General features: G+C 43.8%; 1 protein-coding gene and 1 long non-coding RNA gene across 4 annotated transcripts; both read right to left on the bottom strand.

The window, feature by feature from the left end:
* Window positions 1–37,907: 37,907 nt before the first annotated feature.
* Window positions 37,908–45,952, bottom strand: LOC109248846 (uncharacterized). The gene is made up of 2 exons (XR_002072282.2): window positions 45,891–45,952; window positions 37,908–38,190 (listed from the first exon to the last, which is right to left on the bottom strand). It is a non-coding gene; the product is annotated as an uncharacterized LOC109248846 (long non-coding RNA).
* An 11,943-nt stretch (window positions 45,953–57,895) lies between these two features.
* LYZL4 (lysozyme like 4) lies at window positions 57,896–116,791 on the bottom strand. 3 transcript variants are annotated; one of them, XM_053903929.1, is made up of 5 exons: window positions 116,038–116,791; window positions 68,999–69,190; window positions 68,737–68,886; window positions 65,115–65,193; window positions 57,896–58,148 (listed from the first exon to the last, which is right to left on the bottom strand). In XM_053903929.1, exons 2-5 carry the CDS (start codon window positions 69,135–69,137, stop codon window positions 58,079–58,081), a joined length of 438 nt encoding a protein of 145 aa, XP_053759904.1. In that variant the 5' UTR covers window positions 69,138–69,190; window positions 116,038–116,791; the 3' UTR covers window positions 57,896–58,078. The 3 variants fall into 3 exon arrangements, with proteins under 3 accessions (XP_053759904.1, XP_019274370.1, XP_019274371.1); XM_019418825.2 differs by lacking the exon at window positions 116,038–116,791 and adding an exon at window positions 73,518–73,594; XM_019418826.2 differs by lacking the exon at window positions 116,038–116,791 and adding an exon at window positions 73,364–73,511.
* Window positions 116,792–144,179: the final 27,388 nt, after the last annotated feature.

Genomic DNA, 144,179 nt, shown 5'->3' with positions numbered 1-144,179 from the left:
AAGACACAAAAAAATGGAAAAAAGATTCCATGCTCCTGGATAGGAAGAACAAATATTGTTAAAATGTCGATACTACCCAAAGTGATCTACATATTCAATGCAATCCCTAACAAGATAACACCAGCATTCTTCACAGAGCTAGAACAAAGAATCCTACAATTTGTATGGAACCAGAAAAGACCCCAAGTAGCCAAAGCGATCTTGAAAAAGAAAACCAAAGCAAGAGGCATCACAATCCTGGACTTCAAGCTATACTGCAAAGCTGTAACCATCAAGACAGTATGGTACTGGCACAAGAACAGACACTCAGATCAATGGAACAGAATAGAGAACCTGGAAATGGACCCACAAACGTGTGGCCAATTAATTTTTGACAAAGCAGGAAAGAATATCCAATGAAATAAAGACAGTCTCTCCGGCAAGTGGTGCTGGGAAAACTGGACAGCGACATGCAGAAGAATGAACCTGGACCACTTTCTTATACCATACACAAAAATAAACTCAGAATGGATGAAAGACTTCAATGTAAGACAGGAATCCATCAAAATCCTTGAGGAGAAAGCAGGCAAAAACCTCTTTGATCTTGGCTGTGGCATCTCTGGAGGCAAGGGAAGCAAAAGCAAAAATGAACTACTGGGACCTCATCAAAATAAAAAGCTTCTGCACAGCTAAGGAAACAATCAGCAAAACTAAAAGACAACTGACAGAATGGGAGAAGATATTTGTAAATGACATATCAGATAAAGGGTTAGTATCCAAAATCTATAAAGAACTTATCAAACTCAACACCCAAAAACCAAATAATCCAGTGAAGAAATGGGAAAAAGACATGAAAAGGCACTTCTCCAAAGAAGACATCCAGATGGCCAACCGACACATGAAAAAATGTTCAACGTTGCTCATCCTCAGGGACATACAAATCAAAACCACCATGAGATACCACCTCACACCTGTCAGAATGGCTAACATCAACAACTCAGGCAACAACAGATGTTGGCGAGAAAGAGAAAGAGGATCTCTTTTGCATTGTTGATGGGAATGCAAGCTGGTGCAGCCACTCTGGAAAACAGTATGGAGTTTCCTCAAAAAACTAAAAATAGAACTACCCTATGACCCAGCAATTGCACTACTGGGTATTTATCCACAGGATACAGGTGTGCTGTTTCGAAGGGACACATGCACCCTCGTGTTTATAGCAGCACTATCAGCAATAACCAAAGTATGGAAAGAGCTCAAATGTCCATCGATGGATGAATGGATAAAGAAGATGTGAGATATATATATATATATATATACACACACACACACACACACACACACACACACTATACACACACACACACACACGTGCGCGCACAATGGAGTATTACTCAGCAATCAAAAACAATGAAATCTTGCCATTTGCAACTACGTGGATGAAACTGTAGGGTATTATGCTAAGTGAAATTAGTCAGAGAAAGACAAAAATCATATGACTTCACTCATATGAGGACTTTAAGAGATAAAACAGATGAACATAAGGGAAGGGAAACAAAAATAATATAAAAACAGGGAGGGGGACAAAACAGAAGAGACTCACAAATATGGAGAACAAACTGAAGGTTACAGGAGGGGTTGTGGGAGGGGGGATGGGCTAAATGGGTAAGGGGCACTAAGGAATCTACTCCTGAAATCATTGTTGCACTATATGCAAACTAATTTGGATGTAAATTAAAAAAAATTAAAAATAAAATTAAAAAAAGCATCTGACTTTGGCTCAGGTCATGATCTCATGATTTGTGGGCTTGAGCCCAGTGTCAGGTGAACTTGAGCCCCACTTCGGGTGATCCCCTATAATCTCTCGGCCTCTTGCTCACTTGCCCCCTCCACTCTCTCGCTCAAAAATGAAAAAAAAATTAAACATAATCATTTAATATCACAGCTGGCTGAGGTGGTAGGTAACAGTGGGACCAAAAAAAAAAAAAAAAAGCTAATCATAAAACTTAATGGGAAAGAACTGGAGAATGAGGTGTCCATATAGGTATTTGAAAACCTCTAAAATATTCCTTGACTTGTACTAAATTAAACCACTATCTTTCTTGGTTCTCCCACTTGTAGATGGCAGATCAAGGGACTTCTCACACTCCATAATCTTGTGGGCCAATTTCTATAATAAGTCTCTCTCTATATATATAGAGGTAGATATAGATACAGATATAGATATAATGTATCTTATTGATTCTGTTTCTTGGAAAACCCTAATACAGACACCATCAAGCATAACAACAGAAAAAATATTTGAAGAAATAATAGCCCAAAACTTCCCAAACGTGGTTAGAAATACTAATCCATACATCTAAGAAGCTTATTGAATTCTAAGTCAGATACACTCAAAGAGACCCACACCTAAACACATCATAATCAAACTGTTGCAAGACAAAAGGTAAGGAGAGACTCTTAAAGTCAGCAAGAGAGAAGTGACTCATTACATATAGGGGATTTTCAATAAGATTAAGAGCTGATTTCTCATCAGAAACCACAGAGACCAGAAGGCAGTGGGATGGTGTATTTAAAGTGTGGAAAGAAAAATACTGTCAACTAAGAATTCTATACCCAGTAAAACTATATGTGAAAAAAATGAAGGAGAAATTAAGATATTCCTAAGTAAACAAAATCTGAGAGAATTTGTTGCTAGTAGACTTTCCCTGCAAGAAATATTAAAGGGAGTCCTTTAGGCTGAAATGAACAGAGACTATACAGTTAATTGAGTAAATAAAGAGCACTCATAAAGGGAACTATATAGGTGAATATAAAAGACAGTATAAACTTTTTTGCTTTTTTTCTATAAGATTTAAAAGACAAAAAAAGAGACAACTGCCAAAAGCAATAATAAATCTGTGTTAATGGGCATACAATGTATAAAGATTTTTTTAATGTTTATTTTTGAGAGAACAAGAGCAGGGGATGAGCAGAGAGAGAGGGGAACAGAGGATCTGAAATGGGCTCTGCACTGAAAGCAGCAAGCCAAATGCGGGACTCTAACTCATGAACGCTCAGATCATGACATGAGCCAAAGTTAGACAGTCAACTGACTGAGCCACCCAGAAGGGAGATTTTCTGGGCATTTTTTCACATTGTCTTGAATTTTGAACGATGTAAATGTTTAACATATTTTAAAAATTAAATGAGAAAGAAAAGCAAACCCTAAAGTAGAAACAGCATGGGTCATAGAAGAAGACAGAACAATCAAGTGACTTTTGAACACAGTGCGCTGGCTGCATATCTTAGTGCATATATTATAATCACAAAAGGACAAAGGACAAAACATTTCAGTGTTAAGCCTGCAGTTAGCTTTACTATTTTGGAGCTTTTTGTGTGTGTGGTAAGGCCCAGAGGCCATGAAGTAGTTCTGTTGCTGGCGTTCAGGTCTGGATTTCTAAGGATCACTTCCAGTTACAAGATGGAAAAGGGGCTGCCCCTCCCTACCCTTCATTTTCTATATCATCACTTACTGGCACTCACATTACATGATGTCGACATGTCTACATCACCCTCCATCTCTTGATTATTCTCTCATAGTTCATCTTTTGGTCCTTGTATCCTCAATTATGACAGAATCCCTCTGTTTCATCACCTATGCCATTTTTTTTCCACTATGCCATTTTTAAAGCCATGTTTCTATTCTATTCAGTGCTTGTATGTGTTTCATTTCTTTGTTAATATTTTTCTAACTGGGCCTTTTTCTTTTTTTTTAATGTTTATTTTTGAGAGAGACAGAGTGTGAGTGGGGGAGGGGCAGAGAGGAAGAGGGGGACACAGAATCTGAAGCAGGCTCCAGGTTCTGAGCTGTTATCACAGATCCTGACATGGGGCTTGAACTCATGAGCTGTGAGGTCATGACCTGAGCCAAAGTTGGACGCTTAACCTACTGAGCCACCCAGGCGCCCCTGGGCCTTTTTCTTAACAACTTGTTCTTACTTGATATGAAATTCTCTCTCATCCAGCTGAAGTGTTGTGTGCGTCATTAACTGTACTTCCTCTGGTGTCCATTCCTCTGTCTGTTTCATTAGGGCATCTCTTGGGTGTGCTCGATTTTCTTCAGGTGTTTGTTAAATTTTGATTGTGTTCATTTTTGCACTTGAGCTGTCCTCAAAGGTGTGTGTGGCATTATTTATCTCAGTCCATCATCATGGACACAGGCCAGGGTGACATGCAGCTGTTGGGGAAGGTCCAGGTTTCTGGATGTGGTAGCTGTTGGCTTCCTGAGTCATCAACTATGAAGGGCACCACTTGCCTCTTGACCTAAGCATCTACAGTCGCTGCTCCCACCTGATCAGTGACAGCCCTGTCACCTACTGCTGGCACAAGGTAGAAAGTGGAAGAGGGTCTGAACCACCTGTCTGCCTCTCTTGCCAGATCCCATCTAGAACGCTTCAGATCTCTGTAACTGCCTCTCTCCAGCTTGGCACAACCCTCTAGGACACCTCCCTCCTTTTGAAGAATCCTCTCCTTTGCATGTTTTGGAATTTGGTTTCCTTCCTCTGTCTGATCCCATCTGCCTTCCGACTTTCAGGCATCCCTCACAACGTCCACTAATAGCACCCTCTCTTGCTTTCCAAAGTAGTTATGAATTTTTTAAAGATACATTTTCTTAAATTTCTACAGATTTGTATGGGGAAACTGTAGTGGATAATCTGAGGGATGTGCTTTTAAAAAAGTATAACCAGACAATTAGGCAGCATTGATAAGGATGTCCTTGGGCTTCCAGAGCAGAGATGTAGAAACTGCAAAATTGGGATCTGGACTATTTCCCACAAATGATTCTGAGACTGAAAGGAAGGACTCTAGGGAGCCATTGTGCTCTCAAATCCCATTCCTGTCACAGGCTCATCTATTAACCACTGAAATAACAATGACTTCGCCACCGATTGCTGATGCTATATTGGCTGGAAAACATCCAGATGCACAGCGCTCAGACGCTAAATCAATCCCATTGATTGTACGATGATAAATGATCCTGAGGCACAATCCGTCTACCTGATAATTGCCACTTTATCAAAGGAAGACATCTTTAAACGAGCGCTAAGGAGAATGTTAAGTGTTTTGCAGGTAAGGCCTTGAGAATTCTAAAAAGAAATAGTCACCATTATGGAAAAAGGTAGAATTTATTTGCAAGCAGATAGGGAGCTGTGTGAAACAGCTGTGTGATTTTCAAATTGCATGTGAAAAAAAGGAGAGATGACAAGAGAATCCATAGCTTCTTCCTTCCCCAGCTCCTCTGAGAAGGAGCCACAGACAGCATCCCACCACCCATGGGCTCCTCCTGCCTAGAGCCAGACCCTACAGAAGTTAAGAGTGGAAACCTAGCACTAAGGAACTCTTGGCTTCATTTGCTGGTGGTGTTGGGCTTGGGTGAGCCCCAGGGGCCTGCCTGTGTCTAACACTTGCCTCATTGGCTTCGTCCCAAGTTCCTTATCTGGGGCAGGTGGACCCACCCCTGGTGGACTGCCATAGTGTCCCAGGAGTAGGGGCAGTTGTCACATAAAGGCTGCTTTTATTTGGAGCATCAATTTTGCCAAAAACTTCAAGGGAAAAAAACCCTACAATTTTATGTAAACAAACAAGCATAGACATTATTATGCAGTAGTAGGCAATCTCAACGTTCATTTTTAAGACAAAACATGAGATGTCAAAGAAATGTTAGAGTAGTGGAGAATGACTTTAGGCTTTGTCTTCACACCTGTCATAGTATTTATTTCTCTTTTCTGCTTTCCTCAAAGTTTCCCTGGAAGAGCGTGGGAAGCCATTCTTACAGGGGCAAATACTATAGACAGACTCACTCAGTACCCACACACCTCCCTCTTCAGCTGGCCTTCCTGTCCTGCAGCCTCTATAAAAACTAAACACCATGTCTCCCAGACTTCTTTGTAGCAAAGCTTCCCGAGTTTTGTGGAGCTAATATACCCATTTGGACTATCTGAAATCAAGGACCAAGACCATCTACTTGAGTCTCCTGTGATCTGTGAAGTCTAGGAGGGCACCATGCACCCTTCTGCTTGACTAAGGACCTCACACCCACCTTGGAAAGACAGTGGCAAGAACATGGATAGAGAGATCCAGCCCCACCATGGCACCAAACGCTCTTCGTGGCCTGGCCTCTGCCTATACTCCTGAGATCATCTATCTTCTCGTCATTCAAGGAAATACCCTGAATCCATTTGCTTGAAGTGTCCAGGCTATGAGTCAGTTGTCAGGATTCAGAAGAGGAATGATGAGGGTTTTAACCATCAGTGATCATCAGATCGAAGATAGTGAATGGCTAGATCCCAGGGGTGTCCAGGAGACAGAATCAATGAAGCAGGGGTACAAAGAAGTGAGGGCCACAGTGGTGACGGCAGCATTTCTGACCTGGCCAATTCCCAAGTCAGGTAACGTAGGAACAAATTTGGAGGAAAATTATAATTGAACACTGGAAATGCTAACTTGAATTTTGTGGAGAAAATCCCAGAGTGGAGATGCCTAATGGACCAATGAAGTATAGACCTAGAACTTGGGAAAGGTATCTGGTCTTGGGAAATAGAGAATCATGAGCACAGGCAAGTTCACATTAGAGGTCTCCTCATAGGTAAGTAAACGACCCGGTGGACCCCTTGATGTGTATTTCCTGGATTCGTTATGAGTGAATAGTGCTCACTCTGCATCTTCAGGACTCTGAGCTCAGCGAACTGCTCAACTCTGTGTGTGTGTGTGTGTGTGTGTGTGTGTGTGTGTGTGTGTATTTTTCCATATATATATATATATATATATATATATATATATATATATATATTAGGAATACCTGGTTAGAGTTTAGGTAGCATCTAAGTAGGTTTTCTCCAAAAATACTCTTAAAATTTAAGATGCAAAGAAGTACTAAGTCTGGGCCCAAAAAGAACAAAGAAAGGAAATGAAAATGAGAAATATTCCCTCTCCAGGCATTGCTCTACTCAGTTTTGGTATACACATGGGATCCATAACATGCAAGGTCAGAGACAGGGGATGACCATGTATCCAGTGTGCCTAGACTTAGGATAGGTGTGTGCTCTCATGGCTCTACAGCAACCACCCATTGATCAGTCTATCAGTCGATTTATCAGTTGACAAATACTGTGAACTCTGAGTCCTGTGCTTGGCCCTATGGAGCAGAGCAGCCCAGGCCACGGCTATAGACCAAGTCCCACCAGAACTAAAAGCAGCAGCTGTGTGATCTGGCTGCTTCTCTTCTTCCTCCAAGCCCTCAAATATGCAGGCACAATTCAAATGCTCCCGAAGGTTTTTGGACCCTAAGAAAAAACTTGCTTGGGCATAGCCAGGATTAGACTGTCTTTGGGGGACTTTACCATCACCTCTCACATAACAGCCCGAGCCTGTCCCCAGGCCATTCCAAATTAACCATCTAAGTAAAGAGTGTCCTTCTTTTTTAAAAAAATTAATGTTTACTCATTTTGAGTGAGAGAGAGACAGACTGTGAGCAGGGGAGGGGCAGAGAGAGGGAGACACAGAATCTGAAGCAGTCTCCAAGCTGTGAGCTGTCAGCACAGAGCCCAATGCAGGGCTCGAACTCATGAACTGTGAGATCAAGACCTGAGCTGAAGTCGAATGTTTAACTGACTAGCCACCCAGGAACCCCAAAGAGTGCCATTCTTATGCAAACACATACCACACAAGTTTCTCACCTGGTCCTCACTCCATGCCAACCAAAATGCTGCCCTCTCCCTGCTGTCCCACTGCCCCCTGTCAGTTCCTGGAGAAATTCTGAATTCACAACACTGAACAATAGGAGGCAGCAAGTTGGGATCGTTTATGATTATTTTACTATTCATTTTCACTTTTTATTATGGAAATTTTTGAACACGTACAGAAGTAGAGAAAATAGCATAATAGATTCTCATTTACCCCTTATCTGCATCCATCCATTGTTGTTGTTGTTTTTAAGTTTATTTATTTATTTTGAGAGAGAGAGCATGAGCAGGGGAAGGGCAGCGGAAGGGAGAGAGAGGATCCCAAGCAGGCTCTGCGCGGTCAGCACAGAGCCTGAAAACGTGGGGCTCGAACTCACGAACTGTGAGGTTATGACCTGAGCCAAAACCAAGAGTCAGACACTTAACCAACTGAGACTCCATGCTTTGTTTTTAACCAAATTCTAGAACGACTATCACTTCATGGTAAATGATTCAGTGTATGTTTCTAAAATATAAGGATTCTTTTATCCGAAGCATAACCACAACACTATTATCTCACCTAAAAATGCTCAATAACGATCTAATATCATCAAACAAATCAAACAAATATGTTTAATTTACTAATTGGCACTTTTCTGCATTTCCGTCTCCTTTCTCTTCCCTCTCCCAGCCCAGAAGCAGCCTGTAGTTGCCAAGGTAAACCCTCTCCATCTTGGCTAGGGATGGTGTCCTCAGTTATATCCTTCCCCGTGTGACTCTGGTCCAGGGACAGTCCTTTATTCCCTTAGTCGAGGTTGTTTATTACATTTAAGGGACATTCTGAGTTGCTTTCGCAGGTTTCAAGCTGGACGAAGGATAATCCTAACAAATTTGAAATCCCAGCTCTGACTGCAAGATCCCTCCAGGGTATTCATTATTTTATTTTCGCTGTAGGCTTTAAACATTGGGTCCTTTCCTTAAAAGGCACCCTTGGGTTTTGTTTTTACCAAGAGCCCAGTAGGCAAGTCCCAGTACTGAAATAAAAAATGAACATTATTGAGAACAGCTTGTTAGCAAAAGCCTCCTGCAATCAGGCTGGGAAGCCAGTTGAAAAGAAAACTTTACCCAGTGGCCTCATTCACTCAATTGAAACATTCATGGGGCATCAAGGACATGAACATCTGGCATTGCATAAGGGCTGTGAAAAATGTGCCTTCAGGGGCTTTCTACTCTAGTAAAAAGGTAAGACATTTGCACAAATCAGATGACCTATACTTGCAGGCAGTCTGGGGACTAACAGAGCAGGTCATGGACTGAGTGTGTCCCCTCGAGCCACAGTGGGCTGGGTGGGCTCCTGGTTAGAACTCAGGGTTTGAGCTCCGCTGTGGGGCAAGTTACAGTGGTGGGCAGAGCTCTGTCAGGCAAGGCGGCTGTTCTGGAGGTCGGATGCCCACTTCTGACTGAGGGGGCCAAAGCCACAGCATGAATTGGGGAGCATGGGGCCAGGTGAAGGTGGGGTGAGACCACCCAGGAGAGCTAGATTGGGGTGCAGGCTGAACTGGCCCCTCACCCCCCACCCAGCCTGGACCCCCTGCCTGTGCCACATGACTCTCAGCCCAGAGTCCTTCCTTCTGTCCTTGAGCCCCACCTAGTTCCAAGGCCTTCTGTCCCCTTCCTGGCTTCTGCTGACCCAGACTTTTGTCCAGATCCCTAGCTTTTTGTTTCCTACATTCCTATCCATCCTTTGTTCCTGCTTTAACTGGAGCCCTGAATGCAAGACCTGAGTGATTTTGTTCCTCCCTCCTTCTCCTGCCTTTGACTGACCTTGGACTCCTCTTCTTGCCTCCTGAACTTCAGACATCTTTCCTTTTTCTGTTTCTGCCCTCCTCTTGAGCCTGACCACTGCCTGCCTGTCTGCAGCCCACCACCTATCTCAGATCCTCGCTTCTTAACAACTTAACAAACTGTGTAATTAAATTTTAAAATGAGGCTTAGGGGCACCTGGGTGGCTCAGTTGGTTAAGCGTCCGACTATTGATTTCAGCTCAGGTCATGATCTCACGGTTTTTGGGATTGAGCCCCACATTGGACTCCGTGCTGAACACGGAGCCTACTGGGGATTCTCTCTCTCTCTCCCTCCCTCTCTCTCTCTCTCTCCCCCCCCCTTCCCTCTCTCTCTGCCCTTCCCTCACACATGCACACACATGCTTTCCCTCTCTCTCTCAAAATAAATAAATAAACGTTAAAAATAAATTAGATAAAAAGAGCCTTTAAATCTGCTCTAAAGTGAATTTTAACAAGATGATGGTGTTTGGCTTGCAGAAGAAATGAGATTGTTGAGCCATCTTCGCACAGCCAATCCATGGCGTCTCTGACAGCCAAGTGTGTGGGTCTGGCTTTTTGTGCCACCTTAAGCTTATTTAGGGTGAAATAAGAACTTTATACCATTAGTTCAAATGAACAGGAAGGAAAGTATTTTTCATTTCCTTTTTTCATTAACTCAGGTTGTAAAATCAGAACCCCTGAGCCAAACAATGTCTTAGATCTCTTCCAGCTTAAACATTTATATGTATTGTCTTGTTTTTAGTAAATTGGATAGTCTAAAGAAATTTCCCATAGGTTTTTCAGAAACAAACTGGGTTTTGTGTAAATTTTTATTCCCAGATCAAATGTTTGGTAACTTTAATGAGGTCACTTATTCCACATGTTGTGTCTCAGTGCCCGATATATTTTCAAAAAAGAGGTGCTGGTAATTGGAATAACTGTTCCTGCTGCAAAGCCAATGGCATGTTACAGAGTGACCTGTGACTCCAAGTCCCTGAGATGAGACACTAAGCTCCCCGCCCTGCTCAGCTCTGGGTGATGAGGGGGCTCTGTAGAGACTTTCTCAGGACACAGCACATCTGTGCACAGAGTTGGAAATGTCTTCCCCACACTGGGGTTTATGTAGCTGAGAAAGTGCTGGAAGTCATGTTCCAAAGTAGAATTGGATCCAAAATCAAGACAAACCCTGTGAAACCAGGTTGCCCATCTTACCATACAAGTCAGATATTTTCATTTCTAAGTGGGAGAAAGTAAAAATTTTTTAATTCTTTTCTAGTGTTTATTGAGAGAGAGAGAGAGAGAGGGGGGGGGAGAGGGGCAGAGAGAGAGAGGAAGAATCCCAAGCAGGCTGTGAGCCATCAGCAGAGCCTGACATGAGGCTTTATTCCATGAAGTATAAGATTATGACCCGAGCCGAAATCAAGAGTCAGATGTTTAACAGACTGAGCCACCCAGGCACCCTGAGACTTCAATTTTATTACGCAAAACAAAGGAATTAAGTGGCTCACATAACCAAAAAGTCCAGGGAGTATATGGCTTCAGGCATGGCTGAATCAGGGGCTCAAATAATGTCCACAGGAATCTTTCTCTTTCTTGTTTCTGCTTTCTTTTATGTTGGCTTCATTCAGAGATGGGCACCTATGGCCACCAGCAGTTTCAAGTTTTTATTCCACCAGCTTAACATCAGAGAAAAGAGAGCAACTCCTTGGTGGGGTGGTGAGGGGTGGTAAGAGCTTTCTTGATATATAATTCACATATTAAAGTTTCCCCACTTAAAGTTCACCATTTATATAAGCCCAAGGTTTTTAGTATATTATTCACAGAGTTATACAACCATCATCACAATCAACTGGGGATATTTTCATCATCCCAAAACAAAACCCTATATCCCTTAGCATCCACTCCCCATTTGCCGCCAACTCCCATCCCAGCCCTAGACAACCACCACTCTTCTTTCTGTTTCTACTAATTTGCCTGTTCTAGACATTTCATAGAGATGAGCTCATACAATATGTGGTCCCTCAACCATCTTTGACTTAGTGTAAGGCTTTAAGGTTTGTCCACATTGTAGCAGGTATCAGTATTTTATCTTTTTTTCTTTTTTAAATTTTATTTTAGAGAGAGAGCATGCACGAGCAGGGAGAGGGTCATAGGGAAAGGGAGAGAGAGAGAGAGAGAGAGAGAGAATCTTTTTTTTTTTTAATTTTTTTAATGTTTATTTATTTTTGAGACAGAGAGAGACAGAGCATGAACGGGGGAGGGTCAGGGAGAGGGAGACACAGAATCGGAAACAGGCTCCAGGCTCCGAGCTGTCAGCACAGAGCCCGACGCGGGGCTCGAACTCACGGACCGCAAGATCATGACCTGAGCCGAAGTCGGCCGCCCAACCGACTAAGCCACCCAGGCGCCCCAGAGAGAGAGAATCTTAAGCAGGCTCCATACTCAGCGAAGAGTTGGGCATGGGGCTCAGTCCCACGACCTTGGATCATGACCTGAGCCCACATCAAGAGTCCGATGCTCAACCAACTGGGCCACCTGGCCCCACCCCTTATCTTTTGTTCTTGACTAATAATATTTCATTGTGAGGACAGACATATTATTTATCCATTCATTAGTTGATAAGCATTTGAACTGTTTCTACTTTTTGGCTATTCATGAATAATACTGCTGTAAACATTTGCATTCAAGTTTTGGTGTAGACATATGTTTTCATTTCTCTTGGGTGTATGCCTAGGAGTGGAATTTCTGGGTCATATGATAATTCTATGTTTAACCTTCTGAGGACCTGCTAAGACTGTTTTCCAAAGTGGCTGCACTGTTTTACGTTCATGTCAGCATTGTGTGAGGGTTTCAATTTTTCCACATCCTCACCAACATGTGTTATTATCTGTGATTTTGATTACAGCCACCTTACTGAGTATTAAGTGGCATCTCACTATAGTTTTGATTTGTATTTCCTTTGGAAAGGAAAAGGGGTAAGGAGACTCCTTGAGGGGTGAGCATCATAATTCTAGACTGGAAGCCTGAATTTAGAATTAACAGAATATTTACACAAAAGAGACATTCAAATTAGAAGAGGTAGAATTACCTTTAATTGGGAAATGTAAATGTTTTCTGCTCTGAGAGAGAAATGCCTCTAAAGCAAGTTGCAAGTTGTAGTTTCATACACACACACACACACACACACACACACACAAAACACATCACACACACATGCGTATACACATACAAAGAAAATTACATTTTATGCTTATCTGAATTGAGTTTCATTATTACACTTCATTATTATATCATTTATACACCTTATTTTGTAGATAAAAAACAAAACAAAACAAAACAAAACAAGCTGAGACCCAAAGATTTTTAGGGACAGAAAATTGGAGACAGGCCTAGATCTTCCAAATTCCTGACCAGTGCTCTCCCCAGCAAACCACATGCCCTTCTTCTGAATCTCTGCATGTGTACTGTTCCTGGATGATAGGAGTTGAGTTTGATTAATTCCTAAGGTACCAAAGTACAAGAAATAAAAGCCTAGGATGATGGCAGAAACAGAGTAATGATAAACGCTGATTCGTGCAGGAGAGAACGTTCCTCGTTTTTCCTGCATGGGTCATCAGCTCACGCAGGCCAGCACATGAATGTGCTCGGGTTTGGGTCTCCAGGCTCATGTCTGAATGACGGATGAAGGCTGTCGATATGTAGGCTGCAGGGACTCTGGCTCCTCCAAAGCAAAATCAATGCTCAGCTCAAGCATTACCTACAAGCAGCTGTTGTCTGGGGCTTGAAAGGCCAAAATGAACTTGTGACTAGAAGTAGGCTTATCTTCAGGACTTCAGGTCCAGGGGTGGGACTGGAGGTAGGAAGGCCACCCTGGATTATCACCTCATGTTCTGCAGTTCCCTGGGTCTCTTAGCAAAAGACAAAAGCAACTTCTAAAGCAGCCACCACCCAGGAGGGGAGGACACGTGCCCCAACTCTGGGTGGAGTTTACCTGGTACAAGTCTGCACTCAGTGCCTGAGAACTGCCCCTCCCCTTCCCTACACACCTTCCCACACATCTGGAGAAGGATGGTTTGCAGGGTCCCAAGGACTCTTTAGGGATAGGCCACCGATCTCTGGGGCCTTCCCAAGTGAAGGGAAACTGGGATTTCCCGAATCAGAGAATCTGAGCCACTCTGCTACTTCAGATCTGCCTCTGACTATCCCTCAAGGTGCCATATGGGATTTCTGGAAGGTAGCCATGCTATTGTGAGGGAAACATGGCACACTGTATTTTCTTCTTGGAGCTGCATGACCCACACTGGAGGATTAAGGGTTCCGAGAAGTCCTGACTTAAAGACCAAAACTTTCTCGTTTTTATGTAAGCCAGGTTTTCCGGCCTTATCTGAGCACAAAGCACATTTTCCCCTAGAACAATCCTTCACTGAGGATCGTTAGTGTTGTTGGTGTCTGGCTGGCTGTCTCCTGTGTCTGAGTGAGGTTAGCTTTGTTTCCTCTGTCAGCTCCGGTATGTGGGCAGAAAGATAGGAGATTCACAGCCCTGAATCTCCCAACTGGGTCCTCCAGGAAGAGTCGGACCATTCATTGCCAGGGTGGCCAAATGGCCTGGTTTGCCCACAACAGCTGACTTTACCCCATTTTTTCCAAGCACAAATATTAACAACTCCTTTCACTACCCAAAGTGTCCCAGTTTGGATAATAAGTTATACAGTACCCACTGCCATTGTGGACATCAGCTTTTCCTAAGGCTGCCACCTGGTCGAGCCCCTCAGACTGAAAGTGAGTGAGCTAATGGGGTCCTGAAGGTGTGAGCCCAGAAATGGGGAGGAAGTTTCAGAGGGCTTCGGGTAGCTCCAAGAAGGGTGAGGTAGCATCTGGAAGCCATGGACAGATCTACGCAGGGAGGAGCAGGGCAGGAAGTCAGGATAGTGCATTAGGCTTGCTCCAAGCAGAAACCTCAGGATCCTAATGCAGTTTTTTGCTACTTCTATTGTATTTTTTTAAGGGGGGGGGGGGTTAGTTATAGGGAGAGGGAGAGAGAATCCAAGGCAGAACCCATACTCAGCGTGAAGCCCAACTCTGGGCTCAATCCCACAATCCTGGGATCATAAGCCAAAATCAAGAGTCAAATGTTCAACCAACTGAGCCACCCAGGTGCCCCTGTTTCTACTGAATTTTTAGACTAAAAGCCTATACTTGAGTATGTCACCAATCTTTCTCATGCTTGTGTTTTGAGAGTTCATCCCCTCCTTTTCTTCTTTCATAAAATTCTTCAAAATGTCAGTCTGCATCAGTTGTGCAAAATGGAAAAATTGTTTCTATTGGCTGCAATGTTTGAAAGCCAGAAGAGCAACCCTGGGGCTTGGAGCTATGGAAGTTGGGGATTGTGTTGAGAGATGCCTAATGGGTGGATGACCCTGGAGATAGAGGCAGGAACAAGTGAAGTTTCATGGCACCCAGAAAGTAGGGAACTTGGTGGGAATGGGGTGGGGTGGAAGACGGGAGGGTATTGGGGCCAGAGGGAATAGCATACAGCACAGATATCATGTATTAGTCTCTTATTACTGCTATAACAAGTTACCATAAACTCAGTGGTTTAAAACAACACAAACTTACTATCTCATAGTTCTGGAGGTCAGAGGTCTGAAAGAGATCTCATTGGGCTCAAATCCAGGTGTCAGAAGGGCCACTTTCCTTTATGGAATCTCTAGAATCCACCTTCTTGCCTTCTCTAGCTTCTAGAAACTACATGCATTCCTTGGCTCATGGCCCTTCCACCTCAACTGAGCTCTGCTTCTGCTAGCACATCTCTGACTCTGCTCCCTTCTCTTCCTTCTCTATTCTTGCATTTGGAAGGACTCTTGTGATGACAGGGACCTACCTGGATAATCCAGGATAATCTCCCCAGTTTAAGATCCTTAATTTAATCACAAATTCTGCAAAATCTCTTTGGCCATATGAGGTAAAAGAGTCACAGGTTCCCAGAACTAAAGAGTAGCCACCTTTGGGGGCCATGATTTTGCCTAACACAGGTGCCAATAAGGAAAGTGTCCCTGAAAATCAGAGTGAATGGTCCATTTAACTGGATTGGAAGGAGTTTGTATGAGGGAAGACATGGACGTGTGGGCTAGAGATACAGGAAGAGAGACAGATGTTTTCTGGATCCTCTTCAGAAGGCATAAATGACAATGGACTATATTCTTCACTCAGGCAACAGGAAGTGAGGATAGCTATGCTGTGCCAAGGTGGTGGCCATGGGGCAAGGGCAGCAGACCTCTCCCATGGTGACACCCCACACTCTGATGGGCTGGCAAAGGTGGAGGCTTGTAAACTTGAAATCCTTAGCTCATTAAGAATCAACAGATTCTCATGCTGGGGTGAGCACTGGGCTTGCTCAGTGATTGCAGTCTTTATTTCTCCAGCGGCAATGGCAGAAGCCTTTTTGCAGATTAAATCCATATGTATAACAGATTAAAGCAGAACTATTCAGGTTGGCTCAGGGTGAGGGGTCCCCAGAACTACCTGCTTCCCTTGCCCATTGAGGTTCCTGGGGCACCTCCAAGGATGCAGAACACAGTGGAAAACCCACAGCCAAGTTCAGAAGGCTGAGACTTCAGCAAGGACTGAGGAGCTGAGCCGAATCTAATGATCAAATGTGGTGGTTTATGGATGGAGCTGCCCACAGCAAGGTTTGCGCAGGGGGTCTTGGTTTGAGCTCCTGCAGAAGCAGATCTTGAGTTAAGGATTTGAGAGCGAGTAGTTTACATGGAAGGTGGAGGGAGCATGGGAAGGTGAGGGAGAAAGGAATTTGGGCAGAGGAGGTAGCCAGTAAGGGTGTGCTATTCAGCCAGCTACTGCAGTGGGTAACTGGAGCCAATCCTAAGAAGGAACTCTGGGATATGGAGGTCCAAGGGGGATGGAGCTAAGGTATTCACATCTGTCAGTCACTGCCCATAAGGGCTGGTTCAGAGAGATGTTAATTCCCTGTTTCTTCCTACTCCCTCCCTGATGCAGGCCAAATGGGCTCTGGATGGGCAGCCTTTCAACAAAGATGGCTGATAAAGTCAAGCTTACATTGTGCCTAGAAGTGGCAAGCGTTTCCAAGGGTGAACGCTGACAACACTGCCTAGAGATGATCTTCTCAGTGGGTGTGGGCACAGAATTGTCCATTCTACCTATTCTTCCATCACCACCCACAAGTGGACCTCTTACCAAGGGTTCCAGAACATTCTGGGGTCATGGTGACGGCATCCTGCATTCTGCTCTACAGTCCTCGGAAGAACACTATCCGCCTAGCACCCATGGTGTCCACTACAGCACCATGTTTTTCTATCACAATATGACTTCTCCATTGCGTAGGGAGAGGAATCTCTGTCTCTGTCTCTTGGCATTCTGAAATATCTGTCTCTGTGTGATCAAAAGGCATCCAAGGAACTCTGCGCGCAGAGAGAAGCATTCCTAATTTCAGAAGCTTCTATAGGACAGGGCCAGCTTTCTGGCAGAACAGGGATGTGAACTCAACATCCTCTGGAAACCAGCTTCACTTTTGTACCGAGAGCCTATAATTATAGCAACCAGGCAGGGAGGGATATTTGAAGTGATGATTAAGACATAGAAAAGAAAAAAAAGAAAGACCCTTTGTTTTTATGCTCATTATGCCTCTTTATGATGACTATACAAAAAAAGTGCTGTTCAGACAATTAGCTTAATTAGCAGATTATATAAATTAATGGTTTCCTAGTTTCATTCCAGGCCCCAGGCCATGTGCCCAGCAGTTGATCATAGCTCAGTAAGAATGCACTTGTCCGCCTGCCCTCCCTCTCCCACCCACCTCCTTTTCCGGGAACGTGGCACCCAGGGCTGCTCATGGGAGACCGAGAATGACAGAGAAGCCTCTGCCTTGGCCCATCTCCCAGCGACCTCTGGGCAGATCTCACCTTAGGTCTGTGGGGCCCAGTCACACTTGGGCAACCATAGCCCCCCTGGGCAGTAGTCTGATTCTTCCAGGGAGGGGAAGCAGCAGAGAAGTGGAAGCCAGACTGCCCAGCCTGAAAATCCAAAGTCCAGCCTAATCTGGCCCCGGTGTATTTACCAGGTCCTTCCCAGGAGAGCTCCATACTCCCTTCCTGAAGCCACCACTGCTTCTTACCTCGATGCCTCTGCCCTGCTGTCTTTCGCCTCCCCTGCTTCTGTATTCCAGGTCCTACCTATTCCTCAGGGCCCCCGCATCTCCTCCATGGGGCCTTTCTTGTTTCCTTTAAGGCTCTTTGCCTGTACCTCTCCTGTGACCCTCACCACTTTAGATTATTTTAATTTTAAAAGCAATGCATTCATTCATTCTTACTATGAAACATCAAACACAACTAAGCACAATTCTAAAGAATAAGATGTGAAAGTCCTCCACCGCTCCCTCTGTCCCTCCCAACCCCCTCCCAGAGGTAATCAGTCACCGCAGCTGACAACTGCCGGTGTCGCCCAGTGATGGCTTCTCTCATCTTGGGGACTTTCCATGTCAGAGCTTACAGGTAGACTTCAGGCTTCTCAGTGGTCAGTGAGCACCTGATGTGTTACCAACCTCCTGGCCGACTGTTGGGATTGCAGGGAATTTGTGACTAACAGAGTTAAAAGGCAGGTATTTGTGGATGAATAGACTCCGTATCCCTCCTCCTCCCTCTCCTGTAGACAAATTAGAGAGGTTTTAAGTCTATTCCCATAACCCATTCTCACTGTTTTGCATTCAGGCTTTCTCTCCACTCTCTAAAATATATATGTACACAAATAATTCAATATTTAGAGTATATGAAAAAATATAGAGAGAGTAATAGAACAAGCAGCCAGATACACACTTAACGAATGCTAATGTCTGCACATATTTTTTTCATATCCTTAACAACAGAAAAGAGAAAGAACAAAGTGAGCTATAGGCAAAGTCAAATCCTCTAACCTGCGAACCATTTCCCTCCATTCTGCCGTGTGTTAAGTACCCACCACCCTAACGTTGTGTACTTCTCTGTGCTTGTTTTCACGCTGTGCCACTGTTGGAGGGGGACACAATATCAAGATATTTAACAACCTGCATGGGGCCTGGCACCCATCACAGCAGTAAGCAGCCAGAAACCAACCGGCTCTCCCAGCAGTGGCCCCTGTATACCGGTCCTGTGCAGATGTCTCCATGAATGATGTAGTGCTTTGTGGGCCTTCAATAGATACTCTATTTGCTTTTGCAACTTGTTCTTTCACTCAACTTCATGCTTTAAGGTTGATTTCTGTAACCCCTTATACATCTAGCTCATTCACATTAACACCATGCTTTCTTAGGGGAGAGGGAGAGCGGTGCCACATCCAGAGCCCCTGGGGTCATGCAGACACAGCCTGTCCTAGGGCCGTAGCCAGGCCTGGAACCTCACGTAACTGAATGAGAGGTTTCCATGAGGACTGGGACAAAATAGCTGTAATGTCAATTGCTTTATTTCCTTGCAGAATTTGTTTGAGGTTTCATAAAATCTAGGTATGCTTATGAAAATGTAAATGCTCTATTTGCTGGGAGGAAGCAAAAAAAAAAAAAAAAAAAGAAAAGAAAAGAAAACAGCTGCACTGGGGAGGCTTCTGTTGCTTTGTACATGGACAAAAAGCTCCTGTCCTAGGTATTGGCAGTGCTAAAGGGAGAAGCATGTGCCCTGATTAGCAACAAGAGGGCTAGGACAGAGAAGGGAGGCCCTTGTATGTGGTCCCAGTATCAATTCAACAGCCCAAATAAGCTGAGGGCCCAAAAAGGCAGACCTGGGTGAGAATGCCCTGTGTTAACTAGTGACAAGGGTCTGGGTATTGAAAGAGAATGGGCTTGGAATTGTAGGCTTGGAGTCTGTTATCTTGCCTGAGTAGCGTGTCAGAGTTCCAGAAACCCAGGCAGAACGGGGATGCAGGGAAAATCCGGACTTAGAGCCTCCCCCAAAGATGTCAAAGCATCTTTTCCTCCTCGCTCCTTCTCCTGCTATCAAGATAATTATCTAGGAAAGAAGCTGATGACCGTCATTTATACTCCCTGGAAATAAATGGCAGTCACTTATCTTCCTAACTACGGCATAAGATGTTCCGTCCCTGGTGGGTCAGATCCAACTACCAGGACAAAGAATTGGAGGCCAAACAGCATAACCACCTCCGTGGAGGAGAATTTGTCAACATCTAACAAAAGGACAGGTGTATTTACCCTCTAGCCCAGGAATTCCACTGCTGGGAATCTACCTTGAATATGCACATCCACAAATACAAAACAAACAAGAGGTTTGTCATTGTGACATTATTTACATTAGCAAAAAAAAAAAAAAAAAAAACAAAAACCTGGAAATAATCCAAATGCCTGTCTGGAGAAGACTTGACCGAGTGACCAACTTGTCCCAGGTTTCAAGCTGAATAGCCCCATGTCCTGGGAGCTCCCTCCATCCCAGCAAACATCGTACCCTGCAGTCTTTAAGCATTTGCTTATTTTCTGGACCAACAAGATGTTTCAGACTCTGCTCATAGTTCCCTGCCCCAGTCCTGACCCTGAGGAGCCCTGGTTCTTTTGAGTGGGAATTTTGTTTAGAATTAAAGATCTAGGTGCTTGGGGTACTCACTGCTTCTAGGCCCTTTCAGTGCACAGAACTATCATATATAAATAGATATATATTTTTATATAACTGAGGGAGTTCCCAGCACACAAGTGTTTTAAAACTGAGACAGGTCATTCTGTCAGGTCCTTTATGGATTTTATACATATTTATATACACACATACAAATCATGGGTTCATATTTACTCCAATTCAAATTTAACAATGAAGAGCTTCTATTAAATCTATTCTATTTTGTATTTGGACCTCTTTTCTTTTACCCTGAAAACGTTTGGCCCCTAATAATATTAGAATATGTTTAATTAATTGCTTTATTCTATAATATACAGAAAACAGTTTCAGGTATTTACCTTTTTGCTTTATCTTACAACATACCTAAAACTGTCCACAAATTAAAACAGAATGTTCCTAATAAAACTACCAAGTGAAGTTGAGTATTTTCTTGCAGTTCTTTCTGGTCTTGGAATACATCTCACAAAGAACAGACTGTCAGAAAACCATGTCAAAGATGTCTGAAAACCCTTTTTCTTGGCATAGCTCTTACTAATTTATTATGCAGTTGGGTTCCTCGAGCCTAATTTGTTTTCAGTTTCAAAGTTTGCTTTTTTCTTCTCTAACTTTATTTTGTGAATATGTAAAATTTTTGTGCAGTTAAATCCAAATGATATAAAAAGCTATTTTCAGAGAAGCCTCATTTCTATTCCCATCCCCTCCATTATTTTCCCCATCCTACCTCTAACGGGCAACCATTTTGATTATCTTTCCAGTGTTTCTTTTTGTAAAACTAAGCAAATGGATATAGGTATGTAAGTAATGCGCATTCTGTTTTCTCCTCTCTTTTACAGAAACCAACATCTTATATATATTGTTCTGTGCCTTCCCCCACCCCGCCCCACGCTAACAATACATTCTGCAATCACTCCATTTTAGCGCATGGAGGGCTTTTTCATTCTTTTTTATACTCACATAGTACATCTTGGGTGCATGTACCACAGAGTCCTGTGCTCCCGGTGATAACCTCCAGGAAGGGGCTGGGAGAGAGAGAGTGAGAGAGAGAGAGAGAGAGAGAGAGACAGGGAGGAAGGAGAGAAGGACAGAAGAATGGGTGAAATATTTCTATATTATATTCTTTTATTCTCTATAATTATTAATTGCTCAATGTTTCATAATTTAAAACTAATGTATTTCTTTTTTAAAAAATACTTTAGAGACGTTTTAGGCCCATAGCAAAATTGAGCAGAAGGTACCAAGTTCTCCTGTATCCCCTGCCCCTCACTCATGCACAGCCTCCCCTACTATCAACATCCCACACCAGAGTGGCACATTGTCACAATGGATGAACCTATACTGATGTGTCATTATCACCCAAGGTCCATAGTTTACATTGTGATTCACTTGTGGTGCACTGCTCTATTAATTAAAAGTGAAGTTGATGAGGGTCATGACGAGGTACACATCAAGACAGGTCATGGGAGTCAAGTTTGAAGGGCTTGCCACTGGTCAGACTTGAGATCATTGGAGCACGAAAAAAAAAAAAAGAATAATGACTGTAATTTATTATAAAACTTTGAATACACGAAGACACATGGGTGTATAGTAATCATTTTTAAAAGATAAAAGAAAAAATTCAATTGTCATTACTGGAGATAACTAATATATCAAGTCCTTATTCTGAAAATTGATAATCAAAGGACAAAAAAGATATGTAGCTTCATTTTCTTGTGTGTGTAGGAGCTTTAGTTCATCCCTAGCTGGTGAGAGAAAGCTCTTCCTTACAGAAAAAAAAAGTCAGCTAATAAACAGAGAAGAAAAGCAAAGCATCATTTTGCAACACCCCATATAATTCTCGATTCATTTTAAGCCTGTATTTGTTTACGTAGTCCCTATGCAAACAATGTCTCCTTTGACACACAGAGGTAGTTATCCTTACAACCCCAACCCTGAAGTAAGTGTGACAAATGTAGAGTCCCTTTCATAGACGAGGAGACAGAGACTCAGAAGTCAATGGGCTGTTAGTAAGAAGGCTAGAATCTGGATCAACTCCCAGTACAGCATTCTTTCTTCTAGATGACACTAATTTCCCGAGCTCTGGAGGCCAGAAGTCTGAAATGAAGGTGTCGGCAGGGCCATGGTCCCTCTGAAACCTGTAGGGAGGATCCTTCCATGCTTCTTCCAGCTACCTGTGGGGGCTGGCAGTCCTCAATGTTCCTTGACTTGTAGATACTTCACTGCAGTGCCCACCTCCCTTGTCGTACGGACAGACCACTATTTTTACATGCTCAACCCGAACGGTGAAAGGCAGTTGGAGAACACATATTCACACTGTGCCAAGGTATCACCCCATAGATTACTCACTAATCACAAAGGGGAAATGTGCTTTTTACAAGGAAGAACTGTGGTCATTGCTAACCTAAATAGCCACTTAAACGCAGCACCCCTTATAGAACGACAACCTGAGGTTACGTGTCTCCTGAGAAGACGCAGTATGAAGGATGCAACATTACCTGTGGGTGCCAGAAATATTTAAGTTGGACCTCATCAAGCATTTGGACATAATTTGAATCTGAAAAAAAATCTATGGAAATAGCAGTCAAGTGACCCATGAAGAAGCCAGTTAGATTAATACAGAATTTGAGACATTTTACAAGACAACTGGCCTAGACCCTTAAAAGAAACAATCGATGCCAGTAGCGCCTGGGTGGCTCAGTTGGTTAAGTGTCTGATTCTTGATTTCAGCCTAGGTCACGATCTCACAGTTCATGAGTTCGAGCTCCACGTCAGGGGTTCTGTGCCTGACAGAGCAGAGCCTGCTTGGGATTCTCTCTCTCTCTCTCTCTCTCTCTCTCTCTCTTTGCCCCTCCCAGCTCTTTCTCTCTCTCAAAATAAAATAAACTTTAAAATCAAAGCCACTGGGGGAAGAGGATTGTCTAGATTAAAATAAACTAAACAAAGTCAATGTAATGCATGAAATTTGATTGGACTCTGGTTTTATTTTGTTTAAAAAAAACACATAAAAGACATTTGGAGAACAATTGGGGAAACTTAAATTTGAGTCTAATGTTGAGCTATATATATTTATATGATGAATATAATATTAGAGATTAATATTAATTATCTGGGGAGTTATAAGGGCACTGTGTTTATGTAGCAAAATATCCTTGTTCTGAGGAAATGCTTGCTGAGGTAATAAGGGGTAATGATGTCTGCAATTTACTTTCAGGAAAAATAAAATATACACTCACAGAGATAAAGCAAATACAGTCAGTGTTGACAATTTTTCAATCTGAGTCATGGGTAGAAGAGTGTTTGCAGTACCATTCCTTCCTTTTTTTATATCTTTGAATTTTTTTAATAATAAAAATCGGAATATGCAGTTGTAGAAATCAAGCATTAATCCCACATTCTCAGTAGGAACTTAATTTCAGAGGCTCCGGAGAACCTCAGAGGCTGAGGGAAAGCTTACTTCCCAGAATGCCAGGTAGCAGACACAGGAGGAAGAGCAGACCACTGTCTCACTGACACTATTGAAATGGTGATTCAGGCAAGCTTTATGCGTCGCCGCTACCATCCTCCACATACGGTGGACAGGGAACTGAACATTCATGGAGTGACATAGGAGCATCCCACAGATCACTTCAGTGGGAGATTCAGGTCTTCGTCACCACCTTCACTCAACAGGCAACCTTAGGATCGCTTGGGAAGACGTAGGAAGATGGCGCCACCAAGGGTCTTGGTGACCTTGAATGTATCCACACAGGCAAAGTCTTGAGTGGCAGCTAATCTGGTCTTGGCAGAATGTCTTGCGATTTCAGAACACGGATGAAAGGCTTGTAAGGAGCTGCCATGAGGCCATCTCCCACTGGCCTCCCTCTCTCCCCTGGGAGGCTGCCATGAAAGAGCTTCTCATCGCCACCCAGGTTCTGATAAGGAATGTGGCCTTCTGTTTCATCCCTGCCTCTCCCTGCCTTTGAATCCTGCATGCATCCCTGCTTGGCTGTGGTCTGCCCTTGGCTAGTCCACCAACAGGGTCCCATGATTCACCCGCAGTCACCTGCCTGTGTAGTTTCAATGTGGTTCCTCTTGGGGACCATGGCATGCTGGCACGTTCAGCATACTTCTTTCACTGCCTGTGTAAGTAATTCTGTCTAAATCTAAACTGGCTTGTACGTTTACTGGTTGACTCAGGCCTTAGCCTCAGCCCTGCCGTATCTTGTATGTGAGATCTTCACAAAAGGGTGGTCCAGATATTAAGGTATCCCAAAGTGGTGTGCTCTAAAGCACACAGCATCACTGATGTTGTACTCGGCCAAAATGTTGATCTGCAACATGCCAGTGTCATCCCAAAGGGGACTGTGCTAGGTTAAAAGGGATTTAAGGACATAACCACATGCAAGGTCAGAGCCTTGATTTGAAACTGGTTCGGATAAGCCAGCTGTAAAAGATATTTTCTTTGTCAACTGGAGAAATTTGAATATGGTTTCAACATTAGCTAACATAAAAATTAAGCTAAGTACAAGAATCGAAACAAGTGGCCTACAAAACTAGAGTATAATCTCAGTTCGGTTAAAAATTGTGCAGAGGAAAAGATCTCGAAGAGCGTATGGGTCACTAGTTGCCACATATGATGCACAAAATAACCCCAAAATGTCAGTGGTGTGCCATAATAAGCATTTATTCCATATTCTCTCATCTGCTGGTCATCTGGACTTACCTAGGGTGGCCATGGTGGGACTTCAGGCTGAGACCAGGTCTATACCTTAGACCAACACCTGCCTGAGGCATGTCCTACTCTTGGTGAAAGGCACGAGTGAGAATTGGAAAACCCAGCCACACGAGCACACTTCAAGCGTCTAAGTTCATTATGTCTACTCACACCCCCTTGGCCAAAGCAAGTCACGAAACCAGGTCTGAAATCAAGGGGCAGGGAAGTTTAGTCCACCTGCTATGAAGCCATGACAAGGTGTGGATATTTAATACAACTACAGGGGAGTGGAGAATCGGGACCAATAGTTTCATCCACCACAAAAGGTATGCTCTAGACCAAAGTTACAAAAGTAATCCTTAAGTGGTAGAAATGCAATGTTTTAATTTTTGTAGTTTATTTACTTTTGAGAGAGAGACAACAAGTGAGACAGAGACAGAGAGAGACAGAGAGAGAGAGAGAGAGAGCGCACGCGCGCATGCATGAGTGGGGGAGGGGCAAAAAGAGAGGGAGACACAGAATCTGAAGCAGGCTCCAGGCTCTGAGCTGTCAGCACAGATTCCGACGTGGGGCTTGAACCCACAAACAAGATCATGACCTGAGCTGAACTCAGACATTTAACCAACTGAGCCACCCAGGTGCCCCAATTTTTTTATGCTTACTTGTTGCATTTTCTAATTTTCTATAATAAATGTGTATTAGATATTGAAATAAAGAAAAAGTTAATAAGTACACAAACAGCTACTCAGATTCCTTATCCTTCGAATCCCTATCCCATATAAACTGGGAAGATTTCATTCTGTTTAATTGAACAGACCCATTTGTTTGGAGGCTGCTCTGCAGGAGGGGTACTGTGGGAGGTAGAATAAAGAAGCAGCAGGGGGGACATTTTTCTGTCCCTGAGACACCTAATGAGAGGCCCTGGCTGTCCACACTGGGAGTGGTGGTAGGAAGTAGAGACGCCATGTCCCTGGGATCCCATCCTGGGGGCTTGTCTCAGGACCTCCAGGAAGTGCTTCTGGATTGGGGAGCTTCATGTGTGTCTCCCATACGTCGGCACTTGGACCTGACCCTTTTGGGATCTGCCTCACTGGGTGCTGGCCCTGGAAGCCACCGCCCACTGCCCAGGACTCGGAGAGCAAAGCCGTGAGCGCTGAGTTGGCCTGAGGCCATCTTTTTCATCTTTTTCACTGGACACATCCCCTGAGAAGCGGGTGATGGGGAGGACCCCAGGCAGAAACTGGGCAGTTGCTGCACTGGGCCCCTCCCTCCTCAACATGCCTCACACTCATGACTTTGTCCCTGCCGTTCCCCTGCCCGTGACCCTTCTCCTCCTTCTTCCCCCTCTTCTCTCCCTCTCCAGGTGGAAGAGTCTCAGCTACCCATCATGCCAAACGAGTCCCCTCCTTCCTCTAGACTCTCCCTGTCTCCTGCCTTGGTCCCCAAAGGGCTTTGTTCATGCCTCTGTCCCAGCAACCATGGCCTGACATCTTAGAGTTACCGGTGTGTGTGTCTCCCCTTCAAGATTCAAACCCTACCTGCTAATCTTCTCGATCTTGGTGTAGGGCTGTGTCTACAGCAGGTGCTTAATCATCATTTGCTGAGTGAGCAGACAGCAACGTTTTCTGCATGGCCTGCGAGTAGACATGATGCCTCGCATCCCAGCGATCAGCCCCTTCTAGCTAGCTAGTCACTCTTAGAAATGGTCAGTGCTTCTCCAGGCCCAGGCCAAAGGCTTGGTTTCCCCAGTGATCCTATAAAGTGCCCCCACCGACATACCCCGAGGGGACAGTCCGCTCCATACCCAACCCTCAAGCAGGACCCGTAAGCTTCTGGTCAAAGTTGGTTATGCCAAGAGTAACCTTGTTCCCAAGGAATGTGAATTTACAAATGTAAATCCCCATGTGACACAGCCTCCCGCCTTCCATGAAGGGGATGAGCAGATCAACAAGCATTTGTGAAGCACCCACTGAATGCCAGGCAGATGAGACGCATGCAGCTTTTGCCCCAAGGAAGCATGAAGTGCCGGGGGGAGGGAGAGATGAAAAGACAGCAATAGACACAGACAAGGAATATTTCAATAAAGTAGAGGTTGTCAGAGGACATCCTCCGAGCTCATCCAAGACTGAGCAGGAGGAGCGAGTACGGATCAGTGTGGGAAGTGGCCAGGCAAAGGAGGGGCGAGGGTGCTCCCAGCACAGGGCACAGCTTGAGCAGAGGCAAATGCCGAACTACCTGAGGTTGGGGAGGGAGTTATGCCCTCTACCATTTGTAATTAATAAGATGCCCATGAGAAGTCCTTCTGTCCCAAGGTAGCACAGAGGGACATTCTTCATGCATAATTACCAAGGCACTACTGTCTGCAGAAGGAGAATGCCCTCAACGCCTTCCAGGTGTGTTACCTGTTCCACTCTCTGTCCTGCCTGTGCACAGCACTCAGGACAGGGGGAGCTGACGACGCTACTTTCTCTGATTTAAAAATAAAGAAAGAAAAGAAGAAAAGAAAGAAAGAAAGAAAGAAAGAAAGAAAGAAAGAAAGAAAGAAAGAAAGAAAGAAAGAAAGAGTAAAGCAATACATGTTTACTGTGTGACATTTTGAAAATGCAAAAAAAAAAAAGTATAAAGAAAAAATTCAAAGTCACCTGCACTCCACTTGATAGAGGAGAAAACTGAGGCACCGGGAAGATAGTCTGCACAGGGTCACTCATTAGCAAGCGAGAGAGCCAATGTGGAAACACACGCAGCTTGGGATCCAGAACTGAACCACAGGTAACCTTTAGCTTTATAGCTGCTCCGTTTCCAAAGTATGTGCCAGGGCTCTGCAATAAACTCACAGGGGTGCCACAGGGTGTTTTAAGTACCTGACGGAAACATAGCAACATCTGCCCAACACCATAAAAACTACTACTGTTAAATTGTTTGGAGCTAACTACTTAATAAACTCAATTGTCGGGTTTTTATTCAGGGCAGGGAGCAGTGTCCAGGGGCTCCATGAGAGAACTTCGGAGGCACTAAAGTTTCCATGAATCAAGAACGTTTGTCAACCCGAGCTAACAGTATTCTATATGAACATAAATAGTTTTCTTTTTCATCTTACAGAAATGGATTCATAAAGTGCATGCGACTTTATAACCTTCTTTTTCCCTTTCCCAATCTTGAGAATATGTTTGCATGTAATTAAATGATTTCTTTTTGCTTAACTAATATCCACTGTTAGATACATATTTTTTCAAATTTCTCCCTTTTTATAAATAATGCTATGTGAACATTTTGTAAATGAGGACACCACATTGCTTGGCCAAAAGTTGTGTATATGTTTAAGACTTTCAATATGTGGCCACATTGCTTTCCAGAAAGGTCTCCTTTGACTGCCTTTGAACCAACAGTGCATCAAAATAGCACATTTACTGTATATTATCCTGTATATTATCATTTAAAGAATACTTGCTTAATAGATGAAAATGCTTTCTCATTATTATTTTAATGTATTTTCACAGTTGCTAATGAGTTGGGAAATTTTTTCATTTGTTTATTGTCCATTCATGGTTCTTTTGTAAGTTGTCTATTCACATTCTTTGCTCGTTTTTCACTTGGAATGCTCATCTACTCCTTATTGATTTGCAAGAGGCTCCATCCAATTTTAATGAAAAGTTTAAATCCCCGATGCAGCTGTCAGAGATGCTGATGGTTGCAGTTCTGTGCAGTTCTAATTGTTTCAATAAGTTCCACTAATGACTCAGAGGCTAATGAAGGTGTAGATCTGATTGATGGAGCTTAGAAAAGCGATGTAATTAGAAGTTTCCTCTCCCAATCAAAAGAGCCAACTATATTTATCAGTTCAACTTGCTACTATTTTTTTTCCTATTTTGAAAAATACACTTAAATATATCCCACTGGTCTTGGCAGGGTAGCGGGGAGGACATGAGAGCCATGTCTGGTTGTTATGTAACCCTCCAATTAAGTTAGGGTCTTATTTCCTCTTTCAGGTTTCATATTCTGTCTTCAAAGTGGAAGCTTCAAATCTCTTCAGTTCATTTCTGCCTCGGTTGCCTCCGGAACGAGGAGCCAGGATGTCACCTAGCAACCAGGGCTCTGCTTATAGAAACATGAGCCTCAGCCTGGCTAAGGGAGGAAAATCACCAGTTGGAATGAGAACTTTTAGCTTTGAACTAGAGACCAGCCAGAGGCATAGCACCCAGTGAGATGCCATAGCCAGAAGCCCTCCCAGGGGAACCACAGGTTTGCAGAGCCCTGATGCAGAGGTGGGGTGAGGGATGGTTTCAGGTGCAACCAGGAGCTTTGCTCCCCATCCTGGGAGTGACAAGAAGCTGAGTGCTTTCTACTTGAGCCCAGAAAGGAGGCTCTAACTCCCCTATTTCTTATCCCCTGAGGGATCTGAGATAGGTAGCTTTGTCTTTTGGGATCCCTGGTGCTCCCAGTGGTCAATATTGCCCCAGGGTTCAATTCTTCACTCAAGAATTTGGGCATTGGGGTGCTTGGGTGGCTCAGTCAGTTAAGCACCTGAGTCTTGACTTTGGCTCAGGTCACGATCTCCCATTCGTGAGATCGAGCCCCGTGTCTGGCTTTGAACTGGGCATAGAGCCTGCTTGGGATTCTCTCTCTCCCTCTCCCTCTGCCCCTCCACTGCTTGCTCTCACTCTCTCCCTCTGTCTCATTCTCTCTCTCTCTCAAAAAAAAAAAAAAAGAATTTGGGCATGAAGGCTGCTCCCTGGGTGGGGGTTTGGGGGGTGGTCAGCTTTATCACTTGGGTCTGAGTAAGAATGTATAAAAATCCTCAAGGGGCCTCCCATGCTGTGAGGTTAAGGGTTATATTAATACCTCCAGGGTGTTCTACTTCGGTCCTCAGAAGGAGAGGTGTGGCCAGAAGTAGGGAAAAGTGGACTCACTCAGTTTCTGAGGGAAGCAGAAACTTCTGGCCTCCAGTGTTGTAATCCTACTGGCAAACTGCCCCTATTTACTAGTATCTTGAAACAATCCATTCCCAAACACACACACACACACACACACACTCACTCACTTACACACCCATCGCAGATTCCCAAGATTCCCATTCCTTCTTATTTTCCCTTCTCTTTCCCCACAGGACTTGCTCTGGCCAAGGGAATATCATTCAGCATTACTGAAAAGGAGAAGAGACCTTGAATGTTCTTCTGTGGTTTGGCTTGCTCTTCCACCCTCTGCTGCAGAAGGACAAGCCTCAGGTAGCCACTGGCCCAAGGAGAATGAGGAGACATGTGTTGCACACCCGAATTTACCTATAGCCTGAAAGGGAGCCAACCCAGCCGATCCTCAGACCCATGAACAAGAAAAATAAAAGGTTTGTGGTTGTCAGTCACTGAGCTTTGAGGACTATTTGTTAAGCAGCTTTACTGCAGCAAAACCTGACTATTATGCTGTTTATTATTCCCTATCACTATTTCCTTCTAGATTTCCTGGTTCCTGTATTTTCTGAGGTCTGGTTGGTCAGCTTTCCCTTCAATTCTATGAGCTTTAGCGTATCCTTCTAATAAAGTCTTCTCTTTGCTAACGTTAGTTGGAATTGATTTCTGTGGCTTGGAATTCAGAACCCTGACTGCTAGGGCTCATCTACCGATTCCCTGCTGAATTGCATGCTCCTTGGTCTGAATTCAGAAGCTTTCTCATATGATCTGAACAGTCTATTCCAGTCTTTCTTCCTATATCCTTTTCTTTTCAGATAACCTCTGCTGCATCCAACTGAAACAACTTGTGCCCTGGGCAATGTCTGGGGGACTTTGCATACATTTGCCTTGCCTAGAATATTCTCTTCCCATCTCCAGCTGCTGAAGTCCTGTGCTCCTTTCAAGGCTCCACTCAAATATCATCTCCTCTATGAAGCTTTCCCTGCTTCTCCTGGGAGAGCCTCTCCCCTCTGCAATACTGCAAGCAATGACCTCTCCTCGGATGGAGCTTACCTTCTTTGACAGAGCTGCTATGCTTTATTCCTCACCAGAGGGGGACTCACGGAGGCCATCTCTCAGGATAAGCAGAGAGAGTCCAGGTTCTTTTCCTTCACACTCATTCCTGCTAGTCGCTTTCCATGGTGTTTCCTGCCACTTGGGGTTATGGCCTTGTATTATCTATTTTTGTACCCATGACGCCAAGCTCAGGGCCTAGGACAAAGGTATGCTTGAAAGTACTGTTGATTGTTTGAATGCAGATATGAACCAATGCTCATCTTTTCTAGAATCTCACACCAGAGTAAGCACAAAATACAAATATATTTTTGGCCAATGATGTGTTTCCTTTGATCCCACGATGGGACCTGACTATCATCTTATTTACCTTATCTGAAGATGAAGTTGTATCTGGAGTGAGCCACAGGCCAAACATTATGGGAAAACGTCCAAATGGAGCACCCAACACTTAAAATTCACTCAGCCTGCTACAGTTGGTGGGACCATCATAGATTTAGTACATGTAACCCATGAAACTGAGGTCCAGTGCAAGGAAGTAAAAAACCAAACTTTACACAGACTATAAAGGGAAGCTTGAGAATTGGAAGCCAGATCCCCAGGTTGTTAGTCCTCTACTTTGTACTAGGAGTAGTAGACCAGAGAGGGTCCAAGCTGGGTTTTTCCATTTTTCATAGGTCTTCCTACACAGTCTATTGATGGGGAGGGCATCACCATCACTGTACCAACCTCCACAGACACAAAGGCTGCTCTTCTGTGCCCGGAAGGATTCTTAAAATAATAGTGCTGCCTGCCTCTGTGGGCTGAAGCCAGCTGTCTTGGTACACTCAGTTCCTGAATTACAATTTCCTGTTCTTTACATGTGGCGATAATTGGTGTCACAGTAAGTGGTCAGCCATTCCTCCTTCTGTCTTTGTGGCCAAGGCTTGATTGCAGGAAAGAGATCCAGGATGGAAGGAGCCAGGTGAGTGTCATATGATAGGGCAGGCAGAACTTTTGGAGCCAGAAAGATCTGAGTTCAAATCCTGGCTCTGCCACTGGCTGGCTCTGTGGCCTCCATTTTCTCATTTGTAAAGTGGGGGTTAAAACAGCACCCATCTCAGGGATCTAATGTGAAATAAATATTGTGTCTGACATAATAATGTGGTTAGTGAGTAGTATTTTACTCTATAGGATAAGAAAGAAGGCTGTCTTAGGCTAGACTGCCCCAAAGCAGATCCTGAGTCAAGTTTATTTGGGAGGTTATCCTGGAAAACGTCAGTATGAGAGCAGGAATGTGTCAGAAAAGGGATGGTAGTGACAGTGGGTGCTTTGATGGGTCAGTGACCCCTGTGAGCAATTGGAGTTCAGCCCCACCAGGGACCTCTGGGACATGGGGTGGAACACGCTTCAGAGTTGTCTCTCCTTCAGAGAATGAGGAAGTTGGAGTTTTATTCACCCCAATTCCCATCCATCATTAGTGGAGGGCTGCTGGAGGGTGAGGCTTAACCCCCTGGCATAGCTTGCTCCGGGAACCAGCTCAGTGGGCTTAAGTAGCTAGAGAAAGCCTTCTTCAGGCAGCAAGTTGCAGCTACGGGAAACTGGACATCATGGGGTCCACGAGCAAGGGAATGGTCAAGGTGAGGCCTCCACAGCATCTGCGACAAGGGCCCAAAGCTCATCAGGAGAAGCCACATCTGTCACATCAGGTCTGAGCTTGGGCTAGAACGAGGGTGGCAAACCTAAAGTCAGGAGCTGGTGCAGGTAGCCCTGGGGGGTGGGGAGTGAATCAGAAATGACGTTAGGAGTTCTAGACTTTTGCCATCAACTGTTCTGGAGGCCCAAACCCTGCATTCCTGGGTGCTGGTTACACTGTGAGACTGTGAGGCAAGTCAGGTTTCTCTCTGTTAGCATGGGCAACTAGGGACTACATTGAGAGACTTTCTCACTCTTTTCAAAACATAAGGGCCCCTGTTTCCCACATTTACCCTCCTCCACTCCCACAGTAGGACTGAAGCTTAAGACTTCGTACTGAGTGCTGGATAAGAGTGTGTGTGTGCGTGCGCGTGAGTGCAAGTCCTGAAAGGGCTATCTAGAAGATGGCCACTTGGCTCATCAAATGCAGTGGTTTCAACCTGGGCTGAGCTGAATAGCACAATAAGAGACAGGCAGCATGGAAGGGGTGGAAAACAGAATGAAGGAGCCCTGTGCATGAGAAACGAGCTGAATTCTGTGTGAATCCTCCCAAGGCACAGCCTGCTTTAAAAGCCACTGGATAGAAGTATCTGGAGATGCCTTATGCTGTTAGTCAAGTGCCAGAAATTCCCACCAGGTTTGGGTTTGAATGGATTATTTGAGTTCCCTGAATGCTTTTCTGATAGAATTACAAAAAGGCACTAGGGTTTGTGATTTCCAGTGTAACTATGTTGAAATGAGAAGGAAGCATCAAAGCGCCTTACCAACGTTGTGGAAAAATCGCCCATGAACAAAACTTTCAGCAGCCAATTTCCATTGTAGCTTTCTCTGGAGTTTATAAATGTATGTACCGATAACAATTGTCATGATTATCGATGGTATTGATCACCACTGCTGTTTTAGTGAGAGCCTTCTATCTGCCATCTATCTAGATTTTCATATCTTATTGCATTGAACCTCATAAGAATTCAGATAGAAGGAAATAGAAGCACCAAAAGGTTGATGGATCTGCTCAAGGTTGCACAGCAGGTAAGTGGTAGGGCTGGGATTCAGCACCAGATTTCTCCGGTTTCAAAGCCTCCTCTTTCAAGTCTTCACTCCATGTATGAGGTGAGGTATTTGGAAACTGATTTCCTTCTGGTGATAAAATGTTATTCTTGTGTAAGCACTGAGATCATTTCTTGACGTCTTCATCTATTCTTCGTCATAATCTGAATTTGCAGACCTCCCCACAGCCGCATGGCCTCCATGGTTTTGACTCAGCTTCCAGGTTTGGTGATGTCTCCATGCCAGCTGTCAAGGCTGCAAATTTACAGACCAGATCCAGCATCCAGATTTGTTTAGACTGGCCTACACGGTGTTGCAAAGGAATCTGAAGTTACGCTTACAACTTGGGAGATTTGATATCAAAATCAGGACTTCCAGCTCTTTTGGGAAAATCAAAATATCTATAAGAGTGATGGCAGCTCCCTCTTCAGTTCACTACCATCCCCATCTGTCCCTACTGCCTCCCTGTCACGGGTGTCAAGTGATAGGGCCACACTGCACCACACTTAGCACTGTTTTGTGGGCTTATTTAGAGAAAATTAGATTTTTCTAATTCCTTTACCCTGCCGATTGTTTTCTCACTTTCCTGGACTCTAAAGGCATTTGCATTTTTGACACTTGAAAATCAACTTCCCCGAATACAGTTCTTTGGAGACCCTGGGAAATCCATCCTGGGTTTTATCCCGTCTTCTCTTCTGTGCTCCTATCCAGCTGAATGGCACAAAGACACCAACTCACCTTCAAACAAGCCTTTTCAAATTATGGCTCTAACATTTGGTATTGCTTCTCCAGCCTCCACTTCCTTGTCTGGAAAATGACTCCAGGTCACTTCATCTGGATAGTCAACCAAAAGCCAAGCCAAATGGCTAGTCCACCCAAAACCCTGGGAGCCAGCCCACCAAATGAGTAATTCACTACATCATTTGATCCTTTGTAGTCTGTTTTCATTGGCCAGTTCATCTTGTCTCCATAACAGGATTTTATGGAATATTTAAATATTGTCTCCCCCAGCTCTCTGCTGCTGCAGCTGGAGACTGAGGTGCCAAGATGGAGTAGGGAGGGGGAGGTTGACAGGGAGAGAGGCCACAAAAGAAAGTCAGGCTGGAGGAGGTGGGGGCATAAGGAGAATACATTCATGAGACTGTGTTCTTTACTATAAAGACTCATAAATACATTCTCTTTATGAATAAGAAAACATAAATGAAGAATATGCTCATAAAAATTCTCCTTATTAAAGAATATATTACACTTTCCTCTCCCTCCACTTCCCCTCTCTCCACCCTTAAGCTCCAGCAGCAGCAGAGGAAATGGAAGCAAGGACACATTGAATGTTCTATGTAAATGCTGTTACAAGGACAAAATGAAAACTGGTCAATTAAAACTAAATAATTCAACAAAAACAAGTAAATCTATCAAAGCTGCCATTCAGCCAATTGGGAAATAGACTAGTACTTTTCTTGTAGGTACTTGGGAAGATTAAATGAGCTAATGATGCTGTTGCCTGTAGCACAGCACCCAACAAACAGCAGCTATCATCATGCTGATCCAGATGGTTGCCACCACTCAGCCTGTCACCCAGATGTACCACCTGAGTCAACTTTAACTTCCCCTCCTGCCCACCTTCAAATCCAGTCAAAACCCAGATTCCATCTTGCATGGTGACTAACCGAGCCCCGGGTGTGGAAGGGAAGGAATTAAGGATGTCTTGAGAGTTAAACCAGGAACTGGTTCGTGATGGAGTGAACAGGAGTGTAGAGGCCCGAGAACAAGCTCCAGGCCCAAAAAGGGATCAACCCCTTGAGGGAGAAAGGGTCCCTCGATGAAGGTTGATGAACCAGGGAAGCCCGAACAAGGAGGCGTAGAGGTTGTATACTGGCAGGGCCTGCCCATCCTCTGCCCAGGAAAGGCTGAAGCCAGTAGGTCGTCACGTTCTGGAGGGGCGCGTGGGTGGCTCAGTCGGTGAAGCATCCGACTCTTGGTTTCGGCTCAGGTCATGATCTTACAGTTTGTGGGTTCAAGCCCCACGTTGGGCTCCACACTGACAGTGCCGGGCCTGCTTGGGATTCTCTCTCTCTCTCTCTCTCTCTCTCCCTCCCTCTGTTTCTCTCTCTCTCTGCTCCCCCTGTGTGCTCTTGCTCTCTCTCTCTCAAAAATAAATGAATAAACTTAAAAAAAAGGTCACATTCTGGTTTCCTGTTTACCCAGCCACCATCAGGTAACTTGGCTTCCTGAGGAGCGACGCCCCTAGGGACAGAATGTGCTCGTCCTGCTGGTGCGAACCTTCAGTCTGCTTGAAAGTAGCAAATTCTCTTTCTGGTTTGTTCTCATCTCTCGTTCCTCGTTGGCAATGTTTATTCAGGCGTCTAATAACTTCTGGACTTCAAAGATTGAATTTCTGAGCTTATACGACTGAGGCAGTGATTCATTCTCCAAGATCAATGTCCCCTGGTGGGGGGCCTTTCTGCGAGGCCAGTGCCCAGACCCCACGGTAGCTGGGGGCTCTTCTCACGGGCAGCCTCAACCACCTCACCAAGACAGCAGCCTGGAGCAGAAGGGAAGATGTGGCCTGCTGCGGAAGAGAGTCAGGTTTGAGTATCCTCATGAGGCGGCAGCAAATTTTGTTCTTGAGCAGGACTTATGGCCTTTCCTAATATTGCTGGAGAGGAAGGGGGAAAGTTCCTCCCCACATTAGCCTGAAAATCTAATTGAGGAGAATTCCGTTGCCTAGACAATGGCATATTAAATTGTTCAGCAAAAGCAAGAATTTATAAAAAATTGTCCCTGATCTATAGAACTAGGGAACATAATAAATCTCCCAGGAATTTTAGCCACGCTTAGGATAGATCATCCTCGGAAATTGCATTAGCATGCAGATGAGATGGGCAGAGGGCTGCAGGCTCCTGAAGCAAGAGAACAGTACTCCAGAGCAGGCTGGCCTTTTGTGGTAATGAGCGTGTGTCCAAAGTACATTCAAGAGAAGGAAACAGGTGAAGGGAGAGGGTACTGATGACCTACTTTGTGCAGGCACAGGGCTGGTAACCTTCACTATGTATCATCTGTTTGAACCATCGCCGCGTGCCCACAGAGCAGAGCATTTGCTGTTTTTCTGTTTTTTAAATCTCCATTCTGATGAGTGTCTTAGGGTGGCAAACGAGAGAGAAGCTTAATTAAAAAGCAGTCGCTACTAGGTAAATACTGCCGGATCCCACAGAACAAAAAAAAAAAAAAAAAAGGAAAAGCTAACCCAAGGCTGGAGGAAAGGCAGAAGCCAACAGCAGGTCTGTGGACTCAGCAGCAGGTTTGCTGACCGTCCCTCTGCATTACCATGACTCAGCAACCTAAGGTCTAGGCCCTTCAGTTCAAGGACAGAGAATGTGCTGGATGGAGCAAGATTGGGTTCTCCTCTGGACCTGTCAGAGCTAGCCAAGCGGTCAGGGACACGCAGTATAGACAAAACCAATGAGGACTCATCCATGTTCCTAGAGGTGCAGTGTTGGCAAAATGCCCAATGTCCCAGCAGAAGGTGCTAGGGTATGTGCAAAATCAGCATCCCTGCCTTCCTAGGCTTCTCCCAGGCATCTCTCATCCAGGAGCCTGCATATTCATCAGGGCACTCATTTGGGGGCAGCAGAGAACTTAGCCTCTGAGATGTAGAAGGGCATGACTATTTGATCCCCAGTGGCCTCAGGGCGTCAGCAACAAGTGTCTCTGTTCTGTTGTCACTCTGCTTTCAGGTGGTCAGTCCGGCTTGTCTGGAGCTTATCTCTTCCTGGAGTCATTTACTAAAGTCTGTAGAGGATCTCCAACTTCTGAAATACTCTGATATTTTGCTGGTCTGCCCCTAAGTGCTTCGTCACCGGCCACATGATCCGGCCCCAAGTCGACAGGGAGAGGTATTTTAATGGACTATATTTGCCCCTCAGTGTAAAAGCCCTGCCAGTATCCCCTGCTGGGATCAGGGGGTCCTCGCTTCTTCCCACGCCACCTCAATTCAGCTGCTTCCACATGGGAAGCTCTGGTATGTTGCAGCCCATTCCCAAACCCCACTTCTGTATGAATCAGAATGAGAGAAGCCAGATTCAGAAATACACTAAATACTTTGGATACGTAATCTCACTTAATTCTCAGAACAACCTGGTGAGAGGGGACTATTTTCTATTCCTCTCCTCATTTGACAAGTGAGAAAATTTAAGTGCAGAGAGATGTCACAACCAGCCCAAAAGTCACACCTAGCAAATGGCAAAGGCAGGACTTGGATCCAGACAACTGGAGTCCAGATCTAAGTGCTTCATCTCTGTGCTCCTGCTTCTGGTTGTAAGGAACAGAAAAGAAAGTAGGAAAAAAAAAAAAAAAGTAGAACTGTAGCTGGTTATTCCATTCATCTATTGCTGCTTCGGTAGCCATTCCAAACGGAATGGCTTACACTAATGGCAGTCATTTATTTTTCTCACAAATCTGCAATTCGGGTTCAGCAGGGATGGCTTGTCTCTGCTGCTCATGGAATCAACTGGGACAGCTGGGCTGAGGCAGGAAGCTCTACTTCCCATGTGGTTCAGTCATATTGCAAGTAGGATGGCTCTCGTTGGTGGTTTCTCTCCACATGGGCCTTTCTATGGGCAGCTTGGGCTTCCCCTCAACATGGGGGCTTGGTTACAAAAGCAAGCACCTCTTGAGAAAGAGTGTAAGCTGCCAGTTTCTTAAGGTCTGAGGATGGAAAATGGCATAATGTAACTTCCACTTATGTTAATAGTCATGCGATAACTAATTAACAGACACCCCCTCCCCACCTCTTAAAAAGAAGGTCAAAGAATTTGGGGGCCATATTTTAAATCTACCGTATTTGCTTAAGCAGAGGGTGAAGTGTATTGGAAGTAGTCATGGTATCTCACGGATTCCAGAAGAAGGGCAGGAACCAACAAAAAACCCAGATGCGTCAGCACTAAGAGCAATTTCCATAGATGTTTCCAGAACTGTGCCATCAAAGTGACTCAGTCTACCTGTCCTCTAGCTTCTGTGCTTCTCACTGCAAAATCCCAAACTCTTCAAAAAGTAATCAGAGTATCACACTGGGGTCAGGTGCCGACCCTGGATTCATCACTTGTGGCCAAAGGCCTAAGCCTGCACTTCAGACATACTTTTCCAAAGGAGGGAAATGTTTAATGCCCTGTTTTACAGGTGGGTAAACTGGAGTTCAATGAGTGTAAGTCATTTACCTGTGAGTTGTAGTGAAGTCCCACTGAGCCCTGCTAAGCTTAAATTGGGTGGGCCCTATGACTTGCAGACATAAGAGAGAAAAATAAATACCTACTGTTAGAGTCCACTGACATCTGGATAGTTTGTTATATGGCATTATGGTGGCAAGAGATTACGACCAATGTTGGATCTTTCCAGCTCTTTAAACTATCCCTTGACCATCTTTATAAATGCCTACTTCAAGACCTAGACAAAATCTTGAGTTTGTCTTTCTCAGATTTCAGTACTTCAATCCACATGAACTCATTTAAAGAAAGTTTTTTTTAATGAGTTAACTAAACCAAGAGATTATTTAAGAATTTCATAATAATGAGAAAGGGATGAGGTGGGCCATTTTCTTTGCTGGCGGTATAGAACAATCAAAGCCAACTGGCTTAAAATTGGCGTATGATTCTGAACTTTAAAAGAAGCTGGAAAAAATGAAAGCCAACATTGAAGAAAGAATGCATCTGGAAGAAGCCAGAATTTATTGCTGGGGTAATAAATTAGAAATTTCTGGAAGGAAAATCTATCTGAAATGACAAAAAGTGACCCCAAATCACAAGTATTTTAAATTCCAGAGCTCACAGGAAAGCTTCAGCGATTTACTGACTTTTTTGCCAGTTCCCATTTCATTGGGCAGAGATCACTGTAGTAGATAAAATTCTACAGAAATAAACCTGCCTTTGCCAAAAGAAATAGTTATATGAACTGTTATTTACATTTGCCCTTCAAAATACCTCCTGAAGGCTGAGTTCTGGTCACAGGCTTTCATTAGAATCCAAATGGATTACACTCAGATTTGTGCTTCTTATTCTAAGGCACATAAAGCTAACATTTGGGGCTTTCTTCCAGGGAAAAGAAACATCCGACCAGATCACAGTGTATTCTAACAAGCACTTTAAAAGTTTTAAAAATGTCAATTGTTGCAAACAGGGCTAGCCAATTACATTCCGACAAGCAGAAGGAATAGGAAAACAGATCAAACTCAGAGAATACATCTCGGTCACCTACTCTGTGCCAGGAATGGTGCTCAATGTTGCACTTACAAGGCCTTTTACTAATAGCAATAACCAATACTTTTTGACTGTGCAACATCCCAATGGCTGATCCATGTTCTTATTTCCTTGCTCAACAAGTTTTAGAAAGGTATTCCTTCATCACTGAATGTACTAAATTTGCCCACAGCAGACAGCATACAAATTGTGTGTGTGTGCGTGTGTGTGTGTGTGTGTGTGTGTAATCTTTGTAGACAGTTTTAGTGCCAGGGAAGAGATAGCCTTGGACAAATCATCATTTACCAGGCTTTTACTCTACTCACAATTATATGTCATGCAGATATTTCATTATCAAGAAAATTATTATTGCTATAATTGAGATAATACTAGCTAGAACTTCTTGACTGTCTAATGTGTACTGTGTCCTGTGTACATCTCATATAATCCTCATATAACCCCAATTATTACATTAGTTTTCCAATTTCCCTAAAATTGTTCCAGTATTTTTTTTAGATCGGGAAACTGAGCCTCAGAAAAGTGACCACCTTTCAGGAGTTTCCATGACTAGTAAGTCGTGGGGCTGGAACTAGAGCCCAAATCTACTGAACCCAAGGTCCCTGCTCTAAACCACCTCCCTAAACTGCCCCAATTTTAGCTTAAAGGAATTTTTTAAATATACAAACTTTCCAAGCAGAAGAGATAACTTGACAGCATGTTAAAAGTGAGACAGCAGATAGGTCTATGGCAACTGACTGAGAGTGCTCCCAGAAAGCGAAACTTCCACCAGCAGCAGAGCAAATGCAGCCTGGCTTGCCCCTCAGAGGGAGGCCAAGAATGACCGCCACTGGTTACTCTGGGGGTCTGGGGAAAGAGAGGGTTACATGGCCCACAGGCTGCTTAAGAATCAGTTAAAGTCCACCTCTCCTTTCCCACTCCATGCAGCCGGTGCTTGCCCCTCCCACCTCCCAGAAAACTGTCATTCTGTTATCTGGGGAGGGCAAGGCAGGGTTTTTGGAATGAGGACATCAGACACAGTTCAGAGTGGGAGTACCCTACCACAAACAGGGCGTTTCAATAAACAATTATATACTGGACAACTGAACCCCAGCCCAGTCCTCAACTTTCCTCCCAAACTAGCTCTAACAATGGGCAGCCAGGCCCATCCACTCTAGGTAGGAGGCTCCACAGCCTTCTCTGGGGATGACGACCAGCCTAAGGCAGATTTGAAGACCTGACTTCAGTGATGCCCGCAAGGAAACAGCCCAGGCAGACCACCCTGTGGTGAAGCCCATCGTCTCCAAGAACAGTCCACCCATGGCCTTCAAGCTTCCAATCAGCTCCTTGCTGTCCCACTCTTAACAGGAACCAGTGAGCAGGGATCAATAGACATTTGAGAAAAGACTTTAAATGAAATAAGTAAGTAAATAAATAAATAAATAAATAAATAAATAAATAAATTTTTATGGAGGAGATACTCTACTACCAAAGAAACTAACAACAAAATCCACCATAGAAAAATACATAATGCATATTCAAAACAAGAACAGGGTATTAGAAGAAAAGGAAGGAAGGAAGGAAGGAAGGAAGGAAGGAAGGAAGGAAGGAAAGAAAGAAAGAAAGAAAAAGTGAAAGGAAAGGAGGAAAAGAGAGGGAGAGCGGAAGGAAGGAAGAGAGAGAGAGAAAAGGAACATTTAGAGAACAAATAAAGTCCTTGAAAGTTAAAAAGCATGACAATATAAATGAAAAAATCAACAGAAGTTCTGGAAGAAAGAAGGTGAGAAATATTCTAGAAAGTAGAGGAAAAAATGAAAGAGAAAAAAATGGGAAAAAATATTAAATGAATGAATGACAAATACAAGATGCACAGCATCCATATAACAGGAAGGCCAGGAAGAGAAAGCAAGGAAATCAGAAAACAAGAGATGCTCTACAAAATAATCTAAGACAATTGCCCAGAACCAAAGAACATAGATTTCCAGATTGAAAGGTTCTGTTATATTGGATCTTTAGGTACTTGAGGCATGTCATCATGAAACTTCAGAATACTGAGACTATCCTACAACCTTCCAGAAAGAAAATACAGGTCACATACAAAGAACCAGAATCAGAAGGGCTTCAGAGTAACCAAAAGCAATGTAATCAATATTATAAAAGAAAATTGTTTTTGATCTAGAACTCTACACCCAACCATAATATCAACCAGTGTCAGGGTGGAACAAAAACATTTTCAGACACACAAAGTCTCAAAAAATTTCAAAAAAAGTCCCATGCACTCTTTCTAAGAAAGCTTATGGAGGATGTGCTCCAATAAAACAAGCGAATAAACCAAGAAAGAGGAAGGCATGGGCTTTAGGAAACAAAGGATCTAACCCGGGAGCGAGGCAAAAGTGATGGTGGTAAAGGGAAATTTCAGAACAGTAAGTGTGCAGGAGACAAAATACCGTATTGACTAGAGCAGTCAGAAGGCACCAGGGGAGAGATTTCCTTAAGAGAAACGGAAAGAAAATCTAGTGGATCTGCCCATTCTGAGAGGAGAACTGGACAACTGGGGGAATGATAGGGGCTGAACGAGTGAAGTACACAGGAAACTAAGCAAACAAAGAAGCAAACACAGACAACAGTTCACTAAAGAGGAGAGCACTTTGTTCAGGAAAGAGAAGTAATCATAGTATATTCCATGGCTCAGCTATGAAAAGCATTTTCATAGCCATGATGGAGACCAAATGTTGAAAGAACCCAAATTATAATTGGATCATATTGGTAGGATGGGGGTCATGGGGACTCTGTGTGTGTGGTGGGGATAAAGGAGCAAAAGAGAATCAAACCTCAATCTCCCTAGTGCCAGGAAACCCCCAATTTCACACAAACCAAGAAGCAAGATAATAGCATCTTCTTCAGAGAATGGGCCATAGATACAAAACCATCAGCTGAAAGAATTAAACCTGTTGCTGTTGTTGTTTTTCCTGAGGAAGGTGAGAAACACGAGGGCTGATCTTCACAGCCAGACCTATTTTGCTCTTTAAATCAGGAACTTATATAACACGATGTAAAAATGAATAATTAAAAAAAACAATTAAACTTCATTCACTTAAATGTTTTTCACTGCAACGAGTACTTAACAAATTAGCCTAATTAAGTCAGATCTCTCAGGATCTGTACAGCCCTTTTCGTCTCTCTCCAAGTAAATGAATGTCTCACGCAAGAAGAGATAGTTTAACAAGCAGTACACCCACTTCTGCGTTCTCCCCTGGGTTGCAGGAGCGAGGGGGCTGAGAGGTGGGATGCAGGTGCAACGTGGGCTTCGCCACTCAGCTACATTCACAGAGATTTCAAAGGCAGAAAGGAGGTAACAGACTCTCCTTCATCTGGAATGGTGCATGTGGGGACTCATCAGGCCAGAGTTGCTGCCACAGCCTACATCGTCCCCTTCCGGTAGCCTCACTCAAGGCTGCATTGCTACTGGGAAGTTGGCTGCAAGTTGCAGACGTGTTAGTGGAAGGCAGCAGATTTCTGCCTCCTGGAACCCCAACTGCAGTGGCGGACCAGGAGGTGGCTGACTTGGGTCCATTAGCTCTTCCAGCAACTAATTCCATGAAACCTCGGGAGAGCCTTGAGAGAGTCACAGCTTAGTGCCCTAGGGCTTCGAAGCAAAGCTGTGCTCTATTCCAGAAGTAACGGCTTTCCTTTTGAGAAGCAGCTTGTCCATTGCTACCAGGGCTGACTATAAGAGACCAAGTGACCATGTAATCTGAACTGCTCATTGTGAACCAGATGCTGTCTGACTGTCCAAGCCGCAAAGGTGGCTTTGTGCGTGCAGCAGCGTATCGTCACCGAGTAAAAGCGACAGACCTGATATTGGGCTCGCTCAGGTCCTGAAAGCATAAGAAAGCTGCTTCAGCAGGTGCTCAGTCTCAGATTCCTCTGGTCCCTCCACTCCCTCCAGCCTCACCTATGGCTTTGTGGGGAGTCCTTGATGACCAGGTGATTGAGGAAGAAAAACCTGGGAGCTAGACTGGGAGTTATGGATGGGTCTACACAGGGTGCTGCACCTACTAGATGTAGACTACTATAGCATCGTACAGAGGGAAATCTCCCTGAGGGCAGAATTTTAAGCAATACGGTGAGTTGGTCCCTGGAAAGAAAGATGGATGGTCAGAGGTAGAACTCTATGGTGATTCAGGAAGTACTAAGGGTTTGGCTGGATGATCAGAGATTCAGGAGAACAAAAATGGAAGACTGGTAACAAAGAGACCCAAGAAAGAGATGTGCAGACAGACCTCTTGGAATGGGTACAGAGTGCAAGGATATCTCTGTTCTGGGTGAATGCTCATCACAGAGCACCCGCGGGAGAGGAGACTTTCAATAATCTGGTTAACGAAAAGAGATGCGGATGTCAGCAGCCTCTTTACCAGCCACACCTGATGGGCAAGCACAGTGGCTATGGTATCAGGGATGGGGTTCATGCAGGTCCTCAACAACATGGGTTTGTTTCTCTTTCCCAAAATTGACCTTCACAACCTACCAATAGCAGAGACCACTACTGATGCCCCTGATATAACACCATTGCCCAGAAGAACCAGCTGGGCCATTGGGGGAAGGTGGATTACCCTGGCATGGGTAATCCATGCCAGCATGGCAGGAGCAGCTGGAATATTTTCCTGTCCTACCTGCAATGTTTCTGTCAGCTCCACCATCCGTAGGCTTAAAAAAGCCTTATTCATTGTCATGGTATTTGCATACACAGGTTAATACTAAATGATCTAGATCGCATGCCTATCTCCAGACAAATGACCCTTGCCCAGTGGTATAGAATGTACTAACTGAAGACAAGTGATTCACTTTGGAACAGGATGAATCAACCTGTCAGCATTAGTTAGTAAAATAATTAGATTGGTGGTTTGTACCTACTTCTGATAGCAGGGCAGGTTTGATCACATAGCTAAAGCCTGCTTATATGACCAGCTTACTAGAAGATACCCTACCAGAAGCAGGCTTCCTGGTATTTGAGGTGCTTCATACTCCTGGAGACTTGTGCATCCTATGCGGCCCAGAAATTTGAGGACAAAAAAGTCTGTGCCTGAGACCTCTGGGTTCCTTTGTATTCATATTTATTTTATACTGCTGCTGTGATGTATGTACAGATGTCTATTATATAGTCAAATGGAGATGTAGAATAGGGAATTTGAAGTCTCGAGGTGAAATATTGGGAAGGAATATGCATATTTGGAAGCCATAAGCATACTGATGAATATTGATGTTATTTAACATGGGAGTAGATAAAAACAGAGAAGAGGCCTGAAGATTGAGCCTGGGTCCCACCAACACTGACCAGAGGAGAGATACCAATAAAGGAGGAGAAGAAGGAGTCACCTATGAGATGGGAGAAGCACCAACAATTTATGGTGGCCCAATGACAGTGAATTTAGTGTTTTAAGAAGGAAAGAGTGATCAACAGTGTCACACACTGCTGACAGCAAGATGTGGTTTGAGAATCGATCATAGGATCTGGCAATATGGAGATCCTCTATAACCACAACAGATGTGTTTCCAAGGAGTTGGATTAAGGAAAGAATAGACATTAAGGCAGAGAAGATAGGAAACTTACACAATTCTTTTGAGGACCGTTTGAAGAAATGGCAGGAAATGAGAGGTCACAAGAGGGATCTTTTTTTAATGGGAGAGATTACAATATGTTTTTATGGGGATGAAAGCAATCAAGTAGGGAAGACAAAATGTGATAGCACAGTATTACTTGTCTCTTGTACAGTCTGAGAGTAAGTGAGAGGGGGTGGTATCCAGGACCCAAATGGAGAGGTTGGCCTTAGCGGGGAGCATCAGCAGTTCATCCATGAGCACAGAAGGGAGGGAGGAGCGTGTGGGGGCAGGTGTGATGGGAGCCTGCAGATGGTCTTATCTGAAGGCTTCTATTTCCTCCGTGAAATAGGAAGCAACATCATCCGTTAAGAGGGTGGATTAGGGAGGAGATGTTGGAGGTTTAACGAGAGAGGAGAAAGTGTGAAATAGATTGGAAATGCAAAGGCCCACTTGATAACGGTTGGCAAGAGTTTAAAATGACACCAGTCAACATGGTGTTGTGGGGGTTTTTACCCCTCTTCCCTAAATATGTAGAACTACTTGGGCACAAATATAGAGCAGGTGAAGACTCTAATTTACCTGAGGTTGAGTAGCCAGGTGAGTATATCAGGGAGAGGAAAGATGAGCAAGGGAGATGAGGATTCATGCTGACATCACAATGGCGGCCCTGGAATCTAAGCAAGAGCAAGAGACAAGTGAGGACATGGGAAGGTGAGGGGCAGAGCAAGGCTGAGAGGGTCAATCCTTCAATATCCCAGTAGAGTCAAAAAATTGTCAGAGTTAGAGACCTGTTGGAGGGAACGCCATGGAAAGATATGAGGTAGTGTTCCACGAGTATGGTGTTAAGATGAAGGCTCTGAAGATGGCAAAACTACTAGTCATTACAAGGCCGAGGCATGGCCACGGGGGTCATGAAGTGAGGTCAAGAACAAGATCTTTGCAAGCAATGCCCTTGAGGAGCTGACATGTTGGGGTGCTGGGGGCTTATCTACAAAAACACTAAGGCCACTGGGAATGACGATCTTAGCTGTGGTGGGAAACAGTGAGGCAGGAGCCAAAACCTTCAGTGAATGACGGGCAGGGACAAGAAAATGGAGCAGCAGACTTGCTTCAAAAGAGCTAAAGAAGTCTTCCTCCCTAGGAAGGAGGAAGCAGCAATGAGGAACAGGGGCTGCCTGGCTCACTGCTAACCCCAGACGTAGGTAGGCTTCAGATTCAAAAAGAAAACCAACCACCACTTAAGGGGAATTCTGGAAAGCAGTGTCCTGAGGGTGAGCAAGATACAATCTTCTCAACTCCAGTAACTGACGTGGCCAAGCTATGCTGCGGGACAAATATGGCACCAGACAATGAGGGGACACACACACATACATACACACACATACACACACACCATCCCAGACCCTCCTGATGGCAGATCTTCAGCAGCATCATTGCTCCTTAATATTAAGGAGCCTACATCCCAACATGGCACTGGGAAGTGGGAAAAGGGCCCAGGAATCAGAAGACCCATCACTTCACAGCTGTCCCTCAACGTCACCACTGTGGGGCTAGCCCAGCCGTGTTCACTCACTTCAGTCTACAGGTTGGAAAAATGAGGCTCAGAGAGTGAAGTGACTCAAAAGTCAGGGCAGAGCCAGGAATGACCCTATATCTTCTGAATCTTCCCAACCCCTGCTCTTGCCACTAACCAGTCTCTCCCATTTCCCAAAGATCAGATATACCTAGAGACTTAAAAAAAAAATACACATTCATGGGCCCCATACCTGGAGATAGGGCTCAGTGGATATGGGGCTTGGACCAGGAATGAGCATTTTAACAGCCACCCTAGGTCATTTTTATCATGACAGAAGTTTGGAAACACAGCAGGCCCCCACACTGCCTTCCCTATTGATTTATCTTGTGTAGCTGAGACTGTTACTTCATTTCTCAGGACTTCAATTGCCCAGGCTTTGAACTGTGCACCACAACATGATTCACTGTTCTGTGCTAGTTGCCTGAAACCTCTTCAGTACAAAGTCTTAATTGGAAAGCTGGAGACTGGGGCTTGGTCAGTTAAGCGCCCAACTCTTGGTTTCATCTCAAGTCTGGATCCCATGGTTAGTGAGTTCCAGCCCCACACTGGGCTTGCTGCTGTCAGTGCAGAGCTCACTTTGGATCCTCTGTCCACTCCTCTCTTCCCATCCCCTGCTCACGCTCTCTCTCAAAAATAAATAAACATTTAAAAAAAAAAAAAAGAAAGAAAGAAGATGGCGGAACAGCATGGAAGCTTTTTGGTGTCTTTCATCCCCGAAATACAGCCAGATCAATACTAAACCACCCTGCACACCTAGAAAATTGATTTGGGGATTAACACAACAATCTGCACAACCTGAACCACAGAACCCAGCAGGTGTGTGGCGTGGAGAAGTGAACTGGGGGAGAAAGAAGCCACGGAGGGCAGGGAGCTGTTTTTGCTTATGCAGAGAGGACCGAGACAGGGGCAGGGGGTACGGGAAAACCACCCTGCCAAAAGCAGTTGCAGAGAAAGTGGAAAAGTGGAAACAGCCGTAGGGACAGAACTAAAAAGGGAGAAAGGAGAGGGTTTAAATTCCACTAAGACTCTATAAACAGGGGGAGCGCAGATGAAACTCCACAGCTTGATACCTGGCGGTGTGCTCTGGTGGGAAGGGCGAATCCCCAGGAACAGAGTCGAGTCCAGGGGTCTTCGGGCCACATGGGGAGCGGCGGTTCCCTTGCTGGCAGAATTCCCCACAGGCAAAGGCCACAGTGGACCCAAGAGAACAACCACATTCACTGGTGCTGGAACAAGATCGTTGGGGGTGAAGCCTGGTGCCAAATGTGTGCCGTCATTTTCCATAATCCCCGAAACGGTGCTGCTGCACCACCGCGTGAACTTTTTCTGGAGCAGGCTGGCACCCAGCCGCAGTCTCTGGACATCGGCAGCAGCAAGGTCCGTGAACGTTCCTGGGTGTCACCGGCACCCGGCCATTGCTCGGTGAGAGCCCCCTGCAGAGGGCAGAATGGGTCAAAGCCGCGGTCCCTCAGAAGTAAGGGGTTGGGAAAAACAGCCGCATCTGAGATAAAATTCAGGAGGGAGGTGCTGCCTGGGGCTTGGTCACGGACAGTGTAAAAGAGGGGAGTGGAGGAAAGCTGGACAGAGGACGGGCGCGCGGTTGCTGATCCGGGAGAACAGAATAGCTGGCTGGGTGGCGCCATTTTAACCGCGCCTGCGCATGTGCATAGGCACCTAAGAGCGCTGCAACACTCCGCCCCGGTAGGCTAGCAGCGCCATCTAGTGGAGAGCGGAGCCGTTACACTAAGCCCCGCCCAACTGGGTCAACCTTGTTCTTCAAGAACACAAGTCTCACCGCCTGCTTAGTTTATGGACTATAAAGTGCTTCATAGTTTGACCTCTAGGGCAAAACAAAGTAATTGCAATCATATTTCAGTCTGTTCACTGGTCCATCTATTCAATTTTTTTTCATTTCTTTTCTTGAATACAGAAAGAAAAGTTTTTTTTATTTTCAATTGTTCTTTAAGAACAATATTTTAAGAAAATATTTTTTTAATTTTTTTCTACCATACTTTTGTGTAAATTTTTTCACATTCTATTTTACTTCAATCATTTCATTTTATTCTATTTCAATGTATTCATTTCTTCAAATTTTCAAATAATTTCCTTTTTTTTTCCTTTTTTTTCTTTCCCCTTTTTTCTCTAATCTATCAAGCCCCTTTCAAAACCCAGACCAAAACACACCTAGGTCCTAGCATCATTTATTTGATTTGCGTGTGTGTGTGGGTGTGTGGGTGTTGTTTTTAATTTGTTAATTTTAATTTTTTTTAATTTTAATTTTTTTAATTTTAATTTTTTTCCTCATGCTTCGTTTTCTCCCTTCAAAATGATGAAGCGAAAGAATTCACCCCAAAAGAAGGAGCAGGAAGAAATGACAGCCACAGACTTAACCAACACAGATACAAGGAAGATGTCTGAACCAGAATTTGGAATCATGATAATAAGAATACTAGCTGGAGCCAAAAATAGATTAGAATCCCTTTCTGCGGAGATTTTCTTTCTTTTTTTTTTAACATTTTTTTTAATGTTTATTTATTTTTGAGACAGACAGAGCATGAATGGGGGAGGGTCAGAGAGAGGGAGACACAGAATCTGAAGCAGGCTCCAGGCTCTGAGCTGTCAGCACAGAGCCCGACGCGGGGCTCGAACTCACGGACCGTGAGATCATGACCTGAGCCGAAGTCAGACACTTGACCGACTGAGCCACCCAGGCGCCCCTCTGCGGAGATTTTCAAAAGAAGTAAAAGCTAGTCAGAATGAAATTTTTAAAAAATGCTATAACTGGGTTGCAATTTCTATTGGATGCCATGGCGGCAAGGATGTATGAGGCAGAGCAGAGAATCAGTGATATAGAGGACAAACTTATGGAGATTAATGAAGCAGAAAAAAAAGAGGGAGACTGAGGCAAAAGAGCATGATTTAAGAACTAGAGAAATCAGTGACTCATTAAAAAAAGAACATCAGAATCATAGGGGTCCCAGGAGATAAAGAGAGAGAAAAAGGGGTAGAAAGGTTATGTGAGCAAATCATAGCAGGAAACTTTCTTAACCTGGGAAGAGACACAGACATCAAAATCCAGGAAGCACAGACGACTCCATTAGATTCAACAAAAACTGATCATCAACAAGGCATATCATAGTCAAATTCACAAAATACTCAGGCAACAAAAGAATCAAGAAACAGCAAGGGGAAAAAAGTCCTTAACCTACAAGGGAAGACAGATTAGGTTTGCAGGAGATCTATCCACAGGCCAGAAAGGCCTGGATATATTCAGGATATATCAATGGCAGGATATATTCAATGTGCTGAATCAGAAAAATATGCAGCCAAGAATTCTTGATCCAGCAAGGCTGTCATTCAAAATAGGAGAGATTAAGTTTCCCAGACAAACAAAAAATAAAGGAGTTCATGACCACTAAAGCAGCCCTGCAAGTCATTTTAAGGGGGACTCTCTGAGGGGAGAAAAGATGAAAAAAAATAAACAAATAAATAAAGACCAAAAACAACGAAGACTAGAAAGGACCAGACAACACCACCAAAAACTCCAACTCTACAAGCAACATAATGGCAATATCTATCTTTCAGTTACTCACTCTAAACATCAGTGGACTAAATGCTCCAATCAAAAGACATGGGGTAACAGAATGGATAAGAAAACAAGACCCATCTATATGCTGTTTACAAGAGACCTACTTTAGATCTAAAGACACCTTCAAATTGAAAGTAAGGGGATGGAAATCCATCTGTCATGCTAATGGTCGACAAAAGAAAGCTGGAGTAGCCATACTTTTATCAGGCAATCTAGACTTTAAAATAAAGACTGTAACAAGAGATGAAGAAGGGCATTATATCATAATTAAGGGGTCTATCCACCAAGAAGACCTAACAATTGTAAACATTTACACTCCAAATGTGAAAGCACCCAAATATATAAATCAATTAATCACAAACATAAAGAATTGGTAATAGTTGGTAATAATACCATAATAGTAGGGGGCTTCAACACCCCACTTACAACAATGGAGAGATCATCTAAACAGAAAATCAATAAGGAAACATTGGCTTTGAATGACACACTGGATCAGATGGACTTAACAGATATATTCAGAATATTTCATCCTAAAGCAGTGGAATACACATTCTTCTCCAGTGCACATGGACATTCTCCAGAATAGACCACATACTGGGACATACATCAGCCCTAAGTACAAAAAGATCGAGATCATACCGTGCATATTTTCAGACCACAACGCTATGAAACTCGAAATCAACCACAAGAAAAAATTTGGAAAGGTAACAAATACTTGGAGACTAAAGAACATCCTACTAAAGAATGAATGGGCTAACCAAGAAGTTAAAGAGGAAATTAAAAAGTATATGGAAGCCAATGAAAATGATACCACCACAGCCCAAACCTCTGGGATGCAGCAAAGGCGGTCATAAGAGGGAAGTATATAGCAATCCAGGCCTTCCCAAAGAAGGAAGAAAGGTCTCAGATACACAACCTAACCTTACATCTTGAAGAACTGGAAAAAGAACAGCAAATAAAACCCAAAACCAGCAGAAGACAAGAAATAATAAAGATTAGAGCAGATATTAATGCTATCAAGACCAAAAAACAGAACAATGAAACCAGAAGCTGGTTCTTTGAAAGAATTAACAAAATTGATAAACCCCTAGACAGTTTGATCAAAAAGAAAAAGGAAAGGACCCAAATAAACAAAATCAAGAATGAAAGAGGAGAGATCACAACCAACACAACAGAAATAAAAACAATAATAAGACAATATTATGAGCAATTATACACCAATAAAATGGGCAATCTGAAAGAAATGGACAAATTCCTAGAAACATATACACTACCAAAATTGAAACAGGAAGAAATAGAAAATTTGAACAGATCCATAACCATAAGGAAATCTAATTAGTAATAAAAAATCTGCCAAAAAACAAGAGTCCAGGGCCAGATGGCTTTCCTGGGGAATTCTACCAAACATTTAAGGAAGCATTGACACCTATTCTCTTGAAACTGTTCCAAAAAATAGAAATGGAGGGAAAACTTCCAAACTCTTTCTATGAAGCCAACACTACCTTGATTCCAAAACCAGACAGAGACCCCACTAAAAAGGAGAACTATAGACCAATTCCCTGATGAACATGGACGCAAAAATCCTCAACAAGATATTAGCCAACCAGACCCAACAATACATTAAAAAATTATTCACCACGACTAAGTGGGATTTATACCTGGGATGCAGGGCTGGTTCAATATCTGAAAACAATTAATGTGATTCATCACATCAATAAAAGAAAGGACAAGAACCACATGATCTTCTCAATAGATGCAGAGAAAGCATTTGACAAAATACAGCGATTAAAAACCCTCAAGAAATTAGGGATAGAAGGATCATACCTCGAGATCATGAAAGCCATATATGAACGACCCAATGCTAATATCATCCTCAATGGAGAAAAACTGATAGCCTTCCCCCTAAGATCAGGAACAAGACAGGGATGTCCACTCTCGCCACTGTTATTCAACATAGTATTGGAAGTCTTAGCCTCAGCAATCAGCACAAAGAAATAAAAGGCATCCAAATCGGCCAGAAGGAGGTCAAACTTTCACTCTTCGCAGATGACATGATACTCTATATGGAAAACCCGAAGATTCCACGAAAAAAACTGCTAAAACTGTTTCATGAATTCAGCAAAGTCGCAGGATATAAAATCAATGCACAGAAATCAGTTGCATTCCTATACACCATGAAGCAATAGAAAGAGAAGTCAAGGAATCAATCCCATTTACAATTGCACCAAAACCTATAAAATACCTAGAAATAAATCTAACCAAAGAGGTGAAAAATCTATACACTGACAACTATAGAAAGTTTACAAAAGAAATTGAAAAGGACACCAAAAAATGGAAAAAGATTCCATGCTCCTGGATAGGAAGAACAAATATTGTTAAAATGTCAATACTACCCAAAACAACCTACATATTCAATGCAATCCCTATCAAAATAACACCAGCATTGTTTACAGAGCTAGAACAAACAATCCTAAAATTTGTATAGAACCAGAAACGACCCCGAATAGCCAAAGCAATCTTGGAAATGAAAACCAAAGTTGGAGGCATCACAATCTCGAACTCCAAGCTGTATTACAAAGCTGCAATCATCAAGGCAGTATGGTACTGGCACAAAAACAGACACTCAGATCAATGGAACAGAATAGAGAACCCAGAAATGGACCCACAAATGTATGGCCAACTAATCTTTGACAAAGCAGGAAAGAATACCCAGTGGAATAAAGACAGTCTCTTCAGCAAGTGGTGCTGGGAAAACTGGACAGCGACATGCAGAAGAATGAACCTGGACCACTTTCTTACACCATACACAAAAATAAATTAAAAATGGATGAAAGACCTGAATGTAAGACAGGAAGCCAACAAAATCGTCGAGGAGAAAGCCGGCAAAAACCTCTTTGATCTTGGCCGCAGCAAATTCCTACTCAAACATGTCTCCGGAGGCAAGGGAAACAAAAGCAAAAATGAACTACTGGGACCTCATCAAAATAAAAAGCTTCTGCAAATTGAAGGAAACAATCAGCAAAACTAAACGGCAACCGACAAAATGGGAGAAGATATTTGCAAAATATCAGATAAAGGGTTAGTATCCAAAATTTATAAAGAACTTATCAGACTCAACACCCAAAAAAACAAATAATCCAGTGAAGAAATGGGCAAAAGACATGAATAGACACTTCTTCAAAGAAGACATCCAGATGGCCAACAGACACATGAAAAAATGCTCAACATTGCTCATTCTCAGGGAACTACAAATCAAAACCACAATGAGATACCACCTCACACCTGTCAGAATGGCTAACATTAACAACTCAGGCAACAACAGATGTTGGCGAGGATGCGGAGAAAGAGGATCTCTTTTGAACTGCTGGTGGGAATGCAAACTGGTGCAGCCACTCTGGAAAACGTATGGAAGTTCCTCAAAAAATTAAAAATATAACTACCCTATGAACGAGCAATTGCACTACTAGGTATTTATCCAAGGAATACAGGTATGTTGTTTTGAAATGGCGCATGTGGCCCAATGTTTATAGCAGCACTATCAACAGTGGCCAAGGTATGGAAAGAGCCCAAATGTCCATCGATGGATGAATGGGTAAAGATGATGTGGTACACACACACACACACACACACACACACACACACACACACAATGGAGTATTACTCGGCAATCAAAAAGAATGAAATCTTGCCATTTGCAACTACACGGATGGAACTAGATGGAATTATGCTAAGCAAAATTTGTCAATCATAGAAAGACAAATATCATATGAATTCATTCATATGAGGACTTTAAGACACAGAACAGATGAACACAAGGGAAGGGAAGCAAAAATAATATAAGAACAGGGAGGGGGACAAAACAGAAGAGACTGTTAAATATAAAGAACAGACAGTGTTGCTGGAGGGGTTGTGGGGGGGGATGGGCTAAATGGGTAAGGAACTTAAGGAATCTACTCCTGAAATCATTGTTGCACCATGTGCTAACTAACTTGGACGTAAATTATAAAAAAATAAAAATAAATTTTTTAAAAGCCACTATTATCATAAAAAAAAAAATCTGGAGACCAATTTTCTAGCTAATGGATGGAGAGAAAAACTAACACCAATACAGAACTAGGGTGTGGAGTGGGCTGTGTGGGGGAGCTATGGCTTTTGGGGAGATACTCATTTCATCTCCATCACTTACAAGGCTGGAGTAAAGTCATTTAGCCCCTTCAAGCCTCAGTTTTTCCCCCGGGACAAGATTATAATTCATCCCTACTTTGTAAGGTTTTTCAAGTTTTGGAAAATCGTATGTAAATGCCTACGTATAATATTTGTAAAGTTGGGTCCATATGGTAGCTGCTGGTGCTAGAGGTGATAGTAATGGGGGTCGTCATTGAGATTTTTATTTTATTTTTTTTTAATTTTTTAACGTTTGTTTTATTTATTTTTTTAATATATGAAATTTATTGTCAAATTGGTTTCCATACAACACCCAGTGCTCATCCCAAAAGATGCCCTCTTCAATACCCGTGTCATTGAGATTTTTAAATGAAGCTTTCATCATTCCCTAAACCAGACAAGGGAGATCTGGCCCCAGAACAAGTGCTCTTTGTAATGCCCACTCTCAGTGGCTTTGAGAGCGCCAAGCCAGGAGCTGACTTTGGGAAACCCCAGAGAGACTGTTCCAATCGATACAGTAACATTTGCTTTGTCCTCAAGTCTCACGCCCATGTTGACACAGTGTCCATTAGAGGCCCATGATGAGCCGTGGCAGGGTAATGGGCTGGAAGGAGGCGGCAGCACGCTGGATTTGGCACTTGAGGAGATAGTGTTTTAATCAATTGCAGGTTGTCGTGAATGTCTGGGTGAAGGCTGGGTTGAGGTCAGATGCATTATCATGCTTGCGCCCCCCCTCACAAACAGCATGGGCCTCCCAGCTCAATAAGGAAGCGGCTCTCAGGGTCTCATTAGCTTCTCGGTGCCTCAACCCCAAGTGTGGCCACCAGCAGGAATTTTACTCTGTGGTTGGGAACTATGGAATATCCTTCTCTCTAGACCGGGATAAACCACGCAAAGCCAACCGATCAAGCTGTTCAATCATTACTGAACTTGAGTCAAAGTTCTGCCCCTGGAATTCAAACTTACAGGTATTTCTCCTTCCCCTCGGAAAGCAAACAAGATGCAAACAAAAAAGAAGGGTTGATTTGCTTTCAGTCCTGCCTGCCTCATGGTGACCTTGATTCCCTTAGGTCATTTACTTTGTGTCTGGATGGAACACAGTAACAATAGAAGGTTATGTATGTTACAGTCTGTCCACATACCGGAATGCTGTGAGATTGTTAAAAACAGTGCTAGGCTTCCTATCGTAAACCTGGAAATCTCAGGCCACAAAATATTACAAACTGTATAGACAGTGGTAGCCCATGTTTGTAAGGAAACAAATATGTGCACGTGCTCACACTGAAATAGTGAAGGGTGCACACACACAAAAAAAAGACTGATACCATCCCTATGTTGGGACTCTCAATTGTGACTGTGTAGCAATGAGGCAAATTTCTGTTTCCAGTGGGGAATGATGGGTATTTTTTTTAATTTTTTTTTTAACATTTATTTATTTTTGAGACAGAGAGAGACAGAGCATGAACAGGGGAGGATCAGAGAGAAAGGGAGACACAGAATCTGAAACAGGCTCCGGGCTCTGAGCTGTCAGCACAGAGCCCGACGCGGGGCTTGAACTCACGGACCGTGAGATCATGACCTGAGCCGAAGTCGGACGCTTAACCGACCAAGCCACCCAGGCGCCCCAATGATAGGTATTTTGAATGTCCTTCGTTATGACTATCTGTCCTCTCCACACGGTCTTCATTAAGTACATGTGGCTTGCGTAATTTTTAAAAAGGGTAAGTAATGAAGAGAGGGGCAACCACAAACAGGCACTACAGAATTCTTTGTAATGGTTAAAAAAATGACGAGATCTAAAAATCTAACAGCTGGGGGAAAGTTAGATCAAATACGGTGCATTCATACAGTGGAATATTAACCAGCACTAAGATTTCATTTTGGAGAATCTCTGACACGCGTGGGGAAGCTGGTGATGCCAGTGGCCTCCCCTGATGTCACTCTAGTCTTTTCCCTCCTATGTGAGGGCTGCAAGTTTAGGGACCATGCTCTCCAAGTCTGGGCTCCAGCAAGTGACCTGGCTTCCGATGAACACATACTTCTGCTCGCATGGCTGGGGCAGGGGCAGCCGGGAAGCCCCAGCAGTCACCTGCTGATCCATCCTGGGCAAGGATTCTGTAAAGCTTGAAGTTTCAGAAATAAATCCCTTTCTGTTTAAAATTGCAATGCACATAGGGAGAAAGGTTTACTGCCATGTTCTTTCTTTCTAAAACATGAGGTACAAAACTCTACAACATTATTTTTTTTTTTTAAACCAAAAGCATTGGTTTTTTTTTTTAAGTTTTTATTGATTTATTTTGGGAGAGAAAGCAAACAAGGCAGAGAGAGAGAGAGAGAGAGAGAGAGAGAGAGAGAGAGAGAGAGAGAGAATCCCAAGCAGATTCTCTAGGGACATGGGGCTAAATCCCACAAATCGTGAATTCACGACCTGAGCGGAAATCAAGAGTTGGACAATTAAGTGACTGAACCGTCCAGGTGCCCCACAGCATTGTTGATAAAGAAGAAAAATCCCTAAACGGAAAAAAAAAAAAAAAGTTGCAACCAAAGCATGACAGCAATTGCCTTTGGGAGCTAAGATCACAGGAGAACATACATATATATGTATGTATATATATATATTTTTTTTTTTCTGTATTTTTTTCCAGTTTCTCTAATGAGAGTATGAGTTCTGATAATTTTTTCTAAAACTTAACTTTTTAGGGGCGCCTGGGTGGCCCATTGGTTAAGCGTCCGACTTCAGCTCAGGTCATGATCTCAGAGTTTGTGGGTTCCAGCCCTGCGTCAGGCTCTGTGGTGACAGCCTGGAGCCTGCTTCTGATTCTGTGTCTCCCTCTCTCTGCCCCTCCCCCACTCACCCTCTGTCTCTCTCTGTCTCAAAAATAAATAAGCATTAAAAAAATTAAAATTTAAAAAAACACTTGAACTTTTTATAAGAAAGAACACCTGTCACGTGATTCTCTCCATAGAAGTTCAAGGAGGATTTTGTAGTGTCACTTCCACCTGGGGTCCCAATGTGGACACGGGTTGGGATTGGTGGCCCTGCTCGCCCTTGACCCCTCTTTTCTTCTCCTGTATCTTTTCTTCCCTTCCCTATTTAATATTGACATTCATGGACACACCTTGTTTTCCAGATAGTTTCCTTCCTCTAAGTCCTCCATCTAAGATTAAATAATAACAAATCATGATGACGGTAAATAATGGTTATCTGAGTAGCAATCACAGGATAATAACACAAGTGGAGACCTTTGGTCCAGGTTGAGTAAGCAGCTGGTTTATTCTACATCCCGCATCCCTGGAGGAAGCAAACTTTCGTCCTTTTCCATCTGATGGAGCTGTCAAGCTGAGAGATAATCAACAGGATTGCGTGAAGGCAGCAAACAGAAAAGCGTCTTCATTTGGGAGGTACCACAGAGAATGGCGTCAGGGCCGCCCCTGCGGCTACAGCCTGCATCCATCCAACCACCGTTCCAGAGTGTCTGAGTACTGGCAGTTCAGGGACCAGGAGGGCCTGCAGAAAGGAAAGCGTGGAGTGTACAGGCGGGGGCTCCCCAGTGTCCCAGCTCAGGATCTGCAGGTCCAACAACCCCCTGCTGGCCCACTTACAGCCCAGCCTGGCCTCTGCAGGCACATTTCCTAGGCCGTTGTGCCTCTCGAGTATGACCCTCTTGCTAACCCCAGTGCATCCTGGCACAAATGCTCGTGCCGCCTGCGCCCGCAGCATACTCACGCTGCCCTCCACTTCTTTCCGTAAGTCCCACACCATGAACGGGAAGCCCCTCCCCTAGCCTACAAGAGAAGTATCCTTGACTTCTCTGAAGTGAGCATCAGAGGAGTTCTGTGACTTGCCCAGGGTCAGAGGGCGAGTCCTTGATCTGAAATGGGAACCCTTGACCTTGAGCCAGGGCCTCTTTCACCTTTCCGTGCACGTGTTTCCCCCCTCACCTTTCAAACTCCCTTTCAGCTCCTCAACCCTCAACCCAGCTCCTCAAACTCCCTTCTAGCTGGTCCTAGGCCAGCTAGACTGAGTTTTTCAAAACTTTTCTCCTGAAAAGTGATCCCTCTATTCCCAGCCCCCATGCCAGTACCCAGACCCCAGGTCCTCTGCTCCCAACCTGGAAGCTGTGGGGATCTCCAGACCAGATGCAGACCATTAGAAACCCTGTTTTGTTAGGCCATCCCTCAGCCAGGCAAGCCCCCATGAATTTTCCAGGGTAGGGGTTCCACAGTTAAAGAAAGGGCTGTGAGCCCCTGCCCCCCACAACTATAAAGCCTCGGGGGGAACACACACATACGTATTTTCAGAAATTGCAAGGCTCTACATAGCCCAGGGCAGGCACTGCAGAAGGGAATCCCATGGGCATGCAGGCCCTCGGTCTTCTCCCTTCCTGTCTGCCTCAACCCTGCAAAGCTGCTTGATCTGAGCTTTGAAAAGACATGGCTGCTTATTACTTTAATAAGAGCTCACTTTGCTGGAGTCCTGAGCAAGTGGGAAGGCCTTACTCAGCCTGGCCCAGCATATCTCTACTAAGTGCTATACAATAATGATGACTTTAGCTCATTAGTGCTTGCCCTAGAGGGCCAGCCATGCTTCTAATTAACTGGGAGAATAAAGACGGTATGAAAGATGCTTTAAACACTTGGAAGACACATTAAGGGGACTCCCACTTGAAAATACAGTCTATTAAATTAGTGAGGAAAAGGGATTAATGAATAAGTAGTATTGAGAACACTGACTAACCATTTGAAAAATATAAAGCTGGATCCCTACCTCACTAAAATAAATTCCAAGAAGACCAAAAATTAAGTATAAAAACATAAAACCATGAAAATTTTATTTTCTAATATTAATAAAAACTTGGGGCGCCTGGGTGGCTCAGTCGGTTGGGCGGCCGACTTCGGCTCAGGTCATGATCTCACGGTCCGTGAGTTCGAGCCCCGCATCGGGCTCTGTGCTGACAGCTCAGAGCCTGGAGCCTGTTTCGGATTCTGTGTCTCCCTCTCTCTGACCCTCCCCCATTCATGCTCTGTCTCTCTCTATCTCAAAAATAAATAAACGTTAAAAAAAAAATTAAAAAAAAAAAACAAACCTTAATATAGGGCTTATTTTGCACAAGGCACTGTTCTATATATCATTTTATTTTTAACTTTTTTTTTTAAATTATTTATTTTTGAGAGAGAGGGAAAGTGGGGGAGAGGCAGAGAGAGTCAGGGACAGAGATATGAAGCAGGCTCCAGGCTCTGTGTTGAAAACAGAGAGCCCAATGCGGGGCTCAAACCAACGAACCATGAGATCATGACCTGAGCCGAAGTCAGACGCTTAACTGACTGAGCCACCCAGGCGCCCAGCACTGTTCTAATATAGAAGAAAACATGGCTTGATTTCTTTACAAACCTGGAGTACAGTTTCGTATAAATTCAGGAGCCACAAAACAAAATATTGAGGGATTTGGTTCTGTGAAAATGTAAAACTCCTATATGATGAATACACCATAAATGAAGTCAAAATACAAATCGCAAACCTGAAACAAATAGTTCACATAGATATCATGAACGAAGTTCTAATAACCCTAATTTATAAAAGACACGTATAAAATCAATAAAAATGAAAGAAAACATTATCATCTCAAAAGAAAAACAGGCTAAGAATATGAGTAATCAGTTCAGAGAAAAATGGCCAACAAATACATGAAAAGATATTCAGCTTCTTTGTTTAAAAATGCCAGGCAAAATAGAATGGCATCATTTTATAAGTGTCAATTTCCAAAAACTACACAAATTTTATTGCTCTAGGTCAATGAGCTGAGGGAACAGGCCTTCTCACGCAGCGTATCTGGGGGTGCTCCCTCTCTGAATGCCAATTTAGCAATCTCTCTACCAACGTTTATTTATTTTGAGAGAGAGAGACAGAAAGAGATAGAGAGAGAGAGCTGAAGGGGCAAAGAGAGAAGGAGAGGGAGAGAATCCCATGCAGGCTCCATGCACTGTCAGCACAGAGCCCAATGTGGGGCTCAAACTCATGAACCACAAGATCATGACCCTCTGAGCCAAAATGAAAAGTCAGACGCTTAACTGACTGAGCCACCCAGGCTCCCCTCTCTACCAACATTTAAATGCACTTAGTGGTCCTAGCAAATGGAAACAATCTACCTGTTCATCAGTAAGGGACTGGCAGATAATTACCTGCAGCATCCAGAGGGCAGATACCTCTAGGTATCACTATGCCAAGATTTGCAAGCTCTTTAATAAGTGAAAAAAAAGTTAGGTGCAGGTCAGTGTGCATGTTGGGATTTCATGTGTGTTTTAAGATATTTTTCTTATTCTCAATATTTACACATTTTTCTCTGATTTACAAGACATATTAACAGCGGTGACCCTCAGGAGGCTGCTGATAAGAGCAAGATGTTTATTTTTTGATTTTCATTTTTAAACACATATGTCTTATTTTTATTTTGAGAAATGATAAATAATAAATTTCTAAAAATTTTAATGGCTTCTAGGTAACAGCCCAAATGTGGACTTGATCTTCCAACAAACATTTAGGGAAGACTTATAATATGCCAGGCACAGAGCCAGATGCTGGAGGCAAGTAAAACAGACAAAAATCTCTGACTGAAGTTAGCACCAAAAGGCACAGAAAATGACAAAAAAGCAACAATGAAAAGCTGACCTCTGAGACTGACACACGTTCTGTTGCCAGATTCTGAACAAGGTCTCACTGCCTATAGGGCCCTGAGGTCACTATAAGAAACACTACTCAAGACTTCCGCTGGTAAGATGGGTCCGCCTGCAGTTCTGCCCCTCCTCACTCACTGACTGTTCAAAACCCTGTCCCCACAGAAGAACCGTGCAGAGAGAGTCCTTTGATTGCCCTCCACATGACCAGAGCACAGATTTCCTGGGCCAACCATCTACTCTTTGAGCAGACTGGTAAAAGCTGAGGCTTGGAATTGCACAGATCTAGAATTAGTTCCACCACTGTGGCCATGGGTAACTTGTACCTCTCGGTGCCCCCGTTTCCTCATTTCACAAGGAATAAGAATACTCACTGCACAAGGATGGTGATGTTCATATAGACATGCAAAGCCTACATACCGGCAAAGGAAAGAAATTGTAGCTATCATTAAAGGATTTCCTCTATTGTAAAATATGTTAATGATTTATTAACAACTTTTGTTAAAATTTGGGAGGACACATCAATTACAAGATAAACCCTAATAGCAAAAAATATTAAGATGCACAATCTGACACTGAAAAAATATTTACATTGTTTCTAGATCTAATGGGTGACTAAAATGCCCCAAATCAATCAGGACATCAATTATGAAATACGGGACAGAGAGAAGGTGGAAACGGCAAAAGAAGGTGGAAATCGGTGGTGAGACAGTGTCTAGTGGATAGCATAGGCCCTCCATGATAAATGGTATCGGTGGAGGTGGTGGAGGTGCATGCTGGGAATGGAGGGTTTTTACGTACTCCACTGACTCAGACTAGGAGAGAGAATTAGACACACATATCAGGAAAATCTCCAGGTTGGAAATTGGGCCAGGAGACTTACACACTGTTCTATAACCATTAGCCAAGTAACAGTGAGCAGAAACAAGAAAAAGTCACATGACCTGTCTATGTGGCAAATACTGAATAAGAGGGAAAATCTGTCCTTATTCAAAGAAAAAAAAAAGAAACTAACATGGTACTTATGGGAAAATAGTAGTAGAAGAAAAGGGAGCTCATCATGAAATTCAGAGGAACATTCCTCTGAGAATAATATACTACAGAATCCAGAAGTAAATTTTATATAACTGATGTCTTCAATAAGATGTCACCAGGCACAAGCTCTGGAGAAAGCCATGGAAGAGAAAGAAAAGAGATTAAAAAGGCAAGAGCTTAAAAAAAAAAAAAAAAAGATGGATAGGCTAACACAGAACTTCAAAGATACTAGAAGTGTAATAAACAAAATTCAACACCCATTCATGATTTTAAAAACCTTTAACAAACTAGAAATGGAAAAGATGGAAAAGAACACTCAATCTGATTAAGATTATCTCAGAAATTTTAAAGAAAATAAAACAGTTAATGATAAAATATCCAATGTCTTACCTGTGAGATTGGGAATGAGACAAGGATGTCACTATCATTACTTCTACTCAACATTTACTGGAGTTTCTAGCCAATGCAATAAAGCAAGAAAAAGAAAGCAAAATGTATTGAGAGTCAAATGTGAGAGATTAAATAAAGTTTTTTAGAAAAAAAATTAAGAAGACTATCCTCATGACCTAGGAATAGGCAAATATTCCTCTAAAAAAACACAAAAATAACCATAAAAGAAAATTAATAATAAATTTTTTTAACGTTTTATTTATTTTTGAGACAGAGAGAGACAGAGCATGAACAGGGGAGGGTCAGCGAGAGGGAGACACAGAATCTGAACAGGCTCCAGGCTCCGAGCCATCAGCACAGAGCCTGATGCGGGGCTCGAACTCACGGACCGCGAGATCATGACCTGAGCCGAAGTCGGCCACTCAACCGACTGAGCCACCCAGGCGCCCCAAGAAAATTAATAATAAATCAGGCTGCATTAAGACTAAGAATTTCATTTTATCAAGACTTTTTTAAGAAAGTGAAAAGGTAACCGACAAAATGAAAGATGTTTGCAATACTTGTATCCAACAGAAAATTTTACCCAGGGCATACAAATAATTCCCAATGAATTAATAAGAAAAAAGACAAATGTAATAGGAAAACTGACAAAACTATTGAACAGGCACTTCACATAAAAGGATATCTAGGGGCGCCTGGGTGGCGCAGTCGGTTAAGCGTCCGACCTCAGCCAGGTCACGATCTCGCGGTCCGTGAGTTCGAGCCCCGCGTCAGGCTCTGGGCTGATGGCTCGGAGCCTGGAGCCTGTTTCCGATTCTGTGTCTCCCTCTCTCTCTGCCCCTCCCCCGTTCATGCTCTGTCTCTCTCTGTCCCAAAAATAAATAAAAAACGTTGAAAAAAAAATTAAAAAAAAAAAAAAAAAAAAAAAAAAAAAAAAAGGATATCTAAATGGCCAATAAAATTTGAAAAAGTGCTCAATCTCATTAGTTGACAAGGAAACACAAGGTAAAACCCAATGCAATACTACTACACAGCCACAAGAAAAACCTAAAAAATATCAAGCACTGATAATAACTTGGAGCCACCAAAACCTACAACAGCTGGTGACAGCGTAAATTGAATCCCTCTAGAAAACTGTTTGGCAGAATATACCAAATCTGAAAATATGCATATCTATGACTAACAATTTTATTCCTTGGTGTAATCAATGGAAATCCATTTATACATTCACCAAAAGAAAAGTATAGACTGTTCATGGCAGCACTAAAAAAATGAAAACTATTCAAATGCCCACAAATGGAATAATGGATATATAAACTGATACATCCATCCATATAATGGAATACTATATAGCAACGAAAACAAACAAATTAGAACTATACACAACAATATGAACAAATATTGAGTGAAAGAAGTCAAATACAGGCCCAACCACTTGTAAATTTTGGAAGTCTTTACTAAGCAAATACATGGTTATAGAAGAAATCAGAGTTGCAGTGATTTTTGGTAACAAATATATAACTATCCGTTAATACATCTAATACAACACCTAATATATAAAGAGTTATTTCAAACAAATATGATCTGAATTTTAAAAATAAGCAAAGGAGAGGGGCAGAGGAAAAATCACAAAAGAATATAAATATGTAACAAACATAATGGGAAAACACCCCTAATGGGATATCATAAAATGCAAAAGAAGATAAAATTATTATATACCTTTCAAATGGCAAAGATTTTATACTTGATCAGAGTTCACTAAATAGGCATCTTACTAAGCTCTTAATACTGATATTGGTACAAACTTGCTGGAGAGTCATTTTACAACATTAAGAACCTTACAAGAATTTAGATGAAAGAAATAATCAGAGATATAAACAGAGATTTATTTCAAGGATGCTCACCCTAGCCTCCTGTATAACTCTAAACAAGATTTGAGAAAGAAAAAATACATTCAACTTAAGGCAATTTGTCTGATAATTATGTCCTTCCTCCTGAGAGCTCGGGGTTGCAGAACTCAGTGGTGTTCTACCGCTTATCTTGGGGAGTAGGATCCCACTAGTTTGAGACTACAGATATGCAGAGACCAAGATTAGGCCAAGATTAGGATTAAATATAATTGGTGGGGGCGCCTGGGTGGCTCAGTGGCTTGAGCATCCAACTCTTGGTTTCAACTTAGGTCATGGTCTCATGGTTTCATGGATTCAAGCCTCGCGTTGGGCTCCATGCTGTCAGCATGGAGCCTGCTTGGGATTCTCTGCCTCTTCTCTCTCTCTGCTCCTCTCCAATAAATAAATAAACTTAACAAAAATTTTTTAATAAAAAATATAATGGGTGATGGTCATTAATACAGACTATTAGAAAATGTACCACTTACCATGCTCCCAACCCTTCCTTATCTTTTACGATTTTCTTAACACATTCAATTGTCTTCTTCAAATCTGGATTCAGTAAAGCTGTGGAAAAAACACAGTGGAAAAATACGACTCCACAACTTGGCAGCTAAGTCAGAGTGATGTCAGGGAAGCTACAGGGTACTCATGTTTAGAGAGGCTTCCATATGATTCCAAGGATAAATCTATCCCTAGATTTTTCTCAAGACAACCCTAGGAGGTAGTAGCATGTGGTCCTCTTTTACTAAATCTATTGATTTTTTTCTTGTAATTCTTATCATAATATTTTCATTAAAAATATTTATGTATAGTGAATATACTGTGCTAAGCAATCTAAGAAGCAGTGGACACAAAATGGCGAACACAATAAATCTGTCCCTGTCCTCCTAGAGCCTGCAGTCTGATAGAGAGAGATAAAGATCAGAGATAAGTACAATACCAAAGATACCTGGCATGATGGGGGAATGCAGCTTGACATGGGAGCTGATGAGTGGGGGCACCCCATTCAGACTTTCAGGGTCAGGGAGGGGTTATTGGGCCACGTGACATCTAAAAGAGTAGGTAAGGAAAAGGGGTGGAAGGATCACAGAAGGAAAACTGGTCCAGGCAGAAGAAACAGCATGTGAGATGGCCTAGAGGTGCCTCTGGGGAACCAACATGACTAGGCATTCATCACCCCATTCTCTCCTTTGAATGTGGAAGCCAAGACCTCCCACCTGGGTTACTGCAATACCTTCCTTCTTGACTACACTTTGCCTCCTCCTTTCCCTAATCCAGTCTGATGGCTTGTCCTTAAAACAGTACTTCGGTGCCCCCTGGTTGCCTGTAAAACAAAACTCCACGTCCTTGGCAGAGTCCAACTTTGCCCCAACGTACATTTCCACCTCCACCACCTTACCCTTCCATTGCCTTCCTCCGTGGCCCCACCATTAGAGACCTACCAAGGGGCAGGAGACAAAGCTAGTGCCCACCCTGAAAGTGGGTGCTCTACCCCTGATACCCACAGCTAGGTAATCATACACAGTTTCTCTTCCTGGACTTTATTCATGCTCATCTCCCAATCTGGATCAGCTCAACTAAACAGGACAGTCCTTAAAAGTCTGCCACTGACCACCAACCAAGCTCACTGCGCCCTCTTCCCTCTTCTGAATAAAATGCCACTTTGATGCAGCACTTACCTGTTAAATCCATACATGTGTGTATACATACCTACGTGCAATCATAGGTACACATGTGCATGCATGCTTACACACACACGTGTGTGTGCGTGCGTGCGTCCTAAACCCCAGCTGCTTTGTAAATTCTTTGAATTAAGTTGTATTCGTCACACACACCAGGCGGTATACCAGACGCCGTGCTTAGCTCTTAATGTACACCATAGCACATTAAAAACTCAACAAAAGCCCTGGGAGGTAGGTCCTCTTATTACCACTTTACAGATAAGATAACTAAGGCTCAGCTCACATAAGTAGTAAGAGGTGGAGCCAAGATTATCTCTGCTCCTCACCCTGCTAGACAAGGACAGGATACAATTCCCTGAACTGCTCCCAGGACTTAGCACAGGGCCTAGTAGCTCTTGATGGTGCCTGTCTTCCTTGTGGCTCAAGGAAGACCTGCTGGCTTGTGGTTACAAATTCCCAAGGAGACTGTTTCCCCCTCTTTTTAGAATGTCGTTGCTTTCAGGATATTCTAGCTCATCTCTTCCAGCTGACAGTGCTGTTCTCAATGTGTCTCCAACGTACCTCCTTGCTTTGCTCAGGCCCCATCTACACGATGACCTCAAACCTTTGCCTTAGGCCACAGGGAATCAGCTGATGCCCCCTGGGTCACCATCAGCTTCAATCTTCATTTATCTGTCTGGATTCTTGCTCCTCATTTTAGCCTTTAGGGATTTTCCTTTCTCGCCAGGCCAGCCAGGTACTATAGAAGATATTTCTTTTTTAAGTAGGTTCCATGCCCAATAAGGAGCTTGAACTCACGACCCTGAGATCAAGAGTCACATGCTCTATCAACTGAGTCAGCCAGGCATTCCAGATTTAATTTTTTACATTTTATCTAGTGGGAGGGTTTTTCAAAGATATCGACTCCACCATATTTCCATCACAGCACTCAGTACCACGTCTATTATAGATAATTAGTTGTTTCTCTGGTCAGATTCTGGCAACCAATCAGTCAATCTTCTTATGAGATATAAATCATGGGCCTATTGGGTTTCTCTTCTTGTCTTGGCTACCAGGAAGCTTAGGATGACACTGAATGACCTATCACAGTAATTATGTTCTTAATGTGTAGATTTCCCCTAGACTTTGATCACTGTGATTTTGGGCCCTGCACAGTGTTTTCCATACATTATCCCACTGAATGTTCACAGCAACCTTAAGAAGTAGTTAATGTTATCCCCACTTCACAGATAAGGAAGCTCTAGGAAGTGAATTGCACAAACTCATGTAAGTCACTTTGTAATGGGAGTGGCTGGGAATCCCACTGGGTTCCTGTGTGTTTCCTGCACCTTTCCCTCCTACTTTGCAATTCTGTGTCGTCTTGAATCTGGGAACTGTCTTACTTCTCTTTGGAGTCCCAAGGCCAAGCATGGGGCCCAACTCCAAGCAGGTTTCTCCTGGCCCATATAAGAAGCTTTACCATGACCTCCCCACTCTGTCTCCTAAAGACCCAGCTCAGCAGCTATAGGTTCTAGAACGTTTCTCATTCATCATGGGGGAAGGAGGTTTGCTCATTAGGGAGACCCTAAGAATGCTGGGCTCTTAGACCCTCCTAAGGCAGAATAACAGCCTCAAGTTTCAGAGAGAGCTCTGGCCTGGTGCTGCACCCTATTGGTTTAGTCCTGACTCAGGAGTCACACTGCTTGGGTTTGCCTCTCAACGATACCACCTACCAGCTGTGTGGCTTTGGGCCACTAACCCTCTCTGGACCTCAGTTTCCCCATTTATAGAATGGGGATAATAATGATGCCCATGTCATGGGTGCCTTTGAGAATATTAGACGAATTCATATCCATGAAGAGCTTACTGGAGTACCTGGCGGTTTGCCAGCATTAGAATGGCAACTCCAGGAGACCTGGCACTTAGTGGGTCCTCAGTAAGTGCTAGGATGATGGAACCCTGGGCAAGTGCAACCTCTTGAGTACAGGTACTTGGAACCCCTGAGAGCGGCAGCAAAGCTCCCTTTGTAAGAGCCTACTCCTGTATCCTCCCAGCGACCACTTCTGCCTGTCCAAGCGGCAGCAACCATTCCCCTTGAAGTAGAGTGTTGTGCCCAGGTGTGGGCAAAATGAAGCCCCCACAGAGCCCTCTGCTCCAACCCTTCAGGCCCAGAGGCTCTGATGCTCGCAGCCTCTCCCCCGCCTCCTCTCAACATTCTGACACCTTCTCTGCCTATCCGGATGGGCATCTGCATTCCTCTTTGGACAGCCCAGCCTCCCCTCTCCGCAGCCCTTTCACCGCACTCAGCCTCCCAGGCCCCGCCCCTACCAGCCCCGCCTCCTCCCTGCTCCAAGCCTGCAAACTCTGGCCACCCTGAAGGCAGGCCTCGGGAGCTCTGTGCTGCAGCCCCCGGTGCCCCGGTGTGGAATGGAGGGAGGTGACCTACCAGAGCAGGACATGTGACAGCGGTTCTTGCCCGTGTCGCACCAGTCACGGTTGGGGATCTGAAAGAGGCCGTAGCCAGTGTAGTCACGTTGGAGGTTCTCGTAGACCGCCGTGGGGTTGAACTTGCTCTCAAAATAAGCCAGGCACACCCCTAAGATGGAACAGGAGGTGGGTGGCTAGGGGGAAGGTGAATTGCGGAAGCCTGGGCAGAGGCCAGAGGAAAAGGAGGTGAGGAGAGAAGGGGCTTAGAGGGACCTACTCACAGTTTGCAAGGCTGTAGCCCTCGAAATGATCCAGGCCTCCATCTTTGAGCTTCTTAGCCACCACGCAGCGCCCCATGATAGCAGCGCCACTTGGAACCACTAGGTAGCCAAGGAGGGAAAGAACCAAGGATGCCTTCATTTCTCAGGTTCCTGGCAGTTCAGGGCAATAGTGGCCAGGTGAGCCTGGTTTCTCTAAAGGAAAAGAAGGGTGGGGGTCTGCGATTCAGTGTGTTCAGATAAAGGGGAGTCTCCCCTGGCTTAACCATGATACTTCTTCCCACCCTAATCCTCTGCTTTGTGTCACTGCAAATCCGGGACGCCCGAAACCCTGCCTCTCCTCCTCTGCTTGACGCCCTATTTCCTAAGGAAATTGGTCTTGTGAAGGTCACACCCTCACATTCTTTCCCTCCAGCAAAACCCAAAGACATCAAATCCTCTCTTCCCCTTTATTATGCAGGTAGAACTTGTTCATTAGGTACAAGTTGGAAAACAGGAAGAGAAGGAAAAACTTCAATGTGGTCCCACTACTCAAGCATTATTATTACGTTGAATTATTTCCACCACTGCATTTTATCCTAGAATATATTCAGAGTTCTGGTCTCACCCTTTCCACAGTTTGTCCCCAGACTGTCTACAAATCAAACTCTGCTGAGCTTTCCTCCAGCTGTCCACACAAGGAGACAAACCCCAGTCCAGCCGAGACCTGCCACATAGCAGGGGTGTCATCACTGACAAAAGCAGGCAAGTCCCTGAGCCTCACAATGCCTGTGCTTTCTCATCTGTGAGAATGGGGGTCATGCGTGGGGTGCTGAGAGAATTGACTCCTGAGTTTCTCCTTCTCCATTTCTGTTGTCACCACCTAAACCCCCTCATCACCATCCCCTCAACCACCCTCATCACCGAACCTTAACCACCACCCCCCCAACCGATCACCATTCCCTGAACCTCCTTCTGTACCTTCACCTAAACCCCCCTCATCACTGCAAGCTGAATGGTAACCCAGCCTCTTGGTCTCCACTCCTCCCAACTCTTCTAGATGGTGTTCTTTCCCTAAATTTATTTATTTATTTTGAGAGAGAGAGAGAAAAGCAGAGAGATTAAATCTCAAGCAGGCTCTGCATTGTCATCAGGAAGCCCAACCAGGGGCTCGAACCCACAAACTGAGAGATCGTGATCTGAGCCAAACTCAAGAGTCGGAGGCCGCTCAGCTGGCAGTCACCCAAGCACCCCAAGGTGGTGGTTTCTAACATGAGTGACGAATGTCCCCAAAGCATATACAAAATGTTACTCTTGGAATGCTTCTAGTTCCCTAGTCCTTATCAGAGTAAACCCACCCTTGGCTTTCTAAGTCCTCCATAATCTGGCCTTACCCTGCCCTGCCTCCATCAGGAGGAATCCTCAGTCAACTCTGAATTCCCATGTTGCTCCTTCTCTGTTCTCTGCACCTCCCTACCCCACTCCCCACTGCCCATGCCCCTTTCCTTAGCGTCTCCATGCATGGCTCTTCCCAATCCACAGGGCCCTACCATGCCCTTCCCCACCCAAACATTTCTCCATCTTCAGGTGTCCACTACAGGCGCCACCTCCTTAAGCCTGATGCAATCCTGCAAAAACGTTCCCCCTCTAAGCCCCTACTGCCTTCAGAATCACCTCCAGAACCTAGCAGGTGATTGTCCTGTTCTGTGCTATGTCCTATCCCTCAGACTAGAATGTGCAATTGGAAATTACAACATAACTTCTACCTGGCATGCCCTACAGCCCCAACACTGTGTAAATATATGTTAATTAGGCAACTAATTGCATCCACCTGTCTGTTATCATTCACAGGTGTGTGCCTGTTCAGCAGCCTACATTTACTTGCATAAGGGGTTCTTGACCTTGGCACTTGGGCTGGAAAATCCTTTTTCCTGGGGGCTGGTCTATGCATTGGAGTTTATTTGGGAGCACACCTGTCTCCAGGTGCCAGAAGCTCCTCCCCTTCGGTTGTGACAAATAAAAAAATGTCTGCACACACTGCCAAACGTCTCCTGGTGGACAAAACTGTCCTCTGTCGAGAACTAATGATGCAAATGTCTAACTTGGGAAAAAGTTAGAAATAAACGAGTATAGTCCTGAATTAGAAGAATTTCACTTTTAAACATTTGTTTAAACTCTCAACTCATATGATTAGTTACAGACATCACTATTATACGGCATACCCTATTGAGGAGGGCCTGGCATTTAAAGTGCTCAGACTTGGGAATCAGATTGCCTGGGTTCATATTCTGACTTTACCCTGTAATAGCTGGGATTTTAGGAATCCCAGGAATAATGGAAGACAGTTACTCAGCCTCTCTGTACCTCATCTAAATAATGATAAAAAAATAATGCTTACCTAATTGTGTTGATTTAAAAGGTGAAAGAGTTAAATATGCAAAGTATTCAATCCGCAGAAGACACCTGTCTTTCTGAACTGTGGTCATACTCCTTGCCCTTAGCTTAATAACCAAATTCCAATGCATATTGGAAGAGAAGTCCATGTTTACATTTTCCAGCAGAGCAAAGGATATTTTCAGCAAAGGATATCCGTCTCCCAGACAGACATAAAAGGCATACTTAGTCCTCCCTCCTTCCTTCTTCCCTTGCAGTGAATTCACTGGGAGTCCCATCTCCTGTTCTACCAAAGCCTATCCACCTCTCGCCATCTCCTCTGCCTCATGGCAGTTCAGAAATCTCCATCAACTCTGACTTCTGTAGAGGTTCCTAGGTATACTCTGAAACCCTACAATCTTCTCCTGTTCCCCTATCCCTATTATCCACACAACAGCTAGAAAGTCCTCTTTAAAAACATATATCCAGGGGCACCTGGGTGGCTCAGTTGGTTAAGGGTCTGGCTTCAGCTCAGGTTATGATCTCACGGTTCATGAGTTCAAGCCCCACGTCGGGCTCTGTGCTGACAGCCCAGAGCCTGAATTCTGCAACGAATTCTGTGTCTCCCTCTCCTCTGCCCTTCCCCCATTCATACTCTCTCTCTCAAAACTGAATAAACATTAAAAAAATTTTTTTTAAACATATATCCAGTCACATCACTCACCTCCTGTGGGTTCCCCTGGCACTTTAAATGAAATCCCAACTCCTCAACCCAGCCAACAAGACCCTTCCTGCTCTAGCCCCTGAGTACCTCTCTAGTCTGATTTCACACCTCTCTCCCCACCACACTCACCTTGCATATCTCTTTTCCTTAAACATGCCAATCTTATTCCCACCACGGGTTCTTTGCATCTGCTGTTTTTTTTTTTTTTTTAAGTTTATTTATTTTAAGAGAGCAGGAGAAGGGCAGAGAGAGAGAGAGGGAGAGAGAGAGAGAATTCCAAGCAGACAAGCACAGAGCCCACTGCAGGTCCCAATCCCACAAACCACGAGATCATGGCCGGAGCCAAAATCAAGAGTCAGACGCTTAACCAACTGAGCCACCCAGTCACCCCTTCGTCTGCTGTTTCTTCTGTCTGGAACAGGACTCCCCCAACCACCACAGAGCCTGCTCTTTGTGGTCATGGTCTCAGCTCAAAAATGATCTCAATATCTCCTCTGATCACTGCTCCATCACAGAAAATCATTTCTATTTTCTTCATAATATAAGTCAATTTCAGAAATTACCTTGTTCATTTATTTGTTCCTCTATCTCTCACACCAGAGAGTAAGCACCAAGAATGCAGAAACCTGGTCTGTTTTGTTCTCTGCTTTAACCCCAGAGGGGCGGGGGGTGGGGGTGGGGGGAACTTAGAGAGGGAGGGAAGCAAACCATAAGAGACTCTTAAAAACTGAGAGTAGGGGCGCCTGGCTGGCTCAGTTGGTTGAGCGTCCGACTTCGGCTCAGGTCATGATCTCACGGTCCGTGAGTTCGAGCCCCATGTCGGGCTCTGTGCTGACAGCTTAGAGCCTGGAGCCTGCTTCGAGTCTGTGTCTCCCTCTCTCTGACCCTCCCCCATTCATGCACTGTCTCTCTCTGTCTCAAAAATAAATAAAAACATTAAAAAATTAAAAAAAAAAAACACAAAAACTGAGAGTAAACTGACAGTTGATGGGGGGTGGGAGGGAGGGGAAAGTAGGTGATGGGCATTGAGGAGGGCACCTGTTGGGATGAGCACTAGGTGTTGTATGGAAACCAATTTGACAATAAATTTCACATATTAAAAAAAAGAACTTAGAACAGAGCCTAGTATATAGTAGGTGCTCTGAATCTCTGTTGAATGAATGAATGAATGAATGCCAACCCTTCCCAACAGAATTGTCGTCATATAAGCAATAAGTGGATTTTCTGAGTGTCTCTTGCACCTGGGTATCATCATAACTGTCCTGGTTCCTGCCCATCCTATACCAGCTTACCAGTTCACCAGTCCTTCTGCAGGCCTTGGTGCCTCCTCACGGGAGGGGAGAAGCAGCCACTGTGGCAGCTTTGACCTTTATTGCAGAAAAGTTGCTCTACCTGCACTCGGTTCCCTGGGCTTTTCAGATTCCACTTCCTTGATAACCCGATTACCTCCACCCAAGAGCTTCTAAACCCAAGTGCTTCTCCATAGTGTGCTCTTCTAGAATCTTTTCTATGACATCAGTAGCTATGCGCCAGAATATTCTGAAGCAGGGAGGGGTCTGTCACCAACACGGTGTATTAGTTTTCTATTGTTGCTGTACCAAGCTACGTCAAACTTAGCAGCTTAAGCTATACAAATTTATTATCTTAAAGTTCTATAGAGGAGAACCCATTCCATTGCTCATTCAGGTTGTCGGCAGAATAAAGATCCTTGTAGCTGTAGGACCAAGACCCCGTTTCCTTGCTGGCTGTCAGCTGAGGGCCATTCCCAGCTTCTAGGGGCCATCTGCATGCCTTGACTTTACCTCCCTTCCCCTATCTTCAAAACCAGCAATGATGGGTCAAAACCCTCTCATGCTTTGACTCCTTCCTTCCTCTTCTTATGTTGTTGTATCTCTGACTCACATTTCTTTTAATTTTTTTTAATGTTTATTTATTTTTGAGAGAGAGAGAGAACAAGAGGGCAAGCAGGGAAGGGGCGGGGCAGGGACAGAGAATCTGAAGCAGGTTCCAGGCTCTGAGCTGTCAGTAGAGCCCGATGCAGGGCTCAAACCCGTGAACCACAAGATCATGACCTGAGCCAAAGTCTGATGCTTAACCAACTGAACCACCCAGCTGTCCCTCTGACTCACCTTTCTGCCTCTTCTCTTACTTATAAAGACTCATGTGATTAGACTGGCTCACCCAGACATCCAAGATAACCTACACATCTCAGGGTTCTTTACCTTAATCACATCTGTAAAGTCCTTGCCATGTAATTAACATGTTCAGAGGTTTCAGGTGTAAGGGAGTGGATATCTTTGGAGGACCATTATTCTGCCTATCATAGCATTCTTCCAGGCCTCCACAAAACTGCCTTCTAGTAGGGATCAGTGGGAGAAGCCATTATTTTGCTCATCAACTCACTATGGGGTCATGGTCAAGGACATCCTCTCTGGAAGCTGGGCAACCTCATTTGTGAGATAAGGGCACCAGATTGGGTTATCTTAAAAATCCCTTCTAGCTCCAAAGAGTCAAAACATGCTGAAATGATTGAGGATAATGCTAGCCTTTTGAAAACACTGAAGTTCTTATGGCTGACTCAGTTATGACTGGTAATTAGTTGATTAATTAAAAGTGATAAAATAGAGAATCGTAAAAGAAACAGGCCATAAACACCAAGACCTAAACTCATAAATCCACACTGGCTCAATAATCTTTAGTGATGGCCATTTCTTAGATATGAGTTATGGACTGGAGCACTGCTTAAGATTTTTGTGTAAATCATACTGTACCATATTCCATTTCTAACTTCTATAACTTTAAGTAAATCAAAAGCTTGAAAACATAAAAGCAAAGAAAGAATTTAAAGACATAAAGCAAAGCAATGTCACCTGGATTTCCCTTCTAGATTTTCAAGATTTTTCCTAAACTTTCTTAGTTATATTACCCAAAATTATCCTTTTAGTAGAATGATTTGCCTTTCTCAAGTCTTTCAAAGCACTCATCTTGAAGTTTAGATAATTAACTTAAGCTGGAATGACCAATTTGTCCTGGATTGGTTGGACACAGCCTTATACTCACATAATTGACAGATCAGTACTAATGGCATATCTCTATTTCCTTTTAACTCTTCAACTTAATTTGCCAAAGCCACCACTACTACTCATCAGTAGAGTATTTTGCAACTTTATGTACTTTTCAGCAGTTTTTCAAACGTAATCTTGAATTCTTATGCTTTCCAGAAAACCTGTAGTCAAGAGAGATTATGTCTCTTCTCCCAGAGTTGGGAGAGGGGAGCAGAGGTCTTTTAGAGCGAGACTAGTAATAGCCCTCCTCTCCCTCCTCCACGCTTTCACTGCTGTTTGACCAGAGCTCCATTCCTGTGCAAGACTTTAGTGCATTTACTAGAGTGCCTTGTAAGACATAAAGCATCTTCCATTATTATTATTGGGGTTAGTGCAAAGATTTCTTGGAACAGTTTAGGGCAGGGCCTGGCAAACTACAACTCACAGACCAAACCTGGCCAGCAGACTATTCTCATAAATAGTTTTGTTGGAAAACAGCCACCCCCAATCATTCATGTATTTGGTTAAAATGAGGAACTATTGGAAACAACTTATATTTTCATCAATAGAGGTGGATTACACAAGTTACGAAGTGATTTCATTCAGTGGAATTCTTTGCAGCCTTGGAATCAAGCAGGCAACTCTCCACATACTAATATGGGAAGATACTTATGAAATAATGTTAAATGAGAAGGAGTCTCAAATCAGTATCTCAGAGTGCAAAACGAAGTAATATTAATGTATATTTGCTTGTCCTATATATGGAAAGATATGCAAGAAATTTATTACATTTGACCACTATTTCTTTTAAATTTTTTTTAATGTTTATTTATTTTTGAGACAGAGAGAGACAGAGCATGAATGGGGGAGGGTCAGAGAGAGAGGGAGACACAGAATCTGAAGCAGGCTCCAGGCTCTGAGCTGTCAGCACAGAGCCCGACGCGGGGCTCGAACTGACCTGAGCCGAAGTCGGACGCTTAACCGACTGAGCCATCCAGGTTGCCCTATTTGACCACTATTTCCAAACAAGTCAATAAATTACCTATTAAAAATAAACAAAATATTTAAAAGGTTTTAAAGGCAGAGAAGAAAGTAGACTGAATAATTGCTCTCATGCAGGGAGCTTCACACACTCATACACACACACAAACATGCCCTACCAAACATGTTTTGAGCAACTTGGTCACATGAATGGAATTAGAACTTTCTAGAACTGATTTGTTTTAAAAATGAGGAAAAAGGGCTTACACCTGTGCAACTAACAAATTGACCTGCCAAGTTAGACAACGACTATAGCCAGACACTGTTCCCCTACCCTATCAGACCAAAGCATCCTACTCCCCAGTCTTTCCTTACTCATTCAATCGTTAGAAGAGCAGTTATTAAGCACAGACTATGTACTGGGTCTAGGGTGGGCTCAGTGAGGAACCAGACACATTCTCTGCTCTTAAACTTGAAGGAACTGCCAGGATAGTGGGAGGACATACATGAAAATTAAAATGTAGTGAGCTGAGAAGTGAGAGCTTAGTGCACACAGAAGATGGACTGAACCAGCTTCAAGGCAGCCCAAACTGTAATATTAAGGGATGAGATTCTGCCACTTGTTTTGAGATAAACTTACATCTCTTGGCGACAAGTCTGCCTCTGCCATTCCCAAGAGTGCTCCCAACCTCTGTAAGGTGGATTCATACTTTGCCTCCAAAGTGTGAACACACTCAATTTTCTACCTGGACACACCCATCCCTCACTCACCCATCATCTGCAGATGGCTGCATCCATGGCTCCAGAGTGGAGCACATGACCAGGCCTAAGCCATTCAGCATATCACATTCTTTTGGGCATAGCGATAGGTTCAGGAATGATTAAGTGACCTAAGCTGCACCAATCATAGAGAAGATTAAGATTTTGATTTAAAACCTCTAGAAAAGAGGTGTACCCCAGTGTCTGTGAATCTTCCAGGGGAAGAGGGGAACTTCTGAAATGATTGCATCACCATAAGGGTTGATCTGGCCACCATAAGGAGCCAGAGAATGAAGCCAACTCCACAGCCAGCAGAGCCAAGAGACAAAGATAAACTAAGTCCTGGTGACGTTGTTTGAATTCTGGATCAGGCTGTACCTGAAGCCAGTCCACCTCAGGACTTTTCCATTCCTCTTGGTTTCATCCAATATGAGTTGTGTGTTGAGTAGCCCTGACCCACTCATTCTTTGAGAAAAGCTCAGGGCTCTCCAGCTTGGCAGGTTGCAGAGCCCATCAGAACTATCCCTTCCTTCCTGAATTCTCTCATGAGAGACAAGGACTTTCTCTGTGTTTATCTTTATGTAAAAATTCATTGTTCTGTGTGTCAGTAATTGGATTTCATTCCTCTTTCAGCTGACATTTAGGGAATTCACAATACCCTTGGTTGCCTTTTTAAAAAACAACTTTAGGGGCGCCTGGGTGGCTCAGTTGGTTGACCGTCCGACTTTGGCTCAGGTCATGATCTCACGGTTTGTGGGTTTGAGCCCCACATCGGGCTCTGTGCTGACAGCTCAGGGCCTGGAGCCTGCTTCAGATTCTGTGTTTCTCTCTCTCTCTGCTCCTCCCCTGCTCACACTCTGTCTCTCTCTCAAAAATAAAGATTTAAAAAAAAAAAACATCTTTATTGGGGCACCTGGATGGTGTAATCACTTGTGCCTCCCACCCTTGGTCTCGGCTCAGGTCATGATCTCCCAGTTGGTGAGTTTTAGCCCCACAGGGGGCTCTGTGCCGATGGTGCAAAGCCTGCTTGGGATTCTGCCTTTCTTTCTCTCTGCCCCTCCCCAACTTGTGTGCATGCTCTCTCTCTCTCTCTCAAAATAAATAAACTTAAAAAAATAAAATAAAAAATAACTTTACTGAAATATAATTTAATCCATACAACTAACCTATTCAGAATATATATTTGGATGGTTTAAGAATATTATGCTATTTTTTTAAGTTGTGGTAAAATACATGCAACATAAATTTTGTTATATTAACCATTTACTAGTGTAAATTCAGTAGCATTAATTACACGCACAATGTTATGCAACCATCACTGCCATTTCCAAAAATTCTTCATCACCCAATCAGAAACTCTGCACCCATTAAGCAATAACTCTCCATTGCTGCCTCCCTCCTGCCCCTTTCATCTCTCTGTCTCTGTGAATTTGCTTACTGTAGGTATTTCATATAAGTGGAAGCATACAATATTTACCCTTTGTTTTTGGCCTTTTTCACCTTGTTTGGCTTCTTACCTTATTCTAAAAATAGAAAGTAATTGGATCACTATTGATTTACCTGATGCTCCTCACACGCAGAATTCATCTCAAGGCCCGACTGACATTTACGTCCTTCGGAATTATCCAAACAAGCCTCTGTCAGTGCACCAGTTCATTTTTATTATGGAACACCCACATTCCTGGTGTTCTCTGGTTTTCCAGGGGAGTGGCCTTGGTACGTTCCTGTGATCCCCAGAAGCTCTGATGTCATCTGCCCTCTCCCAGGAATGGGAGGCATGCATTCCTCAATGGCCATGATGTAACCCGAATTTGCATGAGGAGAGAAAGTTGTGGCCTTGGGAATAGACATTATATGGTTCTGGGATCAGAAGGGAATGTGCTTCTACTAGGAATCTATCCAAAGGATACAGGAGTGCTGATTCATAGGGGCACATGTACCCCCAATGTTTATAGCAGTGCTATCAACAATACCCAAATTATGGAAAGAGCCTAAATGTCCATCCACTGATGAATGGATAAAGAAGATGTGGTTTATATACACAATGGAATACTACTTGGCAATGAGAAAGAATGAAATTCTGCTATTTGCAGCAACATGGATGGAACTGGGTATAATGGGTAAGTGAGGGTATTATGCTAAGTGAAATAAGTCAGAGAAAGACCAATATCAAATGTTTTCTCTCATGTGTGGAACTCGGGAAACTTAGTTTCCCGAGGGGGAAGGGAAGGGGTAAAAATAGTTACAAACAGAGACGGAGGGAGGCAAACCATAAGAGACTCTTAAATACAGAGAATAAACTAAGGGTTGATGGAGAGGGGCGGGAGAGAGGGGAAAATGGGTGATGAGAGGGAGAGAGAGGGGAAAAGTGCACCTGTTGGGATGAGCACTGGGTGTTGTATGTAAGTGATGAATCATGGGAACCTACCCCAAAAGCCAAGAGAACACTGTATACACTGTATGTTTGCCAACTTGACAATAAATTATATTTAAAAAAGAAGAAGGGAATGTGCTTGTTCTGAAGAATGTGCACTGCCGAGAGATATTCTCTCCTGCAGTCCTAGAATCATGTCCCGTTTTTAGGCTCTCCAGCCTGCCAGGCTCCTCTCCCTTAAGCTGGTCCTTGAGAGAGAGCACTAAACACCACTTTTTGTCTTTTCAGCTTTCTGGGCAGCCAGAAAAGGTGCTACTGTGGCTCCAGCCTGCCTCTTGCACCTATGCAGCCATCAGTCAATAGCTGACGTGATGAGGGGCATCTCCTTGGCTTATTGTGAAAGAGTCCTTTCCTTTCCTTTTTCAGGAGTCTGTGAGAGCCTGGGCTGGGGCTCATTTCTGACAAGATCCAGCACCTTTTGCCTTGGAGACCTTTCAGAGAACTCAGATATAGGTGAAATACAAGATGAGGGGCCACTCAAAGATTGCTCCAGGGCCTGGAGACTGGTTGACCAAGGACCAAAATGCGTTTCACAAATATAGGTTAATCAATAAATATCCCATCTGCAAAAACAACTACCTCTGAAAATGCATATTATCAGAAAAGAAACGTCCCCCTCATCCACTGTAGTAGAACGTTTGCCAAAAGAGAAAGGCCACAATTCCACTCTTCTCTGTATCCATGCCTCTTTGTTATGTCAGTTGGCCTGTGTCTTGCTTTGACCAACAGAATGCAGTGGACGTGATGCCGTGCCAGCATTGATCCCAGGCCTGAAGAAGCTTTGCAGCTTCTGCTCACTCTGAATCCTACCACCACCATGTAAACAAGCCTGGCCTCATCTTTTGAGAGATGAATGGCACCCGTCACCCCTGTTGTCCCAGTAGACAGCCAATTAGTTAGCTAAGAATGTGAATAAGATCACCTAGACTAGCCAGCCTCTAGCAGCCCAAAGATGCTTGGACGATGATGGCCCAAACCAACCAAGTCCTGTCAAGATAGGCAGAACTGTCCTGTTGACCCATAGATGAATGACTCTAGTTCTAAGCCACTAAGTTTGTGTTTGGGGAGGGGAGAGGTTGTTACACAGCAGTAGAGAACTGACACATCCCAACTCTGTGCTCTTGCCCTGGCTCAAGGCTCTAGGCAACCATCTATCTGGCCCTTTAACATATTGGCCACCTGCTCTGGCTCCCTATTAACAAGTCACCCTACTGATTGTACAGGATCAGTGGGTCAGGCTGATACTGCAATCACACAACCTCCAACAGAGGCATAATTTCCACAGGGAAGAGGATTTCCTTTTCTTCTTTATCTGACCACGTTTACCCTTGCCAGAAAAATTGACCAAGAACCTGCCCTGACAAAAGGCTACTTCTGGCACAGACACCAGGGTTTGCTGCCCCACCATTTGCCCTTCGTGAATCATGAGTGCAACTGGATGAAATGGGTTTTGTGTTGCCAATGGGATTTAATACACTGGGTAAACTGGGGCGGGGTGGGGGGATCTTCTCTTTCTTAGACCAACAGCTTATGGCTCTGAGCAATGTTTATTCACCTAAAATATTTATGAGATCCCAATATGTGATAGAAACTGTGCCAAGTGCTGCAGATGCCAAGAAGAGCTCACAGCATGGTGGGGTACCTTAAGCAGGTTAAAAAAAATTATAGCAGCATTTTAATAAATGCCATAATAGAAGTCCATTCACGCTTCTGTGTGAGAGCCCTGACCTGCCTGGGGTAGGGTACGATGGGGACAAGGAAGGCTGCACTGAGGAAGAGATGTGGAAACTGAGTCTCAGACGATGTGCCAGAAGGTCACCAGCAAGATGAAAGTGGAGTGTGCTTGAGCTATGCTTCTGATCCTCTTTCATTGTCTCCAACCCCTACCCACCGGCACCATCTTGCTCAAGTGCCTTCGGAAAGATAGAAACCACCCCCCTCCTCGAAAAGAGCAGCTGGCCTTTCTTGAGTCCTGCTCATATGTTAGGCACTTGGCTGAGGATAATATTAATTAGAGCATTTAGATCATTTAATCATTGCAACCTTCCCAACAGTTAATATTATTGTGGTTATTATGCCCATTTTATGAGGAAAAAGCCGCTGCTTGGGGATGACCTGTCCAAGGCCACCAGCAGGTAAGTGGGTGGGTAAGGGCTCCATTCCAGAGCCATGCCCTCAGCACGCTGCTGTCCTGCCACCCAGGGAAGTACTCTGCACATTCTGCTTCTCTCTCTCTGTCTTTTGGGTTCACTCCATTGTGTCCAAATGTAGATTTATTCTAATTTGTTTATCCCACTTAAAATCTGTTGAGCCCCCTGAACCTGTTGATAATGAATAAATTTCATTATTCCCAAAAAGTTTTCAGGCATTATCACTTGGTCCCACCTTTAATGTTTCTTCATCTCTCCTTCTTCCATGTCTGTACCTCTGGGGCTGCATTTTGGGTAACTTCTTCAGGTCTATTTTCTAGCTCACTAAATCTCCCTTCAGGTATGTTGAATATGCTGTTAAATCCAAGAATTGAGTTTTTCATTTCACTAATTCAACATTCCATGTGTAGAAATTCTATTTGATTTTGTTTTCAAATCTGTGTGTTTTTTTTCTTTAGTCATGTTTTTAACCTCACCTTTGTTTTCTTGAAACCATATTAAGCACACTTATTTTACATCCTGTAAAACCCTGGGACTTATTATTCCAAAGAGATCTGGGAAGGTATGATCCTATTATCTTTACTTTCCAGCTGACTAGTGGTAAAGATTTCTCAGAGAAAGTAGAAGCTCTTTCTACCCACTTCACTCCATGCCCAGCTTTAAGACAAGCAATTTTCCTTGCAGTCTCCAGGTCAGAATGACTAGTTCACTGCATTGGGTGTGGAGCTCTTTGGAGCCCCAGCCTTATAGGGGCTCTTCTCTGAGACCCCACCTCTCCTCCCCACCAAAGCCCCCCAAGGCTGTGCCCTCAAGGCAAAAGCTGGCTACAGTATTCCACTTACCTATCTGGATCTCACCCCCACTGAATTTTAAACAGGAGTATTTTTGTGTGTATGCTGTTTTGGTTTGGCTTCTCATGGATGTATTTAATTAATTTTTTATTCAGTATTTTTAGTTTTGTTTAGCAGAAGTTTCAATCTGCTTACCCAGCTCACCATACTCCCCAAGAGGTAGCATCTTACTATCCTGTACAAAATAAACAGCAGACAAAAAATGATAACCAGCATCTATTGAACACTTACTGTATGGTAGACTTTAGGATGAGCCTTTTATATACTTTATCTTATTTAATATTCACAGCAACCTTCTCAGGAGAGAGCTGAGACTCACAGGTTATTAGGTGCCCAGTCTTCAGGTAAGGAAACTGGGACCCAGGGAGATGCCATGGCTTGCCTGAGGTCACAGAGCTCCAAGAAACCAGAGGTTGTATATCCAACCACTCTGCTGCCTTGCTTGATTAATGCTTTGCATATAATGCTTTGCAGAAAAGTTGTCTCTCTTAGACCATTGGAAATATTTGAAATAATTGGAGTGAGAGAGTTCTGGGAACACACTGATGACAAGATTGTGCCCTGGATGTCAGTATGGAATGAGTGTCTCACGGGCCTGAAACACCTTTACATTTTTTATGTTTACAGAGTGTCCATGATATCTTTGGGTGCTTACAACAGAGGACCTGAATAAAAGCACAACACATGCCTCTTCTCCTTTTATAGATGAGGAAACATGGCACATACAGAGGCCACAGGGCCATGTACCTGGAGAGTCAGGCCTAGAACCTCCCAGCCCCAACCCTGCCTTCCGCAGTTATGGGGTCCATCTCCTCTGTCATGGAGCCCACCACCTTTGCACTCCCCTTGCTTCCACCTCACACACATACACCCCACCGGGCCTGGTGCCCTAAGCTCCAGGTCAGCAGGTGTCTGTGCCAGCACTGCTCATGGCAAGGATGTCTCAGGGGCAGGGGTCTCCCTGGGGCTCTTCATGTCAAGAAGTCAAGCCACATAGGCAACTGTCTTTATTGATACTCCTACCTTCTCTAAGATGAGGCACAAAGAAGACAGAAAAATGGGCTACCGATGCTAACTCTGGATCCAAGGGTGGGAGGTGATGCAGGCCTAGCCAATCAATGACTGAAGTGGGAGAAGGCTCCAGCCAAGCCAGTGAGGCTCAGCTCAGGGCCTCTGGCTGGAACCATTTGTGAAGGGGGATCTCTCTCCCTGGCATGGCTAACTACAAAGGTTTGTGAGCCTGCAGCTGCAACCACTTTTGCCATCCTGGGAAAAGCCAAACAAGGAAAACAGAGCAAGAGATGGAAGAAGGAGACTGACCACTGATGACATGACCCCAGCAAACCTGAAGCAAGAAAACTCTGGACTTACTACTCATTGGAGACAATAAACTCCTGTGACACGTTTAAGCCAATGTGAACTGCTTTTCTGTCACTTACAACCAAAAACTCCAGACTGACATTTTCCTTCCCTCCCTGGCCTTCGTTAGCTACAGAGGAGGAAATGTGCTTAATGGAGAGAAATCTGGAGGACACCATTCTAACCAAAGTGTCAGGCTTGGTGCTGACAGTAGTGGGATGGCCTGACATTATGTGCTCCTGTTGTCACGCAAGGGAAGCCACACAAGATTACCTTGGGGGCGGGGGGGGGGGGGGGGCAGGTCTTACCAGAAACAATTTGACATAAAAGATGATGAAGAAACAGACAAATCCCTGAACATGGATGTTCTGAAGACTAATGAAGGAATCAGGCTATTGCACTTCACTGGGGGAGACTAAAGTTTCATTATCACTGAAGGCAGGCTATAAACCTTGACTGCATTCTGGATTGAGGGGGAAAAAATAGGTATAGAGGTCATCTGTGGGACCTCGGAGGCCATTCAAGCATGGAGTCAGCACTGGATGGTGTCATCGAAATAAGGTTGATTTCCTTAGAGGTGGTAATGCTTTTTGAGGGCAGGAAGCACCTGCCCTCATTCTTGGGAGACTCAAGCTGAAATACTTAGGGGGTAAAATGCCATTATGTCTGCAGTCAACTTCCAGATGCTTTGGCACACACACACACACACACACACACACACACAAAAGAGTGTGTATAGTCTGAGAGACACGTGACTAGGAGTGGCAGGATGTTCATAGCCAGAAAGCCCGGCAAGGGGCATACTGGTGCTCATCATACTTATAAATAGAAAAATAAGGCTAGTTTATTAAGAGGCTAAAAAAAAAAAAAAAAGAACTGGGATTCTAAAGTCAGATAGTCCTGGCCCTGCCACCTCCTACCTTTGTGACCTTGAACATGTAATTTATTTTCTTTTGCTTCAGTTCTTTGCCTGTAAAACAAAGGTAATATAAAATCCAGCTCATAGCCTTGTTGGGGGATTAATGAAATAAATATATGTAAAATGCTTAACACAGTACCTGGCACATAGTAGTGACCAACAAGTAGTCTCTTTAACATTAACATGAGAAGAAGCAGGAGAAGGGGAAGAGTAGAGGAGGAAGAAAACAAAGAGAAAGAGGAGGAGGAGGAAGGACAGGAGGAAATGAAGGGAGGGAAGGAGAAGGAGGAAAAGGGGAAGGGAACAGATTGCTTTCCTTGTCCTTCACCGATCATTGGTGTTCCAACACAGCAAATCCATGGGACATAATTTGACCAGGAAGGAACAAAAGGAGAGGAGCATGCTCACCACCCAGAGAGGGGGGCAGAGTTTCCCCTAGGCAGGACAATCTAGATTTGGGGAAAGGTTTTGCCTACGGCTCTCAGAATAAGTTGACTGATATCCTATGTTATAAACAAAGTCATAAATAATGAATGCCGCTTAATTACCACCACAATGACTGCCCAACTCCAAGCTTTTCTTTAAAAATATCAGAGAGAGGGGCGCCTGGGTGGCTCAGTTGGTTGGGCGTCCAACTTCAGCTCAGGTCATGATCTCGTGGTCCGTGAGTTCGAGCCCCGCATTGGGCTCTGTGCTGACAGCTGGGAGCCTGGAACCTGCTTCGGATTCTGTGTCTCCCTCTCTCTCTACCCCTCCCCCACTCATGCTCTGTCTCTCTCCATCTCTCAAAAATGAATAAACGTTAAAAAAAATTTTTTTTAAATATCAGAGACAGACTAGTGTCAGCTGTAGAGCCACTGGCTACTCATCTTCCATCCCCCAGGCCTGGTGCCCCAGGGAAAGACACCAGTCATTAACCTCCTTGGTCTCAAGTCTTCCAGCAAAGCTGCTGGGATCTCGCCTTCCACAAGTGGAGAACACCTGAACATACATGCACCCTGCCTTTAGCTCCAAAATGCAGAGACGTGTGAGCATCAGGGGGACCCTGCCAGGTGTTCTGCTATGGCTTTGGTTTTTCAAAGGATGGTTTGTCAACTATAATCCAATAATGAGATCAATTTGTCTGCTTCAAGCCCCACATCCCTTATAGGGAGCCCTGAATTGGGGACTGGCTCAGCCACTTCTCACTCAGAGATGGGGGGCCAGCCCCGGATCCCTGAGTCTCGCTTACTCTCTTGGGGCTGAGGCCCCTCCATTTGCCCTGGCTGGACTTCAGAGCCTTCCCCAACAGATGGGTCTCCATCTGCTCTGCAGACACCAGCAGATAACACAATCTATAATTATATTTGTATCTGTCAATATCTGCATCTATATCTGTAGCGTCCACAAAAAAAAAAAAAAATGCCTGTAGACAAGATGCTGGCCAGCCAGTCCTGCAGACACTCAGAAACATCGAGGAAGAAGTTCCTTTTGAAATGATCTAGTTTATCTGTTTTCAAGATTGTTTCTTGCCATGGAGCCACCGGTAAAGTCTTAGCTTGCCTTCCCTGCCTTCTTTGCAAGCGGCACATAGGGGCTCTATCAGGGCTTGAGGAAGGTGCATCCGGTTCACCATATTATTCACATCCAAGCAAGATGGAAACAGAATGGTGGCCAGAGCCCAGGGCTTCAGAGGCCCAAGAGAGAAGGCCGAGGATACATTTTTGGTCATCTAGCCAAAGCCACCCATCCCTAAAAGAACCCCAATAGTGTTTCATGCATTGGGCAGAGCCCCCTGAACCGCAAAGAAGATGGAACCTGCTCCTGGCCAATGGGTGGATGTATGACCCAGGCTGGCCAGTAGGATGTGAGGGGAAGTGTGTCAGGGAGAGGGGGCCTGGGGAGAGGAGCTTCTGGGAATTACTTCCCCCAAGGAGAGAGAGGCAGGAAAGGAGAGAGTCCCTGTTCGTGGCCACCCTACTTCCTCTTTTTCTTAATTTAATTTTTTGAGAGAGAGACAGAGAGCATGTCTGCACATGCATCCGTGCGAGCGGTGGAGGGGCCGAGGGAGAGGGAGAGACGGAAACCCAGCAGGCTCCACAGCCAGCTCGGAGCCTGATGCAGGGCTCAGTCTCACGACGGTGAGATCGTGACCTGAGCTGAAATCAAGCTGAGGCTTAACCGACTGAGCCACCCAGATGCCTCCACTCCACTTCCTCTTTGAGCTCAGCTGCCACGGCACGATGTTTGGAGTTGCTGCTGCCACTTTTTGACATGAGGGGACCAAGACAATGGCATTGGTACCAAATCGGAACCTGACATCACTGATCCCTAAATCAATATCAGCAACTGCCCACCTCCAGACTTCTTCTCACACGGGAAAATCAAGCTCTGCTGCGTGAGCCCCCTTTAATCACGTAGTGGACTTGCTGCTGAAACCCTCTCGGATTCAAGGGATTGGTGTAAATCTGCCACACGTTTATTTTCAAATCCAAGCATTTTTAGCCGTGGTGTTGCTGGCTTTAGTTTAAAAATATTCAGCTTCATCTGAAATGGCATTAGAAAGAAAACAGCCCCAATTTCGTGTACTCATTGAGCTCTTGCCTGAGCAAAGAGTGCTCACAGCCCTGAGAAAGGAGGGAGGTGGAGGTTTTTGCTTTTATAAACACTCCGCTCGTGACCGTGTCAAGACAAAGACTCCCTGGCTACCCACAATGCCCTGAAATGGAAGGAGAAAGACGCCAGGCTGTGCAGGGAGAAATGCTAAGCAGGGAGCAGGCAGGGAACCTATCACGACCACAAGTCCAGGCATGTTGGGAGTCAGCAACACTGGTCCAGACTCCAGGGCTTGTGGGCCCACATCACAAAAGGGATTAGAGAAGCCAGCAGGAAGCACCTCACACCAAAGAGCCCTCTCTGAAGAAAAGGCTGAAGGGCACGCGCTGTCAGGTGTGGGAAAGGCAAGGACATGGCCCCAGACCCGTATGGTTGTGGTGGGGTGAACTGTCATCCCCGTTTGCCCAGGGCTGAAGGGTTTCCAGGAAAGTGGGACTTTCAGTGTTAAAACTGGGAAAGTCCTGGGGCACTTGGGTGGCTCAGCTGGTTAAGCTTTCGACTCTCGGTTTCAGCTCAGGTCATGATCTCTTGGTTTGTGAGTTTGAGTCCCGCCTCTGGCTCTGCGCTGACAGCAGAGGGATTCTGTCTCTCCTTCTCTCTGCCTCTCTCTCTCTCTCTCTCTCTCTCAAAATAAATATAAATAAACTTAAAAAAAAAAAAACTCCTTGGTATGGAGCCTGTTAAAAACAGTTTCTTGAATGCAGGACATACACATGAGATTGAGCCCCCACCTCCTCGACCACCCCTCCTGCACCACGGGGGACAAAGCAGCAGAGCCAGCCCGGTTTGGGTGATTCAGGATGAGATGTGTTCAGTCACTCCATAGGGTCTGAGTGAACAGAAGGCAATGAATGAATGGCTGGCTGGCTGAATGAATGAATGAATGAATGACCCCATCACGGTATGCTTATTTATACTTATCTGACAGTTTCTGTTTCAATATGATTATCTTCCGTTAACCAACATATAAATTCCACCAAGTGACAAACACTGGTAAATCTGTCGCCTCCCACCATTAGGCCCCATGGGGCAAAGGACACCCATTTGAGGTCATGAATCAAAAAGACCACATTCACACATTTGACGCTTGTACTTTTTCTGTCTCGAAGGAACTTACTTTCTATTCGAAGAGTCGGTGTGAGAACAGAAGAGTTATAGTCCAGGAGCCTGTGCCCAGTGCCAAAGAAGAGGGGCTCACAGCAAGTGCTGTGGAGATGGCATGTGGCATTTCCTGTGGCCCAGGCTTTAGGGGCATAACTTATAAGAGACACCTCCAAGGCACCTGGGTGGCTCAGTCTGTTAAGCATCCGATTCTCGGTTTTGGCTCAAATCTCACGATCTCATGGTTTTGTGAGTTCAAGCCCTGCATCGGGCTCTGCATTGACAGTGCAGAGCCTGCTTGGGATTCTCTCTTTCCTCCTCTCTCTGTCCCTCCCTCCCTCAAAATAAATAAAGTTAAAAAAAAAAAAAAGAGTCATCTCCATTTCTGTTGCTCACAGTCCTGAGAAGTGGGTGTTCTTATCACCCCCATTTCGGAGTGGGGACCTGCCACTGGCAGGATGTAGGCAACCTGCCTAAGGTCACACTGATATTAAGTGGTGGGCCCTATGTCTTTCTGGCTCCAGAGACCATCCCCCGAACCCACACTCTGCTACTTTTGTGCCCCAGAGACAGAAGACCTGAGTGGGTCCTGCCACTGCTGAATTGCTGTGTCACCTGGGACAAGACACCTCACTCTCCACACCTCAGTTTCTCTGCCTGCAAAATGGGGATAGAAGCGGTGTTGACCTCATCAGGTTGTGTGGAAAGTTCTAGTCCACCATAAGCTTTTTGGGAATGCCAAGGACAAGGGAGGGAAGTGCCCAGGAGCACAGTGAGAGGTGGTGTGAGAGGCCAGACTGGTGGTGAGGAGGAGCTAACAGACAGAGGCTGAAGGCTGGGGGCTCAGCCAGCGGTGGTCAACCAACCCTGGCTGCACATCGGAATCACCTGGAGAGCCGCACGCAAGCCAGGTAAATCCGAACATCTGAGAGGAGGACCAGGCATGAGAATTTCAACAGCTGCCCCGGTGACCCCAATGTGCGGTCAGGGTTGAAAGCCATTGGCCTAGCCCTTTGCTCTTAGATGTGTGGACCTTGAAGGGGCATGGGCATCACTGGACGCCTGTTAGGAATGCAGACTCTCAGGCCCCCACCCCAGATCTGCTAATGGGACTCTGCCTTTGAACAAGATCCCTGGTGATTCGTGTGCACATTAAAGTCTAAGCATCCCGGGACTAGCCTGGAAGTCGTACGGATGAGGAAAATAAGCCAAGTGCAAGGCAGGTTTTTGAATCTGATTAAAATCCAAAGTGCAAGTTGGAGGGGGAAATGAGGGGTGGCTATTTACAACAATCACCCACGGATAACCTCATCTCCTGGCAAACGCAAAGGGCAAGGGTGATAGGTCTCTGTGTGTTTAAACGTCAATGAATTCGCGATTGTGGACGCTCAGGAAGTCGGGGATTCTGCCAGCCGCCCGATGTTTGCTCATCCGCCTCTGGTATCAGCCAGAGAACTAACATTATCTGGTGTCAACAATGCACGTGCTGGGCGCTGGTCTGGGATTAGCAGAAAAATATCATCCTGCATGAGGCCTTGGAATCATTACCGGGAAATAATTCCCAAAGAGCTTTTCCTCACCCAGAATGAACAGGCCTCCATCCCTGGGCGGACCAGCCTGAGGAGGGCAGGTGGTGGCTGGGGCTTACCCTCTGTGACAGAGCTTGGGGCCACTCTGCTGTGGGTCCAGACATAGAGTTTTCTTGGGAGGGAAAAGGGGTCATAACATCTAGAACCTAAAGAAATGATAGAGACTAAATTCTGATCAGTATTTACTCTCTCTGGTAATCCCAACAGGTTCACCATCACTTGATAAAGGGCAGCTAAAAAGTGGAGTGTACACCTTATATTGAAAACATTCAAAAAGACAGTACAGATATGAAGTCTCAGTTGTAAAACAAACAAACAAAAGCAGTTCAGTCTGGTTCAATATCTAACGTTATCTCAGAAGAGCCAACTCTTTGGGTTGGCCTTTGATAATCTAATCAAAGCTGTGGACCATCTCCCTGAAAAATGGGCATAAACATGAACTTTACCCACAACTTTACCTACAACCTACCCCATTTTCCTGACTACAGTGATTGATTCAGGGATAGACACACAGACCCGTCTAGGACCAGTGAGACTCAATGAAAATTATATTCTGGATTAGACCCTGCCCCTAGATGAAGCCCGGATTCCCCTCACTGTGCTGTATTCCAAGCCAATATTTTCCCTTTCTTAAGTCAATTTGAGCAAGGTATTTCTGTTATTTGTAATAGGAAGTATCCTATGATTATACATTCATTTTAATGTCTTAGATAAATTCAGTTTTTCAATTCTATGGAAATGATAAATGGGAGAGTTAAAAAAAAAAAAGACTCAGTGAAAATTAAAGGAAGGCCCTCTCCTCTTTCCTACTGATGTGCAACAAAGAAGGCTGTACCACAAGAGCAAGAAACTGACAGTTGCCATCTTGGGACCACAGGGGAGAGTCTCTGTGAGAATGGCCTCAGCACAAAGGAAGCAGAACCCAGAAATGAAGAAAAACCTGGTCCTGGCATCTGAGCCCTGAAGTCCTGTCAGATCTATCCCTGGATGGTTCAGCAAATACTGTAAGCTCATGCTTAACCCACTTTACACCCCATGCAACTGAGAGTCCTCTGATGGATAATCTTCACTAATTCGTTGGTTATTTTGACGATTCTTCACATAGCTACCAATTAAATGTTAAATAATGTCACGATACAAATGCTTTTTATGACCTAATGTTGCCCTTCAGTTTCAGTAAATCTCTTTATTCCTACAGTTAATCCTCAGCTTTTCCCAGACTCTTTTATAAATAAACCCCTTCTAATACAAGGTTTCTTCACTTTCACGCACCAATGATGTTATCATGTACTACAGAATTGCAAATCATGATATCACATAAATATATAAATCTGATTTTTAAAAAAATTTTAACTTTTTTAAATTTATTTTTGAGAGAGAGAGAGAGAGAGAGCACACAAGCAGAGGAGGGGCAGAGAGAAGGAGACAGAATCTGAAGCAGGCTCCAGGCTCTGAGCTGTCAGCACAGGGCCTAGTGCAGGGCTTGAACTCATGAACCACGAGTGGCTGATGCTCAAGTGAGAGCCACCCAGGCACCCCAATATATAAATGTGATGAAAGCAGCCTAGCCTGGGATCCAACTTTTGGGAAACTACTTAACAATGCAAGTATTCTGAAATCAAACAATTCAATGTTGTAACTATCAGTAAATACAACTTTAAGGAAGATTATGCTTAGGTCTCAAGGATACACATGTCATTTTTCAGACTAGAATTAATAAAGAGGAAGAATCAAGCATGTGTCAGGCTTCTTCTGCACACCCTATAACTCAGAGAAACCAAACAGTTTAGCAGGAATTTTCCTTTATAGAAGAGTTTTAGCTAATAAATGAAGAAGGAATGATGGAATTAGAACATCAACAGTTTACAACCCTCAATGACCTAATGGATGTGGATTTGGGCATCAATGACTGCTCATGCCTCGAAAACAGAAAGCACCATATACTATATGCTTCCTGAAAGAAAAATCACTACCTGTGAAGTGGTCTCACCAAAAACATAGCACCCAAAGCCAGTCAAGCCTCTATCAAACTACCAAATTTTAAGAAATACAGGCGACAGGGGTGCCTGGGTGGCTCAGTTGTTTAAGCGTCCAACTTAGGCTCAGGTCATGAGCTCATGGTTCATATGGTCAAGCCCCGTGTTGGGCTCTGCACTGACAGCTCAGACCTTAGAGCCTGCTTCAGATTCTGTGTCTCCCTCTATCTCTGTCCCTCCCTGGCTTATATTCTCTCTTTCTCTCCAAGATAAATACATAAACATTAAAAAAAAGAAAAAAGAAAAACAGGGGACAGAGGAACCTGTTATATTTCACCATGGAGAAGCAAACAACAAAATCTGGACCATGAGAAGGTCTATAGGTGAACAACCTAGTCTCTTCAATAAATGAGCTGCAAAAAAGAATAGAGAAATTGAAGAGGAACCTACAATTAAAAGACATATATCAACTAATTGGAACACATGGACCTCATTTGGATCTTGACTGAAATGAACCAACTCTAAAATCAATTACAGGCAATTAAAAAATCTGAATGCTAATTGTAGGTAACAAGGAATTGTTAACATACTGGGGTTGCGTTTTTATTTATTTTTTATTTTTTTAATTTTGTTAACATTTATTTTATTTTTGAGAGTCAGAGCACAAGCAGGGGAGGGGCACAGAGAGAAGGAGACACAGAATCTGAAGCAGGCTCCAGGCTCTGAGTAAACTGTTAGCACGGAGCCCAATGCGGGGCTTGAACCCACAAACCATGCGATCACGACCTGAGCCAAAGTTGGACACTCAACCGACTGAGTCACCCAGGTGCCCTGGCATTATGTTTTTAAAAAGAAATCTTTAAATAAACATTAAAAAAATGTTTTAAGGGGTTCCTGGGGGCTCAGTTGGTTGAGCGTCTGACTTTGGCTCAGGTCATGATCTCGCGGTTCTTGGGTTCAAGCCCCGCATCAGGCTCTGAGCTGTCAGCACAGAGCCTGGAGCATGCTTGCTTCAGATTCTGTGTCTCCCTCTCTCTCTGCCCCTCCCCTGTTCATGCTCTGTTTCTCTCTCTCTCAAAAATAAATAAACATTAAAAAAAATTTTTTTAATAAAAAAAATCTTTACCACTTTTAGATGAACTGCGAAATGTTATGGGTAAGAATTTTAAATCTGTGGGATTTACTCCCCAAAAATATCTGGGATGGGGGTGGGGAGTATTGATATTGACCATTGTTGAACGTAGTCAACATGTGGTACTTGTGGGTTCATAATATGTACTCTTCCGATTCTGTACATATTTGAAACATCCTATAATTAAAAGTTGAAAAATCTCCCAAGCATGGGTGAGTAATACAGATTTTATTTAAGATTTAGAAACAGAACGGAGAGTTGGGTTGCAATAGCAAAACTTACTCAGATGTTCCCACTAGACACCTAGCCTCACTCACATCTCTGCGTTGCTTTGGCCACACCTGTCCTCCCTTTACTGCCTCCCCAAACCCACCTCCTCACCTCCCTCTGTGCTGCAGGGTACCTCACTCTTCATCATGGCTTCTCCACCCCACTCAGCAAAGCCAGAGCCTTTCATGCAGCCCAGCAGCGACCACCAGTATTTCTCCCACCGGCTCTGGGGGCCTCCGTTCACCCTGCCACCATATTAAAGCACTGGTCCACAGCAAATGGTGGCTATTTTTGCTAGGGTCTAGTCCTGCAGCTCCTCAATCATCTGGAAGTGTTTAAAAATAAAGCCCCACGGCGCATACTGTCTGTCTGTCCCTCTCTCTCTCTCTCCTCCCCTCCCCTCTTCCTCCATCTGGGACACAAGCACCCACACCAATGGCTGGACCCCAGAGTGCCAAGTGGTGATACCCACTGCTCTCGAGAACGAGAGGGCAGGACATTACATGCATTGTATTGTTAATGATCAGCATAAATAACAGGGAATGTTTCTCTTCCAAAACATTTTTAAACCATTAAAAATACAAAACAGACTCTATGTTAGACTCTGAGGTAAGATACTGCCCCAGAATTTCCCTATTCTTAATTTAAAGCATTTGGTGAACAGTATTTAGAGACTGTGTTGATGCTCAGCTTTTTCCTCACTTGTAAAATGGTCAAAATAATAGCACCTACTTCTTAGGCCTCCCTCACTCCTTGTTCCTCAATCCCTATCTTTATCTCCCGCCCCCCCCCCTTACCTCCCTCCATAGCACTTACCACTACCTATTATGTATTTTTCTTATGCTTGCCTATGATCTCCCTCAGAGCCCCCACCAGAATATAGTCTCCAGAAGGCCAGTGATGTTTCTCTGTGCTGCTCACTGTCTTATGGTACAGTGCTTAATACATGGTAGAAATTGTCATTGCTGAGGCTTTGAATGCTTACCAACTTGGATGGCTGGGAGGATAAAATGACTTACCAGGATGCTTAGAAAAGTGCCGGGCACCAGAGAAGCATTCAGTAAAGATTTGCTATTATTAATATTCTGAACAATTAGCTTTCAGAGACTGGTCATGCCATACACCAATTTTCAGGGACTTTGTTTTCAATCCCCCCTCACCTATTTTTCCCTGAAATGAACTCCCGCTGGTCCTTAATGAAGATTTAAACAATTCTCCATTAAAGCGGCTTGTGTGTTTATTCCACAGCCAAACGGGCACTTTACCCCCCAGACATTGGTCACTCATACTGCACAAGGGTTTGGCCTCCTAAAGTTTCTCATCGAGATACTCCCAAGGCCTTGGGGTCCTGTGTGGAGCTCCCCTGTTGACTAATTTTCCTGTTCTCATCAGCTCAATCCTTTATTCCCTTCCCCAATGCCTCCCCTCCCCCTTTCCCTTCTGCCATTCTTCCTTAGAGGAATATTTGGTTCCCAGACCCCATCCTCCAGCCCTGAGCTTGAAACCACAAACAGCAAGCCCAGAATGGAGAGCACTCTGGCCAATGGCTTCTCTTCAATCTGCAGACTGGGGACAAGGGCAGGGTTCACTGCACTGTTCCTCGCTTCCTGTGAGAACAGTAGTAATCGACTGCCCTCACCGGGCCCCTACAGCCTGGTTGACAACCACCCCATCCCCACCCAGGAGATACTGCAATCATTTGTGAGCTTCTGGGATCCAGACTGTGGTTCAACTCTCTTTGCAGCCCAAGAGGGAGGTCAAGATTGCATGTCGAATAAATCAATGGACACTTCCTAAGCAGGCGGGATGGTACTTAATGTCTTATCCAAAGCCCATACCAAGTGGCTCTGCATTGCACACTTTGGGGTGCTCAACTGGCACCATCAGCAATTTTCCCTGTTCCCAGCTCCCAGCTTGGGTAGCAAAAAGCCTTGCCATTTTGCTAATGGAGGGATCCTAGAGAAATGAGACCTGGTCATGGGCCACTCTTCAAAGATATATGGCAGCCTCAAGGACAACACAAGAGAGCAATACTGCTGAGCATCATGGGAAGTGTTAGTACCTCAGATTCAATAGCTCTTACAGATAAATGACGGGAACGTGAGGAAAACAAAAATGGAGAGGGAGACAACCACAAAGCCCCAAGAGAAAGAACAAAATCTAGAAAAGCTTGTTGAAAACAACAAATGTATCAAATGTACCAAAGGTATCAGATGTAGTGGGGAAGTCGGAGAGGTAATGACAAAGCACGGTAAGTTCTAATTTTCTCAAGAAAAATGTGATGCAGCAATTGAAACAAGTAGGAATGAGTTGAAACAACCATCTTGACAGCTAGAGCTAAAGTAGAAAGTGGGGATGGGGTGGGAAACAGAAAAGAAATTATCTGGGGCCCAAAAGATAAGTCTTTTGGGCATCTAGAACGCCCAGGAATGGAGGGAGATCATCCCCGAGGATTCTGATCACAGCCCGCAGTCCTGCTGAGCACGTCCAGTGTGTCTGCTGCTACCTTCAGGCAGCCCTCCCAGAGGCTGTCAGCAAAATCCCCACAGGGCCTAGTCTCATGCTGGCCCCTTCACAGAACACTCCCGCTCACCCTGTGGTAAACCTCACAACCACCCTTCGGGGAAACTCGGCCAGTTGTTCACTCTGAATGAAGCCTGGGATCTTGCTGTATTTTCCAATGCTCTATTCACTCTCTCAATATTGAATCACAGGATGATCGAATGGGAGGCCGGGGGTGGGGAATGTCCTTTAAAGAGAATCTTCAGTGGACACAAAACCCCCCAGGGCAATCTTGCCAAAATGCAGATTCTGGGTCACATGTCTGGAGTTGGACCTGAAAATCCGCACCTTGTCTCAAACTCCGAGGGGATGCCGGGGCTGCTGCTCCCCAGACCACACTTCCAGAGCAAGACTTTGCACCTCACCGTGCAACACAGTAGCCACCAGCCAAATCAAATATAATTCAAAATTCACTTTCTCAGTCACACCAGCCACATTTCAATATCCACCATATTGCACAGAGCAGAACAAAACATCGTCACCACTACAGAAAGCTCTGTGGAGAAGCACTGAGAGATCAGTGACCTCCTCAGGAAGAAATTCCTTTTCTTCCTTGCTGCACACAGATCTCCAGTGTCTCTGCCCGTGGGATCCAGGAATTTTCATTCCAACCATATGTTACGGGCTGGATTCAACTGATCTGACCCTCACACCCAGCTTATTTTCCATCTTGGCTGCCCACAGCCAGTCTCCCCCATTTTGAAGATGTAAAACAGCCCAAGACACAGCATATCATTTCGTTCTAAACAGCCACCAGCATCAGATAAACATCTCACGTCTCAGAAAAAGGTGGCAGAGGGCTCACTTCCTGCCAAAGACAGTTGTCAAAGACTCCAGCCCTGCTCTGTCTGATTTGTGGCTCTTAGAAAACCAAGAAATAAGGAGTTCTTGTTTTAAGGGCCTCTAGAGCCTTCCAGTGGGCAACACAAAATAAGAACAGCCCCTGGTTTGCACGTGACATTGGCAGTGTTCAGGCAAACAGCTCCGTGGGTCCTGGTTTTATGTTCTTGTCTGTGGGGAAAGAAGATGAGGGGCCTTCACTCTTTCTAAAAGGCACATAGAAGACCATCTGTCTTGGGGCGCCCAGGTGGCTCGGTAGGTTAAGCGTCTGACTCTTGGTTCCAGCTCAGGTCATGATCTCGAGGTTCGTGGATTTGAGCCCCGTGTCGGCCTCTGTGCTGACAGTGTGGAGCCTGCTTGGGATTCTCTCTCTCTGCCCCACTCCTGTTCATGCTCTCTCTCTCTCTCTTTCTCTTTCTCTCTCTCTCAAAATAAATAAACAAAAAAAAGTTAAAAAAAAAAAAAGACCATCTGTCTTATATCAGAGTAACACATCGTACATATGCTATGCCCTTGTTCTTAAAATCATGGAATAACACAAATTCAGGTGTTAAGCAGTGTAATTTTCTTTATCACTTTATAAATCATGATCATTTCTATGATAAATCCCATGATGGAAGCTGGGATGTGCCTTCCAGATCTCCCTTCAGGAATGAAGAAAGCATTTTTTTCCAGCTGTTGGTCGTGCTGCTGGCAGACGGCCTCCACCGTCAGCCCCTTTGGGGACTGGCCTGGCTGAAGGGAGCCGTCTCCTCCAAGATTACCCTCCTTTTCCCTGTGGCTGCATCCAATGCCTGATCAGCGCAGGGGCGTACTGGTCCAGCCCCCTTGCCCCAACTCAGGATAACTCTAAAGGCCTATCCCAACTCCAGAGCTGCCCAGGCAGTTGGCTGAGCTCTCCAGTGGGATTGCATTGCAACCCAGCTCCTCCCTTTCTTTGCCCAGCCCTGCTTCCAGCCCCTCCCTCCACAGGAGGTGATCCTGAGAGCATACCCTAGTAAACATCCTGCAGGCTAGTCTCCATCCCAGGATCTTCTGCCCGGGGAACCCAACCTGTGGAGGGCCCTGTTTGTCCATCTTCAGGCTATTCCTGATTTCCAGGGGTCATCATAAACTCAAGGCATCAGGTGAGGGTAGGGGAAATGATGATACAGTCTTTCATTATCATCTGTCTACACCGCGTCACTGAGATGCCCAACATCCCATCTGGTCCTCAGATGTCTTTTCACACTACTCCCTGCCAAGTCAACCCCCAGTGGTCTCTACCAGCCTTTTGGGGCCAACTCTTTTTATGGGTGTCCCTCCATGCTCCAGGACATGAAGGAATCCACTCCTGTGCTCCCACATCACGCTGGGACCCAGGGGACTCTCTCTAAAGCCCCATCTTTATGTGCACATCACACAGCCATCTCTTTTTGAGGTCTTGCTATTCCCCCAGGCTCACCCCCAGAAGTGATACCAATCTGTTCTCAGAGCTACAAACCTATTTAGAAATTTCTGTGTCATTCCTCCTCCCTGGGCTTGGCCTGGGAGAAGGAGCAGGACACAGAGCCCCTCTATGGTAGATTTCAGATGGCTACCAATTCTTTGACATTCCCCCCTTAAAAAATAAGATATATGTCCCCTACTCTCAAATGTGGGTGTGCTTTGTGACTGCCTCCAACAATATATCACGGCAAAAGTAACACTGTGACTTTACCCATAGCTGGGCCCAGACATTAAGAATCTAGCAGTTTCCTACCTCTTGAAGCACTCTTTCTGGAAGCCCTGGGCCACCATGTAAGAAGCACGACCACCCTGAGACCCCTATACTGGAGAGGCCATATGGAGGTACACCAGTCATCAGTCCTGCTGAGCCCAGCTTGCCAGCTGCACCACTATGTGAGTGAAGCCATCTGGGACCCTCAGGACCAGTCAGCCACCAGCTGAATAGTACTGAGTGACCCCAGTTAACATCACAAGGAACAAAAGAATCGCCCAGCTGAGCCCTGCCTGAATTCCTAGCCCACGAAACTGAGATATAATAAAATAACTGTTGTGTCGAGCTACTGCTACCCTGTCTCAGCAATACCACGGACTTCTTCATTCTTCTCCATCTCTATTCTTACCCCCGTTAGTGAATCTGTACTGGTTGAGAGGCGAAACCATACAGAGCTGGGAACTAGAATCTCTACTTCTACATGTCGTGCAGTCTTTCAGATTACTCAGGCCTGAGCATGTCCCTCTCCCTGCCAAAGGTTTGGCTTTTAGAACTCAAAAGCCAGACTTTCTTGTCTACTTTCTGCTGTGCCTTCCCTTCCCCGAAGGCAAGGAATGATGAAGGACCTTGCTGCCAAAGTGACATGGTGGTGGGAGATTGTGGGAGGAAATACAGAGAGAAACATGAGAAAACATTTAAATATTATACTTCCACCCACAGAATTCTAGTGACTTTGGAGATCAAGGTCTCAACCACTTCTGTTCAAAGAAAAACAAAGACACAGGAAAATAGGTGATCAGCATAATACACAGGGCTGTGTGGCAGGGTGAGAACTGAACCCAGGACCCTGACTTCAGCCCTGTGGTCATTTGGCAAATCTTCCAAAATATAAATGTCCAGCCATGTTTATTTGAAGTTGAATCATTCATCTTTTCTAAATGTCTATTTATTTATTTATTTATGAGAGAGAGAGAGAGAGAGAGAGAGAGAGAGAGAGAGAGCTCACACACAAGCGGGGGAGGGCCAGAGAGAGAAGGAATCTGAAGAATCTGATTCAGGCTCCAGGCCCAGAGCTGTCAGCACAGAGCTCCATGCAGGGCTCAAACCTACAAACTGTGAGATCGTGACCTGAGCTGAAGCCAGACACTCAACCGACTGAGCCACCTAGTTACCTCTGAATTATTTATCTTCAAAATATAATTCACTCTCATACAACGCTGGTGGAAATGCAAACTGGTATAATGACTTCAGACTGCTACTCCAAAGTTAGGCACACACCAAAAAGGAATGCACGCACCTCCAGAAAACATGTACAGAAATGCTCATAGCATATTTATTCACAACAGCCCAAAACTGGAAACAACTCAAATGTTCTTCAGCAAAAGAATGGATAAGCATACTGTGGTATGCTCATATAATGGAATACTACTCAGCAATAAAAAAGAAAGGATGCAACAAGGTAATTGAACCTCACAAGCATTGTGTTGAGCAAAAGAAACAAGACACAAAAGAGCATATATTATATTATTCTATTTCTATGAAGTTCAAGAGCAGGCAAAAGTCATCTGTGGGGTAGAGGGGCTCTCTGGACTGGGAAAACTGGCTAGAAAAAGGCAATGAGAGAACATTCTCATGTGATGGAAATGTTCTGTGTTTTGGTATATGCATATGTAAGAGTTCATCAAACTCAAGATTTTTCAATTTTACTGTGTGTAACTTATACCGCAGTTAAAAAAAAAAATACTCATGGGGCGCCTGGGTGGCTCAGTCGGTTGACTGTCCAACTCTTGATTTTGGCTCAGGTCATGATCCCAGGGTTGTGAGATCGAGCCCTGCATTGGACTCTGCTCTGAACATGGAAACTGCCTAAGATTCTGTCTCTCTCTCCCTCTACCCCTCTCTCCCACTTGCACTCTCTCTCTCTAAAATTAAAGAAAAAACCCCTCATATATATGTATATAGATGTGTATATGACATGTATATAAAGAAACTGTACACTCACTCTAAATACACATATATACCATATATGTGTGCATTATATGTATATAATAGATATGCACATCTGTACGTGTTTTGTATCTGTATATTATATATTACATACATATTACTGCTTCCAAATCTAATTCAAGAAGTTATTCTTCTGGCTACTTTTCTTTTACCACCAGGCATGGTTTTGATTCTCATTTTCTTCAAGATCAGTCTCCTTCTCTTCTCTTTAAATTTTGATTTTACCCCTATGATTATATCATTGGCAAAAATGCATTTTAAGCTGTTAATATTTTCTAAATGGCTGACTCATCAGGTCATATAGTTTTGCCCTCAAAAACACCAGGGAACAAGCCCCTTCTGCCTGAACGCACCACACAAACTTTCTTCTTCCAAGATCTTACTGCCTCCCCAGGATCCTCCAGAAGTGGAAAAGATCTTTTTGGCTCTCAGACCTCCACGATGGTTCTGGCCTACATGCCTTCACACATGCTGTTCCCTATGCCTGGAAAACCCTTCCTTCTGTATTTGTCCGACTTCTATACATCTTTCAAAACCCAAGCATCCTTGGTATCCTCCCCTTATCCTTTATCTGCTTTTCATGGCCTCTGTATCAGCTTTCTTCCCACCAGACTCCAATTGTCTGTTTCACCTCTGTGAATTTCCCCAGCTCATGTCAAGGGGCAAGTCTGCATGGGCTTTGCACCCCCTTCTTGGCACAGCAAACATGAGGGATGCAATCTGTCTGGAGGTGACTCCAAAATGGGTGGATAAATCCTCAGTTTCCACTGCAGCACAGCTGTTTCACAGGGTTTTCATGAACAAAAATTTCCAGCATTGCAAAAATTCATCTGGAGACTGGGAGAAATGAAATGTTCACAAAAATAAAAGTGCTGTGAGTGCAACTGTGTAAATGGGAAGCCTCTCCTTTCTATGGAGACTAATTGCCCCCAACGGGCTAACAGCAAATAATGAGGAATGAAGGATGCCAGAATTATTTATAAAGCTTCGACTCCTGTGGCTTTGATAAATTTATCATGAAATGCCCTGCTGAACCTCCACCCCAGGGGGAGGACATTGCTTCTGTGATCACAACTTGAGATGTGTTTAAGGCTCTGCCTCAGGCAGGGTTTAGAAACATCAAATACCTGAGTGTGTGTGTGTTGGGGTGGGGGGGGGATAAAAGCTTTGGAAAACTGACTATTTGGACATACATGTTATCAGAGACTGCAGGCCTTTGACACATCTGTTGATTCGTGCCTGGTATTGTCACTGGGGGTGTGAAGAAGGACCCTGGAGAGATGGAAACCCTGATGGATGGAGAAGCATCCTGATGAGGGTTGTGACCATCTCCTGTCCACCCTCTGAAATAACCCAAAAAATGTGAAACTAGAGGAAGCCTGCCGGGTGCCAACCAGAGGTCAGAAACGTGGAGCAGCGTGTGCAATAAACATGCAGAGGAAACCAAACTGAAGAAGGCCACAGGGTGGGCCTGTAGCCAATCTGCTCGGAAAGTACGAGTCTCATGAGAAGAACGTCTGGGAGACCTGGGGTTGCATGAGCCTCTCATCCTTCACTTCTAGAAACAGAAGGGCTAGAAGCAGAACAGACTATGAGCACACGGGAGATCCCGGGGTCCCTTTGAAGATTCTCAAAGTTTAGAAGCACAAGAATCACCTGGGTAGCTCTTTAAAATGCTGCTTCCCTCGGGGCACCTGGGTGGCTCAGTCGTTTAAGCGTCCAACTTCAGCTCAGGTCATGATCTCACGGTTCATGGGTTTGAGCCCTGTGTCAGGGGCTGTGCTGACACCTCAGAGCCTGAAGCCTGCTTCGGATTCTGTGTCTCCCTCTCTCTCTGCCCCTGCCCCCGCTCGCATCCTGTCTCTCTCTCTCTCTCTCAAAATAATAAATAAACAGTACAAGACCCAGGAACCAGCATTTATCGAGCACACAAGAAGCACTTTTTCAGCTAGAGCAACAGACCTGTCACCCACAGGTAGACTCTCTCCGCGAAACCCCTGATTTCACCCCACACTGACTGACCCTCATGCCTGATTCAGCACTGTCTCACATCCTCCCCTCCATCACCACACACACACACACACACACACACACACACACAGCAGAAAGAACACTCCTCCACAAGACTCCTGTCAGGTTCAGAGAGAGGTCACACTGTAGGACACTCAGCATTTCATCACAAACTTCTCCTTTGGACAGCTCCTGCGCAGTACCTCCTCGTGGGCACCAGCCATGCTCAGTCTCTCCCTCCTGACCTTTCCCCAACTGCTCTACATTTCCCTTGTCTCTCCCTCACATGCTCCAACTCATTGCCAAATTTAACTCCGCCCACTCTGCCAATTTTGAGTACTCATACTTTGCAAACAAAATGTCCCCAGCTACTAGGATCCACACCCTCTGCCTTTGCCGAGGAGCCACAGCGAGGATGGGGCTCACCCCTGATGAGACACCAGGGGGGAAGCAGCCAGGCAGAACTATGCCAGGAGGCCCAAAGTCATGGTGAGTGCATGGGTGTAAGAAGCCAGTGGGCCATGGGGAAAAGGCTCCTCAAAACCACCATGCGATGCGACTCCATACCCACCAGGATGACTAGATTCAAAGTCAGGTAAGCAGTAGTGTTGACAAAGAGGTGGGGAAATTGGAACCCTCATACACTGCTGTTGGTAAGAATGCAAAGTGGTACGACTGCTTTGAAAAGCCGTCTAGCACTTCCTCAAAAGGCTATGCATAGAGCTATCATATGACTCAGCAATTCCCCCTAAGTATGTACCCAAGAGAAAGAAAACGCAGGTGCACACAGAATCTTATACATGAGGGTTCATAGCGGCATTATTATATTACATTAGCCAAGAGGTGAAAACAACCCAAATGCTCATCAACTGATGAACGGATAAACAGGTGGTCTATCCATACACACTGGATGGAATGCCACGGAATACTACTCAGCAGTACACAGGAATGAAGTGGTGATTCATGCTACAACAGGGATGAAACTTAAAAACATGTGAAAGAAGCCAGCCACAAAAGGCCTCATACTGTAGGATTCCATTTATGCGGAATGCCCGGAATGAGAAAATCTATAGAGAGAGAAAGCAGATTAGTGGTGTCCTAGGGCTGGGAGCACTTGGGGAGAAATGGGGAAGGATCACTAACAGGTACACGGTTTCTTTTTTGGAGTGAAGAAAGTGTCCTAAAATGGATTGTGGCGATTGGCTGCACAACTCTGTGACTATCCAAAAGCCACTGGGTTGAAGTGAATTGTATGGTATGTAAATTATAGCTCAATAAAGCTATGATTTTTTTTTTTTTTAAATAGAGAGAAAAAGAGTGAGAAGCCCAGCAGGGTACTTCATAGTCTTTGAGCCAAGCAGGCCTCTGGTGAATATCAGCTCCACCACTTTCTGGCCATCTGGCTTTGGGTAAGTTATTTAACGTCTTAGCGCCTCTGTTTCTTTATCTATAAAGTAGGGACATAAAAACATACTCACAGGCTCATTGTGAGATTAAGATCGTGAATACAAACTGCTTAATACACTGTTACACAGGGTAGCATACACTCCATAAGCGGAAGCTAACAGTGCTGCCAATAACGGTAATAACTGGTGTGCTTACAAAGCCTCAGAGATCTTTGCGCTCATTTATCCATTCAGTGAATACATACTCAGGGCTACCCTGTGTCCAGCAATGTTCAAGGCACCGGGGATACAGCAGTGAGCAGATCACAAAAGAATCCTGCATGTATGAAGCTCGCATTCCAGCGTGGGGAGAAATAACACAAACAGACAGTCAGACATGGCAAAAACCAGATAGGCTCAGACGGGCCTCCAGGCCTCCTCCTCAGATCAGCTCGCTGTTAGGTTTCGATGGCTGGCCTTTAAACGGGGTTTTATTTGAACGTCCACTCCTCAAGAGGGCAAAACTTCTGCCCACTTTATCCCCGCGACACTCCGAGCTCCATCTTGGGGCCAACGTGACATTTCTGGCATAAATGTTCTTTCCGAATTTTATCCTAATGACATGGCTTGAAATAGGCCCTCTTCCCAAGTTGCACAAAATTCAATTTCCCATCACTTCCAGTGAAAGCTAAGCTTCCGAGCAAATGCAATTCCAAGTAGTCGTCAAGATTCATGCTGCTAATAGGGCCTCCTGTCTTTCTGATTCAGTTTGGATCTTTTGAAAACGCCTTGATTAAATCTGGCTCTTCTGAAAATGTCAGGGGCTTTGATTCAGGAAGTGTGAATTCTCCGCAAGCTTGCCAAGTGTAGGACGCTTCTCTCCGTCACACGTTCACTTTCCTCGGTGACTAAGGCCTGTGTCTTACACAAATGGGTACATTTTTAGCCTGATGGCTGAGGAAAAACACCTGCCAGAATTAAATTCCCATTTCCCTTTGCCTTGCAGCTCACTGTGCCATGAAGGTGCCCTCAGTCCCCTGACCGCGTCTGCAGGGACCAGGCTGTGCACATCCCAAGCTTGTTCATCAGCAGTGCTCAGTTAGGAGGAGACGGGGACATGGCACGGTATCTGCCTGAAGATGTGCTTGGCTGCAGTAAAGCACTTCTCAGTTTCCAAAAGTCCCAGAAGCCTCCTCGGTCTTCTCTCCTCAGTCCTGAGCACACGGCAGACAGATGAGCTGGGATTCTCTCATGCGGTGCATCTGGCATCGGCTGACAGGACAGACACGATGACAGTCCCCTCTGGGAAGCAGCACCAGGAGCTGATCGCTGTATTTTCTGACAGATGCCAGGGGAGGAGGACGTGAACGGACCAGGTACACCTGTCCTTTAATAGCCTGACAGCTGTAACAACATCCACCCCCGTGGCCATGTTGGGACAGGGTTGGGACAGGAATAATGACAGACCCTTGGGATGTTTAACTGAGAGCCTCTGTGGGTTGCTGGGGAATACCTGGAAATATTAGCTGCACTGCCTCCCATGTCCTGGTTCTTTCTCAGCCCCAAGAGATACAACCTCCCACGGGGACAGGAAAAAAGAACCAGAGCCAAAACCGTGGCTTGGTTTTTAAATGTCAAAAGTCAGCTTTGAGTTGTAAGAAACTGAAGGACTCAGAGCTTAATTCACAGATAATCTAGAAACTTGGAAGACATGTGACAGGTCAGAACCAGTCTGCCCAGCTCCAGAGGAGAGGAAGTTCCCAGGATGGCAGGAGAGAGAGCCTTTGGGAAGCCTTGCAGGCAGCAAGGGAGATGGACACAGGAGGAGGTGGGGGTTCCCTGGAGATGATCTGCTCCCCCACCCCCCATCGGAACCTGCAGGGGACTGAAGAATATGACAGAGACCTCAGGTGGGTGTGGGACTCCTGGGGAGAGGGTCCCACACTTAGGGTTGCCAGATAAAATGCAATACTTGGGACACATTTATACTAAAAACAAAAACAAAAACAAAACAACAACAACAACAAAAAAAACCCCACTCATTGTGTACCTGAAATTCAAATTTAACCAGGCAACTTGTATTTTTACTTACTAAATCTGGCAGCCCTTCTGGCTCCTCACCTCCTGGGGGAGAACCCAAAAAGCCCCCTGGCCGTAGGTATGACAAGGAAGACCAAGGCAAGGTAGGGCTGCAGGGCACAGGGTCTGGAACAGCCTTGGGAACATCGTCGACCCATGGCCAGTAGCAGAAGGAAAATGCTGCGCAGTCCAGGCAGGCCCGGAGCCAGCCTCTGGGTAAGGTTCCAGAAGTCAAATGTAGAGGACACAGCTGCCACCTGCAGGAAGCATTCTACTTACTCAGACAGCACAAGCATGGCCTGACAGTGTCACCCAGACCAGATCTCTCTCCCTCTCTCTCTCTCCCTCTGCCTGCCCCTCCCTCCCTCTCTCTCTCTCTCCCTCTCTCTCTCTCTCTCTCTCTCTCTCTCTCACACACACACACACACTGTATGTGTGCCTCTGTGCAAAAACAATAAAAGCCCACACTTACAGAGCACTTGCTATGTACCAGGGACTTTTCACATAACTTATGCTTAACTCTTTCTAAATGCACTATACTTTGTCCACTCCTCTAATCTTTGCAACAACCCACAAGGTAGGTAGTTTTATCTCCATTTTCCTGATGAGGAAACAGAGAAAAAGAAGACAGATAAGCATCTCAGAGTCATCTGGCTGGCAAATGACAACCCAAGTGTGAGGTCAGCTGTTTGGGTCCAGAACCCACACTCTTAAACTCCATGCTCTACAACCCATATCACTTGGACTTGGGTGTAACAGCAAGTTATGGAAAAACCCAGTTAGCAGTGACCTAGACACAAGTCTAGAATTGGGCAGGCCAAAACTGGTGACAGCTCCACAAGGCTTCTCCCAGGCTTCCCTCTGCCCTCCTAGGTGACTTTCAAACTCATGGTCCAAGATGGCTGCTGAAGCCCCAGTCATCACCTCTGTGTTCCAAAGAGCAGGCAGGAGGGAAAAAGGTGAGTTCCCTGTCCTTTCAAACTCTTCCAGGATGTCACACAGACTACCTCTTAGTGATGTGGCCTCATCTTGCTGCAGGAGAGTCTGGGGCAACTTATCTTTGGGTTGGTTGGCAACATATCCAGCTACAATTAGGAGATAATAAAAGGAGAACATGAGTACTGAGAAGCAATAGCAGTCTCTGTTACCCTGTCTCTGAAATGTGACAGTCCCCGGAACTATCCACCTCTAGTAAATTTCCCTTTGGCCAAACCCCTCCCCTCAGCTCCATCATGGGCACAGCCAACAAATCAGTGTGAGTGGTTTCTCAAGGCATCTGTGAAGAGCTCACAAGGCTGGAGGCTAGGGTACAGAAACGTTCCCAGGGACTGTCCCCATTCCCTGAACCCCCTCTTCGAAGCAACTACCATTCTGATTCCTATTACCATGGGTTAGTTTTGCTTTGTCTAGAACTGCGTATAAATCAGAATCACAGAGCATGAGCCTTCTGTGCCTGGGCTCTTTCACCCAGTCTTTTGTCTGAGATTCCTTCCTGTGCTGTGTGTCAGTGCTGTGTGGTGCTCCCTAAGTGTCATTGTCATCATTTGCTTATCCATTCACTCGTTGAGGGACATCTGGTCTGTCTCCAGTTTTGAAATACTATAAATAAATCTCGCGTGAGTATTCTTGCACAAGGCTTTTTGTGGACATCGCCCTTGAGTGCTGTTGGTTAAATACCTAGGATTAGGACAGATAGACCTGAGTCATAGGACAGATAGACATTTAACTTTCTACCTAATAGCCAAACAATTTTCCAAAGTGGTCATAACATTTTACACCCCCAGACAATGCACGAGTGTTCCAGTTGTTCCACAAGGTGACTTCCAGGGAGGAGCCCCAGCAGTGACACATTGTCCTCATCTGGACCTCAAGGGCCTGGTGAGAAGATCCCCAGGTGAAGCTCTACCCTCGGAAGCCAGGCAGAGTCTCCCCTGCTGGACGACCACAGGGAGGGCTGGGCTAAGGAAGTCCAGAGCACGAGGCCACGCCCACAGGTCCTGTCACGTGAGGGCGGCGTGGGCGAAGATATTCCTGGGACCGTGGAGATGGCAAGTCCCTCACAGAGGATGCTCCGGGCTCTCCTGCCATCCTTCATGTCCCTACTGGCCTGTCAGGAATGCAGGGATACAGCAGGATATATGGGGGGGGGGGGGGGGGGGGGGGGCAGGTAGGAGATGAGCCTTAAACACTCAGGATGGGCACCAAAAGGAGTAATGGCCCAAGAAAAGAGCCAGCAATGCCTCCCTCCAGAACCCGCACATGCTCTAAGAAGCCAGTTCGCAGGGACCCCACTGACCAGGAGTACAAGGAACGTGCAGGTGTCGGGAGCTGTTTCTCCCAGATGCAGAAGACTCCCTTGCCTTATGCAAGACCCTCCCAAGGGAGTCTTAGGTCCACAGCTCAGGATGTCTGGAAAATCATCAAGGATTTCGGGTGACTTGATCAAGAAACATCTCTCTCTCTTTGTATTTCTTCTGATTTTACTGTCTCCTCAACACAGTCTCTGCCATAAGCTATGGCTAGGGATAGTGACTTGGGAGTAGATTTTAATACTCGTTTTTAATTTGTTAGATGTGGCATAGCCTAGTAGTTAGGGGAGAGGGGCTCTGAAGCCAGCCCAGCTGGGATTGAACCAGCTCTGCTGTGTGACATTGGACAAGTACTGAACGTCTCTGTGCCTCAGTTTTCTCAGCTAGAAAATGAAGATGATAATAACGTGTGCTTCACAGGCTTTTCTGAGGAGTAAATTAGCTAATTTATGTACAGATCTTTGAGCAGGCCTAGAACACAATAAGCCCTTAATAAATTATGATTCTGGAAGATTGGGGCTTTCCTTAAAAGCTGCTGTAGTGGCACAATTAGTTATGGCTCTGAGTAAGGAAACTGAGGCACAAATCCAGCCCCTTGCCCAAGGCCCGGAGTCTCTAAGTCGCAGGGCAGTAGTTCTCATGTTCTCTGGGTGACTCCAAAGCTGGGGTCCATTCTTTATACCTCTCCTCTTTTTATTTACATCTTGTAAACCGACCGGGCTGAGTGGTGTCCTGAGGGCTCCGGAACGTGATTCCACTGCCACCTGGTGGTGATGTGGCCACATGGCCTGAGGCTGGGGCTCCCCATGAAGACAAGGGGACGGAGATGAAGGAACACTCCACGGCAGCATGACCAATAGAATACAACAGGTTCCCAAAGCCTCTCTGGGAGCTTTGTCCCCGGAGGGCTCAGGATTCCCACGATTAGAATCTCTCCTTCTAGAAGAGGCATCTTCAGGTAAATGCTTGCCAACGTTTTTATGGATAACTAACACATCAACATCTTAGGTGTTTACCTCGTCAGCTAGGGCTTACGAAGGAGACAGAAGGGTCCAGGGGATGGCACACAGGACTCCCATAAAGTTTGATGGGGAATACGCAATTCAGAAGTCGGGCTTAAAGCAAGGGCCTCATGCTCATCCAAAGAGGTCAGATTTGGGTGGGGGCACTGAACTGGGCGCTTTTTATAACTCTGTCCCCATTTGGTCGTCTTTTGCTAACTCCCCAAGTTGGGTGGAAGAGGGTGGGTAAAAATTCTTAATGAGGAATACAAAGCCCTCGGAGCTCTGGATCCCGGGATGTGTCCAGCCTCCTGTCCCCTGTCCCATTTCACACCCTTGGGCAGTTCCACACTTAGGGGAGAGTTATAAATTGGGCTGCCCCCTGCACACCCACTTTCTGGGAGATTCCCTTCATCCCTGTAGAGGAGGGGGAAAAATGTCTTTTCGTCTAGGTTCTTGGCTGAGGCTCTGTAACAAAAGACAGATTAACAAGAGACAAAAATGGACTGGAGTTTATTAACACATCTCTCGTGCCTGTAACACAGGGAGGCACCTACAAATGAGTAACTCACAGGGATGTTTAGGGCTTACGTCCCATCTCAAGTGAAAAGAAAAGAGGCTTGGGGTTTTTGGGTGGGCGAGGCGAGTCTTGGGCAGGTGATGGAAGTATGGTAAACAAGGGTTATTCAGTAAGGTTTTTTATGCAGATTTAAGTTGTGCCTACTCCATTGATAAGAGTTAAGAGTCCTCCTCTTCCTGGTACAGGAGAGGGAGACTTCTCTACAAATAGAAATTTCCTTTATCATAAATATAAATTTACTTTACCAAAGGAAAATTTGTTCCCTGTTTCTAGAGCTTTTTCCTGCACCCGCTGGTTCTTAATGACCTCAAAATAATCCATATACCAGGGGCGCCTGGGTGGCTCAGTGGATTAAGCTTCGGAGTCTTGATTTCAGCTCAGGATCTCACTTGAGAGATGGTGCCCCACATCAGGCTCTGTGCTGATGGCGCAGAGGCTACTGGGAATTCTCTCCCTCTGTCTCTCTCTCCCTCTCTCTCTCTCTCTCTCACTGCCCTTCCCCCACTCATTCATGCTCGCTCTCGCTCTCTCCCGAAATAAATACACAAATAAACATTTTTTAAATAATCCATATGCCAAAGAGGTGCACTTTGGGGTGGCATGTTCTGGAACCCCTTAACCCCCTAGCACTAAAACCCCAATACTACATACTCTAAGAGTACCTCCCACACTGCGTTCTATGTGGATGACATCCCTGGGTCACAGCTCCATAGATTACAACACAGGAGGTGCCTCTGGCGGCTCATGCACCCTGCAGAATGCCACTGCCACTACCATCCATGCAATTGTGATGGGCAGTCATCTTCACAGCCGTGCCCTGACCTCCAGGCCATAGTTGACGGGTCTGGTGTGGGCTCCAAAATCAAATGGAGCTAGTCAGAGAGCTCCCATTCCCAAATATGAAATGGATATGAGATTCTAAAATCAGATTGGCTGGGACGTCAAATAAAGGAGGGGTGTGTGACAGCCCTAAACTGTGTGTGACGGTGCCCCGACCAGCTCTCCCTTGTCAAGGTGGGGCACCCATCCGTCTGGTGCTGTGTAGGTTGCCAATGTCTCAAAGCTACCTTTTCTCCAGAAGATCATCTGCTCTCACGGACAGTCCACCTCTCCCCAGCCGACAGTCACGGAGATGCAAAAGGCCAGCCTGAAGGCACAAGAACTCTGCAGTGGATTTGCATCCCAGAGGCCCCTCCACCGACCCTGCTCAGCCCTCTCCTTCCCATTCATGCTTCTTCCCTGCATTACCAGCTTCACTTGAGAACATACCCCCAACAGACCCCCCGAAGCCGTCTTTCTGCTTCTAGGGAACCCACCTAAGGCAGCTGTGTTCTATCACACGGACTAGAAGCAAAGGGACCAGTCTGTGGGGAGACAACAGTAAAGACTCTCCTCTTGACCCAACTTTAGATGGTTTTTTGACGAAGTCTCAACTTTGGCCTATAAAAACCGCAGACCCTCAGCACAAATGACCCATCCCCACACTAAAAGACTTGAACAAACACTAACATAGCCTCCAACAGCTCAAGGCTGCGTCCCTAGGATGTCCCGCTTAAAGTGATCGCCTGAGGGAGCTAAGGCTGCCAGGAGAATCACGGCTTGTTCCAGCCAAAACCTGGTCCCTGAAACCCAGCCCCCGACCCTTAGCGCAGTTACTCTAGAAAGCTTGCCATCGTGAGTCCTTTCTCTCCCCCTTGACGTGTGGATCTTCCACCACCGGAACTGCCTTGTCAAGGACCTGAGTGCTATCTCTTTGGGATGGAAACATTTAGGGGGTAACTCGCACCTCCTCCTATCCAACCCTCCCAGTCCTTGGGAACCTTGCTTTAATTTACCCTACCTCCCGAAACAAAGATGTGAGTTTGCTTCTCCGCCAGATGAGCACTGATGAACAAACCCGGTCTCTGCCCCAGCTCCCCACAACTCTTCCTTCAAAGTGCCCAGTCATCTCTGTACAAACCAAAGTTGAGTTCAGTTCACACTGGATCTTCCCCACCATCGCAATGGTTACAACTGAGTAGTCTATCCTTACCACATTAGACAGTGTCCAGCTTTACCCTTGACAAGAGAAATGAAGCAACTATCCCATGGGCAGTGGGGGGAAGGGGGGCTGGGAATCAGTATTTCTAGCACTCGAGTCCCAACTTTCCAGTCATTCCTGGGCACTTCATCCCTGCCCTTAGGCCCCATAAGATGCCTTGTGACATAATATATCCCCACTTCTTGCTTAGACGAACTCATGTCAGTTTCTATTACTTGTAAGGAATTCAGCCTTTACTGATATGTTTCCTCCTCATGCTGTGCCCTTCTCTTCCTTGCTGTCTGCCTGGCTTATACCTACCCATCGTTCCACACAGCTCCAAAATTAACTCCTTGAAACCTGCCCTGATAAGCCACTCTGCAGCCCCTGGTGTGTGCCTCCATCATACCCAGAACCCCTTGAACACTGTCTACACTGTCTACTTAAATCTTTGGTTTACAATTACAGAAGTCCTTTGAGTTTATATGGGAAACCCACTTGGCCAAGAGAACTGAAAAAGTGTGTGCTTCACTGGAAAACTATGCATTGTTTACAGCATACTGGTTCCAGTTATCTAATCCTGATTTCATGTGAGTGAATCTGCAACTCTGTAAATCATAGACAACTGATAGCAATGCAAAATCATTCTTGCCTAGAGACACGTGAGTAAGTTCTGTGCAAGGGAGGAGTGACCTTCCCTTCTGTGGAAAAGCCGGTCTTGCATCCACTTGTTCATTCATTTCAATATTCCCAATCCGTCCGTAAATGGGTCTGTTCTTTCTAGTTGTGAAATTTTTACCAGTTTTCTCATTAGTAAGCTAAATAAAACCTTTAACATGTGTTCGTGTTTATACCTGCATGAGAGGCATGATTCTACCAGTTTTGGAAAATTGCTCTTTAACAGAAAACTGGGGTCTCTTTAGTTCTGATAATAATGGCTGCCACAAACTGCACAGTGCGTAATGGGTTATACTTTCCATGTTTCATTTAGAGTGGAGATGTCATCAGTCTCGTTCACTGAATAAAATACACCACAGCTCTTAGAACAGTCCCTGGCAAATAGTTAGTGCTCAAAAACGTATTTGTAACTAAATGAATAAATCTCAACAATGCCAGGCAAACCTGCTGTTTTCATTCCTATTTTACTTTTTTAAATTTTTTTACAGTTTATTTATTATTTTTGAGAGGGAGAGAGAGAGAGAGAGAGACAGCGCGCAAATGGGGGAGGGCAGAGAGAGAGGGAGACACAGAATCCGAAGCAGGCTCCAGGCTCTGAGCTGTCAGCACAGAGCCAACTAGGGGCTCAAACTCACAAACCATGAGGTCATGACCTGAGCTGAAGTCAGATGCTCAACTGACTGAGCCACCCAGGAGCCCTTTCATCCCCATTTTAAAGATGAGGAGGCTGAGGCACATAGCTATAGATGTGTGAGATGATATATAGATATCATCTATATCTATAGATATAGATATATACATCTATAGATGTATAGATGATAGTGTGAGAATTTGAATGCCTTGGGTCCTTAGATGAAACTGAAAGGAAAAAAAAAATCTCATTACATTTCCTTTTATAGAAGTACGGAAATTATTCCAACAGGAACTCCCAACAGATTTCTCCTTATTTCTCTTTGACCCAAATTGCAGAATATGTCCTTTTGTGAAGCAATCACCAAAGGAGTGAACTCTCACTCAGCCCATCTGGGCCATGCCTGGAGTTGGTGATGAAGCCATATGCAGGGGGGCGGGTCTGAACAAAGCAGGTGGGTTCACAAGCAGCTGTGTCTACTCCAGCAAGTTTTGCAATTGCCTCTTCCCCACTGAGCTCACCAGCTTAGAATCCATTTTATTTTTGTCTTGTTAAATTGATTTGTATATTGTCATATTGTCATCATTTTTTAGAAATATATCATCCACATCAATGAAATGCATCTATTTAAAATACATGATTCCATAAGTTTTGACCCATGTGTAAATCCATGTAACCACCACCCACCCCAAAGTGTGTTTTTGTGCAACTTTCCAATCAGTCCCACACCCCTACCAAGAAGCAGGCAGTCACTGTTCTTGTTTGTATCACTAGAGACTAGGTTTGCCTCATCTAGAAATTCTCATAAATGAAATCATATCGTATGTACTTTTTAATGCCTGGATTCTTTCATTTAACATAATATTTTGGGGATTCATCCCTGTTTTTGTACATATCTATAGTTTGTTCTTTTTATCACTAGGTAGGACTCCACTCATACAATGGGGATATATACCACAAATTGTGGATCCATTTTCCTCTTGTGAATATTTGGATTGTTTCCAGTTTGGAGCTTATGAACAAAGATGCTAAGAACATCCACATACAAGTCTTCTCAGATCTGTGTTTGTTTGTTTGTTTGTTTGTTTGTTTTTAGAGAGAGAGAGCCCAAGCAGGGGAGAGGGGCAGAGAGAGAGAGAGAGAGAATATATTAAGCAGTCTCCATGATCAGTGTGGAGCACAATGTGGGGTCCAATCCCATGATCCTGGGATCATAACCTGAACCAAAATCAAGAGTCAGACACTCAACCTACTGAGCTACCCAGATCTGTTTTTAAATTGTTTTCCTGGCTCGAGGATCCCAGACCACAGGTGAAATTAGCCGAATACACACAAGCAGCAATGGCCCAGTGACCCAGGCAAGACTTGGTTTCCACCCAGGGACCATTTCTGGACCAGGATCCTAGGCTGCCAGGCTGAGCTTTCATTCTCGTTTAGAGATCTCAGGGAAAACAACACCATCCCAGCTCCGTATTTGGCCCCCTGGCACATCTAGGAAAGGCCTCAGCAACTTTCCCTGAGTAGGGATTATACATTCCAATGCCTGAAGTGTGGATTTTGTCCACATCCACCCACTCCTAGGGCATCACACAGCTCCAACTCCAACTCACCACTTTGGCCATGGTGTAAGGACCTAGAGATCTTTCTTTCTTTCTTTCTTTCTTTCTTTCTTTCCTTCCTTCCTTCCTTCCTTCTCTTTATGCTCAACTGAGAAACTTAGTCTATTCAGTCATCCATTCATTAAATATTTATTAAGTACTTAGTATGTATCAGGAAGTAAGGATACAGCATTAAACAAAAGACAAAATAAAAGCACCATCACCAAGAAACCAAACCTGTGTTCAGGTAGACTGAAGGGCTACCCTCAATGACAGTTGCAATGGGGTGGATAATGTCTAAGAAAGACTATAATTCTCAGCCTCCTTGTAATTATTTGAGGGTCATATGACTAGTTCTGACCTTGGAGTGTGAACAGTAGTGGCATGTAACATTCCTGGCTGAGGTAAAGGATAGACATACGCCATGTACAATTCTCCAGTCCCCCTCTTCCTTTGGCCATTGGCAACCGGTCCCAGATGTGGCTGCTACAAAAATGATGGTATTTCAGTTAGCCCGTGGCCTTGAGCAACGGTGCAGCAGTCTCGTGTCTCCCCCCACAGCACTGAGATTTGGGAGATGTTTGTTACCACAGCATAAGCAGTCAATCGTGACTAATGCAGAAAATCAGTACCAGAAAGAAATCTGCTATAACAAAAACCTAAAAAATGACTTAACAGTCAGACCACATATAGCAAGGAAATAGATAGAGAAGGCTGGAAAGATGACACTACAAGTTACGTAGGGGCAAAACATTTGAGAGAACCATTCCCTGCAATAATTTGGGAGCTAGGGGCGCCTGGGTGACTCAGTCGGTTAAGCGTCTGACTTCAGCTCAGGTCATGATCTCATGGTTCGTTGGTTGGAGCCCTGCATCAGGCTCTGTGCTGACAGCTCGGAGCCTGGAGCCTGCTTCAGATTCTGTGTCTCCCTCTCTCTCTCTGCCCCTTCCCCACTCGCACTCTCTCTCTCTCTCTCTCTCAAAAATAAAATAAAAACAGGGAACAGCATGGAAGCTTTTTGTGCATCTTGCGTCCATAAAATACAACCAGACCAACACTGAACCATCCTACACACCTAGAAAACTGATTGGGGGATTAACACAACAATCTGCACAACCTGAACCACAGAACTCAGCAGGTACGTGGCGCAGAGAGTTGCACTTGGGGAGCAAGAAGCCCCGAAAGGTAGGGAACTGCTTTTGTGGGCAGAGAGAGGACAGAGACTGGGCAAGGGGGGAGAATATGGGAAAATCACCCCTCCCCAAAAGCAGCTGGAAAGAAAGCGAAAAATTGGAAACAGCCGCAGAGACTAAACTAATAAGGGAGAAAGGAAAAAGGAGAGGGTTTAAAAGCCATTAAGACTGTAAACAAGGGGAGTGCAAAGGCTGCAACTCCGCGGCTCCATACCTGGTGGTGCTCTGGTGGGAAGGGCGAATCCCCAGGAACAGAGTGGAGTCCGGGAGGTTCTCGGGCCACACGGGGAAAAGCAGTTCCACTGCTGGAAGGACATTTGGTAGAGACTTTTGAAGCCACCTGGTCCCAGCAGAACCCAGAAGGCGGCCACATTCACTGGTGCTGGAAAAGGTCACTGGGGATGAAGCCTGGTGCCAGATGTGTGTTGTGATTTTCCATAATCCCTGAAACCCTGCTGCTACACTGTCTCGCGAGCTTTTTCTGGGGCGGGTGGCACCTGGCTGCAGTCTCAGGGCACCAGCAGCAGCAGGGTCCAGTGGACGTACCTGGGTGCAGCTGATATTTGGCCATTGCTCATTCGGCCATTGCTCAGTGAGACCCTCCCGCAGAGGGGCGGAACGGGTCAAAGCCAAGGTCCTTCGGAAGTAGGGGGCCGGGCAAAACAGCTGCATCTGAGACAAACTCGGGAGAGAGGTGCTGCCTGGGACCTGGTCACGGAGAGTGAAAGAGCGGGAGTGGACGAAAGCTGAAGACAGAGGACGGATGCGCTGCTGATCCGGGAGAACAGACTGGGTGGCTGGCTGACGCCATTTTCACCATTCCCCCGCATGCGCATACGCACCTACAAGTGCTGCAACACTCCGCCCCAGTAGGCCAGCAGCGCCACCTAGTGGAGAGCAGAGCTGTTACACTGAGCCCCGCCCAACTGGGCCAAATTCGCTCTTCAAGAACACAAGTTTCACTGCCGACTTAATTTATGGACTATAAAGAACTACATAGACTGACTTCTAGGGCAAAACGAAGCAATTTCAGTCCTACTTCAATCTGTTAGCAGGTTCATCTATTCAATGTTCTTTATCTTTTTTTCTTTTTCCTTTTTCTCTTTTACAATTCTTTTCTTTTTCTTGAATACAGAAAGAGAAACAATTCATTTTTATTTTCAATTTTTATTAAAAATATCTTTCTTTAATTTATTACTATACTTTTTACTTTTGTGTAAATTTTTTCAAATTCTACTTTACTTCCATAATTTTATTTTAGTATACTTCAGTGTACTCACCTTTTCAAATTCTCAATTTTCTTTTTCTTCTTTCTTTTTCTTTTTTCCTCTTTTTCATTTCTTTTCCTTTTCTTCAATGCAGAAAGAGAAAAAGTTCCTTTTTACTTTCAATTTCTATTAAAAATATTTTTATTTAATTTTTATTACCATATTTTTTTGCTGTTATGTAAGTTTTTTCAAGTTCTATTTTACTTCCATCATTTTATTTTAGTCTACTACAGTGTATTCACTTTTTGAAATTTTCAAACAATTTTTTTCTTTTCTTTTTTCTCTTTTTCTCTTTTTCATTTCTTTTCTTTTTTCTTAAATACAGAAAATGAAAAAAAATCATATTTATTTTTAATTTTTATTAAAAATATTTTTCTTTAATTTTTTTCTACTACATTCTTTACTTTGGTGTATATTTTTTCAAATTATATTTTACCCCCATCATCTCATTTTAGTCTACTTCAGTGTATTCATTTTTTCAAATTCTCAAACGATTTCTTCCCCCCCCGCTTTTTTCTCTAATCTGTCAAACCACTTTCAACACCCAGACCAAAACACACCAAGGATCTAGTATCATTTATTGGATTTGTGTGTGTTTTTAATTTTTAATTTCAATTTTTTTTTATTTTAATATTTTTTCAATTTTTCTACCTCATTAATTCCTTTTCTCCCTTCAAGATGACAAAACGAAGGAATTCACCCCAAAAGAAAGGGCACGAAGAAACGACAGCCAGGGATTTAACCAACACAGATACAACCAAGATGTCTAAATGAGAATTTAGAATCACAATAATAAGAATACTAGCTGGAGTCAAAAATAGATTAGAATCCCTTTCTGCAGAGACAAAAGAAGTAAAAAATAGCCAGCATGAAGTTAAATGTGCTATAACTGAGCTGCAATCACAGATGCAGGCAGTGGTGGCAAGGATTGATGAGGCAGAACAGAGAATCAGTGATACAGAGGACAAACTTATAGAGAATAGCAAAGCAGAAAAAAAAAAGAGGGAGAATAAGGCAAAAGAGCATGATTTAAGAATTAGAGAAATCAGTGACTCATGAAAAAGGAACAACATCAGAATCATAGGGGTCCCAAAAGAGGAAGAGAGAGAAATAGGGGTAGAAGGGATATGGGAGCAAATCATAGCAGAAAACTTTCCTGACCTGGGAAAGACACAGACATCAAAATCCAGGAAGCACAGAGCACACCCATTAGATTCAACAAAAACCGACCATCAACAAGGCATATCATAGTCAAATTCACAAACCACTCAGGCAAGGAGAGAATCATGAAAGCAGCAAGGACAAATAAGTCCCTAACCTACAAGGGAAGACAGATCAGGTTTGCAGCAGACCTATCCACAGAAATCGACAGGCCAGAAAGGAGTGGCAGGATATATTCAATGAGCTGAATCAGAAAAATATGCAGCCAAGAAGTCTTTATCCAGCAAGGCTGTCATTCAAAATAGAAGGAGAGTTAAAAGTTTCCCAGACAAACAAAAATTGAAGGAGTTTGTGACCACTAAACCAGCCCTGCAAGAAATTTTAAGGGCGGCTTTCTGAGGGGAGAAAATATATATATATATATATATATATATATATATATATATATATATATATACACACCAAAAGCAACAAAACATTAGAAAGGACCAGAGAACATCACCAGAAACTCCAACTCTACAAGCATCATAATGGCAATAAATTCATATCTTTCAGTAGTCACTCTAAACGTCAATGGACTCAATGCTCCAATCAAAAGGCATAGGGTAACAGAATGGATAAGAAAACAAGATCCATCTATATGCTGTTTACAAGAGACCCACTTTAGACCTAAAGACACCTTCAGATTGAAAGTAAGGGGATGGAGAACCATCTGTCATGCTAATGGTCAATAAAAGAAAACCAGAGTAGCCATACTTATATCAGACAATCTAGACTTTAAAATAAAGACTGTATCAAGGGATGCAGGAAGGCATTATATCATAATCAAGGGGTCTATAGACCAAGAAGACCTAACAGTTGTAAGCACTTATGCACCAAATGTAAGAGCACCCAAATATATAACTCAGTTAATCACCAACATAAGGAAATCCATTGATAATAATACCATAACAGTAGGAGACTTCAACACCCCACTCACAGCAATGGACAGATCATCTAAACAGAAAATCAAAAAGGAAACAATGGCTTTGAATGACACACTAGACCAGATGGACTTAACAGATATATTCAGAACATTTCATCCTAAAGCAGCAGAATATACATTATTCTCCAGTGCACATGGAACGTTCTCCAGAATAGACCATATACTGGGACACAAATCAGTCCTAAATACAAAAAGATCGAGATCATACCATACATATTTTCAGACCACACAACACTATGAAACTTGAAATCAACCACAAGAAAAAATTTGGAAAGGTCACAAATACTTGGAGACTGAAAAACATCCTACTAAAGAATGAATGGGCTAACCAAGCAGTTAAAGAGAAAATTAAAAAGTATATGGAAATCAATGAAAATGATAACACCACAACACAAAACCTCTGGGACACAGCAAAGGCAGTCATAAGAGGAAAGTATATAGCAATCCAGGCCTTCCTAAAGAAGGAAGAAAGATGTCAGATACACAACCTAACCTTATGCCTTAAGGAGCTGAAAAAAGAACAGCAAATAAAACCCAAACCACCAGAAGACAGGAAATAATAAAGATTAGAGCAGAAAGCAATGCTATCAAAACCAAAAAAAAAAAAAAAAAAAAACAACAGCAACCAACCAAACAAACAAAAAACAACAGTAGAATGGATCAATGAAACCAGAAGCTGGTTCTTTGAAAGAATTAACAAAATTGATAAACCACTAGCCAGTTTGATCAAAAAGAAAAAGGAAAGGATCCAAATAAATAAAATTAAGAATGAAGGAGGAGAGATCATAACCAACACAACAGAAATACAAACAACAATGAGAGAATAGTATGAGCAATTATATGCCAATAAAATGGGCAATCTGGAAGAAATGGACAAATTCCTAGAAACATATACACTACCAAACCTGAAACAGGAAGAAATAGAAAATTTGAACAGACCCATAACCAGTAAGGAAATCAAATTAGTAATCAAAAATCTGCCAAAAAGGGGCGCCTGGGTGGCTCAGTCGGTTAAGTGGCCGACTTCAGCTCAGGTCATGATCTCGCGGTCCGTGAGTTCGAGCCCTGCGTCGGGCTCTGTGCTGACAGCTCAGAGCCTGGAGCCTGTTTCAGATTCTGTGTCTCCCTCTCTCTGACCCTCCCCCATTCATGCTCTGTCTCTCTATGTCTCAAAAATAAATAAACGTTAAAAAAAAAATTTTTTTTTAAATCTGCCATAAAACAAGAGTCCAGGGCCTGAAGGCTTTCCCGGGGAATTCTACCAAACATTTAAGGAAGAGTTAACACATATTCTCTTGAAACTGTTCCAAAAAATAGAAATGGAAGGAAAACTTCCAAACTTTCTATGAAGTCAGCATTACCTTGATTCCAAAACCGACAGAGACCCCACTAAAAAGGAGAACTATAGACCAATTTCCCTGATGAACATGGATACAAAAATTCTCAACAAGTTATTAGCCAACCAGATTCAACAATAGGTTAAAAAAAATTATTCACCATGACCAAGTGGGATTTATACCTGGGATGCAGGGCTGGTTCAATATCTGAAAACAATTAACGTGATTCATCACATCAATAAATGAAAGGACAAGAACCATACTATCCTCTCAATAGATGCAGAGAAAGCATTTGACAAAATACAGCATACTTTCTTGATAAAAACCCTCAAGAAAGTAGGGATAGAAGGATCATACCTCGAGATCATAAAAGCCATATATGAACGACCCAACGCTAATATCATCCTCAATGGGGAAAAACTGAGAGCTTTCCCCCTCAGGTCAGGAACAAGACAGGGATGTCCACTCTTGCCACTGTTATTCAACATAGTATTGAAAGCTTCGCCTCTGCAATCAGACGACACAAAGAAATAAAAGGCATCTAAATTGGCCAGGAGGAGGTTAAACTTCACTCTTCGCAGATGACATGATACTCTATATGGAAAACCCAAAAGATTCCACCAAATAACTGCTAGAACTGATTCATGAGTTCAGCAAAGTTGCAGGACATAAAATCAACGCACAGAAATTGGTTGGATTCCTATACACCAACAATGAAGCGACAGAAAGGGAAATCAAGGAATCGATCCCATTTACAGTTGCCCAAAAAACCATAAAATATCTAGGAATAAATCTAACCAATGAGGTGAAAAATTTATACATTGACAACTATAGAAAGCTTAAGAAAGAAATTGAAGAAGACACCAAAAAATGGGAAAACATTCCATGCTCCTGGATAGGAATAACAAACATTGTTGAAATGTCGATACTACACAAACCAATCTACATATTCAATGCAATCCCTATCAAAGTAACACCAGCATTCTTCACAGAGCTAGAACAAATAACCCTAAAATTTGTATGGAACCAGAAAAGACCCCGAATAGCCAAAACGATCTTGAAAAAGAAAACCAAAGCAGGAGGCATCACAATCCCAGACTTTAAGCTGTACTACAAAGCTGTAATCATCAAGACAGTATGGTACTGGCACAAGAGCAGACACTCAGATCAATGGAACAGAATAGAGAACCCGGAAATGGACCCACAAACATATGGCCAACTAATCTTTGACAAAGCAGGAAAGAATATCCAATGGAATAAAGACAGTCTCTTCAGCAAGTGGTGCTGGGAAAGCTGGACAGGACATGCAGAAGAATGAACCTGGACCACTTTCTTACACCATACACACAAATAAACTCAGAATGGATGAAAGACCTGAATGTAAGACCGGAAGCCAGCAAAATCCTTAAGGAGAAAGCAGGCAAAAACCTCTTTGATCTTGGCCACAGCAACTTCTTACTCAACACGTCTCTGGAGGCAAGGGAAACAAAAGCAAAAATGAACTACTGGGACCTCATCATCAAAGTAAAAAGATTCTGCACAGAAAAGGAAACAATCAACAAAACTAAAAGGCAACTGACAGAATGGGAGAAGATATTTGCAAATGACATATCAGATAAAGGGTTAGTATCCAAAATCTATAAAGAACTTATCAAACTCAACACCCAAAACACAAATAATCCAGTGAAGAAATGGGCAAAAGACATGAATAGACACTTTTCCAAAGGAGACATCCAGATGGCTAACAGACACATGAAAAGATGCTCAACATCACTCATCATCAGGGAAATACAAATCAAAACCACAATGAGATACCACCTCACACCTGTCAGAATGGCTTACATTAACAACTCAGGCAACAACAGATGTTGGCAAGGATGCTGAGAAAGAGGATCTCTTTTGCATTGTTGGTGGCAATGCAAACTGGTGCAGCCACTCTGGAAAACAGTATGGAGGTTCCTCAAAAAACTAAAAATAGAAGTACCTTATGACCCAGCAATTGCACTACTAGGCATTTATCCAAGGGATACAGATGTGCTGTTTTGAAGGGACACATGCACCCCCATGTTTATAGTAGCACTATCAACAATAGCCAAAGTATGGAAAGAGCCTAAATGCCCATCGATGGATGAATGGATAAAGAAAACATGGTATATATATACAATGGGGTATTACTCAGCAATCAAAAAGAATGAAATCTTGCCATTTGCAACTATGTGGATGGAACTGGAGGGTATTATGCTAAGCGAAATTAATCAGTCAGAGAAAGACAAAAATCATATGACTTCACTCATATGAGGACTTTAAAAGACAAAACAGATGAACATAAGGAAAGGGAAACAAAAATAATATAAAAACAGGGAGGGAGACAAAACATAAGAGACTCATAAATATGGAGAACAAACTGAGGGTTGCTGGAGGGGTTGTGGGAGGGGGGATGTGCTAAATGGGTAAGGGGCATTAACGAATCTACTCCTGAAATCATTGTTTCACTATATGCTAACTAATTTGGATGTATGTTTTAAAAAATAAAAAATAAAATTAATAAAATAAAATAAAAACATAAAAATATTTTAAAAATAATTTGGGAGGTAGCTCACGTGACTCATAAATTTGTAGCTATAGAGAAGTTTGGCATCAAAACAATAGTAGCATCTGGTAATGTTGACCTCATTGGCAAGATAATACAAGAAAGAGAAACAAAACTGAATAGAGAGAATTTTTAAAAATGGGCATTTCGCATTACCAAAAAGCCAACTGTTTGGAGACCCTAATTACCAGAAGATAAATTGAGAAAGCCCACCAAAACTCAGACTTTCAGCAAAGAGCAGGCTATCCGTAGAGCTTTCCCATGGAAGCCTGATGGCCTCGAAATACCCCTCTTCAGAGTGAGAACAAGGCGGGGTGGCACAGGGGGAGGCAAGCAAAGAAATATGGTGATCTGAGAACTAGATCTTGGAAAGAACTATATTTATGGTTTCAATGACATGGAACTGGCTGGGGCAAATAGACAATAAATCTGCTAAGTTTTTGAACTGCCAAAGAAACAGTTCTGAACGAAAAGAAATCTGTGACTCCACTCCTCAAGATTTACACTGACCCCTCAACTCCCAACTTTACTTTGATTAGCAGGAAGTGAACTAAGAAATCTATGCAGCCCCCAAAGAGAATATATTCCCAACCCCCACCTGAGATTAGACAAGGATAATAAAGAAGAAGCAAGAAATAAAGAGAATTCCTCAGTCCCACAATAGGGGCACTCACAAGACCTACCCAGTAGAATTTCAGAATTGCTTTTGAGACACATTTGGAATTCGTGGAAGAGCCTGGGCTGGAGATATAAATTTGGGAGTCATAATTATATACAGAACTATTTGAGGCTGTAGGTCTGAAAGAGATTAACAAGACTGATGGAGAAGGAAAGTGGTCCAAATACTGAGACCACGGACACTGGCAGGTTTAAAAGTCAGCAAGATGAGCGGGAACTAACAAGGGAGCCTGAGAAAGAGGATGCATAAGGGTGGGTGGAAACTGAAAAAGCATAGAAGCCTGCCAGCCAAATGAATAAAGGGTGCCAAAGAATAGCTTAAAGTCATTTAGTTTGTACACAGCTGAAAATGTATTCATATACCAGAAATGTATTCACAACCGTGTATAAATTGTCACTCTAAACAAAGGAAAAGGCAGGATTTATAGAGCAAACGTCATGGAGACCATGTGAATTTTGTCCTTGGGTAGGGTGGTCGATCACAAATATTCAGGAAGGGCGGTGTGTCCTTGAGAAGGTTGGCAGGGTTAGGGAAGACAGTTTAGTTCTTTTTGGGGGTATCTCAGAAGCCCTAAGGGCTCTGCTGCAGGAGTAGATAGGACACCTGCCTCTCATGGTGGCCAGTGTCTTTCTGCTGGTGTCTCCATCTTAGGTAAGAAGGTAGTCTCTCCATGTCCCTCATTATGACTTCTCAGTCTCGCATTCGGTCAGCCTGAGCTCACTGAGTAGCTGAGAAGGCCAGCAGGACCACTGTTACTTTTTTTGAAATGGTAGTCAGATAGATTTCAGCTTGGGGTAACAGCTATAGAGTAACATTTAAGTGCCGGGAGATCCAGAGTAAGGCAAGAGGAAAGATACTGGCAAATACCATAAGAAAAAAGTAACACCCACTTCATATCTAGTTTCCTCTTCAGCCTACCCCTCACCAAGAGAATAAGATCAATTGACCAACAACCAAGTATCCCTTTCTCTCATTTGACTGATTATTTGGCTCCCCAGTGAATATACTCTGTTATAGTCTGTCAAGCCCCTGCAGCTTGAGTGTTTCGTTTGTTGTTTGGGCTACAGTCCCAAATAAATAGTGAATTTCTGTTAGATTTTGACAGTCGCTTATTCGTTTCTATATTTTTTTAAATAAGGACTTTATAACCTAGCTTATTGATTCCCTCTGGAGGAAGGGAAAGATATTGTAATTGATTTGCTCTGAGTTTTCATATTCAAGAGAAAGGAGAAGGAGAAACGTCATGTATTTAGAAGCTTTAGGTTGGAGGGAGGGAGGGCAGCCATGAAGGTCTAGATGAACCAAATGCAACGACCTCCTTTTATTTCTGTTCCAGCTGAGATTTGAACTTTTAAATACATATTTAGACTCACTTAAACAGTTCTTATACAAAACAGGTAATCTTGCTTAGAAGCTACAGCTCCCAGTTCTCTCCATCATGTGAGACCAATTTCAGTTAACTCTTTGTATACATTGCCTCCCTTTGCTGGCAGGTCGGCTCTATGAATTAGACATATGATTTAGACATACATATGGTGCACACAAATGACAAGTTCTTACGGCCATTTAATCTCTAAAATTCTCCCCCCGCCCCAAGAAAGAGAAGTGGCTACAGATGCAAACAGAAGAAGGGGGGAAATAGTTATGTACAGGCAAAGACAACTGGAAGTCTCCCTTTTTTTTTTTAATGTGTAAATGAAATTTATTCGCCATTACCCCTCCAAAACACGGCAAGAGGAGGGAGGCCTCGCAATATTGCTGCATGTCTAAGACCAGGCCCATCCTCCCCTTCCTGGTCTTAGTTCTTCACCTGTAAGATGTGGAGTTTCAGCAGGCTTTCCCTAGACTATTTTCCAGCTCTGAAATGCCACAGTTTTATGTTGAGTGTTCAACACTCATATTTTAATTTTCAGGATGACAGTATAGCCTAGTGGCCAAGTGTGGCCCCCAGCAATAGACTGCCTTATTCTGAATGTTTGCACCATATCTCTTTTGTTTTTAATTCAAGTTAGGTAACATATAGTATAGTCTTGCTTTCGGGACATCTCTTACATATGACACCCAGTGCTCATCCCACAAAGTGCCCTCCTTAATGCCCATCACCCATTTAACCCATTCCCCCCACCCACCTCTCCTCCAGCAACCCTCACTTTGTTCTCTGTATTCAAGAGTCTCTTATGGTGTGCCGCCCTCTCTGTTTTTATCTTATTTTTCCTTCCCTTAAGTGAGTCAGAGAAAGACAGATATACGATTTCACTCATATGTGGAATTTGAGAAGTCTCCTTTTTAAAAAAAATTTTTTTTAATCTTTATTTATTTCTGAGAGAGAGACAGGGTGTGAGCAGGGGAGGAGCAGAGAGAGAGAGAGGGAGACACAGAATCCGAAACAGGCTTCAGGCCCTGAGCTGTCAGCACAGAGCCCGACGTGGGGCTCGAACCCCAGGAACCGTGAGATCATGACCTGAGCCGACGTAGGATGCTCAACCGACTGAGCCACTCAGTCTCCCTGAGAAGTCTCCTTTTTGAAACATCAGTCAAAAACAATCACTGACATGGGGCGCCCGGGGGGCTCAGTCGGTTAAGTGTCCGACTTCGGCTCAGGTCATGATCTCGCGGTTCGTGAGTTCGAGCCCCGCGTCAGGCTCTGTGCTGACAGCTCAGGGCCTGGAACCTGCTTCGGATTCTGTGTCTCCCTCTCTCTCAGCCCCTCCCCTGATCATGCTCTCTCTCTCTCTGTGTCTCAATAATAAATAAACATTAAAAAATTAAAAAAAAAACACAATCACTGACACCCGTAAGCCAATTAGTCTACTTGCCTTATTGGGGCTACTATAGATCTTTATACACAAACAGTAGCACCACATCCAGGGACATATTCCAGGCCCCGAGGCTCTACACTGAGGGATGGCTATCCATGTATCCATCCAGGTCTGCCAGGCTCTCGCTCAGGAGACAACCAAGCCAGAGTGTTTTAGACTCTCACTGTCCAAGTCCACGTCTGCCAGCCTTCCTCTGGCAGACGGTCCTTGCCCATTGTCCCTGCTTCTAAAGTGTGAAAGACAAAGACATCTAACTATATCTAACAGATAAATAATGTCCATCAGATCTGAAAATGAGAACAAGTTGTTGAGTCTCACCATAAACTCACCATAAGCAGTTCCACAAAGGAAAGGCAGGAAGACACCAACGATCTCAAAGGTGCACTTGCTGTGATATTTCTTGATCTGAGGCTGTTCTCCACTTCCAGATGTTTGCTTTGCACAAAATTCTATTTGCACAAATTCTATTTGCTAATGACTTAAGCTCATACTGCTACACGGACAAGCAAATAACACAGGACGCTATCAACTGTTGGGATTAATGAAGGATTAATCTGGCCCAAAAAAAGTGTTTGGCCCTTTGCCTCTTGCTCCTCACAGGCAACCTCTGAGGTCTTTGAAATGTCCTACCTGATAAGAGAGTGTCTTTCTTGTTTACACAGAGACAGATCGCCTGTGCTAACAATGTGGTTTATGGAGGGAGCTAGACCTCTGAGGGGGGCTGGAGACTAAGGCCAGCAACCCATGCAGTCCTCCGTGTCTATGTGGCCAGCCCCCAATGGACACCATGGCTCTGGTGAGTCTTACAAGTGGGCAATACTCTGCACATATTTTCACACGCTGTTGCTGGGAGAAATAAGCATTGTCCACATGATTCCAACTTAGAGAAGACAAGTTTCATGCCTGGTCTCTCCTGACCCTTGCTTTCTGTGCCTGTTCCCATGGCTGATTTTAGTCTGTACCTTTTCACTGTCGCAAACTGTAACCATGAATATAACAGCTTTGCTGTGTTATGCAGATCTGTCTAGTGAATTACCAAACCTGAGCATGGTCTTGGAGAACCCCAGACTACAACAAAGAGACAAATTGTTTATGATGTGTAAGTGCATGAGTGACTTCTCAGCACTGTGCTTGAGACCAGCTAACGATCTAAATCAAAGCTTTGTGACCCAGTGATAGACAAATACCCTCCATGCGGAAGATATCATAATCCTCAAAGCAAAGTGTCAAAAAATATAACAACAAGTCACTTTGCTGCCACTACCAAACAAAATTGAATGACCATGTGCAAAACAGAATCAGAATAGAATCAGACATGACCAAGAGTCATATTCAATGTTTGAGAACCAAAGAGTTTGATTACCATACTTACTAGAGAAGCTAAAGAAGGGTGAAGCAGGATTCAAGGAGTCAATGAGGTATACATCAGGCTTATCATTTGCTCAGCTCTAAGAGAGGGCAGTATCTTAGTATTACTTCCCAAGCTGTGAAAGAATAACTCAGAGATGTTTGGTTGAAGTACAGCTGAAAGTTTACATGTCACCAAGGGAAAATAACCATGTATACAAGGACAAAAGGCTTTGTAAAAGCAAAAACTATAGTCTGCGGAACATGGAGTCATATATTTTGTCCTTGAATTGGCTAACTGACTAAAAGTGGGCTAGAAGGGTAATCTGCTCTTAAGAAGAAAAATATAGTTGTCAGAGAAGGCAGTTTTAGTTTTTTGTGAATTTTCTCTTTGGGATATTAGCTCTTGAGTGTACTTTGACCTGACCTCAGACCTCATCCATAGTCATAAATTTGACCTTCAGAACTGAGTTTGCCAGGACCTTAGATGTGGACCTTGATATTGGACCTAAACATGGACAGTGGAAATGGACCTTAGACCAAGAATTCTCAGAAGTTCCTACTGCAGGTTAGAGTGAGTTAAATTATATCTGAGCAGTATTGGTGTAAAAGAGCCATTGTCACACATTGCTTTAAAAAAATAAGTTAATTTCTTTTGGCAAGTTAGAACCAATAAGATGAATCAGATCAGTGTATGGGAAAATAAATCACTTCCCCAAATGTGTAAACAACTAGTCTCATACACTGTTCTCAAAAGTATGGTCTTACTGCAAATTAAATGAAAGTAAGTACACAAAGAGAAAGAAAACAAGTTCAAATCAAAGTCAGAACTTAGTACCAACATGAAAGTCCAAGTCTAAGATCAAAGGCAAATGTCTAGGTCCATGTCCAATTTCCATGCCTAAGGTCTAGCCCAATGTCCAAGCTAAATAAAGCAAGATCCAGGATCAAGGGCCAAGGTCTAGGTACAAGGTCCAAAGACCACATCTAAGTCTCAAGTCCAGGTCTAAGATTAGAGTTCCTGATACAATTTCCAGAATTGAGGTCCAGTTCCAGTGCAGAGGTCCATGCTGCAGGCCCCAGGTTCAAAGCCAGATTTAGAGCCAAGGTCCAAGACCAATGTCCAGTTGGTACAAGTTCCAGGTCTAAGGTAAGATCCAAGGAACTAGTCAAAGACTATTCCAAAGAGTAGGTCCAAGATTCACAACCAGATCCCACATCCATATCAATATCCAAGGTCAAGTTCAGGTCCATGATGGAGGTATAAGCCTCAGGTCAACATCTGAGGTTAGTGGTCAAAATCCAAGACATAGGTCCACATCCAAGTTCCAGCTCTGAGGTTATATCCATGTAAGTAGAAAAACCAAGTTTCAATGTCCAGGTTCAATATCCATGACAAGATTAGAAGCTCGGGTCCAAGGTGCGATGTACACTTCCAAGGTCTAGAAAAACTGCATATACAAGTTCTAAGTTCAAAGCTGAGTAACAGTTTGAGATCAACGACACAGGTTTGAGGTCAAAATCTAACTCCAGGCTGAAGGTCCAAGTCCAAGTCCAAAGTCCAATTTATATTTCAAAGTCTGAGGTCCAAGCCAACATCCAGACACAAGACAAATGCAGGTCCAAGGTCAAGTTCTGATTCCCATCAGGGTCCAAATACAACATCCAGGTCAAGTTCTAAGGTTTAGAGTCCAGTTTGAACTCCAGTCAAGGTCCAATATACAGATCCATGAATAAGCCCAAAGCCCAAGACCTGGTTCAGGGTGCACATCCAAGTACAAGTTCTAAGTGTGAGGTCTAGATCCAAGTCCAAGTTCTAACAGCAACATTCAGGACTATATCCAAGTCCTGGTCAAGGCCCTGTTCTAAGGTCCAGGTCTGAGTTTAGGTCTAAGCTCTAAAGCTGACTTTTAAGACTTGAGTCTAATTTCAGGCCGAAGGTCCAGATCCAAATGCAAGTCCAAGGCAGAGATCCAAAGTGTAATTCCGAGTCTAAGGTAGAGATCCATGTCAAGGTCCAAGATCTAGGTCCAAGGTCCAGATTCAGATCCAACTTCTAGGTATAAGATCAGGTAAAAATATAAAAATTAAATTAAAATTGAAAACAGATAAAGTTTAAAGTCTGAGGTTGCAATCTAAAGTTTAGATTCAAGGTCTTGATTTGATATCTAAGTTAAAAGTCCAAGTCTAAAGGATCCAAGGCTGACTTCCAAGTTTCAAGTCCAATTCCAGGTCCAAGCTCTCAGACCCAAATGCAGGTTACCAGTAGAGGGTCAAGGACAAGGTCCAAGTCCTGGTCTAGGTTTAGATTAATATCTAAGTGTAATATCCAAATCCAGTTTCAAGATCCATAACCAAGAGCAGTCCAGAAACTAGAAAAATATCCATGACAAAATTCCAGGTCCAAAATCAGTGTCCCAGGTTAGTTAGTTCCAGGTCCAAGTCTGCATTCCAGGTCTGAACTCCATCCCAAATTTAGGAGTCCAGGTCTAAGGTCCAAGGTACAGTTTCAATGGAGGTCTTAATTGAGTTCCCAAGTTCAGTTCATATCCACCTCATAATCCAGGTTCAACATTTCGGGCCAGGTCAATGTGCAGGTCTAAGGTCCAGGTCCAAGGTTCAGCCCTGATCCAGCATTGAGTACCAGGTCTAAGTTCCAAGGTCAAAAAACATATCCAAGTCCATCCAGATCTGAGCTTCAAGATCAAGGTCAAATGTCATGGTCCAAGATTCAAATCCAAAATCCAGGCCTATGACCAAGGACAAAATTTATAGTTCTAGGTCATGGAAAAGTCCAAAGCCAAAATTCAAAGCCAAAATTGAGATCTTATGTCTGGTCTAAGGCCCAAATCATATCTAAGGGCTATACCAAGAACTAAAATTCAAGGTCCAATTCAAAGGTTGAAGTCTGGTATAAGGTATGATCCAAAGACCAAATCCTTGTCTAGAATTCATCTTCAAGATCTTGGTCCAAGATCAAGGTCTAGGTCTGAGGACTAGGTCTATGTTTCAAGTACAAAGTTCAGGTCCAGGTCTCAGTTACTGATCCAAGGTCAGAATCCATTACAGAAATCCAAAGTCCAAGTCCAACATCCACATCCATTATGTTCCGTGTCGAAGTTTGGAGGTCCAGGCTAAAGTTCTATTGTCCAAGTTTTGGTTCACATCAAAGGTACAGGTCCTAGGTCCAACTCCAAGGTATAAAGTTTACATTTGACATTCAGGTCCAGGTTTGAGGCCTAGATCTAAAGAATATGTCTAAGACTGAGGTCCAGGAACAAAGTCAAAATTCCATTACCAAAGTTCAGGAGCAAGGTCCAAAGTCTAGATCCAAGACTGACATTTGAGTCAGAAGTTCTTGTCCAATATCCATATCTATAATCTTGTGTCAGTTCAGGTATGATGTCCAGGTCTGAGATCAGCTCCAAGTTTAGAAGTCTAAGTCCGAAGTCCAGTCCAAAGTCCATGCTCAAGTTCAAGGTACAGAGCCAAAGTCCATATCCAAGTCCGGATCAAGATCCAGATCAGAGGTCTGGGTCTAAGGTTCAGTGCCAAGACAGGAGATGCTGATCCAAGATCCAAGCCCATGACAAAGGAAAGGTGCAAATCCAGGCTCAAGGGCCACAAGAACCAGGATGATGCCCAACACACAGGTCCAGTTATGAGGTCCAGTTTTGACATCCAGGTACTAAAATCTGCTTAGATTAATTTTATTTTGGACTTGTTTGCACACATACTGGTTGGATGTGCTTTAACCTGTTTTAACTTTCAATAAAAACTTTTGAGAACACTGTGTGACTCGGAGCTAGTTTTCACAAAAACTGCATGGATTTATCTTGTCTGTTCTAACTCAAAACAAGAGTTTCCTTTTTAGAGTAATGTGTACCTCTGAGCTCGTTTTCACATATACTGCTGAGATTTATCAGTGTAGTTGACAGGAATGTGTATTTTCAGATTTTGCTCATGTAATGCTATGTCCCTCGCAGATCACTTGCCCAAGCAGTAAGAAGTTACTCTGGAGATGGGTTTCTGGGACTGAACCTGTTTACACTAATTCTGTCTTCTTTCAAAACAATAGAGTTTTCCAGTTCTGTCAAGATGGAGTTGTCCTGCTCTCCCTGCCTCTCCTTCTAAAAATCTCTGGACATAACACAACAAACAAGCATAGGGCAACCCTGAAGGGTAGAAAGAAGGACACAGACTATCCAGAGGCTTGAATCACACAGTGGTGAATCCCCTGGGTTTCCTCCTTACCTCCCCTATATTCTGGACAGAGTGCTGCAGAAACTCCCAAACCAGAACCACAGACAGGCACAGACATAAAAACTTCAAGAAAAGCCTGTTCTCCCTGGTCAAAGGACCACCCCCCCCCCCACACACACACACATACAAAAGTTGGTGTAACAACAGAAAACTTTGGCAATACTTGCCCTACTCTCACCAAACACCAATTTTATTTTTTTTTTTTAATGTTTATTTATTTTTTGAGACAGAGAGAGACAGAGCATGAACAGGGGAGGGGCAGAGAGAGAGGGAGACACAGAATCTGAAACGGGCTCCAGGCTCTGAGCTGTCAGCACAGAGCCCAACACGGGGCTCGAACCCACGGACCGTGAGATCATGACCTGAGCCGAAGTCGGACGCTTAACCTACTGAGCCACCCAGGCACCCCTAAACACCAATTTTAAAAACCACACTCTGTCCTGGCAGTATGCGCAGGAACACGTTGGGGTGGGAGATGGTGAGTAAAGGGATTGATCTTTCACCCACCTTCTCACTCCTGGAAGTAAAAGGCACTCTCAGATTTTTCTGCCAGCAGCGTTGGTGAGTCTGAGCAAGAAGTTAATATTCCATTCCCTGCACGACAGAAGCAGGCAACATTCTGATTCCCCCAAAAGGTGGCGTCAGCCAGGTCCAGCAGGGAGCTCAGCCTCCACCCACACCTGGCATTGATGCAACCCTACAAGGCACCGCAGGGTTAGTCATCCCTCCACTTTTCTTCCATTCTGGATGTCAGGGAGACCCAGGTGCGAGCTGTACTTGCACGTGCACCCAACAGCGTTGAGACTGAATGAGGGGGTACAAAGCAGGGCGGGTCAGCACTCCTGTCCCACCTTCCCTAGTGCTATCAAGGTCCAACTGGGGGCTGAGCTTCCACATTCACCCTGTGGCAATAAGGTGGTACGGGTCCGCCCACTTTCCTCCACTTCCTGGTAGCTGTGCAGCCCAGTGGGAGCTGAGCATAAACCCCCACTCAGAGGCAACAGGACAGTGCGAGTTGGTGTCCCACTTTTTCTCTGTCACTGAGGCTGCGGGAGAACTGAACTTCCCACCCCATCTCTCTGCAACAAGCCAGTGCCCCACTTTTGCCACAGTGGATGTTGTCCAGGCCCAGTAGGAAGCAGAACATAACACTCTCCCAGCCATGTGCTACATGTAAACAGAGGGACTCCCTGATTTAAAAAAAAAAAAAAAAAAAAAAAAAAAGATTAAACAGAATCCAGCATCTTATGATTTCCGAAACATCCAAGAGACAATTGAAAATCAACCATCATACCAAGAACAAAGCAAATCATAACATGAATAAGAAAACACAATACACAGATTCCAACACTGAGACAAAGCAGGTATCAGAATTATCTGACAAGGATTTTAAAGTAGTCGTCATCAAAAAATGGTTCAACATGCAATAATGAATTCTCTCTTTTTAAAAATTTTTTTAACATGTGTTTATTTTTGAGAGACAGAACATGAGCAGGGGAGGGGCAGAGAGAGAGGGGGAGACACAGAATCCAAAGCAGGCTCCAGGCTCAGAGCTGTCAGCACAGAGCTCAATGCAGGGCTTGAACCCATGAACCGTGAGATCATGACCTGAGCCGAAGTCGGATGCTTAGCGGACTGAGCCACCCAGGCACCCCTAATGAATTCTCTTCAAGGGGGTGCCTGGGTGGCTCAGTAGGTTAAGAGTCTGACTCTTGGTCTTGGCTAAGGTCATGATCTCACGGTTCACGGGTTTGAGCCCCTTGTTTGGCTACATGCTGATAGTGTAGAGCCTGCATAGGATTCTCTCTCTCCTCTCTCTCTGCCCCTCCCCCTCAAAAAAAAGTGAATTCTCTTGAAACAAAAGAAAAAGCAAACATCTCAGCAAAGAAATCAACAGTTTTTTGTGTGTGCGTTTATTTATTTATTTTGAGAGAGAGAGAGAGCTGCCCATGCATGGGCGGAGTCAGTGCAGGGCTTGATCCCACCAACCATGAGCCAAAATCAAGAGTCTGATGCTTAACCCACTGAGCCTCCCAGGCACCCTTCAAAGGTATTTTGTTTGTTTTAAAGAACCAAATGAAAATTATGAAACTGAAAAAGACAATAACTGGAAAAAGATTACTGTGGGGGCTCAATAGTGTAGTAGGGGTGAAGGAAAATAGAATCACTAAAATTTACGCAATTTTTTAAAAGTATATTCATTTTTTGAGAGAGAGAGAGAGAGAGAGAGAGAATGAGTTGGGGAGGGGCAGAGAGAGAGGGAGACACAGAATCCAAAGCAGGCTCCAGGCTCTGAGCTGTCAGCACAGAGCCCGACGCGGGGCTCAAACCTATGAACCGCATGATTCTGACCCAAGCTGAAGTCAGATGCTTAACAGACTGAGCCACCCAGGTGCCCCAAGTTTACCCAATCTTAACAACACAGAGAATAGATTGGGGGCAAGGGGAGGAAGGGCACCTATGGGACAATAACGAAAAGCATAAGATCATACTGTTGGAGTCCCAAGAAGAGAAGGGGGAGAGAGGGGCTGCAACAGTATTTGAAAAAATAATAGCTGAAAAATCCCTAAATTCACTAAATGACATTAACGTACAGATTCAACATGTTCCAACCAGGATAAACCCAAATAAACATATGCCAAGACACGTCATAATTAAACTTCTGAAAGCTAAAGACAAAGGGAAAAAAATCTTAAAAGCAGCCAGAGGGAAATAATGCATTATTTATGAATGAACGCCAATTCAAATGACAGCAAATTTCTCACGGGAAACTAAGATACAAGGTGAAAATGACTCAAAGCTTTTCAAGGACTGGAAGAAAACTATACCTAGAGTAACCACTAAGAAAACTATAAAGAGCCATATATTCAAACCTCTATAAATAAATCAAGATGGAAGCCTTAAAAATGTTCAAATTATCCATGGAAAGCCCAGAAAAGAAAGATAACGGAATAAGAAATACAGAAAACATGTGATAATTGGGGCGCCTGGGTGGCTCAGTCGGTTGAGTGTCCGACTTCAGCTCGGGTCATGATCTCACAGCTCATGATTTTGAGCCCCACGCCGGGCTCTGTGCTGATGGCTCAGAGCCTGGAGCCTGCTTCAGATTCTGTGTCTCCCCCTCTCTCTGCCCCTAACCCACTCAAATTCTGTCTCTGTCTCTCTCAAAAATAAATAAACATTTAAAAAATTAAAAAAAAAAAAGGAAACGTGGTAACATAGCAAATCACCAACTAATGTAAATATACCAGTAAAAAAGAGATTGGCAGAGTAGATTAAAAAGATGATAACAACCATATGCCGTCTACAAGAAACACTTCATACACAAAGACACCAGCAAGTTGAAAGTATAAGAGCGGAACACTCCACGTAACAAGAGCAAAATACACCTTGTTTGTAAGCAGGCTTGGTACATTCATCAAGATAAACCATATCCCGGGCCGTAGAACAAACCTCAACAATTTTAAAAGAACTGAAACCAGGACAAATATGTTCTCTGGTCGTGATGGAATCACACCAGAAATCAATAGCAAAAAGATAACAGGAAACTCACAAAACACTTGGAAAGTAAACAACACACTCTTAAATAATCCAGGCGTCAAATGAGACCTCAAAGGAAAAATTTAAATATATATATCAAGAGAGAGAGTAGAATTAAACTGAAAATACAACATATCAAAATATGGAAGGTTCGGCTAAAACAGAATGAGAGGGAACTTTAGAATACTAGAGGCTTATATTAGAAGAAAGAAAGGCTCAAATCAATAATTTAAGCACCCAGCTGAGAAACTAAAAAGAGCAGAATAAACCCAGAGGAAGCCAAAGAGAGGAAACTAATAAAGACACCAAGCAACAGTAACAGAAATTAAACACTTAAAGCAACTTTATGCTCCTAAATTCAACTACTTAGAAGAAATGGACCAATTCCTTTAAAAACACAAACTAGGGGCGCCTGGGTGGCTCAGTTGGTTGAGCGTCCGACTTCAGCTCAGGTCACGATCTCACGGACCGCGAGTTCAAGCCCCGCATCGGGCTCTGGGCTGATGGCTCAGAGCCTGGAGCCTGCTTCCAGTTCTGTGTCTCCCTCTCTCTGACCCTCCCTCGTTCATGCTCTGTCTCTCTCTGTCTCAAAAATAAATAAACGTTAAAAAAAATTTTTTTTTAACACAAACTAGCAACACTCAACCAAGGTGAAACAGATAATGCAAATAGTCCTATAACCACTAAAGAAATAGAATTTGTAATTTAGAAGCCCCTGAGGAAGGAATATCCAGATGCAGACGGTTGCAGTGGAGAATCCTACCAGTTTTTCAAAATGGGACCAATTTTACACAACCTTTTCCAGAAAATCAAAGAGGAAGGAATACTTACCAATTCATTTTATGAAGCCGGTAATGCCCTGAGATAAAAACCAAAGACATCACAAGAAAACTGCAAACCAGTACCTTTCACAAGCACATAAATTCTCAACAAAATGTTAGCAAACTGAATCCAACAACGTACACAAATAATTATGCGTCAAAACCAAGTGTGATTCATCCCAAGTATGAAAGGTTGGCTCACCATTCAAAAATCACTCAATGTAATTCACCATATCAATCAGGTTAAAAAAAAATGATTATAACAATATACGTAAAAAAAAGCATTTGACAAAATACAACACCCACTCATGACAAAACTCTCAGAAAAATTAGGAATAAAGAAGAACTTCCTAACTTGATAAAGAACATCTATAAAAAGCCTACAGCTAGCATCTTACTTAACGGTAGAAGACTAACGCTTTCCCTTCCAGATCAGGAACAAGATAAAAATGCCTGCTCTCACAACTGTCAATTCTTGCAGTTCTGGAATGTGTAGCTGCTGCAGACAGGGAAGAAAAAGGAATAAAAGCATATAGATTGGAAAGAAGAATAAAGCTGTTCCTATTTGCAATGACATGATTGTCTATGTAGAAAATCCCAAACGATCTAAAAACGAAAGACAAAAAAATGAAAAACAAACTCCTTGAACTAATGAGTGAGCTAAGCGAGGTCACAGGACATGAGATCAATAAACAAAACAAAACAAACACACAAACAAAATAATTGCATTTCTATATCCCAACAATGTCATGCAGAAACCGAAATTAAAAATACAGTACCAGTCACAATCATCCCAAAGAAAACATGATATTTAGATATAGCTCTAGAAAATCAAGCACAGGATACATCCTGAAAATTTTAAAGTACTGACGAAAGAAATTAAAGAAGACCTAAATAAGTGGAGAGATGTACTATGTTCAGAAATGGAAAATTCAACATATTAAAATAGGTTTAATGCAATTCCTGTCAAAATTCCCAGCAAGTGTTTTATAGACAAGTTTATTTTAAAATGTGTATGGAAAGACACGGTACCTAGAATAGCTAAAATAATTTTGAAAAATAAGAATAAAGTGGGAGGAATCACTCTACTCAACGTCAAGGCTTGCTATGGTAATCAAAACAGTGTGGTATTAGAGACGGATGGACACATAGATCAAAGGAACAGGGTAAAGAATCCAGAAATAGACCCACACACATATGCCCAACTGATTTTTTACAAAGGCACAAAAGCAATTCACTGAAGAAAGGGACAAATTATTTCAACAAATGATGCTGAAGCAATTGGACATCCGCAAAAAAAAAAAAAAAAAAAAAAAAAAAAAGACTAAAATGAAAACCAGTGATAACACCAAAAGCAGAGAAACTGGATCACTCATACAGTGTTGGTGGGAATGTAAAATGGTAGAGCCACATCGGAAAACAGGTTGGCACTTTCTTATGACATTAAACATGCAAACGCTGAAAGCCCCAGCGGTTGCAATATTGGGCATCTATCGCAAAGTGAAATTAGACATTAGCAGAAAAACCTAGATGCAAATGTTCAGACAGCCTTATTCATAACTGCCCCAAACCGGAAACAACCCTCCTGTCCTTCAATGTTTGGGTAAATAAACAAACTCTAGTACCTTCAATAAATAAACATGAATTAAAAAAAAAAAAAAAAAAAAAAAAAGAATGACCTTTGGATATGCTCAACAATTTAGATGAATCTCCAGGGAATTATTCTGAGTCAGGAAAAAAAAAATCCCAAAGGTTACTGTATGATTCTATTTATATAACATTCTCGAAATGACAAAACTATAGAAATGGAGAACAGATCTGTGGTTGCCAGGGATGGGGATCAGGAACGGGATGGGGAGAGAGAGGAAGGTGGGTGTAGCTATAAAAGGGCAACTGGAGAGATTCTTGTGGTGGACAAACTCTGTCAACGTCAATATCTTGACCGTGACATGGCGGTCTAGTTTCGTATCATATTGTTACTATGGAAGGAAACTGAGTAAAGGGTACACCGGGCCTCTCTGTATTATTTCTTACAACTGCCTGTGAATCTGTAATTATCTTGAAATAAAACACTCAATTAAAACATTTTCAGATACCAAAATAAAAATTGCTAGCTAGATTCCTCTGAACTGGCTCTAACTCAGAATTTAAAAAAAAAAAAAAAAAAATCAGTTAACAATGTGTTTCTTAGCTTTTTCGCCCAGATAAAGCTGACATTCGTATCTGTTTTCTGACAAACAAGAAGTAGCTACTTTTGAGAAGCATTTCTGAGACTGAGCTTGCTTCCACTTATAACGATTTGTTTTCTCCAATGCAGTTTGAGTCATCTTCCTCTGCCTGTGTCACAAGTAGGTAGAGTCGAGAAGCAAATGTGTTTCTGAGTGCTTTTGTTCACATTTGCAGTTATTCTAAAAAGCAGTAATAAGTTCCTTATAAGTAGAACATTGGGGCCTGAGTTTCTTTGTTCTAATACTGCCTCTTTGCACAAATGCTGCTCAGATTCATCTTTGTCTACAAAACTGGCAAATACTGGCTTTTAGAGCAATTTCTTTCCCAGCTCTAAAATCCAATTCAGGACCATTTATTTGACTGCCATGTCTATTTAGTCCAATTGGTAAGTAATCCTCGCTCTTTGTTTTTTTGGGACTTTGACATTTTTGAAGAGTGCAGGTTCACTGTTTGTGCAGAACGTCCCTCAGTTTGGGCTTGTTTGATTGTTGCTTCGTGATTCAGGTAATGCATTTATTGGCAAGAATATTACATAAATGATATGTCTCCAGGATCACACCAGGAGGCAAATGATGTCAATTTGTCCCCATTACTGGTAATGTTAACTTTGATCAGGTGATATCTGCCAGGTTTTGCCATTCTAAAGGCACCTTTTTTATAATTTGTGTGGGGTGTGTTTTTTTAGTGTTTTATTTATTTATCTTGAGAGAGAGAGAGAGTGAGCAGGGGAGGGGCAGAGAGAGAGGGAGAGAGAGAATCCTAAGCAGGCTCCTCACTGTCAGCACAAAGCCCAACGCGGAACCCAAATTCACGAACCATGAGATCATGACCTGAGTCAAAATCAAGAGTCAGACTCTTAACTCACTAAGCCACCCCAGCGCCTGTGTGGGTTTTTTTTTTTTTTTTTAAGCGTCTTTCAAAATCAAGTCTCGTGATATTTGGAATATCCATGTTGGAGTAGAAGGGCAAATGTCTTCATATTTCTGCCTGTCAAAATGTCAATCCCAACAAGGTTCACCTTGGTGGGACCACCTTCCAGTTTCGGAAGTTAACATCTCTGCTAGTTTGCATGGTTGTCTTTTGACCAGAAAGCTGTTATCACACAGCGTTGAACACTGCATTAGGAAAGTGCTGGAAGCACTAGCATCTCCAGCAGTGACACCCATCTCATCCACCATGATGAGATGAGGGGATGGTTGCTTCTCTGAGGGAATGGCCAGCCCCCACACCTGCAGCGGATGTGGTGACAGCCCCTGGTGTTCCTGTGTATGCTATCTGTCTAAAGTAATCTCTATGCCTAATGTGGGCACGAACTCACAACCCAGAGATCAAGAGTCATATACTCTACTGACTGAGGCAGCCATAAGCCCCGATGCCATTTTTTTTTTATTTTTTTTATTTTTTGCCATTTTTAATGTTCATAGAATCAATATAAAGTTTTTTGTTCTGATGAACATGGACATATGTCACTTTCATTTTTTAGAAAGAACTTTATATTTGAAACTAATCTATGAATGATAATACCTCATAGGCCTGCAGACAAAATATAATTGGTTTCTTTGCCAATATATAAATAATTTTTAGGGGGAAGAGCCAAGATGGCAGAACAGTATGGAAGGTCTTTTTGCGTCGCACATCCATGAAATACAGCCAGATCAACGCTAAACCAACCTGCACACCTAGAAAACTGATTTGAGGATTAACACAACAAATCTGCACAACCTGAACCACAGAACTCAGCAGGTATGTGGCGTGGAGAGGTAAAACAGGGGAAAGAGAAGCCACAGATGACAGGGAGCTATTTTTTCATGCAGAGAGAAGACGGAGATGGGGTGGGAGGAGTACAGGAAAAGCATCCCCCCAAAAGCAGCTGGAAAGAAAGTGGAAAAGTGGAAATGGCCACAGGGACTGAACTAAAAAGGGAGAAAGGAGAAAGGAGAGGGTTTAAATTCCACTAAGACTCTATAAACAGGGGGAGTGCAGAGTCAGAAACTCCGCAGCTCGATATCTGGAGGTGCTCTGGTGGGAAGGGCGAATCCCCAGGAGCAGAGAGTGAAGTCTTCAAAGTCCTCAGGCCACACGGGAGAGGCGGTTCTCCTGCTGGGAGGATGTTAGGTAGAGGCGGTGCGGCCCCTCCCACAGGCAAAGGTGTCAGCAGACCCCAGAGAACAACCACACCCGCTGGTGCTGGAACAAGGTCGCTGGGAGTGAAGCCTGGTGCCAGATGTGTTGTGATTTTCCATAGTCCCTGAGGCGCTGCTGCTACACGATCGCGTGAACTTTTTCTGGGGCGGGCTGGCACTCGGCCACAGTCTCTGGCCATCGGCAGCAGCACGGTCCCTCGAACGTTCCTGGGTATGGCCAGCTCGGGCCACTGCTCGGTAAGACCCTCCTTCAGAAGGTCTGAGCAGGTCAAAGCCGCAGTCCCTCAGAAGTGAGAGGCTGGGAAACACAGCCTCATCTAAGATAAAACTCAGGGAGGGAAATGCCGCCTGGCAACCTGATGGCTTGCTCGTGGACAGTATAAAAGCAGGGAGTGGACGGAAGCTGAAAACAAAGGAGGGGTGTGTGACTGCTGATCAGGGAGAACAGAGTTCTGATACAAGAGACTGGATAGCTGGGTGAGGCCATTTTCACCCCTCCCACACATGCGCATACACACTTACAAGCACCACAACAATCCACCCCTGTAAGCTAAACAGCGCCATCTAGTGGAGAACAGAGCCATTACACTAAGCCCTACCCAACTGGGCCAACCTCACTCTTCAGGAACATGAGTCTCTCCGCCTGCTTAGTTTACGACTATAAAGCACTTCATAGTTTGACTTCTAGGGGAAAACGATGTCATTTCAGTCGTACTTCAGTCTGTTCCCTGGTCCATCTATTCAATTTTTTTTCTTTTTCGTTTCTTTTTCTTGAATACAGAAAGAGAAAAAATTTCTGTTTATTTTCAATTTTTCTTAAAAATATTTTTCTTTAATTTTTTTCTACTATATATTTTACTTTTTTGTAAAATTTTTAAATTCTATTTTACTTCCATCATTTGTTCATTTTATTCTATTTCAATGTATTCATTTTTCAAATTTTCAAATGTTTTCCTTTTTTTCTTTCCCTTTTCTTTTTTCTTTTTTTGTTTTCTTCTCCCCACTCCCTTTTTCCCCTTTTTAATCTAATCTATCAAGCTCCTTTCAACAACCAGACCAAAACACACCTAGGATCTAGCATGATTTATTTGATTTTTTGTGTGGATGTGTTGTTTTTAATTTTTTAATTTTTTTTTACCTTACTAATTCCTTTTCTTCCTTCAAAATGAAGAAACGAAGGAATTCACCCCACAAGAAAAAGCAGGAAGAAACGACAGCCAGGGACTTAATCAACACAGATACAAGCAAGATGTCTGAACCAGAATTTAGAATCACGATAATAAGAATATTAGCTGGGGTCAAAAGTAGATTAGAATCAATTTCTGGGTAGATAAAAGAAGTAACAACTAGTACAGATGAAATAAAAAATGTTGTAACTGAGCTGCAATCTCGAATAAATGCCAGGGCAGCAGAGATAGATGAGGCAGAGCAGCAAATCAATGACATAGGGGACAAACATATGGTAAATAATGAAGCAGAAAGAAGAGGGAGACTAAGGCAAAAGAGCATGATTTAAGAATTAGAGAAATCAGTGACTCATTAAAAAGGAACAACATCAGAATCATAGGAGTCCCAGAAGATGAAGAGAGAGAGAGAAAGGGATAGAAGGGTTATGTGAGCAAATCATAGCAGAAAACTTTCCTAACCTGGGGAAAGACACAGACATCAAAATCTAGGACACACAGAGGACTCCCATTAGATTAAAAAAAAACTGATAATCAACAAGGCATATCATAGTCAAATTCACAAAATGCTAAGGCAAGGAAAGATCATGAAAGCACCAAGGGAAAAACAGTCCTTAAACTACAAGGGAAGACAGATCAGGTTTGCCGTAGACCTATCCACAGAAACTTGGCAGGCCAGAAAGGAATGGCAGGATATATTCAAGGTGCTGAATCAGAGAAATATACAGCCAAGAATTCTTGATCCAGCAAGGCTGTCATTCAAAATAGAAGGAGAGAAAAAGTTTCCCAGACAAACAAAAATTAAGAGTTTGTGACCACTAAACCAGCCCTGCAAGAAATTTTAAGGGGGACTCTCTGAGGGGAGAAATGATGGGGGAAAAAAAGACCAAAAGCAACAAGACTAGAAAAGACCAGAGAACACCACCAGAAACTCCAACTCTATAAGAAACATAATGGCAATAAATTCATATCTTTCAGTACTCACTCTAAACATCAATGGACTCAATGCTCCAATCAAAAGACATAGGGTAACAGAATGGATAAGAAAACAAGATCCATCTATATGCTGTTTACAAGAGACCCACTTTAGACCTAAAGACACCTTCAGATTGAAAGTAAGGGAATAGAGAACCATCTATCATGCTAATCATCAACAAAAGAAAGCTGAAGTAGCCATACTTATATCAGACAATCTAGACTTTAAAATAAAGACTGTAACAAGAGATGAAGAAGGGCATTATATCATAATTAAGGGGTCTATCCACCAAGAAGACCCAACAATTGTAAACATTTACGCTCCAGATGTGAAAGCACCCAAATATATAAATCAATTAATCACAAACATAAAGAAACTCAATGATAATAATACCATAATAGTAGGGGACTTCAAAATCCCACTTACAGAAATGGACAGATCATCTAAACAGAAAATCAATAAGGAAACAATGGCTTTGAATGACACACTGGACCAGATGGACTTAACAGATATATTCAGAACATTTCATCCTAAAGCAGTGGAATACACATTCTTCTCCAGTGCACATGGAACGTTCTCCAGAATAAATCACATATTGGGACACAAATCAGCCTTAAGTAAGTACAAAAAGATCGAGATCATACTGTGTGTTTTCAGACCACAACACGTTGAAACTCGAAATCAACCACAAGGAAACATTTGGAAAGATAACAAATACTTGGAGACTAAATAACATCCTACTAAAGAATGAATGGGCTAACAAAGAAATTAAAGAGGAAATTAAAAAGTACATGGAAGCCAATGAAAATGATACCACCACAGCCCAAACCTCTAGGATGCAGTAAAGACGGTCATAAGAGAGAAGTATATAGCAATCCAGGCCTTCCTAAAGAGGGAAGAAAGGTCTCAGATACACAACCTAACCTTACACCTTAAAGAGCTGGAAAAAGAACAGCAAATAAAACCCAAAACCAGCAGAAGACAGGAAATAATAAAGATTAGAGCAGAAAGCA

Source organism: Panthera pardus, unplaced genomic scaffold (genome assembly GCF_024362965.1).
Source record: "Panthera pardus isolate Hobbes unplaced genomic scaffold, ASM2436296v1 HiC_scaffold_16, whole genome shotgun sequence".
Taxonomy (NCBI): Eukaryota; Metazoa; Chordata; class Mammalia; order Carnivora; family Felidae; genus Panthera; species Panthera pardus.
The sequence above is the reverse complement of the archived record's forward strand: the minus strand, read 5'-3'. Positions and strand labels throughout refer to the sequence as shown.

What these genes read in the sequence shown, in the direction of transcription:
- LYZL4 (XM_053903929.1), bottom strand. Translation starts at nt 69,137, where the DNA reads ATGAAGGCATCCTTGGTTCTTTCCCTCCTTGGCTACCTAGTGGTTCCA. An exon ending in CTGTCACATGTCCTGCTCTG is followed by an intron (nt 65,194 to 68,736) that starts GTAGGTCACCTC and finishes TTTTTTCCACAG; the next exon opens with CTTTACTGAATCCAGATTTG. An exon ending in AAGGAAGGGTTGGGAGCATG is followed by an intron (nt 58,149 to 65,114) that starts GTAAGTGGTACA and finishes TCCTTTCTGCAG; the next exon opens with GCCCTCCTGGTCCCTGAACT.